Below are 130,632 nucleotides of genomic sequence, written 5' to 3' on the forward strand. Positions count from 1 at the left end.
GGGCCGAGTAGGAACAGGCAGCCCCTCGTGTCATAGCCAGCCCAGGCCTGAGGGGGTCAGCCAGGGAGCTGGGACCACACTGAGGTCTGTCCAGGGTCTGACAACCCAGGGAGTCCCCGTGTTCTCTTTCTCAAGACGGTGGCCATGGGGGGTCTTCACCTCTGCCGGAAACATCTGCATGTCCACTAAAGTAACAGCAAGGCAGCCTTCAAAGCCACCAGGAGTTTTGTGGTTGCTATTGTTTTTTTTCTTTTGATAGCTGGCCGGTTCGGGGATTCGAACTCATGACCTTGGTGTTACCAGCACCATGCTCTCCCAAGTGAGCTAACCTGCCAGCCCATCGGGCATTTTTGGTAAATTTTACTTGAGTGATTCCTGCAACATTCAGATTAGCTAAGGATGTCCCCACGTTTAGCCAACGAGCAAACAAAAGCTCACGGAGGACCCGGACACGCCAGGCCCAGTGCTGGCAGGCTGGGGCATGCAGCGCTCGGGTCCGTGCTGGCACCCTGCACACCAAGGCCAGTTGGATTGATTACAGGTCCTCACAAGGGAGCCCAGCAGCCCGGCCCTGGCCACCAGGGGAGGAAGAGTAGAGCCACCCAGTGAGGGCTGGCGTAGCTGGACACCAGGCCCTTTCTCCGGGAGCCCAGAGGCCCCGTGGCAGCCCTTGATCTTGGTCTTGTGGGCAAATGGTGTGTCTGAGTCAGGAAAGAGCCTGACCACGGGCCACCTGCGTGGGCTGCAAATATGGCCACCCTCAACCTTTGGTGGTGGCTTGGGATGGCCCAGCACCTCACGGTGTCTTGAGGTACACCAGAAGGAAGGAGCCTGTCAGTGAGGTTGCGTGGGTGCACCTGGTGCCCGTTACCTCTGCACAGTAGGACGGGTGGCATGGCCACCTGCTGGGGGGGAAGCCACATCTCAGGCCTCAGAGTGTACGTTGTCTGAGTTATGAGTACGTGTCCACCCTCCCCTTTCTGGCCCCTGAGCCACCTGCTTGGTGAGTCCCGTGGATGCCCCAGCACCTGCCCACCCATCCCTCAGTGGCAGCACGAGTTTTTGTGTCTGTGCTGCGGTCATGCGGTACCAGTGCTAATAACGCTGCCATAACACACGACCACAAACTCGGTGGCTTAAAACAGCAGACATTTATTCTCTCAAATTTCTAGAGGCAGGAGCCAAAAATCGAGGTGTTGGCAGAGCTGGGTCCTTCTGGAGACTGAGAGAGAACCTGCTCCCGCCTATTCCGGCCCCTGGCGGCTGCTTGGCAGACCTCAGCGTTCGTTGGCAGAGTCACTCCAGCCTCTGCCTCTGTCTTCACAAAGCCCTCTTTAACGATGTGTGTTGCTGGATTTCGGGCCCACCCTAATCCAGAATGATCTCATCTTGACATCCTTCGATGGGGTTCAGAGATGTTAAGCAGCCTGCCCCCAGGCAGCACAGCCAACTCAGATGAGGTCTGCTGTGGAATCAGACCCGAAAAGCACCAGCGGATGCCTCGTGAGGGCAGATGTTGAAAGCCCAGCCACCGCAGTGCCCGGCAGGGGGACAGCCACGAGGCAGGGGGCGGCCGGGCGCCTGTGTCTCCTGTCTGCATGTAGACATTGCTATTCCTCGCACAGACTCTGCAGCCCAAAAGGGTCAGGGTTACCCAATGCCACATGGCTGGCAATGGGGCACAAGCAGGCTCCACTGTGAGAAACCCACAGATTTTCCCCAAACTTTATTTGCGCAGATGGTCTCACCTTCTTCCCCACCCAGTCTTTGGATAAGAAGCAAAGTGGACAGAATTGCTTTTTAAGTCCTGATGAAGCTTGGCCTGCCTTTCAGGGGAGCAGCCAGGGAAGGGAGCTCAGGACCCTGACCCTTGGAGGGGGTTGGGAAGGGGGTCCCCAGGCAGCCCCCCTACATCTCTCACAGACCCCCTTCCTTTTTTCTTTTAAATCTTTTTTTCATTGTAGTAAAATATATACAACATAAAATTAGCCATTGAACCATTTTTAAGTGTGCAGTTTGGTGGCATTAACGACATTCGCAATGTTGCACAACCACCAGCTCTATTTAGTTCCAGAAATTTCATCCTTCCAAACAGAAACTCTGTCCTCATTAAGCAAGAACTCCCCCGCTCCCCTTCCTCCCTTCAGTCCCCGGTAACCTCTAATCTACTTTCTGTCTCCATGAATTTGCCTGTTCTAGATATTTCACAGAAGTGGACTCATACGGTACTTGTCCATTTTTGCCTGGATTCTTTCACTTGGCATTGTGTCCTCAAGGTACGGCCATGCTGCAGCACGTGTCAGAATGTCCTTCCTTTCTGAGGCTGAGTCATATACCACCGTGTGGGGGACCACACTGTTTATCCATCCTTCTGTGGGTGGACCCTTGGGTTTCTCCCACCTTTGGGCTGTCGTAACACGGCTGTGAACACTGGCGTCCCGGTGTCTGTCTGAGACCCTGTCTTCAGTTCTGTTGGGTATACAAACACAGGAGTGGCATTGCTGAGTCTGTGTTCACCTTTTTGAGGAACCATCAAACTCCCCCTCTTTTTTCAACCCATATTTTAATCTCCCGGCCCAAAGGGGAATCTGTGCTCAGGAAGCTGCTGCAGGTGGATGACATGGCCTTAAAGGCCACGTGTCCAGGATACAGCCCAGCCATCAGACCCCGAGCAGCTGAGATGCTCTGTAGGCAGGCGGGGTGGGGGGAGTTCTGAGCGGCCAGGGCGACCTGGAGGGTCCCGGCCAGGCTGCCTCTCTGAGTCTCAGCTCTGTCCATCCCCAGCTGCAGGGCCTGAGCAGATGGCTCCATTCCTCTGTGCCTCAGTTTCCCCCTCTGTCAAACAGGGACAGAGCAGCATCTACCTCTCAGGAGGTATGAGCGTGGAGGCAGGTAAGGCCCAGGCTTACTGGTGTGTAGTAAGCGCTCAGCAAATGTCAGCCTCTGCTCTCCACGGCCGCGCTCTGGGAAAAAGATGGTTGCAGATCGGCCTCCTTGTTTATTTAATAGTTGGGCAGATCCTAGCCCACCCTTCACCTAGCCCGGGTGAGTCACAGCACTTTGCCCCAGTTCATCTTCTGCTGCTAAATTACCCTCAGGTCCCCAGGGCAGGGGCAGGGCGGGGCGAGCGCTGAACTCACAGCCCCACGGGGAGAAGGGGTTGGGGTCAGAGGTGGAGAAGCAGAGGACAGACAAAGGGCGTCCTGTGTTCCCCCGATGCCTGAGCACGCTGGCCAGGCTCGGCCCTGTCCACTTGGCAGATGGAGGGGGTGGGTGGCTGTGAGGGTTTCTCTGCAGCAGGGCCACCCTCTGCATTTCCCTGCAGGGCTGCAGTAACCCTTTCCTTTTTTTTTTTTTTTTTAAAAGATGACCAGTAAGGGGATCTTAACCCTTGACTTGGTGTTGTCAGCACCACGCTCTCCCAAGTGAGCTAACCGGCCATCCCTATATAGGGATCCGAACCAGTGGCCTTGGTGTTGTCAGCACCACACTCTCCCAAGTGAGCCACGGGCTGGCTCTTGCAGTAACCCTTTCCTTATGGACATCTGGCTCTGGACCTGGGCGAGGGTAGGAGGGCCCCAGCGTGTGTGTCTCCCTTCATTGTAGAGCCCAGTAGAAGAATGGTTGCCACAGCCATGCTGGGTTCTCCCGCTGGGATCCTGAGGATTGCTGGAAGCCCAGGGGAGTTTAAAGACAAGTTCTTTGCAGCTGGAAGGCAGCCTGGAAGGAGCAAACTGAGGCACAGAGAGAGAAAGGGGCTGGTCCAAGGTCGCCCCAGGTCTACCGCCTCACCCTGCACTGGGGAGGAGGCACTTGGAGTGGGGGGAGGGGGTTGGAGATGAAGGTGACGGGTGATCCCAGGGGAGGCGTGGGCGGGTGTGGGGCTGGAGGGGAGTCCGCTCCTCACGGTCCTCCTGTGCTACACACATCTCCAGGGCATGGGACCCCAGGCTGCCTGGCGAGGCTGCTTCTGGGGGTCTGGGCCTGTCCGAGGTGGGGCAGAGGGCTCTGGACTCTACTTAAGACCCCTGCCTCCCTGCTCTGGGGCTGCCCCTTGAAAGAGCCCCTTCCCAGATTATCCCAGCCACAGACCATCTTTGAGCTCCACAGTTTCCAAAGGAGAGGTTGGCCTTCCCCGGCCAGGCATGCCTGGCGACCTTGCAGGTGGCCCTAACAAACTTTGAAACATGTATGATTTATTTTAGTGCGTATTAGAAATAACAAAACCAACACACCAAGCCACCAATTTTACAGACATTAACACTTTGGACAAGATCAGGTAAAAAGAAGCCGTGAAATTACAGAAGACTATTTTTTTTACTCTAACATAGTTGATTGTCAGGAGACTGTTGAGTAAGTAGTAGTCCAGGGGTCTGGGGTGGTCAGGGCTGACTGAGGTTTGGGAAGCGCCCCTGCCCCGCCCCCACCTTTCCCAGCATGCAGGAGCCCGCCGGCCCTCCACCCACTCGCCTGGTTGGAGGAAGAAGGAGGGTGTCATGCCAGGGGGGAGCTGCTGCCCTGAAGCTCAAGACAGCTTCCCCGCCTCCCCCCGGAAGGAGCTGGCCCAGGCCCAGCGAGGATGCTCCCAGCCCGCTTGTCAGGCAGGCTGGGTGGTGACTCACGGCTGGCGGGGGGCCCATCTGCCCCGCACCCCTGCCCCAGGTGAAGTGAGAAATCTGACAGGACTCCAGCGCAGATGGGAAACCCCACCCCAGGGCCCGGGGCGGGACAGGTGCGGCTGGGCGGTGGCCTCCTCCCACGCCCACGCAGGCCTGGGGCCAGGGTGTCTGAGGCCACTTGGCTCTGTCCCCAGCACTAACACACCAGCTGCTTCTCACTTAGGCCCAGAACTGGGAATGGAGGCCATCCTCGGGCTCACTGGGCCCCGCCATCCCCAGGAAGCACCTGCTTTGCAGGGGCTGAGGAACTGGTGTTCACGCTCTCCTGCACCTCCTGCTGGCTGTGTGGCCTCGGGCAGGTTGTCCCTGCTCTCTGGGCCCCCGTTTCTTGTCTCCAGATGGTTTATAAGCTCAACAAGCTTGGGGGGCTCCTGAGACCTGGAGGCTGCCCCCTGAGCCACCCACGTGTCGCTCCTCTCACCCTGGCGGCCAGGGTCGGTCACAGCGCTCCCAAGTCCTCCTTGGCAGGGGTCAGGAGCACTCTCAAGTGTGGGGCGGTCCCCTCCCTGGGGGCCTGCCCTGGGGGGCTGCTCTGGGAGCGCAGCGCGGAGCAGCACCTGCGGGTGGGCCGCTGGTTCGTTCCTTCCTCTCCCCGTTCATCCTGGGATACAGGGGAGGGGCAGGGCAGGTCCTGGCTGCAGCCAGGGAGGACCCGCCCCACAGGGCCCAGGGAGCACCAGCATCCTGTCACGTCAGCATATCTGCTCCGGGTGAGAGGGACATGTGGGCGGGGCAGCACATCAGCCAACTAAGAAATAGGACGTATAGCTGCTGTGGGGATGGGGTGGGGGACAGTCAAAAGGCCAGTGCCCACTGGTGTCAGGCTGTGTCCAACGCCATGTATGCCTTCCTCCCTCCCCCACAGGCTCAGGCCATGCTCGGATTCTTTGGGCTGATGGTGACGCAGTGTTAGCAGTCCCAATGGGGGTAGCCAAGGCCCAGATCCTGGTGGTGGGCTTAGACTTTACCAGTGCCCCATAAGCCTGGCTGCAGAGCAGCCTGTTCAGAGTTTCTAGCAGCGGGCACGGGCTGAAATCTGACTTTGTAACGAGCATCGCATGACTCTTCTTGTCGGGGAGGTCTGAGAATCCCGGGTTCCAGCCCAGCCATCATTCAGAGAAATACCGGCTCTTGTCCTAAGTCCACCTGCCACTGCCAAAGACACACCAATGAAGGGGTGCCTGCTGGCTTGGGGGACTGACCAGGGCCTGACGCTGTGAGTGGGGCGTGCCCAGGAGTGGACGTGAAGGGAGGAAGGAGGGGAGACCAGCGTGGCCAGGCATTGCCATGTTCTCGGGTGTGCCATGCAGAATCGGGGCTGCGATGTGAGCTCTGGGGGCAGGACCCACCCCCACCCAGAGAAGAGTCCCTGGGAAGGTTTTCAGAGCTGTCCCTGCACTCCTGCCTGAGGCTCCTGGACCTCTGGGAAAGCTGAGACTGGATGTGCCAGGCCTGGAGGCAGGACCCAGAGCCCCTGTCCCCAGGGTCCCCGCCCCTGCCCACCACCCCACGGAGCCATCATCTTTGTGCTGGTGCCAGTTCTCCTCTCAGCATTTGAAAAGCAAATTAAAAGCAGGAAAGTCAAACCCACAGTGAGTGGGACCTCTCGGACCTCCCTGGAGCCTGCGGGAGGCTGAGGGGTCCTCTACAGCTGATTGGGATCTCAAGGGGCAGGAGAACAGAGTCCCCCAGTCCACGGCGGGGCACCAGGACTCTAATGAGCAGAGGTGGCCAAGGACATCCGCTGTGCAGTCTACATTGTGAAAATTCAGAAAGCCCTGGGGGGCACCCACTGGGCAGGCTGATTGGCCTTCCCCCCGGGGACGGTCGCCGTCCTCAGCGGCACAGGGCCACCACCCCACAGAGCTCTGGAGACGGGGGTGCAGGTCATGCACAGCTCATCTCGGGAAAGGCAGGTACACTCAGAGCTTGTTTCCTCCTCATCTGAGGTTCCGATTGCTGGTGTCACCGTGATGCCAGCACCATACTCAGCCCAGGGTAAGCCTTTGGCAAACAGGGGCATCCTCTGCTCCGTCCTGAATGTGCTGTGACGGGGTGGGTGGCACCAGCATCTGAAGGCTCTGATGCTTGGGAATGTCCTCACATCTATGTGAATGTGTCTGAGGAGCCTGAGACCTGTAGCAGGAGGCCTGGGTAGGGGTCTTGTGCACAGTGTTGAAATTTCTGACTCCTCAAATTTCTCATCTGTGAAATGAGAATAATTATAGCAGTACTTTTCTCATAGCGCTGTTGGGAGTATCAGGTGAGGTCACGTGTTCAATGGCTCTGGGGGCCTCCCGACACCATCGCACCCAGGAAGCCCAACGCTGGCACAACCCCAGCAGGTCCCCACGCTGCCCGTGTGCTAAATTCCAGTCATCTCCATAATCCTTTAGGGCCGTTCCCCACCCCACCCCCAGCCTATTGAGGGTCTCCCATTTTGATTGGTTGTCGCATCTTGTCAGCCTCCTTTCTTTAAAACAGATAGCCCACCCTTTTTACTTTTTTTAACATTGACCTTTCTAAGTGTCCAGAGCGGTGTCTGCACAATGGCCCTTGATCTGATTTCCCTGATTGTTCCCTTGTGACTCAGGATGGGTTAAGCATCTCAGGCAAGAGCATCACACAAGTGACACTGCGAGCCACCTGGAGGAAACTGAGGCTTGGAGAGGTGGAAGGACACGGTTCCCAAAGCTGCCACATGGGGGGTTCCGATCGCCTCCTGCCCGGTGCTGTCCCCCGCCCCAGGTCTGCAGGGCAGGCCTTCCAAGTGCAGTAGCAGCTGTCTGCTCACAGATCTCTCCCTTTTGGGGACTCTGGGCTCCTTGAGGGGCCTTTTGTTTCACCCCTGAGCAGGTAGGAGCAGAGAGAACCCATGATGGAGGTGAGTGTGGGATGCAGGCGGGAACACAGCCTGAGGGACGGGAGCTCCTCGAGGGCATCCACCCACAGCCTGGCCCTCAAACCAAGGGCTGTGGGGGTCCGGCCGGGGCTCCTGGGAGGGTGGTCTGCAGAGGCAGCCCCAGGAGGTGCCCCAACAGGGATGGCACACCTTCTCCTGGGATGAGGCTCAAGGCAGATGGGAAGGGTCCCGTGGGAGGCCCCCTGGGGCACAGGGTACCCACAGGGTAGGAACAGCCCTCGTTCCTCTTTCTGCAGCTGGCACCGCCTGGAAAGGGAGAGGGAGAAGGGAATGACTTTGCAGGGTGGGATCCCAGGGCGTGGTGGGCGGAGGAGAGGGCAGCCCTATTGGTGCGGTGTGGGGGCTCTGACACAGCCGTTATGTCACTGTCTCCGCGCTGTCCTCCGTGTGCTGGATTGCTGCTTCCCAGCAGGGTTTGGCTGTCAGGTGGGTGCAAAGTGTGGATCTGAAAGGTGCCGCTGGAACCTGCAGGAGAGGGGCCTAGGAGTACATGGGGGTGCACGCCCCTCCCATCCCTCCTACCTTTGGGCCTCCATTGGCCCCACCCAGCCAGAAGCCACCATGGGGTCAGCTTTGGGGGAGGCAGGGCACAGCACCCCAGCCTGTCCAGCCCAGCTGGCCACTCCCGCCTGGCCTCTTCACTCAAATCAATAAACAAGCGTAGGAACAAATTCCATTTTGGTGAAAATATCACCAAAGAGCAGATTTCCAAGCCCCAGGATTGGGGTCCATTGCCAACTCTAGAGATCCAAGGGCTCTAGGTGGGCCAGCTCAGGCACCTGTTAGGATCTGCCCTGATGGGGAAGGGAGGAGCCTTCTGCTGTCCACCTGGTTCCAGGTCTCCCTGCCAGGCCAGCGCCACCCTTCTGGATGTCCCCTAGTGCTGTGCTGTGGGAACAGCCATCCCGGGGCCTGGATGGGCCAGGGAGGACAGAGGACAGAGGCACACCCAGGAGTTTGGGACTGGTTCACAGATTGTATTGATTCTCTAACTGCATGTGGATCTGGGATGGATGGGGATGCAGGGTAAGCCTGGGGTGAGGGGACGGGGCAGGGCAGTGACTCAGTGAGACACAGGGACAAGGCTGATATGTTGACCTTCAGCTGGAGAAGAGGCGTCAGTGGACAGGATCAGCAGGACTCAGCCAAACCCGAGGTTGGGGGGAGGACAGGCAGGTCACCCCAACTCGAGCCAGCTCCCTGCTGCCTTCCCTGCCCCACATCCGTGTGGTGCCTGCGGGGGGTCCTCAAGACCCGGGAGCCCCTCTGGGACAATTGCATCTGCTAATGCCTCTAAGTCCATAGTAACTTCCTCCAGAGATTTCCTGAGGCTGGGGCCATGCTCGGTACACTGAGGCCACCGGTCACTCAGGACAGAGGTGGGAGAACAGGACAGCACTGAGGCCTGCACATTCCTGAGCCAATGCTATGAAGGGACACCGGACCAGTATCGCCTATGTGGATCTACCCAGGGCAACCGGCGGCTCTGCAGGACACGGAAGCTGCCAGAACTGCTCTTTCCTGGTGATATCCTAGAGGCACAGTCAGTCCTGGTACCCAGCCTGATCCAGGCCACAGAGCTCCAGGGCGAGGCGTGAATCCTTGCCCTCAGAAGCTGCCCTCTCCAGCCTGCCTAGCCCAGGAAGCAGGGTCAGCTGTCTGGCTCAAGGCCACAGGTACTGTCCTAGGCAGGAGGAAGGATCCATCATGTGCCCTGCTGGGATGATGACTATAATCTGTAAAATACTGTGTGTTGGACAAAGGTGGGCTTCTCAGATAGACCTGGTTGGAATCCTACTGTGTGGCCTTGGGAAAATTACTGACCCTCTCTGTGCTTTGCGGCTTTGTCTTTCATGTTCCTCCCGGCAGGGCAGCCGTGGGAACCCAGAGTGCTACTGCTGCAAATGCACCGGGCAGAGACGCGGCCCGTGCCAGCTTTCTCCTTTCCTCTCACTTCCTGCCCCGCGTCCCTGTGGCTGAGGGACAGCGTGGCTTGGCAGTCTCCGTAAGATGCCCAGGGCTGGTGCTCTGGGCCAGCACAAGCCCACCAGGACCCGGGAGGGGTCAGCACTGCTTGGGTGGACAGGGCGTGATTGAAGGTCACAGGCAGTCACACGTGAGCCGCGGCAGCAGGGGCAGCCTCTCAGCTGCCAGGTTGGTCTCAAGGCCCTGCCGGGCCATGGCAGTCAGCTGGGAGCCCCCGTGCAGAGGCCATCCCTTCTCCTACTCTCCCACCCTCAGGAATCATCTCAATTCCTGGTTCCTTTAGTCACATTTCACTAATGCAGAGGTCCTGGGGTGGGCGGGATCGGAAGGGTGGGCTGCAGCCCAGGCCCAACCGCATGTCACTGTGGAAGCAGCAGCTTGCCATTCCCCTCCTGTTCCCTCCCCCGCCCCATCACCCCTCCCTCCCTCCTCCCCACCCCCACCCCACCCCACCCCACCCCACCCCGTCTGTTTCCTTTCAGGTGTGCTCTGATCTCTGGTCCTCCAGGGAAAATTTCCAGGTGGAGCCCATGGGGTCAGCTTTGCTGACAACAGGCAGTGTGGCCTCTAGAAGGGCCAAGACCATCTTTGTGCTTAAGAACCCCCCCCATTCATTCACTCATTCATCCCTCCTCCTGTCCAACGAACACTTCGTGTGTGGAGTGACCCACCTCCCTCCCAGGGCTGACCCTGCTGCCCTGTCCGGGTCTCCCAGGCCGGTCTCCCTGGGTCAGAACCATCTGGGATCCTTGGTGGTCACATCCACACCTCCTGGGCCAGACTCTCCAGAGTGAGGCTTGGGCATTGGGATTTTCACCGAGGGCCTCTGAGAATCTCTGAAGGCCCAGCCGAGGAGATGGCAAAGCATCTGACCGTGGCCAAGTTCTGTGGGGACCCAGCCATCCCTCCCAAGGGTGCAGAGAGAGCTGAGCAGAGGCCTGGCGGCCTGAGCCTCCATTATCCACCCATTTCCCACCAGCTGCCCTGAGCAAAGGCCCAATGCGACAAAGTCCAGCAAGGCCGGAGCTCTAGAGCACTGGGGATCTGGGGCTGCACCTCCTTATGGACAGGGGAGTCCTGGGGGCAAAGTCACTAACACCGCACCCTCTGCCTTGGATGGACCAACAAGACCAGTCACTTATCTCCAAAGGAGATAAAGCAGCCAGGCCTGCTCCCACCCTGGCCCCCAAGGCCCTCCTCCCAGCTCTCCTTTCAGACTCCTTCTCTAAGGGTCCTGTCCCTGCCCTGCCTGGACCATTCAGCCAGGGCTTGTCCCCTTTCCCTGTCTCATTTGTGAGTGGCTTTCCTGGATCAGTAAGAGATCCCAGCTGGAAGCACCCAGAGGACCCCGTCAGGCCCAGGGCACAGCAGGAGAGGAATTGGTTGCCTGGACACGGGGGTGGGTGCTGGGGTGGCTCGAATCCTTCAGAAGTGCCCTCGCCCCTGATGTTGCTGTGCCCAGGTACCGGGGCTGCACAGCTGGTAGATTGTGTGGGGGACCCCTCGCTCCTGGAAGGTCTTGTTCTTGCTAATGGCTTTTCAAGGGTCCTCTGATGCACCCAGGCCCCCTCCTCCCAGCTGGCCTGATTAGCAATGAGTGCAACACTGGGAAAATTATTAATTTCCATCCTTCAAGTTTACTTCTGGGAAAGTTTGCCAATTAACTTGGCAAGCTGAAGCTCCCAGAATAAAAGAGGAAGGGAGGGAGAGGCCCCAGGACGGTCCTTGGGGGGAGGGGTGGCAGGTGCAGGCTCCATCCTCAGGATCCTGGAGGGCCTTAGACAGGGCCAAGGCCACAGGCTGGGGGTGGCCTGAAGAGGACTTAGGAGCTGTCCCCACAGCCTGCATCAGTCCAGTCCTCACAGGGCTGTGTTGTATCTTACTAACACTTGTAGGGGGTTGGGGGACACTAAAGGACAGTCCAGCACTGGGTCTGAAATGACAGAAGCCAGTGGCTGCAGATCCTGTGACAGCACGGCCGGGTGTGTTTCAGGGTCTTCAGGGCTTCCCACCCAACAGTCCCCAGCTCTGGTCCCTCACACACTCTGCCCCCTCTTCTTGTGTGCAAAGTCTAGCCCCCTACCCCTGCCCCTGGGCTCAAACCCCCCAGAAAGCTTCCCACTCTGACCACATGTTAGCTGCAGTTGCTTGGGCTCAGTAGCTGGGGGTGTCATGTTGCTGTCACGATCCTCAGTTCTTGCTATGCCTTGAGGTCTGTGGGTTGGGGAGGGGGCAGAGGGGAGTGCCCCTCCTTGCCAAGGATCCCAAGAGTGACCTCTGCACAGTGGGTGTGCGTGACACCACGTGCAGAAAACCCAGGAGACACACCAGGAGAGGCCCCAGCACCGAATATGGTGCCCTGGCTAGGCAGACAGAGCCAGGAGGGGACACTAGACTCTCCAGAGGCTGGAAGAAAGAAGAATCCAACCCCCACCTAGGGAAGAATCACAAGGCCAGGGGCAAGGGGCTGCTTCCTCTGGGGCCAGACCCAAGGCAGGGCTGCTGACGGTGGGAGGGACCTGCCCAGCTGCCTGTGGGGTGCGGGAAGGGGAGCCACTGTGCCCAAGGACCCAGGGTCCCTGGGAACAGTTCTGTCCAGCAGGCTTATGGATGTCTGTTCAGGAATGCCTCTCCAGGCCCACTCTGCAGTGGCCTGGGACAGACGGCAGGCTACAGAGCGACTTTTCATGTTTTTTCAAAGGCAGCCCAGAATATTGTCTCCTGCCAGCCTAAGGCCACGGCTGCTCCTCCAGCCTCCTCTGCATTTCCTGTGACTCCAGGACCCTCCAAATGGAGGGGGCTGCGGCCCCAGCCCCCTTCAACAATGCCCTAACAGTCCCCCATCAAACTCCGGAAGTAGTTAGAAACGTAAATTAAAACAAACTGCATTTTAAAATCGCAAATAGGGGCCATTTTATCATTTTTTATTGCATAACAACCATTAATGAAACATAGTCCCTGCTGCCTTGATTGCCTGGAGACTAAAGTTCAATTCCTGTCATCCACGCAGGCCAGGGACTCCACGTGTCCCATCCACATACCTGGTGGAACACAAGCGATAACATGTTCTTAGGGAGGATGAGGGGCCTGGAAGAGGGGCTGGCCAGCCGCCGCTGCAGGGCAGGTCCTGGAGGCTCCAGCATCGCTGCTGCCTCCTGATGAGGACGGGCCAGGGGGTCCTGGGGATGAGTGGACGTTGAGAGGCCTCTCTGGCTAGACTAGGAAGGGGTGGGGCTGAGACCTGTCCACCTCCCCTTCCTGACCAAGCAGGGAGACTTGGGGCCACTCTCAGCTGTGTGACGGCTCCTGGTGGCCACCCCTTCATACACACCCTGTACCTCTATGACAGGGTCACAGAGAAGCAGTATGGGGGGCCGAGACCCAGGAGGCCCAGACCAGCCACACACTGCAAGACTGGCCGGCCAGCCTGGCTTTCCGAGGCCCTTCCCGGACACAACCACTTTCCTGGGCTTCTGGCCCCACTGGGGGAGTGGGCCAGGAGGGCCCTAGTCTTTTCCTGTTTCCACACTACCCAGTCTGCAGGAATGACGTGAGCCAAAGCCAGGGTCATGTCTGTGGTTGGTGGCCAGGGCTCCCCGACTTCCTTGACCAGACAGGTGGGCCCAACAACTGCTCCCCTCTTGAACTCATGAGCAGCCCTGCAGGAGGGGGTGGGAGTGAGTGTAGCCGGTGCAGCAGTGCTGGACAAGGCTGTGCGCAGAGGCCAGCAGCCTGGCCGCCCAGAGGGGGACCAAAAGCCAAGCAGACACCACTTGTGCCAGAGTCCCTCCCCGGGCCCTGTCCTCCCCGTACTCCCCCTCCCCCAGGGCCCCAGGCCTGTCCATCTTTAACTGCCTCTGGGCCAGCACTGTCCCCAAAAGTGAACAAGGGTAGTATTTGGAGGAGGGGACATGGCTTCCCAGTACTACAGCAGCTCCTTGGGATGGGTTTGGGAAGTGGGATCTTGAAAGAGGGCCCTGGTGAGGGCTCACTGGACTGAGCCCTGGGAAGGGTGGGGTGCCCCAGGCCTCCACCTTGTCCCCCCAGGCCCCACCGATGCTGCAAGCCAGTAACTTCTCCCCAGTTCAGAGAGCTGCAACCTGTCCCAGGAGTGACCAGGGGTCAGGGGCTGAGGGGGGCCAGGCAGAAGTGGCTCGCAGGACCCCCAAACGGGGGCAGATTTGGGAGCCTGACGTGGGGTTCCGAAGGCCGAGGAGGTGGCTGGGCCAAGAGCCGGGGAGGTCCCGCCGCAGCCTGAGGGCGGAGGCGTCCCTGGAGAAAGCAGGGGAGGGGGCGCTTCCTCCAGAAACCCGCCGGCCTATTGTTTCACTTTCCGAGGCCGGGGAATTTTTCCAGGAGGCTGTGACAACCAAAAATAATAATAATAACGCCCCTCCCCCAGCAGCGGGAATTCTGGAAAAAACAGCTGCCGCCGTTATCCAGCCCGTGGAAAAAACAAGGTCAGGCGCTGCGAAGATTTAATTTGAGGCGCGCCCCGCGGCCGCGGGAGCCACGTGCAGCGCCCGGCGGGCCCTCCCGGCGGGGCACCGGGCCGGCTCTCGGGCCCTGCCCCTCGGGGCCATCGCGGCGGCCTCCCCCTCCCAGCCGGCCGCCGTCCCGGCTCCGCGGGGGCCAGGTCCGTCCTCACAAACCTCCCCAAAACGGGGGGCGCCTCCGCCGTCGGGAGAACAGAGCCTGGCCTTGATTGGAAGTAACCGCAGGACGGGCCGGGCCGGGCCTGGAAAGTTCCACCCGCGGGCGCCCTCGATTCGCACCAAGTATCGCTGAAGAGCGCGGCGTCCCGGGGGTCGCGGCTGTGGCTGCGCCTGGCCGGGACCGCGCGCGGTGGCTCTGGGTGGGCGCTTCCTCCGCCCCCGCGCCGGACGGGGGCTTCTCGCCCCAGGGGAGCCCCGGGACCCCGGAGCCTGCGCCGGGCATCTCCACGTTCGAACGATCCGGAGGAGCGGCCTGAGCTCGGGCCGCCCCGCGTGAGGCCCGGTGTCCCCGGCAGAGACCAGCGCACAGCAACGATTCTCAGCATTTCCCAAACCGGGGGGTTGGGGGTGAGGAGGGGGGCTGGGGGGAGGGGACAGGGTCGAACCACTGGATTTTTACTTTAAAAATAATATATTTTATGTCACAATCGCTTTTCGTAAAGACCACAAACATCCAATTTGGCTCGGCGTAATAAAATCAGCCGGAGCTCCCCTAAACGGAGCCATTCCGGTGAATTAAGTTGTGAAATCTAATCTAGTATATCCATAAAGGAGGACGCCTTCATTGTAAATTCAGGTTATAAAGAAGCCGTACCTGGGCCGCCAGCCGCCCTTTCGGATTTGCTCCTCGAAGGCTTATCCCATTACTCCAAAATGCTGGGCTCCCCTCTCCATATCTCATGCGACAAAAATTGAACGTGGCAACATTGCTTTTAATAGTAGGGAGGGTCAGGAACAACCACCACGACAAGGGGACATCATCTGGAAAGGCATCCTCCCCCCACCCCCAACCTCTCCTCTGCCTTGGGAAGGGCCCGTTAGCATTTACCCGATTAATTCGGGCTTTTTGTTGTTGTTTTTAAATCTAAACGCGCCCAGGCTTCCTTCAAGTTTTCTCCGCCGTGCGGCCGGGGCGCAGCTCCCGGGTGGATCGCACGTGGGCCCCAAAGACCGCGGACACCGGGCCCTGGAGGCTCAGCCCGAGTCTGCGCCGCAGCCTGCGCGCCCGGGCCGGCCTCAGCTCGTCTCCACCACAGCCCGGTCACACAAAGGAGTCGCCAACGAGGGTTAATCCGCCCCTGAGCACTCCCGTCCACCCACCACACCTCCCCAGGCAGCGTGGAGTAGGGCGGAGCGGCACCCAGATCTGTATTTGGGGTTACGAGCGGGGTGGGCAGGTTTGCGGCCCTTCCTCGGATGGAGTAGTTTGGGTCCCCGGGTCACTTTCCACAGACCGCCCCCTCCCCTTCCGACAATATCTGAAAATTAACTAACTGCGGGCTTGGGCCGGGGGCTTCCTGCACTGGCCAGAAGTGGGGGTCACCAAGGACTCTCCTGTCTCGCTCCCGAAGAACGGTGTTCGGGGGCGGCGAGGAGATCGATGTTTCCAAATTCCCAAGGAACTGGAGGACGCAGCTTTTGTCAGGGCCGCGAAGATTTATGAGGCGCCGGCCCAGGCCGACAGCGCACCCCGTCGCATCTTTGATTTCCATCTAATTATTTTTTTTCCTGCCACCTCCAACTCGGTGTCCGGAGAAACAAAGGGAGCAGGGTGGGGGATGGGGCCGCCAGGCAGCGGCGAGGGGTCGGGCAGGCGACCCCCCCATACGAGTCCCTCGACCCCACCAGGAAGGGCGCCGGACGAAGAGTGACCAGTGGGGACAGGACCGTAGGGACCCTCTGCGGCTTCTGTCCCACCAGCCGCCGGCCTGGGTGGGGGCCGCGAACCTCGGGTGGGGCTCGGAGCCCCGAGCAGCCCGCGCCGCACCCGGCAGGGCTCCTGGGGAGGAGGGGGTCCCTGGAAACACCTCGGACGGCGGGTGAATGAAAAAAACACTTTCCCCTAAATTGCAGTCAAGGGGCCGCGGGAGGGGGTCGGCAGGTCCGGTTCGTCCAGCCCGAGGCGGCGGCTCCGCCCTGGGCAGAGCGGGCAGACGGAGGCCGGGGTTCTTTTCTTCCCGCGCGGAAAAAGATCCGCCCATGCGAGTAAGAGGAGCGAAGCTTGCATTTTTCATGTCGGGGAAAATAATCCAAAATGGAAAATGATTTTATTGGTCACCACCCATAAGTCAACCCCAAACAGGGATAATTAGAGTGTGGGGAATTCGGGGGGCCATAAATCTGCGGCGCCTTTTGCACAGGAATCGGGAGTCTTTATGGCCTGCTGAGTTTTATTTTGAGAGAAAGGTCTCGGGCTTTGGTGGACGCGGGTCTGCGTCCCGAGCGCCACGCCGGGGGCGACAGGGGACGTGCGCAGCGAGGCCGCCGCGAACCCCGAGTCTCGGTCCTCGGAAGGTGGCAACAAATTGTGCGCTTTGCCCCAAAGAGGGACCTTTCCCAGCCCCGGGCCCTCCGCTCCCCAGCCCGGAAACCACGACTTGGGACGAGCCGGGGTAGGGTCCCCGGAGCCCCCGCGGACCAGGCCGAAAACCGTTCTATCGGTTCCAAACCCAGCTCTGGGCAAGGGGCTCATTCCCCCCACAAACTCGGATGAGATACTCGGGTGTGCGCGGGGGTGCAAGGCGACGAGTATTTATAACGTGCTCCGCTCGCACCCGGGGCTTCCGAGCCCCCAGCTCACTCTGTCGTCCCTTTCGCCTCGGCCCTTTGTTCTGATTTATCGAGGGGGCAGGCAGAAGGACACAAGTCACTCCCCCACACACAACCATCAAATCCCCTAATTTTCAATCTTCTGCAAACCCACCAGGACTACGTTTCACTCCATAGGGGTTTTCTCCCATATCGGGTGGAGGTCAAATCTGCAATGTCCTACGTAACGAGGACGCTGTTCCTCCTCTGAAAGTCTCCAGACCAAACCGTCCCAAATGAGAACATCACCTAAAATCCCATTAATCGGGTAATTAAGTGGAAGAGAACTCCGATTCAGCTGCCTCTAATGGGGGGGGGGGTGAGAGAATGAATTCTTTCTTAAAACACCCCAAATAAAAGCGCTCCCTCAACTCTCTCCAGTCTTTCCCTTTGTTGTTAAGACCCGGTCCCTTCCTGAGACCGGGGGCGGGGAGAGCTACAGGTCCGCACTCAGAAGCGTTCTCACCCTACAGCTGCTCCCGAGGATTCCTTTTGTTGTAAGTGGGCGTGGGGGAGGGGAAGGGGCCCGCTGCAGGCCGGCTCCGCGGCCTCCTGACCACCCCCGCTCACACCCCGAAGCCCTGGGCTCAGGAGGAGCTCGCTCCAGGACAAGGGGACCTGCCCGCCCAGCCTGGGACCAAGGTCGGGTCTCCCAGGCCGAGTTTCCTCCGAAACCACTTCCCACCCCCCCCAAAACTGAGCGCCCCTGCTCTAAGAAAAATCCAGCTTTCCAAGGGACGGGCCGGGGAAGACTGCGGAGAACAAAGCCGGCCGCCCCAGCTCCGAGGCCGAGGCGGGGCGCACGGTCTCCTCCGCGGAATTAAACGGGACCGGGAAAAAGGGACAAGCATCTCCCCACGGGGAGCTCCCCGGCGGGGGCTGCAGGAACACTCCGGGCCGGGGCCTACCACGCACACCGCAAAAAGACACGTGTGCAGCGAAAGCCTCCTGCACCGCAGCCGGGTTTCTGTTCTCTGCTCTCCGAGAGCGCGCTCGGCGCGCGGGAAGACAAGGAAAACGCACGTACCTGGCTGCCCTCCGCTGGCGAGGGGGCCCCCGAAGCCACTCCCCGCCCGGGTGGTCTCCCCAAGGCCTGTCCCTCCCTCCCCGGCGACGCACCCCGCGGAGCCAACTCTCCAAGCAGCGCGAGGAGCCGGGAACCGGCCCGCCTTTCCGGGTGCTGCGTCCGTCTTCCAGCACCAGCGCCCGCGCCCCCTCCCCGTCTGCGGTCTGCGCACAAGGTCCCCGCGGCCCGGCAGGCCGGGAGGGCGGCTTCGACACCGGGCAGCGGCGCTTCCAGCCGCTGGGCTGCGGCTCCGGCTGCGTCCGGGCTCAGGCGCGTCCTCTGGGTCCGGGCTCCTGCGCGCCCACGTTCCCGCCGAGCTGCAGATGCGGACTCGGAGCCCTCCGGGAAGACGAGGCGGCGGCGGCCGCCGTCCGGGCAGGAGCCCCGGGGCGGGAGGGGTGCAGGGAGAAGGGGGCGGGCGGAGGGGCGGGCGGGCTCCCCGCGCCCCGCGGCCACCGCCCTCCGGGGGCGCCCCGCCCCCAACCTCCTGGCCTCCAGGCCCCGCGCAGCCGCCCCGCGCCGCTCCCTCCCATCCCAACCCCCACTCCTCCCCAGCCCCGCCTGCGCGGCAACCCCGCCCAATCGACGCCCGCCTCCGCCGCTCCCTTTGTCTGGGCCGCCGGCGCGGACCAATGGGATCGCGTGGAGGTGCAGGCGGTGCGCGGCTTAGCCAATGGGCGGGGCCGGGGGCGGGGCCCCGGCCGGCCGGGTGGGTCATCCGCGCGCCTGTTTTCTTTGCCGGCGCCAATCTCGCGTCGCAGCATGGCTGCCGCGGGGTTCTGGGTTCCTGAATCCCGCTCGCTATCGGGAAAAGCGCTCCACAGTTGGGAGGGACGTGGGAGGGGATGACCCGCGTCCGGCTGCGGGGAGTGAGGCGGCGGCTTGGACGAGGTCAGCCCCGAGGCCAAGCGGATTTGGTCCCGAGCAGTTCGTCGCGCCCTGCGGCTCACAGCCCACGAGGACTTGCAAAGAGAAATGCAGGAGACGCAGCCGCAGGAGCGAAGGAGGGTGCCCTGCCATCAACGAGCAATAATACGGTGTGGTGACTCAAAAGCGCTCTGGAGTCCAGGAGGCGAGGTGCTTAGAGGGTCTCAGGCCCAGAACCCGGGGGAGGGTCCGTGGGATTGGGGCCCGCTGCCCTAGCTCACCCCGAATGAGGATTGACCCCCGTCCTCTGAGCTGGGTCGCATTGAGGGGAAATGTCAAGACACCGGAGCCAGCGCCCGGGGACTCAGATCTGGGGCTGCCCCGGCCGAAGCTGCACGCCTGCTGCTCTGCGCACTTCCCGGGTGGGCTTCTGCCCAGTCCGCATGGCTCCCCTGGAGGAAGGGTTGAAGGAGGGGTCTCACCAGTGCCTTCAGCCAAGCCTGCGGGGCAGCAGGTGCGGATGAAGAGCACCTGACCCCTCTCTTACCCTCGGGCTGCCTTCCCCAGGGCGTGAGAAAGTGATAAAACCGTCCTTGGGATACCAGAGAGCCGGGCAGTGTCTTCTTTCCTCTAAGTTTCTAGATGGAGGACTTTGGTCCATCCTGTCCTTCTGCATCTTCCTTAAAAGTGACAGGTACAGTCTGAATTCCTAGGGGGAAACCACAGCCTGTGGTTGAGTAGGCCCAGGCCAAAGGGAACGCGTTTTTCAAACCTTCTTTGGTTTTCAAATCTTAGCTCAAAGTGAAATCACAAATAAACCAAAATAGAACCCAATTTATTCATCCAGGGTTGCAATGAGCTCCTGATATAAGTAAGGTGCTATGTGGTGAGGAGCCAACACTGGGAGATGTGACCTTCCACAAATATCCCAGGAGCTGCCGTGTTCAGCCTGAGAATTCTCAGTCCCCCCATCCAGGCACTGTTGTCACCAAAATTGCCATGCCTCTTCTTGTTGCTAAAGTCACTGGACGGTGACTTCTGAGGCTCCACCTTGGGGTTCCTCATTCTGAGGGTCCCAGCATCCTGTGCTAGGCACAGACCTGTGCCCCAGGAGGCCAACAGCAGCCCTGGTGCGGGCAGCACCTCCCAGCAGCCTGAGCTCACCTGGCCCTGGTTGCAGCCCGCAGACCCCAATCAATATGGCTTTGAAGATGTGGCTGCCAGGGATTAAGCATTATAACCAGGAGAACAAGAGAAGAGGTGCCCTCCATGGACCAGAAATCCCAAGGAGTCCTGGAGAGACTGAGGAGAGAAACCACAGCCTCCCCGCACAAAGACAAGAATTGCTGGCAGCGGAAGAGGGCTCTGGGGAGAGTGCTCAGGGCCAGCAGCGCCTCTGAGCTGAGGTTGGTGGGTGGGGGTATCTGTGGGGGACCAGCCCCATCCCTGGCTGTGCTCAGCAGCAGGCAGTGGTCACAGAAGAGATCCCATTGGCAAGTAACAGCTGGAAGGTGCAGGGAGTCCCATGTCCCCCTGCCCCCCACAGCCTACTGGGCCCTCCACACAGTCTCCAGGCAGCTGACCACTTGCTGATGAACAAACAAGGACCCTCACATACAGAGAGGAGCACAAACCTGGAGTCACCAACCCCAAGAGAAGCACCAAGTCCCACAAACTGGAGAACTAACACAGAAGTGGAGCTGAGCCTCCCAGGTTTTCCTGCAAGGCATGTGGCCGCATGACCAGCTCCTCTCCAGGGAATGTGAGTGGCAGTGACCTGTGCCTCTCCTATGCCAGGCCCAAACCACCCTCCACGCTCTTCCCCCCTCCTGTGGCCCCAAAGGCAACAGCCAGAGTGAATTGGAAGCTCCACATAGAGAACAGCAGAATTGCCCAGCCTGGGGTCCTGAGTGACTGCAGGAGTCGAGGCCACTGTCACACTGGCAGCCTTGCAGGAGTTCTCCAGAGGGAGATCAACTTCTCTGTAGTTGGGCTGTTCCACCAGAGTCCACACGTTAGAGCAACCTAACTTTTACAATTAGCGTAGCAATTTATCTTAGGTTACACACGTGCTCCCAGTTCTTTGCCACCACCCCTGGCAGAATTTTACATCCACCTCCTTGCCATGGCCTCTGGGTGGGTGGCGGATTCTCCCCCTCCCCTTGACTTCAGGATTGGCAGGGTGACCTGCTCTGGTCCACGGGATGTTAGCAGATGTTAGGTGGGCCGGGGCTTGGAACATCCTCTTGCACTCCAGGGACCCACTATGAGAAAAATATGCCCATGGAAGAAGAGAGCCGGCCAGATGCTCACTGAACTTTGGGGTGGTTTGTTATGTAGCAGGGTTGTGGTTGCAGCTGACTGATGCACCTGCCCTCACTAATACTGAAGATGGCTCACAGGATGCTGGTGCGCAGAACCCTCAGATATATGGCAGCGGCTCAGTGGTTGGACCGTGCAGGACAGGGAACCCATGTGGTGAGCTGGAAATAATGGCGTGCTCCTCTTGGTGTGCACGCGTTGGGGACACTGGGGAAGAGGCGGGACAAGGGAGGTCGTGAGTGGGCACCAGCCCCTCCTTGCAGCTCTACTGTGGGGCTGTTTGCTATCAGAGCTACCCCAGAAATTTGGGACTCCCGGGTGGGGAGAGCTACTGTCACACTTCAAACAGCAGGAGGAAAGAATGTAGTTGCTCGAGGCCTGCCATTAAGACAACTCATTCAAAGGAGAGTAGGGAGCCTGCAGCAGAGATCAGATCAGATCGAGGGTCGGATGGCAGGGGAGGGGAGCAGGTGACTTGATAAGCTGTCAGTTGGGCCAGAAGACACACATCTGGCCTAGCAAAAGGCTCCCCATTTTCCAGAGATGCCAGGGTTGGGGCTGGGTCCTCTATGCATGTGGGAGGAAGGACGGGTGCTCTCGGATATCTGGAGGCAGGAGGGTAGACTGGGAGAGCTAGCTGTCTGCCACCGGGCCCTTGGCTACGCTACATTCCCAGATCCCCTTGCAACAGGTGTGGCCGGATAACTGGTTGTGTCCAACAGAATGTAGCAGAAGCGATGTGTGCTGATTTCAGGCACACGTAACCCTCTCATGGGCCTTCTGTGGTCCCCCTTTCCTGTTCCTGGAGTGAGGACAATCAGAGTGACCACGGAAGCCACATGTTGGAGCTGGCAGAGCAGCCATTAGCACTGGGACCCTGAAGGCTGTGCAGTGCCACCCCCCAACCCCAGCACTTGCCTCGGGCAGGCCAGAGATGATAAGCTGCCAATTGGCTTGAGCAGCTCTGTTTGGGGTGTGTTTGTTACAGCTGTTTAGCCTGCACTCACATGCGAGGAAGCAGGAGCTTCCGGAACACACAGGATGTTTAAAAACGGAATCAGAACTATCTTCAGAGAGAAAGGAAAGGAGGTTTCGCTCTTTAAAAAAAGAATCTGGGGAAGTGAACTCCCAGATGATTTTTGCTTTCTTCCGTATTATTGTATTACTCAAAATTTTACAAGAACATATTATTTATATATTCAGAGAAAATGAATGACAAAACTGTGTTCGTTATGAAAAAGTAAAAATAAGCTTAAAAAGACGCTTTCCAAAAGTCGACTAGATTTCTTGATAAATTTAAAAAATTGGGGTGTTGAAATAAAAAATACTGAATAGGTGGGCCAAGGAATAGGATGGCCTCAGCGGGGCCGTGAATTAGTGAGCTGAGAAAAGCAAGCTGAAGAATTCTCTAGAACACAGAGCAAAAAGACAAGTAATGTGTGAAGGAAAAGTTAAGAAACATGGAAAATAGGCCCATAGTTTCCTACATCCATTTAAATGGAATTCCAAAGGAGAAAGAACAGAAGGGAGGGAATGCTTAAGGAAATAATAATATACTACTACCAACAATAATAATAATAATGATACTTAAAACTGTCCAGGGCTGAAGAACACACACTTTATTTTATTTTGTTTTATTTCATAATTTTGCAAAGTTTATTGGGAGCCAGATGTGAGGATCGACCTGGGAAACACCATCCGACAGTCGGAGAAGCGCTCCCTGGGACAACATGTTAGAACACAGAGAAGAAAGATAAAAGTTCCCAGTGGGGGAAAAAAGTTACCTCCAAAAAAACAAAAAAGAGAAAAAGCCTGACATCAGACATTGGCCACTTGGGATTTAAAAACAATGAAGAGGCACCTTCCTGGTTCGGAGGGAAGATTATTTGAGCCTATAATTCCACACCAAGCCTAAGAGCCTGCTCAGTGGGGAGGAAACAAAAACACTGTCTTTGGTCATGCCAAGTGTTCAGAGAGTTTATTTCCAACAAATGCTATCTGAAATAATTACTGGATTATGTACTCTAGCAAAATAAAAAATAAATCCAAGAGGAAGGCAAGGGATACATGAGTTAGTGAAACTTATTTTTATCAGGGGATGCATGTTGGAAAATATTCTTCACAGTCTGGAAGGAGGATCGAGATGACCTCAGCCTGGGCTGTGGTGGGGAAAGGCAGAGGGCAGTAGGACTGTGGAAGGCTGTGTCTTGTTTGTGTGGATAGCACACAACTGATTGGTTCTGGGTCTTTTTTTTTTTCGTGGCTGGTACGGGGACCCAAGCCCGTGACCTTGGCGTTAGCAGCACAGTGCTCTCCCAGGTGAGCCACCGCCTGGCCCGACAGCTGATTAGCTCTAGACAGGGTGGGAAGAGGTAAATTGAAGTGTACAGAAATTTAAAGTAACCACTCGATGCATAAAATGTGCTGGACACCTTCCAGGCCATTAGAAAAAAAGGGAACAAAGACGACTTGAAGTACCCAACAGAAGTGGGATCTGGCGGGGTGAGGACAGAAGCAGCGAGAGAACACAGCAAAGGAGAACTCAAAGCCAGATTGCAGGAGTAGGTCTAGGGATATTGGGAATCACGATAAATGCTAATAATTAAAGTCACATATTAAAAGATGGAGACACTTGGATTAAGTAAAAATTCAAATTCCAGACACATGCTGTCAGTGTGGCCAACTCCAACAACGCCCCACCCCAGAGGGTTGTTCTAGGCCAGGGTTCTTAACCGGGGTCCTCGGAAAGACCTCAGGTGAGAAGTTCACAGATAGAGCCAGGGGGTCCCTGAACTTGGATGGGATGTTATTAGTTTTCACTGATCTCTAACTAAAATTTGGCATTTCCTTCAGTGACCAATCTGTGACTTCACTGAAATGACCCTTTTAAATCACACTGCAGTTGTTGCAGATCTGTTGAAATACTGTTTCTGGGGCTGGTGGGTTGCTCAGTGGTCGGAGCGTGGAGCTGATAACACCAAGGTCCAGGGTTTGATCCCTGTACTGGCCAGCCGGCAAAATTTTTTTAAAAAGACTACTGTTTCTGTTCACCAGTACTACAAGATTTTGGTAGTTACTTAATGTTAGTAAAGAAGACACAAATCACACTCACCAGAACTTTTGTGATACAAAGATATGTAAAATATATACGAAAATTATATAAATACTTTAACTATTGTATTTCAATATCATGGGTTCCCTTTATAATCCTATGTATTTTATGTTATGTATTTAAAAACATTGTTCTGAGAAGGAGTCCGCAGACTTCACCAGGTGCCAAGAGGGGTCCAAGCCAATCATAGTGATTCCTCTGCTGTGGCCACAGCCGGGCTTGGGGGTAGATGTCTTAGTCCATTTTTTGCTGCCATAACTGAACACCTGACACTGGGTCATTTATAAAGAAGTTTCTTACAGTTCTGGAGGCTGGGAAGTCGAAGGTTGAGGGCTGCATACAATGAGGGCCTTCTTGCCAGTGGGAAGTCTCTGCAGAGTCCCGACGTGGCACAGGGAATCACATGGCCAGGGGACACAAACATGCTCAGGTCTCTCTTCCTCCTCTTCTTTTTAAAAATATTATTATTATTATTATTGTTATTATTTTGGCGGCTGACCAGTATGGGGATCTGAACCTTTGACCCTGGTGTTATAACACCATGCTCTAAACGACTGAGCCAACTGGCCAGCCCCCTTCCTCTTTCTATAAAGCCACTAGTCCCATCATGGGGGCCTCACCCTGATGACCTTATCTGATTCTAATTACCTCCCAAGGACCCCACCTGCAATCAACATGAGAATTTGGGGATTAAGTTTCCAACACATAAAATTGGGGGAACACATTCAAACCACAGCAGTGGACATGAAATCTGTTCTGCAAGATGGATAAAAGGGATTTGTGCTCCAGGGCTCTGGGATAAGTTCCCCTTTTTTGTGAGCGCTCCAAGAGGAAATGCTCTTATCTTCCCCCGGACCCTTTCAGGTCTGGGTGAGCACCTGCAATGACTGCAGATACCTTGTCCAGCCTGGAGACAGAGCTAACACATTCTGCATTCCTGAATCAGAGCCAAGAGGTGGAGGAACCCTGGGTCTAGGAGATGCTGCGTTGGACCTCTGGGTGCCAACTCTGGTGCCTGCCCACTCTTATTGTGTAGAACATTGAACTTCATTATTGTCAATGCTGGTTCGAGGCAGAGTTTCTGCTACCTGCACACCCACCCTAAAGAAAGTACTGCAGAAGCCCTGACGACAAAGGGGAAAGTGACCCCAGGTGAGCATTCTGTTTCTTGGCCTGTGTGTTGGTTACTTGGACATGTTCATTATGTGAGAATTTGTAGGACAGTCCATTTAAAATAGGTGCACTTTGATGCATGTGTGTTACCCTCCAGTAAAAAGCTCCACCAGACATGCTGACAAAAAGAGGTTAAGTACAGTAATATTAATAAAAGACCAAAAGAAAGAAAGACAAAAAACATGGGAAGGGTCAAAAAAACTATATTTCATTTACAGCCATCACAGGGATATATTGGTTGTATCGGCTGTTTCTGTAACTGTGCAGCTGCAAATAACGGAAAACAGATAGTGGCTGCACAGGCAACGGGCTTGTTTGTCTCATGCGGTAGGAAGGGAGAGGTTAGAAGTCCAGTATGAATGCAGCCACCTGCAGAAATCATCACAGAAGAGGATTCTGTCTTTTGGTGGTATGTGGCTTTTGCCCTCATGGTTTCTGCACCTCCGGATATTATGTCCTGTTTCCAAAAAGAAGGGAGAAAATCCAAGGCGGAGAGCCTTATTCTCACAGAGCTTTTCCTTTATGTCCAGGAAGAGAAGTCCTCAGAGGTTTCTGCCTACACCACCTTGGCCAGAACTAGGTCATGTGGACACCCCTATCTACAAGGGAGGCCAGGAATTGAGGCATTTCCTTTAGACACAGAAGAGGAAGGCGAAAGAGAAGATGGGGGCTAAGTGATAAGACTGCTTCTGCAGAGTCTGCCACACCAGTGCTGAACAGTAGATCCTCTGCGCCAACCAACATGTCTTCAAAGCACACAGAGCAAACGTTACAGAAGTATGTGTATAATAAATCCACATTTAGTGAGAAATCTCAACACATCAGTCTCAGAAATTGAGAGAACAAGTGGACAAAAAGAAAATTAGGATGTAATAAATTTGAAAAGCACAAATAACAAACTTGATCCAATGGATCTACATAATAGAATTTTATAATCAATGAACAGAGGCTATATTATTTGCACATATGGACCAGTCCCTCCAAATTGACCATTTGTTGGGCACAAAAGAAATCTCCATAGGTTACGAGAAGCAGAAATCATATAGTTCACATTCCTTGACTACAATGAAATCACTTGGAAATTAAGAGTAAGATAACATTAAAAAAAAAAAAAGAAAAGAAAACTGAACTGTGAAAGAATAGGTTTCTGTTTTAAGCCACCCAGTTTGTGGTACTTTGTTACAGCATTTATTCCTAACAAGCAAATACAAACTGTTACAAATTTTTTTTTTTTTAAATGTCACCTGGACAGTTCTGGACACCCTTCTAAATAAGTCCTGGGTAAAGAAGATCAAAACAGGGCATTGCAAACTATTTATACATGAAGAAACAGTGAGAACACTACATCTCTAAGCCTGTGGGATAACCCAAAGGGAGACGAAAATGTGTAGCCTTAAGTACATTCACTGGAGAGCAGAAAAGATTGAAAAGGAATAAATCGAGCTTTCAGCTAGAGAAGTTGGATAAAAACAACAGAGAAATATCAACATTTAGTTAGGGATTTTGCATCTGTGTTTATAAAAGAGGTTGGGACATAGACTTGTTTTCTGTTTACAAAACCACTTTGGTTTTGTAGAAGGGTTGGGAGGAGCCCTATCTTTTTCTGCGCTTGGGAGGAGTTTACATATTACGGTAATCATCTGTTCCTTGAAAACTTAGTAGAACTTGCCTGAAGATCCTCTGGGCCTGGTGACATTTTTATGGGTAGACCTGAGCACATTTCCAACTGCCTCTATGGTTATGGCTACTTCTTTAGTCAAATTTAGTATTATTTCTTTTCTAGAAAATAAGATATATTCATATTTATTTTGATCTTATTGATGCAGAGTTGTGCCTAGAGTTGTCATCATGAATAGAAAAAACCTCTGCTTCTGCTTTCTGGTCTCCTCTCTTGTTACGTGTGCGTGCGCGTGTGCGTGTGTGTGCGCGTGTGCACGTGCATGTGCTGTCTCTTGATTTTCCTTATTCCCACCAGCCCAGGAGGTGTCTTCGCTGCACGGTGACCTGCTCTCTCTGCTGCGCCCTGCCATCTTTCTTTCTCAGCTGGCTTTTCCTCCTCAGCTTATAAACATGCTCAAGTTTCTCTCAACCTAAAAGTAAACAACATTCTTATCAACAACAAACCAACTAACCAAAAATACCTCCCTTCACACCAGACATTCCGTTAGTTAATTCTCTCTCTTTCTCTCTCTCCCTCTCTCTCTCGTCTCAGCAAAACATCTGGAAAGAATAGTTTACCCCAGTGCTTCTGTTTTGCTTAGTTTTGTCCCCAGTCCATTGCAGACTAATACTTCTGTAAAATATAATAAAATGAATTGCTAGAAAAATGGAATAAAAGCCCGGAAGATATTGAAAATGCAGGCCCTAATTTTTTGTTATTAGATTCAGCAGACGTGAATCACTCTGCGGGACGGCTGTGAAAGTCGCTGTGCACTCACTCTCCATTCCTGTACTTTACTTGACACTGGCCGAGGAACCAGCAGTGCCCGATGGGCCCGTCTGCGGCCACCCGTGGAGAGTGCCACCCGGGGCACCCCTTCCTTGTCTGGGCCACCCACATGCTCTGAATCTGCGGCCTTCCGGCTTCCGCCTTCTCCCCGCCTTGCTCAGCAAAAGTCCCCAAGGACCGCCCACGACCTCCCAGCCTTTATTTCCCTGGGAGACTCTTTGACCTCCATGGTTTCTGCTCCTTTTCCTCATGGACGTCATTCTCTCCTGTCCCACCCACCTTGTCATTTCTTTTTGATATTCTCTCTAGGTCCCTCTTCTCTGTCTGCCCTTTGAAATGCGGTGGCCTGGGACTTTGCTGTTGTCTCTGCATGCTCTCTCTGAACGGTTGCCTGGCGGGTTGGTTTTCAACCACACCTCTGTGCTGAGGGCTCACAAGTGTGTCCTCCCAGTCACAGCCTCTTTCACTACCTCCCTGTGCTTTGGTCACCTCCACTTGGACATCCACGGCACCTCATGGACAACTCAACTGTATCAGTTAGGATCTTGGTGTCAACTTGGAAGAGCCCAGGTTGGCCCACAGACCGGAGGGGAGTGCTGCACACCCAGGTGTCCAGCAGGACAGGAAGGAGAGCGCTCCTGAAATCAAGGTAGCAGCAACAAGGGGCAGCCTCTGCCAGCTGCACCTGGGACACGTCTTCTGTGTCCCAGTCACTAATGCTGCATGATGCACAAGCCCAGAACCTTGTGGCTAAACCTCCTGTCACATGCCCACGCCTGCTGTGGGCACAGCACAGATGGCTTGTCTTTGCCCCATGACGCCTGGGCCTCTGTTGGAAAGCCTCAACAGCTGGGGGTCACTCGAGCAGCCTGGGGACTGAAACCACCTGGAGACATCTTTGCTCAGGTGTCTGGTGGTTGATACTGGCTGCTTGCTGGGACCTCAGCTGTGCGACTGGCTGGAGTGACCAAAGCCCTCCCGTACTCACTGAGCAGCTTGGGGTCCTCACAGTGCGGTGGCCTCAGGGCGCCAAGGCCAGACCACAAAGGGAGCAGGTGGAGGTCACAGGGCTTGTCTCACGAGCCAGGCTGGTGTCTGAGGTCAGTCCTGATTCAAGGGGAGGGGACGTAGACCACCCCCCCATAGGAGGACTACCAAAGACTTGGTGGCCACGTTTTGTTTCCAGTCTGCTCTGTGAGGGAAATGTTTCCAAGGTCCTGTCATCCTCCCTAAAGTTCAAATCCTGGGGCGAGAGTTGAACTGCAGAGAGCCCTGTCCATGTGTAGGTCCCCGGGGACAACTCAATTTAAATTCCCGTTCCTGGCCAGGAAATTTGGTTCCTCAACTTGGGGTGGGGACCAGGAAACCTGCAGAAACAGTTCCGTAAGTGACCCTGACGTGTGTTCCTGAGGGAACCTCAGCCTGCCATCCTCCTGTTTTCTCCAACCCGTGAGGGGTCTTGGGGCCAAGGGGCAGCAAGGGCACGGGTGAGGTGGCTTCCTGCACGCAGGGCTGCTGCTCACCAGCTTTGTTTTGACTCCCTTGCACCAAGCCTCTGTCAGTACTGGGTGCAGAAGTGACTGAATGGTGGCTCAGGGGCAGGGCTGGGCAGGGGTGATGTGCTCAGAGTGAACAGGGGTCCCAGGAGAGCACAGAACGGGGGGTCCACGAGAGGTGTGAAGGGTGCAGGGATGGGAGCCGGGGCCAGCCCAGAGGGCAAGGTGTCCATCCCCTGTCCCCCGCTGCCAGCCCTGCTTCCTTGCTGGCTCCAAGCGTTACCTTGCCCGAGTGCCCTCCCAGCCTGTGCAATGCAGTGGGCAGCCCCGCGGGACTTACCTCCCGCTCCAGCCACAGCGTGGAGTCACCGTGGGGCCGAGGCCCAGTGGCAGCTGGGGGCTGGAGAAGACACTCTCCGCCAACCGCAGATCTCCTGAGTCCCAGCGCTTTGCGCACGTCGGAGTCAGCCTGGGAATGTGCTGACAGACGGAGTCCTGGCCCGCACGGCTCCAGCTCCGAGGCTCTGGGGGAGACCCAGGACCCGGCATTTTTTCTAAACACAGATCATTTTATTTAAGTGTATGCAAATATATGTAATAAATATAGCAATATGTATTTAGAAATTATATAAAATCACATATATATATATATATATATATATACACGCACACACAAACATACCCGGATTTTTCTTGGTTAAGCTTTTTATTTTGAAATAGTTGTAGATGCACATGTGGTTGTCAGAAATAACAGAGATCCACATGCCCTCTGCTCGGTTTCCTTCGAAAGTAACCTCTTGCAAAATTAAACTGCAGTATCACAGCCAGGACACTGACGTCGACTCAGGGGAGATGCAGAACGTCTCCGCAGGCACAAAGATGCCCGTGCCCTGTCCCAGCCGCGCCGCTCCCTCCCACGCCCTCCGCAGCCCCCGGCAACACCAGTGTCTCCTCCGCTGCTGTCATTGTCTCTCTCCGCGGATGTTACGTAAGCGGAGTCGTGCAGCATGTGGCCTCTGGGGATTGGCATCTGGAGATTCACCTGGGTTGTCGCATCGACAGCTCATCCCTTTCTGTCGCGTGGAGCGGTGTGACTCCACGTTCACCTACCGAAGGTCATGTGGGTTGTTTCCCATCTTGGGCTGTTACAAATAAAGCTGCTATGTACATTCGTGTTCAGGATTCTGTGTGAACATAAATCTTTATGTCTCTGGGACAAATGCCCGGGAATGCAATTGTGGGGTTATGTGGTAGCTGTATGTTTACTTTTTAAAGAAGCTGCCAAACGGTTTTCCGGAGAGGTTGCATCATGTGACCCTCCCACCACGGTGCGTGACGAATTCAGTTTCCCCACAGCCTCACCAGCATTTGGTTTTGTGACTTTTTTGAAAAAGCCCTTCTGATAGGTGCGTGCTGGCATCTCACGGTGGTTTGAATTCGCTCTTCCCTGACAACCGACGATGCTGCACGTGGTCTCACGTGCTCAACCGCCCTCTGCACAGCCTCTCTGCTGAAGCGTCTGTTGTGTCTTTTGCCCATTTCCTAGTTGAATTGTTTGCTTTTTTACCACTCAGCTGTACAAGTTCCTTCCGTGTTTTAGACACTCGCCCTTGGTCTGATACGTGGTTGACAGATTACCTTCTCCCAGTCTGCAGCTCGTCTGTTCATACTTTGAATGAAATTTTGGTTTTTTTAACTTTTTACTTTTGAATAATTTCCAACTTACAGAAAAGCTGTTAGGATAATACAAAGAGCCCGTATATTCTGTTCACCCAGATTCTCTAAGTATTAGCATTTTACCCCATTTTCTTATTCTCCGGTTGTTGTTGTTTTTTAACTATTTGCAGACATGATACCCATTATCCCTTAAGACTTGAGCGTGTATTTCCTAAAACGATGACAAGCTCCCACATAACTGAAGCATAACCACCCAAATCAGGACATTCATATCGATACTGTACTACCGTGAACCTACAGACCTCAGGAGATTTTCACAAATTTTCTCAATAATGTGTTTCATAGTCCAGAATCAAATCCAGGCTCACATGATGGTGTTTGGTCATGTTTCTTCAGTGTCCTTCAATCTGGGATTCCAGTCTTTTCTTTGTGCCTTTGTCCTTAAAGATCTTGTTCCACACTTTGGTCTGACAGTTGGGGTCAGCTGCTTGGAACTCGGGAGGAAGGCAGGGCATGTGGAGCATGTTTAGCAGATGGGTAAGCTAAGGCCCAAGACTGCAGGGACTTGCTCAGGGACGTACGGCTGGGTGGCAGCGGGGATTCTGGGCTCTCTAGCCCCTCCCTGGAGACCACAGAGGCCCCAAGCTGGAGCACTGAGTGTTGCTGTCAACTGATAAGGCCACCCAGTGAGGTCAGAGAGCAAGTGGGCCACTTTTAAAGAATCTAACTTAAAACATGAAAAATCAATTTTATGTTTTTCTTTGTATTTCCTGACCTCAGCTTGGGTCTGTCTCATGTTTCCTTGTGCTTGGACTCTGGTTCTGCACTTCCGGTAGGCGCATGTCAGGAGCCGAGTGTTCTCGTGGGTGCAGCACGTCAGGGGGTAGGTGAGGTCCAGCTGGTCCCCTGCTGGAGATATTAGCGTCTATCACTCAGTTAAGGTGATGTCTGCCGGGTTCCCCCATGGTAAAGCCAGTGAAGTAGCCTTTCAAACTCAGTAGTAGGAACTGACCAGTCAGTCCTCGTTGGGAGACACGTGGCTCTGTGAGCAGCTGGTTCCCGCCTTTCCCTGTAGTCTGACACCATCGCTGCTTGTCCCCTGGGTCCCTTGTCAGTGCGCAGGCTGCCGAATGAGCGTTTTCTGATCCCATCGTCCCTTCCACATGTAAGAGTCACTCTCTGCCCTGTCCCCGTGCTCAGCCCCCTCCTCACGCCACGGACTACTCACATCATAGAGAAGGACGGCGATCCCTTACCGCACTGTGGCTCCAGTTGTCTCAGACTTGGCCTGGGGGAAGCCCTTTGAACTCTCCCTTCCTCTTGACACATCTTCATCTTTCTTTGAGCACTTCCTGAATTTCTGGTGGAACAAGATATTCCAGGCTCATCTTGAACATTCCATGGCCCAGCCCAGGACTCCACCTCTTCTGCAAAGAGCGCTTGTTCCTGATAGTGGAGGCTGGAGTTAGAAACCAAGATCCGGGCACTGACGTGCACACCGCTCCTGGGCTCTGCCACCCCTGGGCCCCTTGGACAGACGGAGCTGGGAAACCGCACGCCCGTCTCATGCGCAACCCGACAGGGGTCCCGGGAGGTTACAACAGCTCCACCATGTCGCCTAGGTGTGTCATAGGCTGCACCGTCTAGGTTTGTGTAAGCCCACTCTGTGACGTTTGCACAAGGACAGAATGGCCTAACAACGCATCTCTCAGGAAGTGTCCCTGTCGCTGAGCAATACATGACTGTGATTCCGTATCTGTGTTTAGATAACATGAGGTCACGCCAACACCTGGTTGTGGCCCAGGACCACAGAGCTGAGTCCAGCCTTCCTCCTTTCCTCTCCAAACTCGAAACTCCCCTCCCCAGCGCGGGGAAGCCTGGCCCCGTTGTCCTCAGGGCTCGGCTGCCCCATGGGTGACAGGCACTGGCTGGCTCCTTGCTCCAGCCAAAGGGAAGCAAAAGGGGGAGTAGGTGTAGGAGTGTCCTGGGGCTGCCCTAACGAATTACTGCAAACTTGTGGCTTAAAACAACAGAAATTTATTTTCCCACTGTTCTACAAGCCAGAAATCTGAGACCAAGGTATCAGCAGGCTTGGTCCTTCTAGAGGTGCTGAGGGAGACTCTCTCCCAACTTGTGGGGTTGCTGGTGACCCCAGGAGTTCCTGGGCTTCTAGACGCCTTGCTCCCATCTGTCCACCTCTGTCTCCACATGGCCCTCTCTGTGTGTCTCTGTGTCTCCTTTGCAAATTTCCCTCTTCTGATAAGGACACCAGTCATTGGACATGGGCCTTGGCTGTGACACTAACTTCCCATTCCAGCTCAGTTACCAACATAATAACCACAGGCAAGTTAATTCATCTTAACTTGATCACATTTGCAAAGACCCTATTTCCAAATAAAGTCACAATCACAGGTGCTGAGGGTTAGGACTTCAACATGTATTTTGGGGGGACACAATTCGGCCCACAACAGGGTGGAGCCAGCATGTGTAATAAGCCCGGGAGCTTGCTGCCCGTGGTCTTCCTGGACACCCGGGCTGGGTGTCTGAGTTCAACAGGTAGGGAGGGGCTGGGACCTGAAGGGGCTGCCACAGGGCAGGGGCTGCTGCTGGCACCAGCGGCAGGAGAGGGCTCTGGAGCCGAGCTCACTGTGGACAAGGAACTGGCCAGCGGCGTGGGAGCCCTGCCCACAGACCATGGCTGGTCACTCTGCTGACAGCCAGGGAATGCTGGCTTAGGGACCGTCCTGCATACAGCCGGCTTTGAGCCTCAGTCTTCAAGAGGGGCCTCCTGTCTTGGTTCTTCTGGCCTCAGCACTGCAGTGGCCTGAAGTCTCAGGCCTGACAGGCTGGGGCAGGTCAGAGTGGTTCTTCTTGGGCTGGGGGAGCATTGGGCAGTGCACTGGCCGATGGGGTTGGTGCAAGGGCTTTTGTCATTGCCAGTTCTGTCCCCAAGTGTGAAAGCTCTGTGGCCTTGAGCAAGAGCTGGGACCACCCAGCCTCAGGCTTCTACCTGTACAATGAAGAAGCTGGACCCAAGGCCCCCCACCTGGATTGGTGCCTGCAGACCTCCAGCTTGGAGGCTGCTGTTCAGACTCTGCCAGGGCATTGGACCATTTTGAAACCTGTCCTAGGCCTAAAACCTAAAGGATACCCCTGGCCTGATGAGCACAGGCCCTGAGCATAAACATTTCAGCTGCTCGGGCTTGTCTAGAGGTCAGGCAGGGGTTGCTCCTGGAGGGGTTGCTAAGCACTGCTGGCCCCTTGACAGATGGGGGTTTCTGGCATTTTCTCTTGTACATAGGGGTCAGCCAGTATCCTGTTCAGGTTTTAACAACATCAGGCCAAGTCTGGCATCTGGAACTCAAGAAGGAAATTAGATGATGCCAAACTACTCACGGAAGTGCCCCTCGCCAGAGAGATGGGTAAACTGAGGCACAGGGGTGGCCACCTGCCAGTATGTGCATTGGACAAGGCCATCCCTGCCCAAGCATGGTTCTGTTTGGGGACAGAGAGGCAAGGGCCTGGAGCTCAGGGCAAGGGCTGAGAGGCACCGGTCCTCCTAGGCTGGAGCCGATGGCACCTCCGCCAAGGCACTAGAAGGCTGGGAGCATGCTACCCTCTGTGCTCATAGGTTCATTTGTTTGATGAATTTGTCATCACTTGAAAGGCCCTGGTTTATACGCTAACTTCCTGTTCCAGTTCAGTTGCCAACATAACCACAGGCAGGTTAATTGCATGTCCATCAACACACCCGGGGACTGAGCAGAGCCCTCCCTCCCCACCACTGTGGCTGCAGATTCCTGCAGCCTGAGCGGACACTGCCCGCGGGCAGGTGCCATGCTGTGCGTGGGCACCAGCCCCGCAGGACACCCCCACCCTGGGCTCCAGGGCCTCCTATTCTCCTGTCCTTCCTGAGAAGTGGCCCAGGGACGGGAAGAGAGGCACCCTCAGTGTTTGCTGAAGAAAGTGAGAATAGGGGCACTCTTCTTCCAGAGTCGCTGAGCAGTGTTCATCCAGAACGCAAAAGTGCTCCAGACCCAGCAGTTCTAATTCTGGGGGCTTCTCTTGTGATCGAGTCTCTCCAGGACCCCAAGATCCTGTGGAAGTAGGACAGTCACCGGAGCATGTTCTGAGTGCTGAGGCTGGAATCTGGCTAAATGCCTGTGGAGGGCACGGGCCAGCAGAGGAGGGAGGGTAGGTGGTGGAGCACTATGTCCTCATGGACAGGAGAGAGGCGAACGCAGAGAGGGGCACAACAGAGCCTCAAGACACCGTGTCGCCTGGCAAAGGCCACAAGCAGAGCGGCGCGTGCGGCGCGCGTGGCCCCGTGAGAACCAGCGGGCTGTCCGCACACACGTGCCTGTGTGTACCCCCGGGGAGACGGGAGGGGCCTGCACGGTTCTTTCACTCTATAATCCTTTATACCTTTTGCTTTTTTTAAAGTATCGTATTAGTTTCCTAGAGCTTCTGAAATAAATGTCTACAAACATGGTGACTTAAAACAACGAAAATTGTTACTGTCACCATTCTGGAGGCCCGAAGTCTGAAATCAAGGTGTCGGCAGGGCCTCGCTCTGTGGAAGGCTCTGGGGGGCCTCCCTCGTCTCCCCCAGCATCTGGGTGCCCCAGATATGCTTGGACTTACAGCAGCACCACCCCGGTCTTTGCCACTGGCTTCTCCTCTGTGTGTCTGCGTCTCAAATCTCCCTCCACCTTTCTCTCACTAGATAGACACACTCGTCACTGGATTTAAGTCCCAACCTAAATCCAGGATGACCTCACCTGGAAGTGAGATGTAAACCAGAACCCGGAAGGGGTCTGGGAACCTGCAGCCCAGCACTCCTCTGTGAGTGGGAGGGGGTGACTGGCCCAGGCTAGTGACTGGACACCTGGGTATCTGGACACCTGGCATCTAAACACATAGACACCTGAACACTTTGGCACCTGAACACATGGACACCTAGATACCTGGATGTCTGGACGCCGGGGCATCTAGACACATAGACACCTGAACACTTGGGCACCCGGACACCCAAACACCTGTACATCTGGATGCCTGGGCACCTGGCATCTAGACACACAGACACCCGAACACTTGGGCAACTGGACACATGGACACTTGGGCACTTGGACACCAGTCTGCCGCCCCCATGCCCCTTTCCTCAGACTCAGGCCACCCCACTGGCCCTCAGGTGCAGGCAAGCAGCAAGAAAGAAGACAAATCAATGAGTGTTTGAGACTCAGAACTGAGTGAAACCGAGAGGATGGGGGTGCAGCTGTGACTGCCTGTCCCAGACTCGTGCCCTCGTACGCAGCCATGAAGCCAGCAGGGGGTGGGGTTTGGGGTCAGGCTGCCCTGGGCTCTGTCCACAGCTGTGGGGCCTTGGACGAATGACATCTGTTCCTCATCTGCACAGTGGGGTAACAGTACCTCCCTGGGGCTGGCGGGAGGGCGTGGCAGATGGTCGTGGGGCCACCTGTCAACAGACAGGCCCTGGTGGCTACTCGTGGGGTTGAGCTGATTCGGTCAGCGTTGGGAGGGACAAGCAGGCAGCCTGTCCTGTCCTCTGAGGTCCCCGCCCTGGCCGGGTCTGCTCTGGCTGCAGGGCCCTGAGTGGTGTTCCTTATGTGTAGCCATGGAGACTGAAGTGACTGGGGGAAAGGGATGGTCCAGGGTCCACATGACCAAGGCTTCGGGCGCTTCTCTATATGGGAAGCAGGGTCAGGCCCAAAGACTGCCAGGAGCGCATGGAGGGCAGGCAGAGCTGCTGAGGGTGAGCTGGCAGGCCAGGGCCCCAAGGCACAGAGGACAGCTCCGCTCCCTCCACCAGGCTGACCTGTGGCAGCCTTAGGTGGGAGGCAGGGGACGGAGGGGTCCTGAGGCTCCCAGGGTGGCCAGAGCCTGTTAGCTGCTACCTGGGACCTGCTGGACCCTTTGCAGCTCCCACTCCCCCAGAGCCTTCCAGCTCTCCAGTCCTTCTCATTAGGATGGGGTGGAGGGCTGGGAAGCTCGGGGGTCCTGAGACTAACAGCTGGCCCTTTCTGGGCTCAGTTTTTCATGCACAGAGTAAGCATTTGAGCTCTGGGGTCATGACCTACCTTTACGGGAACACTGGGGGCCGAACGAGAAAGGTCAAGTGGCACCAGCTTGCAGGGAGCTCGCAGGTCATGAGGGGTCTCAGCAGGTTCAGCAGGGACTCAGGGAGGACAAGAAAAGACAGGCAGTGTGTCCCATGGCCCCCGCCTTGGGCCTGGTGGAGCTTGGTGGCCTTTCTTTGCTGGCAGGTATGGGCGGCTGAGACCTCCTCTTTCGTCTGGTCCTTCTCCCCATCTGTGCTGGCTTCAACGACCCTGTTTCATTCCCTCAGCCACCCTCCGGGGGGCGGGGCTCAGGTTAGTCCAATTTTCAGATGAGGCTCAGCAGGGTCTGGGGCTTGCTCAGGGCCACCCACTGGCACAGGGTCAGACCAGAAGGAGGAGCAGCAGCTTGCAGGGGTCCCTGGGACCTCAAGCAGCCCCGAGCACAGACCGCCCCTCTCCCACAGGCTCCTTCCTCTGACACTGGGGAAGTCGCCAAGCCTCAGGTCCTGCGGGGTGATGGGAGCCAGGTCTCCTAGTCCCTGGGACAAGGTTGACACCCCAGGGCCGGCCTCGCCTCCTCTCCTGCAAGCCTGGTCTCAGTGACGGTTGAGGGCTCCAAGCTCTCGCCTTTACTCTTTCTCTTGAGGCTCGTGTCCCCTTTTTCATAAACCTCCTCCTTTGAAGCAAACCCTCTCAGGGGTGGGCCCCAGAGTGAAGATCCTCAGGGCCTCCAAGAACCTCCTGGAGCCAGGGAAAACCACCTCTGAATGAGAGCTCTGAAATGCCTGAGGGGGATAGCAGGGTCCTGCAGGGGGTGGAGGGAGAGGCTGAGCCGGCCAGGACAGGGCTGACTAGGACAGGGCTGAGCCAGCCAAGCTGACGGAACCAAGCAGCCTTCCCTGCACGGGACTTTGGGAGTCTGTGCTATTATGTTGCTTTCACTGCCTGTCAGGAGACAGGGACAGGCCCATGAGAGTCCTACAGCCCATCCGCTGTGGCCCCACTTACTGAGTTGTGTCTCCCAAAACGATATGTTCAAGTTCTGTCCCCCGATGCCTGTGAATGGGACCTTATTTGGAAAGGGTGTCTTTGCAGGCGTGATCAAGTTAAGGTGATGTCAGAATGGAAGAGGGGGCCTTGATCTGATGCCCAGTGTCCTCATCCGAGTGACACTGAGCTGGATGCGATGGCTGCACGAAGTGAGCCCTCTTAGTGTCACTGAGCCATGCACTCAGAAACAGTAAAAACGGTCAAAATGGCAAATTATACACACACACACACACACACACACACACACACACACACCACCACCACCACCACCACCACCACCACCACAATTTTTTAAAATGACTAAATATAACTTTAGGAGCCTGTTATGGGGGTGTAGACAGTGAGAGAAAGCACGTTTGGCTGTGTGGCATTCTCAGCAGCCCCTGCTAGTGAGACCCCCACGCGCACGCACGGAGGGGCAGGCAGGCTGTCCTGAGTCAGACGGCAGGTGTAGGTTTAATGGCAGGTGGCTGGGTACATGAGGCCAGAGGGACTTGGATTCAACCCTTAAGTATTTGACTCAGTTTTCTCATCTGATGACATAAAACTTTTAGAAAAGATATTTTTAAAAAAAGAGTGAGGAAGAGAGAAATCCGAGAACATCAGAAGATGGAGAGGCCTCTAGAACTGCGAGGAGATAAATCCCTGTTGTCTAAGCTGCCCAGTCTTGGACACTTGTTACGACAGCCCCAGGACACCAGTGCCCTGACCCAGTCACAGGGAGTGCTACCTGCCAGGAGGACTGGCTGAGGACGAGAGAACAAGGGGGCACCCGAGCCCCTGGGTAACAGGGCAGACTCTCAGGGCACCGAGGAAGCGCAGGGTCGCGGCCTCCTGCTGGGTTGGGAGTGCAGGCCAGAAGGGCCGTTCCAGGGAGGGGACCCCAGGGCTACTGCCTGGTGCCACGCACTGGGGCTGCGGAGGTGGCAGTGCTGTGCACTGGCACTTAGCTTGAGAGGGGTAGGGGAGGAGCGGGGACAATGGCCTGCACAGGTCACTGTGGCCTCCACGGTGCCAGATCCCAGGGCTGCTGCTTGGCCCTCCTCTTAGCTGACCCTGGGGATGGCTCCTTCCTGATGGAGCCTCTCGAGGTGTCCAGGACAGCATCCCCACTGGGGCCTTCCTGCCTCTCTGGTCCCCCCCCCCACCCCTCTTTTCTCCCAAGGCTGCATCCCGTCCCCTCTTGTCCGCACCGCTGTTTTCCATTCTGCACTCCGCTGCTGGCTCCAAGTCCTGGGCTCCACTCCGGGCAGGTTCCTCACTTGCTCCAGCAGGAACCAGCCACTGACACTCTCCCTCAGGCCAAGCAGATATCTACACCCAGCTTCTGACATCTAGAGACCCCCTTGGCACCCCATCTCAGGGAAGGGGCCCCCACCCCCCCACCCCTCCAGGCGCTCAGGCCCAAGCTGTGGTCACGCATGACTCTGCTCTCCACACCGACACAAGCACCCACAGCAGAGCCCTGCAGTCCTCACACTTCATGCAGAATCCAGCTCCAGCCCTTTCTGCCCACTCCACTCCCTCCCAGGCCCTCATCTCTTCCTGACCCAGCTCACCCTGCTCAGCCACGGCCTCCTTCCAGCAGGGTGGCCATGGCCGTCCTTTCCATGCCCAAAGCCCTCCCTGGCCTCCTGCATCATGGTCCCAGAGCCAAAGTCTTCCTGGGGCCTGCGAGGACCTCTGGAGTTTGGCCACCAGCTCCCGTCCTCTGACTCCACCTCCCCTCCCCTCTCCCCTTCCTGCCCCATTGAAGGACCTCTGGCCTCCTTTCCCTCCTGGAAGCCCCAGGGCCTTAGTACCTGCCAGTCCCTCAGTCTGAAATGCCCCCCGTACCTGTATGACCTGCCCTTTCACCTCCTTCAGCACCATGCACAAATGTCACCTTGACCATCCCATTCATACCGCAATACCTTCCAGCCTCCACAACACCCACACATGCCCTTGAGTGCGGTAACAGCTCATGGTCTGCCTCCCCACCCCACTACAACGTAAGCTTCAGGATCTGGCTCCTTGCTGCATCCGCAGCTCCCAGTGCACACATGCCAGGCCCACGCTGGGCCCCAGATGCCTGTGTGCTGCCTGGACAAGAGAGAGGGTCAGCTGGCCCATGGGGGGGCCCTCTTCTCTGACAGTCACACCATCCTCATCCACAGGGTCCTAGGCGACTGGCCTGAGGTTGGGCCCTGTCTGGGAGCTGCAGCCAGGTCTCAGAGCTGTGAGCCTGCCTGCTGGCCTCGGAAGTCTGCTGAGGCTGCTGACAGGGAGACTCTGCTCTGCTGGGTGGATTGTGTGCAGGAGGGAACGCCGCCCTTCTATACAGACAGAAGCAAACAAGTAGACACTTAGGGGCCCAGGAGACCAAGATAAGCTTTCTGTCCAGCCACAGCCTCATCCTGAGGGCCTCCTCTGCTTACGCCAGTGGGCGGGCTTACTGAGCACAGCACAAAGTCCAGATGATTGGCACAAGAGCAGTCAAGTGACCAATGGAACTGAGCCGGTCCAGGGGCAAGGCCCTCCCCCAGAGGACTGATTTATGACAAAGGCCACCACAGTGCAGCAGGGAGAAGACAGCCTTTTCATTCAGTGGTGCTGCGTCAGCTGGATACTGACAGATAAAAATGACCCTTGATCCCCATATCACATCATGTATGAAAATTAATTAAAAACAGATCATAGACCAAAATGTGAAAAATAAACCCCAAAGCATCTAGAATAAAACATAGGAGAATCTCGTCAAGACATTGTAGTCAGCAAAGATTTCTGACATAGGACACCAAAGGCCCTAGCCATAAAAGACTGGACTTCATTAAAATTGAGAATTTCAAGATGCCATCAAGAGAGTGAAAATGTGAGACACAAACTGGGAGACCGTGTTCACCCCATACATCTGTGTGTCTTGATGGACAGATGTAGAGATAACCAACCAAAGTCCTGTGTCCAGAATATATCAAGAGCTTCTACAGATCAATATAAAAAAAAAAAAAGACCAAATTTTTAAATGGGCAACACACTTGAATAGGCACTTCACAGACCTGAAGGGTATTGAAATAGCCAATATGCAGATAAAAACATGGTTAGCTCCATTAATCATCAGGGAAATAAACATTTAAACCACAATGAGATACCACTTCATACCCATCAGAAAGCTAAACTTAAATAGACCAACAATTCTAAATGCTGGTGAGGACATGGAACAGCTGGAGCTCTCACACACATCCCATGGGAGTGCACAGCACACAGCAGTGTGACCACTTCTGGAAACCATTTGGCAGTTTCTACTAATTCCTATGTAATGGACTCAGGAATTCCACTCCTAGGTGGAATTAACCTGTGATGCTTAATTTTATGTCAACTTGACTGGGCCACAGGATGCCCAGATATTTAGTCAAACATTATGCTGGGAGTGTCTGTGAGGATGATTCTGGATAAGACAAATACTTGAACTGGTGGGTCAAGTAAAGCAGATTGCCCACCCCCGAGCAGGTGGGCCCCATCCAATCAGTTGAAGAAAGACCTGCATGGATCAAAGGGCTGACCCTCCCAAGAGAAACAGGGAACTTCCTCCTGACTGACTGCTTGAGCTGGAACATTGAACTGTTTCTGGACCTGAGCTGAAACATTGGATCTTCCTGGGTCTCAAGCCTGCTGGTAAAAAAAAAAAAAAAAAAAAAGCCTGCTGGTGTTCAGCTGGAACTACACCATCAGCTCTCCTGGGTCTCCAGTTTGCCAACCAGAGATCTTGGGACTTGATGGCCTCCATAATTGCATGAGCCAATTCCTTATAATAAATCTCTCTCTATAGATATGCATACAGATATAGGTATATCTCCTACTGGTCCTGTCTCTCTCGAGAACCCTGACTAATATGATATCCGAGACAAACAGAGGCTTATATTGAGGCCGGCCTGTGGCTCACTTGGGAGAGTGTGGTGCTGTTAACACCGGGCCAAAGGTTCGGATCCCTATATAGGGATGGCCGGTTGGCTCACTTTGGAGAACGTGGTGCTGACAACACCAAGTCAAGAGTTAAGATCCCCTTACCGGTCATCTTTAAAAAAATAAATAAATAGGGGCTTATATCACCAAAAGCCATAAATAAAATGTGTATAACAGCTTTACTCATTGTAGCTATGTATTAGTTTCCTAGGGCTGCTGTAACAAAGTTCCACAAAGTGAGTGGTTTAAAACAATGCAAATTTATTCCTGCATAGTTCTGGAGAGCAAAAGACTGAAATCAATGTGCTGCTGGGGCTCGTTCCTTCTGGAAGCTCTGAGGGAGCTTTCTTTGCAGCCTTTCTCCCAGCTTCTGGTACCTGCAGCTAACCTTGCTGTCCCTTGGCTTGTGGCCACATCACTCCAGTCTCTGCCTCCATCTTCACGTGGCCTTCTCCTGGGTGTGTCGGGGGGGCAGTTAAAGACTGGAAGGCTGCAAGGGAAGCTCACGGATGCTGGTTCATATGGGTAAAATCATGTTGAGCTGTACACCAAAGATGCGTGCATTTTAACTCATGAACACCGCACCTTAAGTAAAATAGGAGCCCCAACCAGCCCACCAGGCCCGGCAGGTGCAATTTCAGCTTGAAGAAGGGTGGCAAGCCGGTGCTGATGGGGTTTGGAGAGAGTGTGGCTCGGTCTCAGGCACTTCACCCTACCTCTCTGAGCATCAGTTTCCCCATCTGTCAAAGGGGCATGTGAGCTGGTTTCCCTGTCGCCCTTTCCAGAGACAAACACTAATTTCTTCTTGAAACCAGTTTGAACTGCCCTCCAGATCCTACCGGGCATCAGCATAACTTAAGTCCTCCCTACCCACCTGTCCGCACAGGTCTTGGGATCCTCTTCCTTCCCTGACAGACTGGTGGCCGTGCCCCCACAGTGATGCCCCCTCTGCCCAAGTCTGCCTGGCTCTGCCCAGAGAATGGATAGTAACAATGACACCGCCCACCGGCCCCAGCTCCCTGGATCTTATCAGGGAGCGACTCACACCCACACCTTCCGCTCGGGGTGGGAGACCTGCCTTGTGGGCCAGGGCCAGTGTGGCATTCCTGGGTCATCGTAACAAAGGACCACACACTGGGCAGCTTGAAACAACAGAAGTTTATTCTCTCCCCACTCTGGAGGCCGGAATCTGAAATCCAGGGTCAGCAGGAACATCCTCTCTCCGACGGCTCCAGGGGAGGACGCCTCCTGCCTCTTCCTGCTCCTGGTGGCCCCAGGCGTTTCTTGGATCGTGGCCACGTCACTCTGGTGTCCACCATGTCTTCACATGGCCTTTCCCTCTTCCCTCCCAAATCTCCCTCTGCTCTCTTACAAGGACACTTGTCATCGGATTTAGGGCCCACCTAAATTGAGGGTGATCTCATCCTTACCTTAATTATGTCTGCAAAGACTCTTTTTACCAATAAGGTTAGGTTCACAGATTCTGGGTAGACACATCTTTTGGGGGCCACTACAGTGGGATTCCCAGGATATCACAGATTGAGGATGGTGCTGCTTGTGGCCTTGTGGTTGGAAATGGGGATGTGGGATCTGAGAGCTGTGGGCAAGTCACCAGACACCCACGGGAGCAGCCTGGGCAGGGGCCACGAGGCGGGAAAGAGGTCACGGTGTGAAGGGCCTGGCCCGGGTGGCCCCCGTGACCACGATGCATGTTTCTCCTATCAAAAAACAAGGTGCTGGGAATGACAGCAGCGTGGGCAGCCCTCATCCACAGACGCTCTGGGCTGCTCCATGTTCCTGGGGGCTGCCCCGCATCCAACGTGGAGAGGGTATTCCCCATCATTGCCTAGACATGTGGGGACTCGCCCGCTCAGCCAGCCAGTACCTGGCAGAGCGGGGATCTGGGCCGAGGTCTGCCTGAGCCCCAGCCCTGCCAGCTCCTGAGACCAGGAACATTTGCCTACCTGGTGGTGGCAGTGGGAGCTCCTGGCCTGGGCCACCCCACGGCTTCCACTGAGCAGATGCAAGTGCAGCCCAGCTGGACACAGTGAAGGGTCTCATCCAAGTCAATGGGGTAGGTGGTTGGGGGTGGGGCCCCTTGGAGGCGGAGTGGCCCCTTCAAAATGTGAAGAGCAGCCATGGGGGGTGGGGAACAGAGGAAGGTCATGGGAGTGCCCAGCAGGCCCCATTCCTCTGGGGCCCAGGTCCCAGGGCAGCCTTGGGTGTCTGGTGTGGGCTCTGAGGGTGGCCTGGCAGTACGTGATTGGGGACGGGCTCAGGTGTGGGGGTGGCCCAGGCAGCCTGAGACAGCGGCAGCAGGCAGGTTTGCTCGGGCCTGGTGTCTCCGTGATCCAGCGCGGGGAGGAGGGAGCAGACGCCTCATCTCCAAGCCCTCTCGGAGCTGTCTGCCTTTCTTCTCTGATTTTCCACCAAAACCTTTAAACTTTAGACCTCAGGTTTTATTAATAATGTAAATCACCCAACAGGAGGAAGAAACAGGAACTGGGCAGGGCAGGGAGGTCGTCTGTAACCAGGAAGTTCATCTGTCTGCCCCCTTGCCCGTCCCCTCACCCTGTAGGGACAGACCCCACCCCCTTCTCTCCCAGGCACCCTCGCCTTCAGCTCAGCCCCTCCCCCACAGCCCCCACCCTCAGCCTCGGCCTGCCCTGCCAGGTGAGAAAGGCGTTGCTGCGGGCAGGACAGCCTCTCCTGGGTGCGGATGGACGGAGCCAGAAGCGCCCCCTGCCCTTCCCCACCGCCATCTGCTTCGTGGCCGTGGCTGTGGGGGAGGACGCAGAAGTGGGCTCAGCCCAGGACAGGCCCCAACACTCAGAAAAAGTCCGCTCTTGGCTATTCAGGTGTCTGGGTCAATTCTGGTTGTCCTGAATCAAGGGACACCAGCCGCCCCTCGGAGGCTCGCCCATCAGAACCAAAACCCCACATTTCTCGGGGTTCGCAGCGCTGGGTAGTGCAGCAGCTAGAGCTCAGGCTTGGGTTGGTGGCCTGGGTTCAAATCCTCATTCCCCTTCTTCCTGCCTGGGTGACCATGAACAGGAGCAGGGGACCTGGTGACAGAGCCTGGGTTTCTTCGTATGTGTGCCGGGCTCAGAGCAGTCCCTTCTCTGGGCAGCTGCTGGGAGGGTCAGCCCTGTGAAGGGCCTGGAACTTCCTCTTGGTTAGCAGAGGGTGGGTGACGTGCCCCAAGGAGGACACTGGCAGCCACTGTGCCCCGTTTTTCTCCCCCCCCCCTGCAGACCACTTCTTTGATTCTGGTTGGGGAATCTTTCCTGCTCCCACCCCAAGTCTGAGGGTCCTAGACCTGTGCTGTCCACGCAGGACATCCCTAGCCTCCCACATCGTGTACGCCGAGCCAGTGATCCCCTGGAGCCCCCAATGCCCCCACCGGCTTTCCAACCCGTGGCCCTGGATTCTGGGGCGGGGGAGGGGCCGAGCTGCCACCAGCCCCCAAAACCACAGCACAGTGAATATTCGGCGAAAGGCCCCTGTCCTCACAGCAAAGCAGCCCATGACGGGATGGGCATGGTGAGGGATTCCTGCCCCACTCTCCCTCAGCCAGGCATCCTGGGGCGAGGCCATGGCGTGGGCACAGCTGCAGAGATGCAGGAATCTGAATGGGGTCCCAAGGGGAGCCCGGCCCTGCCTGGGGAACGGCTGTGTCTGGGGCTCCTCACCTGCACGGTGTCCCACATGCTGGCCGACCAGTTCCCCTTCACGGCAGGGCCCGAATCGCTATGCCCCTTGTGACCCTTTTCCAAGGCCTCCAACACTCTGGGGGAGCCAGGTCTCAGACTGGGGGACAGGGCTCTGCACACCCCACCATGGCAGTGCCCAAAGCCTTTGGCCTTGTCATGGCACGTGTGTGGGCTGCCGGGTTGCCTCCCCAGGGGTCACAGGCCTCCCGTGGGCAGGAATCCCTCCCAGCCAGGGTGGCTGCACTGTGGGTGTTCTGGAGACAGCTGCTCGGTCACAGGCTGTGCCCCAGTGTTTGGGGAGCTGGAAGGACTTCTGGGAGCTGGTTTCTGTTTCCCCTTCATGCCCTGGCTGGGGAGCATGCACCCAGAGTCTAGCTGGTGGCTTCCAGGGGATCTGGAGGAGGGTGTGGGGCCCCCCAGGCACCCTGGAGCCTACAATCACTCAGGGGCCTGTGGGACACTCCTCAAGTCTCCCCGATAGCATGGCTGGGAGACAAGACCCACCTTGTAGCAAGCCACTGACCTCTGGGCCTGGAGATTTGTCTGGGGTAGTATTTATTGTTTTGTTCTGTTTCTGATTACAAAATGAATACATTTCAAAAGGGACATTTGAGAAATACAAAAAACCATAATGAAGAGAATAAAACCCACCCACCATTTTATGACCCAGGTGTACTTCCTTGAGTCCCTGAGGCCACTGGACCAGGAAGAAGAGTGAGCAGTACAGGTGTGATCTGGACCAGAGACGCTGCAGCCTTGGGGTTCTCTGGGCCCCCCACTATCCTCGCTACCTGCACCGTTCACTAACAGTGTAGGGAGGACCCCACTTCCAAACCCAGACCCTCTGCTGCCATTCAAGCTATCAGGCCTACAAATAACCCTCGCCCACCTCTCCCCTCCTCCACCTGCCCCTTCCCGCCTCCAGGAAGCCTTCCTTGACTGACTCACACCCCAACTGCTTTGAAATCAAGGTCCTCTAGCTTCTGGCCTCCCCACATCCCCGCCAACCTCAGCCAAGGGTTGAGGTTCCAGGTCTCCAGTTGGGGCTGAGATTGGGGCGGGGCAAATGGACGCTGTATTAGTCCATCTCTGTTGCTTCTAAATAAATACCTGAAACAGGCGATTTGCAAGAAAATGAAACTTATTGCTTACACTTTCAGAGGCTGGGAAGTCCAAAGTCCAGGGAACACATCTGGTGAGGGTCTTCCCTGGCAGTAATGCAGGGTCTCACATGGCACAGTGGCAGAGCAGAGAGAGAGCTGACCTTCTCAGTTGGCTCCTTTTAAAGCCATCAGAACCACACCCGTGACCACCATTAATCTATCCACTTACTACTCAGTGAATGGATCAGTGGATTTACTAGGCATGGTCCTCATGATCTAATCACCTCTTCCAGGCCCCACTTTTCAATTACTATAATAGGATTTCCCACCCTCTTAATGGTCACAGTTGGGATTAAGCTTCTAATACATAAACTTGGGGGACACAATTCAATTCATATCAGATGCCCAGGGTGGGGTCCTCTTCCTCTGGATGACCAAGAACTCCGGGAAGTGCAGAACACAGTGCAGGAGCCAGAGCAGGACCGGGCAGTTGTCTGCACGCTGGGCTTCTGCTGACAGCTGGGCCGGGAGTGGGAGAGGGAATCTGTAGCAAGGCTGAGTCTATCTCAGTTAGCCCCACCCGGATCCCCTCAACCAGGCCACCTGTCATCTCTCCCAAAGCCTGCAGACATTTTAAGAGGGGGGAAAAAAAACCCACCAAAAAACTGGGTTTAACCAAGCTGTTTCAAACCTTGGGACTTGAACTGATTCTGACCCTTCCCCAGCACGCCCCCTGGGCTCCAAGGCACCAGGCATATAGCTGGGGAAAAGACTGCTTCCTACACTCACTGAAGGGTTAACTGAGGCCGAAAAGCAGCCCTGAAGCTGCTCTTATTCTGATGCCTGCTGATCGCTGGTCGGTCCCGTGGTCACCACGGGGTGTGGGTGCAGACAAAGCCATGTTCATTGGAGCCCTGGGCCTGATGACAGTGGCACAAGGACCCCATTCTCTGTGTCCCCAGCTGCATCCCCTCCCCCAGCGAGCCTGACATCAGAGGCGCTGGGTCAGACATCCCGGGAGCTCCCACCCCCATCCCAGGGCATAGGCTCAGCTGCTGGGGCTCAGGAAAATTCACAAGGGGGTCTGCCTTTGGGGAGCCGGCAGGGGGTGGGACAGGTTCTGCCTGAATGGTACAGACCTCGGCATGTTGGCTCATCCTGTCTTAAGTGGGAAGCTGTCTGCATTTTTATAACTGATTTTTGAACCTGTAAGTGAAGATTCACACACAGCCTGTTAAATGTCACCTTGCTTGTTTCAGTCCAACCCGACCTCTTGGAGTCTGGCTTCCATACTCTTGTGGTAGATGAGCAGTTCCCCCAGCTGCAGCGACGGTGATCTGCCCGACTGCTGGGCTCCGTGCCTCTGAGAAACAGGCCAGTGGGCAGAGGGGGCCGCCCAGGGAGAACAGAGCCTGGTGCACCCTTCTGTGGGGGCTGTGGTCCCAAATACCCAATGGCTGGTCATGAGGCACACGTTTTTCTGCTCTTGTTCTACAAGGTGGAAGTAGGAACAGGTCAAGTTGGCCCCATTCGTGAGTCTTGACCCAAAGGCCAGCCCCACCCTCCTCCTGGCTTTGCAGAAGGAACCAGGGCCCAAGTACCCAGGCCCTGGGTTAGAAGGAGGGCAAGTTATTCACTCTCGGTCTGTTTGCTCATCTGTAAAATGGGCCTGATTCCCATGTCCACCGTGTCCCAGGCTGCCTGCAGGGGGAGTGGCACCCAGGGGCCCATGTGGTCATGTAGGCCAGAGAAGTGGAGTTGGCCAAAGCCTCGCCCTCTGTAGACTCCTCCGGGCCCCCAACCAGGGCTCTGTCCATCCCTCTTGAGCCCGTAGGTTCTGGAGATGGCCGCTTCCTTTCCCCAAGCAGCCCCCACAGGGGCGCCCCCATCCTTCTCTGAGCAGCACATTCCTTGGCCCTCACTTATGGATGGCCCGGTCCTTGGCTCCAGCCGTGTACCCCAGCACGACACGTGCGACAAGACCGAAGCCTGGAGCGTCTCGGCGGCGTGTGGCCGGGTGGCGGCTGCCCCGGGACCTCCGCGGCCGAGTTTCACCCCGGGGGTGGGCGAAGTGCGCCTCGCGTCCGTCCCTGTCGCGCCCCATCCCCCGGCCCCAGCGTGACCTTCCCCGCGGCGCGGACAAAAGCCGGTAGGGCGGGCGACGCCTTTAAGGACGCGGCGCGGCGGGGTCGGTGCCAGGAGGCGCCGGGCGCGCCCCGGGGGAGCGAGGTCGCGGCCAGCGCAGCGCCACCGGCGGCCACCCCGGGCGCGCCCGCGTCGTCGCGGCTCGCTTTCCCTCTTGCGCCGGCTGCTGACGCGGCGACGAGCGTGGGGGCGGGGGGCTCGGGGCGGCCCGCGGACCGGGAGCGGGGACCCGAGCGCGAGACCCGCGGTCCCCGGCCCCTCCCCGGAGAGCGACAGCGCCGGACCGGCGCGGAGGGAGCCGAGGGCCCGCTCCTCTCTCGGCAGTGTTCTGCTTAATGTCACCGGGCCCCACTGCGGGAGAGGGACGCACGTCACCCAGGCCATCGATTTGCGATTATGGCGCCTCGGCCGCCTCCCTGTTCTGGGGACACCCGCCGGCCCGGTGCCGCGCTCCGCTTCTTCCGACGCGGGTCCCGGCTGCGGGGTCCCGAAGGGCTTTGTGTCTAGCTTGGGCGCAGGGGCTGTGATTGTTCACCACCGGCCTCAGGGAGCCTTTTGCAGCGAAAAGTCCTAACATTAAAAAAAAAAAAAAAAAAAGGAAACCACCACACAGATCAACTCGGGCGGGAAGAAACCCCCCGCCTTTGCGCCTGCAGTCCCGGGGGCAGGGGCAGGGGCAGGGCTCCAGGTCGCCACCGACGCGGACCCAGGCGAGCACCGCGGCACAGCGCCGGACACACCGGGGCGGGCTCTAAAAGGCCCCGGTGCGAGTGGCCGGCCGCTGCGCTGGCTCCGGGCGGGCTCCTCCGGCCTTCCCGGCTTGGGCTGTCGCAAGAGGGAGTTTTCTGGGGAGTCTCTCTTGGGGGCACTTTCTGGAAACTCCCCTCCTGGCTGGGGAATTACAGCCTGCAGCGGTCCTGATGCATCGTGCGTGAGTCAGCGTGGAATATGTATTTGTGCAGGTCAGAAAAAAATGGGTCTATTGAATGACTTTTTAAATTTCAAGTACCAACTGTCCCGTTAACAAAGGCGGTGGCCATGCTCGTGGCCACCTCTCTGCTGCCAGCCTCCAGGAGCAGGCTTTGCCGCAGGCCCCGTCCACTCCGTGAGAACAATTTATTTTGGGTCTATAAATGTTGAAAGTAACCAGGCCAAGGACTCAAATCCCCCCAGAAGTAAGGGGGAGGGGAAGACGTCTGTCTCATGCCTTCCCAGCCCCCGTTTCTCCCCAGGGGCAGCCCGCAGCCTTGCCCATCAGGGACAGTGGGGAGAAAAGTCCCAGAGGCTGGACGGCAGGCTAGTGGAGCAGCTCCATCGCAGGGGTTCGGGTGGGCTTGTGGGGCTGGCTCTGGGATGTGAGCGGGGAGCTCAGGGACACAGCAGGACAGAAGCGTCAGGTGCGGGACCCTGTGGGATGAGCTGCAAGTCCAGATGGGCAGTGCCCTACCCTCTGGAGCCCTCTGCTGGGGCAGAGGTGCTGTGGGGAGGTCAGGAGCCAAGGTTTTGAGTACGGGGACCTGAGGGAATCCGGAGTAGAAGCTGGCCTTGAGGTTCCTGCCCACCCCAGGACGGGTGAGAAGGGGCAGCATGCTGCTGTCCTGTGTTACAGGGCCCTGCCCTCCAGGCTATCTGGGCTCTGCAACTGATGCTCAGAGGAACTTGGGTGGATGTGGGGGGCTGGAGGGGGGAAGTATGGCTACCCTGACCTGGACCCTGCCTTGTCCACTGTCCTATAGGTTCTGCTCCAGGCCCTGCTTGTGGCTGCAAACCTGCTGAGGCCAGCCAGTTTAATCAGAGTAGACCCTGACACCGGGCCTGCATCCCTTTCCCAGGGCTAGGGAGAGACTGGACCCTCCCCTGGCCCTCCTGCCAGTGTTGAGACCAGGCCTGCGGATGTTTGTGCCCTGGAGGCCCCCTGCCCAGACAAACCCTGACAGTGACACGTGTAAGCACAACCAAACACAGAAAGACTGACGCGGCCCTGCAGCCCCGCGCTCATCCTGTACCTCTTCCGCAGCCAGGCTGGCTCTGGCAGGGATGGAGGCAGGTGTCCTTGCAGGGAGGACCTGAAACCAGGCTCCGCTTTGGGGAATGTGTCTCGAAGGGCCACATAAACCACCCCTCCTTAGCTTTTGCCCAGGCATTTGTCCCCAAGCAGGACAGTTTCGGCCACTAAGCCCTCCCCACCCCATCCCTGCTGGTCTGATCTGGGCTCTCCTTCCTGGGTCCGGGCTCCCATCATCAAAGGGTCTTTTCTCACGGGCAGACTCCTGCAAGGAAAATTGATTACTCCTTATTCTGGCAGACCCCCAAAGTGCTTCCCTGGTCCCCCTCTGGGCTTTAGATCCCGAGCATAGATTCCCAGAGAACCTGCCCTCTCCCCGCAGCAGGACAGGCTGCCGGTGGGGAAGGAGCCCGACTGTGGGGAGGGCTGCCTAGCACTGCTCTATTGATGCCAGCCTTGGATGAGGAGGGGACAGTGACCAGGAAGCTGGAAGGGGCAGGACAACGGTGAGTGGAGGGTGACTGGGAGGCTCCCTGCTCAGTCCTGGGGGTGCAGCTCCCCACCTTCCTCCATCCTCTTTAGTAGAAATAACAATCACACTGTCACTAATGACAGGGGCTGGGAGAAGCCTGGCAATGGGATGCTTCTGCCCTTCATGAAAATCAGTTTAATTTAACCCAGATGGGTCTCCTTGTTGATAACCTCATACAACGAGCACCCTGAATTATACTTTCCGTGTGAACACACTGGGTTATATTTAGCCACAAATTACGACTCTGTGTTTAACAAGCACCTTCACTGAGCGGGAAGGGGGCTGCGCAGCCTCCTGACCCGGTTGGACGAAACCAGCAACCACAAAAATTAAACCTCACTCCTTAGGAGGGAGGGGGCTGGGAGAGCTGTTTAGCTGACTTCAAAGTCTTCCTCCCCTGCTGCTCTGGTTGCTTTTTAAAACTTACAACCATGTCCTGAAGTTCGTCTTGGAGACTGCCTGTGGTCCACAGGTACAATCTGTGCCTCCCCCAGGAGTCCCCGGGGCTCTGGGTGTGCCCAACTGCAGCTGGGGCCCTCCTGGGAAATGCCCTGGGACAGATGTAGCCCAGTACATGGGCCACAGCAGCCACCGGGGAGGTGTGTGACCGGAGGACTCTCCCAGCCTGGCCTGGCCCCTGACAATCTTTCCTCCTTCCTCGCAGCTTCCCACCCCCACCCTTACCTCCTGGGCCGGAGCCAAACCCCGCCGGTCAGGGAGGGGCAGGCACTGGGAATGAGGGTGTGGGGCGCTCTCCCGCAGAGCAGACCCCTCCACTGCCACCTTGCTCAGCCCCCTTCCCTTCTCTTCGGGATCTGGGGCATCTTCACCCTCCTCTCCCCTCTAAAACAGGTCTACCCCAACAAAGCGTATGCCCCCAAACACAGAAGAGGCTGCCCCCCACTCCAAAGCATAAATCCCAGGGGCTTCCCAATCCCACCCACAGCTAGGGGCTTCTGAGGCCTGGGCTGGGCTTTCTTGGGCCACGTTCTGACCCTTCCCCATACCCGTGCCCCCCAGTGCACCAGCCAAAGGCCCTGATGAAAAGAGCCCACTCCCCCAAATCTGGTGGCAGAGGACCTCCTTCAGGAGGATGGGCTGGGGGGCCCAAGACCTACTTCCCGGATGGAGGCAGGATGGAGGCAGCCGGGCTCCACCAGCCTGGGCATTTCCTGGGGATTGTGTTTGCTTTTTTTTTTTACCCCTCTTATTTGTGAGGAAGGAGGCAATATGCTAATCCCCTGAGCTGACCTTTGAAACACTGATTCTGAGGTGGGGTGGGGTCCTGCTGCCCTCCTGCTGGGGGACAGTTCTAGGTGCTGTGAACCATCTCAGCCCCCACCCAGGCCCCAGCCCCTCCTGCTCGAGTCTGGGTCCAACCTGTGTGTGCTCTACATGCTGAGCAAGTACAGACAGTGTATGCCCACCCCCACCCCCACCAGCCCCTCCAGACACCAGCCTGCCTGCACCCTGGCCCCAGCCTCAGGACTTGTCTCCCTGCGCCTCTGGTAGGAAGAATTAAGAGTCAATTTTTGTCATCAAGAAATTGTTTCTAATTTGCCCTTTGACTAATGGCCCAGGGAACAATGGAGAGACACCCAACACACAATTACTCAGGCGAGTGCAGCTCTGCTGCTCCCTGGCCCAAGCAGGCATTTATTTGGAACAGCAACTAATTCACAATTTTATGTAACTAGCCTGACACACCCCACCCTCCTGTATTAAAAAATGACTATTTATTTGGTGATTTGAGACAGAGGGAGATCTCAGTCATTTGGGAGCTGGAAAACCTAGATCTGCTGCCACTCTCGGAAGCATAGGGGGTGGGAGCGGAGTGCTGGAGGGGACTTGAGGGCCAGGATAGGTTGGAGTGACAGAAACCTCCAGGCTGTGGAGCGAAGGAGTGCTTCTGCCCGTGTGCTGTGCACACATATTGCTGTGATACGGTGTCTGCATGTGTGTTTTGTGCACATGTGCATGTGGGAGGGAGGGAGATGTGCTGGGAGAGGCTCACGTGTGTCTGCAAGTGATGAGGGTTTGTGTATGTGTACACATGGGTGACGTATGAGCACCACGAACGTATGCATGTAAACGTGCACACATACTTGAGACCATAGGAGTGTTTGTGTGTGGGCACATGAGTCTAGCATGCATTTAAGTGTGCTGTGCAAGTGGGCATGCCCAGGTGACAGTGCACCACTGGCTCTGTGGGGTGTCCCTTTATTTTCTCCCCAGGCCAGAGGGCACAGCTGAACGGTGTCTGCCAAGCTTGTGAAAGCGCTGGCTGGAGGTTCAAGGATACCCCTAGTACCTTTCAGGCCCAGCAGGCCGAGCCCCACTAGGAGCCCACTCATCCGTAAAGCTGCAGGCATCTGCAGGGACCTGGACCCTCTAGCGTCAAGACTGACCTCGGGTTTATTATCCTCTCTCCTCTTCTCTCTGCCCCCTCCCTGGTCCTCTTCCCGGTCGGAGGCGAGTCTGCAGGTCCACACACCATGATCCTCTAAAATTAAAAACATTTGTTAGCTCTGGACAGCACGAAGAGTAAAAAAGGAAACCAGGGAGGTTTCCTCGGCGCTGATAGCGAGCCCAGCCAAACATGCCCCGGCCCACCGGAGCCTCTGGGCAGCGGCCCGAGTCTTCGAGGGGGAACACGGGAGCTTATTTTGGTACCGCGGGAGCTGCCGAGCGGCCGGGCGCCCGCGCTGGGCAGCTGCCAGCCCTCGTCGCATCCAGCAGGCGCGTCTGCAGCTATTTGCTGTAACAACTGTTTTGAAACAGTACTGAGAAAAAAAAAAAAAGCCACTAGATTTGTTTTAACTAAACTCCGGAAAAGGAGGTAGAGATGGGGGAAGGCAGGCGGGAGAAGGACAGAGAGCTGCGCGCGGCCCAGGGACCAGCACTCGGGGGTTCTGCAGGCAGTCCTCACCCCCTAAGTTAGGGATCTGGCGACGCTGCGCCTCAAGGATCTAAACCAGCTTGCGGCGGGAGGGAAGGAGGCCCCACGCCCGCGTGCTGTTCTCTGTCCCCATCACCCCAGCAGCCGGCATTCCTCGGACTGCGGCTGGACCCCACGACAATCTTCCGGACCCCGAGGGGGCACGACATGGGGGCCCCAAGGACCTTTCCAGCGGTCCCCCTCCACGCGCACTCTAGAGGGCAGCGGGGGCTCGGGGAGGCTGGAGGCGCCCGCCCCTCCCCCACTGGGCGGCCGGAGGCGGAGCCTGCCCGGACCCCTCGCTCCCGGAGCTCTGAGCAACTCCGGTGACACCACCGGTCGCCAAGGTGTTCTCTCCGCTGGATCTCAGATTTTTCTCATACACATGTGTATTTTACTTAAACTGGGGCTTCAGGGCCGGCCCGTGGCTCACTCGGGAGAGTGTGGTGCTGATAACACCAAGGCCACGGGTTCGGATCCTATATAGGGATGGCCGGTTTGGCTCACTGGCTGAGCGTGGTGCAGAAACACCAAGCCAAGGGGTGAGATCCCCTTACCGGTCATCTTAAAAATAAATAAATAAATAAACTGGGGCTTCAAAAGTTAAACTAGAAAATTAAAGGGTGGGGGAGAGGGTCCTGGACCAGAAGACAAGCTCGCTGGGGAAGTCAGCAGCGGGGGCTCTGCTTCCAAACCCGAGTGGGGCGCGCCCTCTGCGAGGGCCGCCCTGCGCAGACCCGGGGCCTCGGGCGCACTCGGCCGGCCCCCGAGCAGGGAGACGGCGGGGGCCGGGCGCGCTCGGGAGCCGCTCCCATCCCGTGCCGTCCCCGCGGCCCAACCCTACGCGGGGTCCGGGTTCCGAGGCTGGCGGCCGCCCCCGCCCGGGCGCAGCTTCTCCGGAGCCGGGCCGGTTCCAGCCGGCTTTCCCCGGCGTGCGCGGGAAGCGGGCAGCCTCCGTGCGCGCGCCGCCGCTGCCTCCCGCGGCCCGGACACTGGGCCGGCCCGCGCCCCAGACCCTCCGGCCGCCGGCTGCGCCCAGCCCCCCCGCGCCCGGGGACCTAATTCAATCGCCCCCGGCCTAATGAATAGCCGCGCGCTAATCGGATCTCCGGGCGCGTTAGGGATTTACGCAGCCCGCCCCGCGCGCCCCGCCCGCGGCGCCCGCCCGGAGGGGCCTGGCCGGGGGCTCGGGCCCGCGCCGCTGCCATCCCCGAGCCGGCCGGGGCAGACCCGCGCCCCTGGTCCTGCGCCCCCGGCCTGGCCCGCGGAGCCCCGGCGCTTACCTGCGAGCCCCGGCCTCCCTGAGCTCCCCTCCCGGCCAAGGCCCGGTCTCCGGCGGGCGGGAAATCCCGGAGTCCCCGCCCGCGGCTCACAGCCCCTGCGCCAGGCCACAGTTGCCCGCGGGGCGGGGGGAGCGCCGGCCGGGCCGTCCGCCCGCCTCGCTCCCCTCTCTCCCCGGATCCCTTTGATCCGCGGGCTCTCCGCCGCACCTCGGCTCCCGGGCCGCCTGGGTCGGCCCGCGGGGATCCTGGAAACGGTCCCCAGCTTATCTCCTTTCATCAAGCGGCCTCGGGCCGCCTTGAAACCGCGGAGCCAGTAATTGCTTTTTTCAGGAGGCCCAGTGCGGACTGGACAACAGCCAATCAACGCCTTGTTTACACTCTGTGATTGACAGCCTGCTGGCGGAGTGCCAACCAATCCCAGCGGTCCTGCGGGAGCGGATGGGGGCGGGGAAGGCAAGGAGACAACAGGCCTCGGATTTAACGCCTTCGTGTCCCTGCCCGAATGAGAATATGGGGCATTTCTAAGGCGTGTAGATGTGTCGCTTGCGTATAGTTTAAATATCCTTCTTATACCCCGCGTAGGGGTAGGCAGAGATTCGCATGGAGAACGAGGAGGAAAAATACTGCATCCGTCGCCACCAAGACATCACCTTGATTTCCTGAGAATAAATAGCATTTGGGTGGAAAACCAAGTTCCAAGTGAAATATTTATTTGAAGAACATTTTCAAGAGTGGTTTGTAACGGATTACGATAAAAAGAACTGTTCGGTGGCTCTTTTTGACTGGAGTGAGAATTTAGCGGCTATGCAGATGAGCGGCGTGGAGAAATAGTGTGCGCGGTTTTCACACTGTACCTCCCCCACGGTGATCGAAGTGAAAACGTTTTTAAAATCTAGCTGCAGATAAGAAAGGGCAATCCCCGTTTTAGCGATAACCCCCTGATTTTAATTTTGATGCAGAGGTAGATAAGATCGAGAGCCCGGCAGATAGACAGTTCTCTAGGTCTGATCCTTGGGGCCAGGCAGGACAGGGCCAGGCAGGCCATTCTGAAGCCAGTGCTGCCCAGGTCGGGGGCGTGTGTGCAATCCAGACCTTGGGCCAGAGCGGGCGGCGGCCTCGCAGTGGTGGAAGGGCCAGGCACCCCGGGAGGGGCTCTGGGCTTGGAGGTCGGGCCTACCTGCATGCTGGTTCTGCCACGTGCCAGACAGATCCCAGGCATAAAAAATGCATCCGCCTTAAGGGATGTGGCTGTTTCTCTTCCTGGCCTCCCGTGCACCAAAAGCCAAATGTTGGACTTGCGGGATTTAAAAAAAAAAAAAAGCGTCCCCCCGCCCGGACACGCGCTCTCACCCGCCCCAGCTCCCTCTCCCGCCCTGCGCCATCTCTTTCCCATTCAGCAGCAAAGATCTGCGCAGAGGAGCTGCGCAGTCGCCGGGCTTGAATTAGGCGCCATCGGGCTTGGTAGTAGCCCCGCTGCTCCCTGATTGGCAGCTCTCTGGCCCGGCGCCAGCCTATTGGGAGGCCTGTTTACGCCGAGTGAGTGGCACGAGCTCCCGGCCGCGGAGGGCCGCGCGGCCAATCAGCGTGCGGGCTGCGCGGGGCTGAGTGGCACGAGCTTATTAGTATGCAGGGCCCGTGGCTCGCCGCGCCAGGCTGCAGGCTTGAGAGCCGCTCTGGATGGGCTCGCTAGAGTCGTTGTTGTGGAAGCGCTGCATTTACAGTGCAACAGTCAGCACAGTGAAAATACCAATAGGAATACAAAACAAAGTCACATTTACTGATTTAATTGTATTGCTTTCCATTGTATCCAGGAAACAGCCTCCAGTAAGTAACTGAAATTGCTTTCATTTTTTGGTTTTTGTATTTTCATTTATTTTTTAGTTTGGCTTTGGGGATTTACATTTTTTTCTAGCAAGAGAAATTCAGGGTTGTGATGTTAAGATATATCTTCCCTTTTTAAAAAAAATCCGTTATCATGTCGAGAAGGCTTTTAAAAAAATGTAGACTATATGTGAACGATTTTTTATTTTTCTCTGAAAAATCTTATCGATCGGTTTAAAATTCCCCCCGTAACGCGTCCTTGCTTTGCTCTGAGCGCTTGTTGTCTCCATCGACACCCAGCATTAGAAACAAATCATCGAGACAGGACAGGGACCGCCAGGCTGCGTCCGGCGCGAGCCTCGCGGGTGGCTCCCGGCGCACGGTCGGCGAGGTCCGGGCGCCGCCAGCGAGCGCCCAGCTCTGGCGGAACCACGAGCGAACCCCAGTTATTTGCTCCCTCACCATGCTCCCTCCCGGGTCGGCCCCGCCCGGTAGCTTCGCGGCGCCGGGGACCGGCCGGCTCGTGGTGGCCACGGCCGCTGCCCGGTGGGGTTCTCCGGGCCGGAGCGCGGGGCCGGGGACGGAAGGGGTAGGGGCGAGGTTTTCGGGTTTCGCCTCCCGGAGCCTAATTCCTTTCGGGACATTTTAGAACAAAGTTGTTTTCCGGAGGCGCACGGGCGGAGGAGGGGGCCGGGTGAGGCCGGCGCGGGGGGCCATTTGGCGGCGTGCTTTCCGGGCAGCGCGCGGGGCTCGGGCCGCGGCCGCATGGCGGGATCCGCGGGTGGGCGCGGGGCCCCGGCGCGACCCCGGCGCTCATCCGTCTCCCGGCTGGGCGGCGGCGGCCGATTCGCAGGGAGCGGGTTCCGCGGCGGCACACGAGCCACCACGCACGCTGCGCGCCTGGCGCCGGCCGGGCCTGCAGGCCCCACGGCGCCCGCACGGCCCAGAGACGGCGCGGGAGGGAGGCGGACCGTCCGGGTCCCTGTCCCCGGCAGGCGGCCGAAGCGAGAGTGGGCGTCTGGGGGCAAAAGTGGAAAACAAAGCAAACCTGAAGACGCCCCAGGTCCTGGAGCGTGAGCCACGCCTCGGGCCCGAGGAGAGGGGACCGGTGGCCTCGGGGGTCACGCCTCGTCGCCCCGGGGAGAAGTTCCGAGGTTCGGTTCTTTCCGAGATGCCCTTGCCAGCGACTCTGCGGCGGGCGCGGGGCCCCCGCCTGCCGCCGCTTTCGCTCCGTTTCCTCCCGTAGACCGGCCGGGCTCGGGGCTTCGGCGTCGTCCTCGCGGTCCTGCGCCGTGGCCTCCCCTGGAGCTGGGGCGTCGGGCTGGGCTCGGAGCCCCGGGACTCGGCGGGTGGCGACGCCACAGGTCCGGGGCTGCGGGTCTCCGAGCCCGGGCCGCGGTGGCCCCCCGTCCTCGCCCCGCTTCCTGGCCGGCTCTGGGTCCCCAGGCCCCGGGAGCGGGGCTCTCCGGACGAGGGGTCGCGGCGCGACGTCTGCCCGGGAGGAGGAGACACAAAGAAAAGCCTCCTCCAGCCCGACGAGGATCGCGGCGGCACAGACGGGCGGGCCACAGTGATCCACGCCGTCTGCGTACGCAGTGGCGCGGCCCGGGAGGAAGGAGCCGCCGAGCCCGCGATCGCCCGCAGGGGGTGGAGGACTAGAACTGCGGCTTCCTAGCCGCGCCCGCGTCCCGAGAACCGCGGGCACCCCGCGCTTTCTCGACCATTTTGAAATTTCTCGTTGGGAAAAACGCCACCCTCGAGACAAGAGCACAACACACGCGCCCCCGCGCCCCCGCGCGCAGCCCCCGGCCGCCCCCGGCGCCTTTGAAGCCGTAGGTGCCTGCCCTCCCGCCCCTTCCTCCTTTCTCTTTGTTCCGCCCGGCGCCCTCCGAGGCTCGAGAGGCGCCGGCCTGGGCTGGGGCCTCGCCAGCCCCTACCCGGGCGCCGCCCCCGGCCCCGGCGGGAGCAGCCCCCTCGCCCCAGCGCTGTCCCGGCCCTGGCAGCCTGGCGCTGGCTTTGCAGGCCCGAGCGGCGGCGGGCCGAGCTGTTTGTTAGACCGGGGGACAGAGTTGGCGGTCCCCAGAGGGGAAGGAGCCCCGAACCCCTTTGTATGCAGCTGCGAGACAAAGAAAACTCTTTGTGGAGTCCCGTTTATTTACAATGCAAAAGCTCTCCGAATCAATATTAAAAAAGCTTATCAGCTGAGCAAATATGTATTCACTTAATGCATTCTGTTTTCGGCTACAGATTAAATCAGACACAAAATAGTGTGCAAATAAGACGTTTTAGAACCCGGAGCATAAAATATAGCAATTTAAAATGGTATTCACGAAATGGAAAACGTCTTAATCGCTTTGTTGTCACGGTGGGACGGCTAAAAAAAAAAAAGAAAGAAAGAAAGAAAAAAACACGAGGTTTTCTGCAAAGTTCACAATTAAGAATACTGAGCTGTCCATCATCTCCCTTTTGTTGGAGGAGATATCAAACGTTAAAACGGTGAGGATTTAGAAAACGAGAAATACGCGGAATGAAGAAGGGCCAGAGCCTCTGGAGGGACACGCGGGCACGCGGCGGTCACGGCTGGGCTCGCGGGCTCCGTCGCTCCGCACCCAGCGTCTGAAATTGTCCCCAATCTCGCCTCGGACTGGCCGCTCTACGTTGGGTGGGGGTGGAGAGAAGGGAGGTGAGGGTCATTTTGGGGCAGCCTTGCCGGAGGTGGGGATGGAGACCCGGGCGGGGGCGAAGATTGGGCTGGGCCTGGCCCACCCTTCCAGGCTGAAGGGCCGAGCTGAGCGTCGCAGACCCCGCATCCCCGGGCCGCCGGGCTACGCAGGGGTCGGCCTGGGCTCGTCGATCCCTGGCAGGCGCTGGAGGAAGAAATCCCGTGGCCCATTAGGGACACTGGGAGGACAATTTCTGACTCTCAAAGCGCCTCCCCTCAAAACCCCCCAGTCCGCAGAGGAAGATCCTGGGAGAATTTGACTGGGGGGCGGGGTGATTGTTCCAGCCTCGCCAGGAAGCTCCCGGCTCGGGGACAGCAGGCCGGGCACTGCGGCGTGGCGGCCCAGGTGATGCCGGTGGCGTTCGCGGGGCGCCCGGGGCTCTGGGGAGCCGGCCCGGGGTCCTGGGGGGCGGGGGCGGATCCCGTGGGGGCTGGGGCGTCGGTGATTCAAAAGAATGGACCGAAAGACGCATGGGGGGATGGGAGGGGGAGAAAAGCAAGGTTATAAAAAAAACTCCTGAGTTACAATCAATAAAATTACTCGCTTAATTAGCATGGTTATTCGGTTAAGCAGAATGCAGTAAACGCTGGACCTCCGAACGAGGCGGGGTGGGGGGAGGAAAGCGAACGTGGACCCCAGCCCTTTTCCTCCGAGACACCTTTGGGCAGCGGGGGAGGGGAGAGGGTGTGCTTGTGAGTGTGTGCGTGTGTGTGTGTGCGCACGAGTGTGCGTGATGGCTTCGCAGATTTGGGTTTTTATCACCCAGAGGAGCCAGCAGCCTCTTTGCCGCGATACTCTCGCCGCGGGGACCCGCGGGGACGCGAAGGGGAAGCGGCGAGCGGCGCGGCCGGCTTCTCCCTGGCTCCTCTGGGCCAAGCGTGGCTGGGCTGGTGCGTGCGTGCGCGCGGGGACCCGGGCGCGGGGCGGCCCGGGTGGCCCGGCGCGCGCGTGTGCGGCAGAGAGACGCGCCGAGCGCTCCAGCCCCACCGCCCGGCTTGGCCAGGGCTGCAGCCGGCGGCGGGGGCGGGGGGGAGCGGGAGGGGCGGGGACCCCCGGGCGCGCCGAGCCCCCGAGTCACCGAGTCTCTTCTGCTTGCCTCCGCAGACCATGGGCCCGCACGGCGGCCGCCGACTCGGTGCGCGGCCGCCCGCCGAGAAGCCCAGTCCGCCGGCGTGCTGACCGGCCCCGTCGCCTCCGCCTCCGCCGCGGGTGACCCCAGACGCCGCCGCCTCCACGCCGCCCGCGCGCCCCCCGCGCGCAGAGCCGCCCCCGGGCCCCGGCCGCGCTGCTCCGGAGAGGCGGCGGCGGGCCGGGGCCGGGGCCCGGCATGGATGGCCGCGACTTCGCGCCGCCGCCGCATCTGCTGTCCGAGCGCGGGAGCCTGGGCCACCGCAGCGCCGCCGCCGCCGCGCGCCTCGCCCCAGCCGGGCCCGCCGCGCAGCCCCCCGCGCACTTTCAGCCCGGAAAGTACTTCCCGTCGCCGCTGCCCATGGCTTCGCACACAGGTCAGTGTCCGGCCGGTGGACGCGGGCGGGAGCGTCCGCCAGTTGAGCGGGGTGCCTGTCCCTCCGCTCTGGGGAGCAGCTCGCGAGGACGCTTTGGTTTCATTTCCCTGCCCCGGTGTCGGTGGCGGCCCGGGCGCCCGGCGGGCCGCGTGCCCTGCCGACCCACGAGCCGGGTCACTGCGGCTCAGAGCGGCCTTTCCCGGGGTGCCCCCTTCCCCCGGCCGCAGAGGGGCAGCCCGGGACCAGCTAGAGGTAAAGCCCGTCCTGCTCCTCACCACCCCCGCCCCCACCCCTTCCTGCAAAAGGCCGAAATGCTGCGGAAACCTCTGCGTTCTGCATTCACCTCCTTATGGCGTCCCGGGGCCGGGACAGCCGGCGCTTCTGCGGGAACACACGGCTGCTGTGGCCGCGGGCGGGGGCCGGGCGCGCTGCGGCCTCGCGGATTAGGGCGGTGTGTGCGCGGGGCCAGCGTTCCCAGGGACCGCTGGTGTCAGACGAGCAAATCCTGTTTCTATATAAAGCCTTGAAGTGTCAGGGCGAGAATGGGTTTGCAGGGGATGCATTTGCTTTAACAAGTGCCTCCGGTATCCTGCTCAAGCCGGACAAAGCGTGGCCAGAGCGCGGCCCGGCCGCGAAGCCCACGGCCCCGGGGAGCCCGGGGCAGCGCCGGCTGGGGCTGGGGCTGGGGGCGGTGCGGGCCGCGCTCGGATTTCGGTGCAGGCGAGTGCGCAGCGAATTTGCTGCAAGAGGAGAGGGGGCCCGCCCTGCCGTCCCCTCGGATCCCCACACCCCGAGGGTCTGTCCTCGGCACAGCTGACCCAGGCCTCCAGAGCAGCCCTCGGCTCGGGTGGCTTTGATATTAACGGCGAGGGAGGTCAGAGGAGAAGGGGCAGCTGCCGGCCCGACGCTCACGCTCGGGAGATCACCGGCCTGCGCCGGCGGAGCTGGGGACGCGCGCAGCCTGCGCGTGGGCACCCGCTGGGTCAGCCTCGCAGGTCAGCTCGCTTTTGTTTACAGTTTGTTCTGAACATCAGAAATGTTGTTTGCCGCTTTTTAAAAATTTGGCAGTAACAGTTATTGCTAGCTTGATGAACTGTGAATACTAATAAAATTATATCTGCTTTAATGGGATTACAATTAGTGTGTGGATTAAAACGGATGGCAGAGACGGGGCTAGAGAAAACTGAGGAAGGTAGGGCAGTCAAAAAGAAGAACGTAAATTTCCTAAAAGCAAACAAACAGAAAAACCTCGAAATTGCTTAATTTCTAATGGGCGTTGAGCATCTGCAACGTGAGGAGACTGGCGTGGTGGGAGCTGCAAGCCCAGGCCGGCCGCCCCCTTCCTTGCCGGGTCGGCCCCACACGCCGGTTCCTCTTCCAGCCCCAGCTCTGGGCAGGCTGCCCCTTTTTCTCTTCTTTGCTTTTCCTTCTTTTTCTCTTTCCCTTTCTTTTCTCTAGATTTATAACCAGAAAAAAAGAGAAAAAGTACTTGCCTGACAATTGATTTGAAAATCTCTGTTCCCGTGGTCCCTGTGGTTAAGTGTCCTTGTCCCTGCATGGGAGATGCTGCCCACCCAGCTCAGGCCACACTAAGGACAGTCCCCTGGCTTCCGTAACATCCCCTCCTTCTTGCTGCAGGCAGTGACCTCTGCTGCAGGCGGGCAGGCTGAGCCTGCAGGTTTGGGGGGTGCCCTCTAGCATGGCACGCAACAGCACCACAGAGACAAGGGCCCCTGACACCGAGGCCTTAACAGTTGGCTGTGCACTACCACACTGGGGCCCAGGCCAGACCAGGCAGAATCCCCATCAGTTCAAGTCACTGCTGCCTCTGCTGCCTCCCTGACCCTCTCACCAGCCCATAGCCCAGCCAGGTCGTGGTCAGCCGCCATTTCTCCTTTCTGGCCTTATTTCCAGATCTAGGTAATACCCAGTCAGGTGGGAACGTGGTCGGGGTGGCCTGGACCTTTGTCGTGCTCATTCTAAGTTTGACCGCGTGGTTCTTGGAGCATAGGCCACAGAGGGCTGTGAGAAATTGTGCTGGGCTCTGGCCTGGCCTGTTTTTCGACCGCAGATCTTGGCACTCTAGAGGGTGCTGGAGGTCCCTCAGGGTTCCCTCATTTGGGGGCTGGAGGGCCACGTGTCCCCTGCTCCTGGAGGCCCAGTTTCCACCCCCAGGAGACCAAAGAAACATGCTCGTTTTGTGCTCGGAGATGTTCAACCCATTTGAGATGGGAAGCCTAGCTGCGCTGGCGACCAGCGAGAAATTGCTGAAAACCAGGATATCGTATTGGTTTTTAAAATTTAGCTACAAGTCTTTTTAAAAAAGGAATTATACCCTAGATCACTTTGCTTTGGTCTACATCTATATACGATCTAGTTTAGGAAGAAGAAAGTATAATTAAGTTGAATGATTTTTTTGCATCTTGTGTGCAGATTTCCATATGGCCAGTTTGGCTGACTCTCTTCTTCCCATTTCCGCGGCTGGCCTCGGGAGCACAGGCCACGGCTGTAGCAGCCCAGTCTGCCCCCCTCCCTCCACCGACTGCCCCACTGATAGGAAAATTGCTCCGTGGTTCCTCCCGTTTGTCCAGCTCTAACCTGGGAGTAGGATCCGGCTGACGGGATGAAGTCCCGTCTTAGAGGAGCTGCCTCTTCTCCCTGGGCTGCTCTCCCGGTGCCCGCCTGGCCCGGCATAGCGGCCCCAGCTCGGCCGAGGGTCTCTCTCCCCACCCAGCACTTTCAAAATGTCAGCCTGAGGGACCCTGATGGGTACATCGGGTTCCTGGGCTTCTTCCATGTTTTTCTAAAAATGAAAGTGCTGGTGGCTTTATAATCGGGCTGTGGGGTTTTATGGTAAAGTGCTGTTCCAGTAACCTTGTCACCAAAAGGTGCAATTAAAATGTTTGGAATCACTATTTTTAGTGCAGTGTTAGATTTTTGTCTCTAATACAGATGGTCCAAAGGCAAAGCTGTGAAATCTAGGGGGGAAAAAAGGAAAATCAACAAGAACCAACCCAAGATTTTTCATCAGTGCTACTGCCTGGAGCGATTGGGGATCTCGCCTTTCTGCACAGCATGTTCGAGGGGAGGCAGCCCCCGGCCTGGGGGAGAAGCCCAAATAGTGTTTCCCCAGCCCCTCCCCCTTTCTGGCTGGGTTGGCCCCGGTCCACTATCCCTCTCTGTATGTTCCCCCTGCAGGTCCGGGTCTCCACCAAGGTGCTGTTTCACATCTTGGTTTCAGTAATCTGCTCGGATCCTCCTCCCTGCCTGTTCTGTTGTTTTGTTTGGGGTGTAAATTGCCCGGCCTGGGAAGCCAGGTGCCCCGGGCCTGGGGGGGCTGTGGAAGGCAAGCCCCTTCATTCTTGCTAAAAGTGCTTCCGGTGGCCAATCTCAAAATGAAAAGCACTAAAAACCAAACAAACAAAAACTCGGTAGAGAAAAAAAGATAATTTCCTAGTGTGAAAAGACCCCCATCAAAGGCTCCCCTTCCTTCATCATGTGATATTTTTTTGTAAGGAAAGAAAATACACTTTCGTAAATACCTCATTAACTCCATGACACGATGGAGTGTTTCTGCAACAGTTACCAACATTAAGTAGGTGTGAAAAGAGTTACTTTCCGAAGACTCTACCCATCCTGCTCCCTAAGTGACAGAACCAGACATCAAAGCAGCCGCCATGCCCAGTGGAGCCGCGGGAATCCGGGAATCTGGCGGCCGTGTAGACCAGGCGGCTGCGGCCCACCACGCCCACCCCACTGAAGCTGTTTTTGGAATGTGGGTTTTCTCTCGGTGGGGTTGTGCTGCCACCATGTCTGATTATTCCTATAAGGAGACACGGAGTTTTCTATAGGAATATCCAGGTCACGTGGATAATAAGGCAAATTAGTGAGCGACGCAGGGAGCGGCATCGTGCAAATAGCACATCTCCCCTGGAAAACACGCGCACCCCCAAACGCTCCCCAGTTATTCTTAGAACTCTCCCTCATCTCCCTGTGAGACAGGGTTCGCCAGCCCGCACAGACAGGACAAAACGCATGGGAGGCTGTTAAAATAACATGGATGAGGCTAAAAATACCCCTCAGAAACACACATAAAAAAGCCAAATCCAACAACAGAACGAGCTAAAAATATTCCAGGCTTTGGCAAAGAGCACAGAGTTAAATAAATTATACAAGAGCCATTCATGGGAGCAAGTTGACTTTCTCTCTTACGGGAACTTGGTTCAAGCTAATAAAAATAATAATTTACTAGCCACTGAGCTTTGCATGAGTTTAAATTTAATTGGTGGGGCTTCTGGCGTTTGTCACTTCTTGGCGATTAGTGGACTTGCCCTGGCCTGGGGTGGGGTGGGGAGGGGATGCTGAGGCCGGGGTCTCTGGCAGCAGGGGCATTGTCCCCTGAGGAGCAGGGCCTGGGTCCTAGGGCAGGATGCCCAGGAGGCTGGAGGAGGGAGATTGCTGGGGGTTCGTCTTGAAAGGCGGAAAAGCAACAAGCAAGGCACGGCTATTTTAATTTGATAAATGATTGTACACCTTTAAGAGTGTGTTTTAACAATCAAGATACACTCCAGCAAGTTGATAGGATGTTCGCTGTCAACTTACATATGTCACCAGCGTGGGCTGTGAGCATAAATAACTTGCGGTCGAGCGCCGGGATGCGCGTGGCCTCTCTGGAGGCAGAGGCGCGGCAGGTAGTGCCCCGTCCCCTGGTGGGCACCTCTCTTGTCTCTCAGTGTCTGGGGACAGGGGCCAGAGGACGACAGAAGTAGGGTCACTGAATGCTTCTTTCAGCTTGGGCGGTTTGGTTGGAGTCCTTCCACTCTGGGGAGTTCCCAGGTCTCCCCACCAAAATAAGAGCACTAGGACGAATGCTCAGAAAAGCCACCACGGAGATGATCTGAGACTAGCGTCGTAGCACTGGCTGGGTCTTTTCAGGAAGCAGGTGTTTAAACTTCCACCTCCGAGATCGGGCCCTTTGCTGTCTCCTTTTCCTTGGCTATTTTTTCACTAAATGCCCCCGGAAATCCCAGCAGGCCTTCACTCCCCAAGGACTACATTTCCCAGAATGCTCCTGGTGCAGCTCCAGGGTCTGAGCCACATCCCTGAGCTGGGAATTCCCAAGCACAGATAAGAGTTCAGCCAGTGCCATTGGGAATAAGTGCTTTCCGGGGCGGAAGGGATCCTTGGTCATCACTCCCACTGTCCCCTTGCCCTTCCTCCTGGAAGAGGCCTCTGGGCCCTGCCTGATTTCCTACCATAAATATCTGAATATAGATCCTTAACAAATGGGAGCTGCCCCTCCACCCCCCAACCCTGTGCCGTAGCTGCCTTCATTGTCGGGGCCACAGTCCACGGGAGATTGTCACCAGGCCCCCTGAGCTCAGCCCATGGCTTGTGCCTTCCTTCAGAGCAGCCTCCTCAGAGGGGCCTGGTCACCCCAATGAGCAGCTGGTGTAGAAGGCATGCACAGGCTCCACCTGGGGGGCAGCCCCCCACCCCCTCGCCCCCCTAACATCCTCAAACCATGGTAACTCCCTGCCTAATTGACCCGTGTCTGTCGTGAGTGGCTTCTGATGGTTTCCAGAAAGAAACCGTGCCCCAGGACAGAGGTGCTTCTTTAGACCTCTTTGGAGGAGTTGCCCTCACCTCTCCAGAGGAGGTTCTAAAACCCTCCACTCCCCAGGGCACCCCTTGGAGAGGCACCTGGAAGGTCTTCGTGGGCGTGTGAGTCTCATTACCTTACAAGCTGCGAACAGGCTTCAGGATGCAAAGCACGTGCCCTGTCTGTTTGGCAAATAGGTGCCTTGCTCTGCACAGTTCCCACCCCCCGCCTGCCAGGGAACGGCTCCCCTGGGGTCCTCCAGTCCCCATTAACCTCTGGGACCTCATTTCCCCCCAGAACGAGGTATAACAAGCAAAAAACAAAATCACAACTAGCATGCAATGTCTAGAAAACAACTCCACAGCCTGGGCCATGCCTGGGAGGGACGAGGCTTCCAAAGGGACTCGGGCATGGGACCGCGCTCCACTCTGGCTATGACGCTCTGCCTGCTGACGTTTTTATGGGATAATATACAGTTTAGATCATGCAGGCCTATTTATCAGTGGGCTGCCCCTGTTTGTTCTAACATATAATATCATTGCCTCCTGTGGCCCCTCGAGCCGCTGGCACCGGAGGATCTGGCGCTGGTCATGAGGCCGGCTTTGCAGCAGGCCTGGGGCTGGCGGGGAGGCGTCCAGCACCTAAGCTGGGAGCCAGCCGGGCTGGCTCCCGCAGCAGCTGCCGCAGCTGTCCATGCGATTAGGTTCCAGATTGGATCACCCAGGAAGCGTTTTTTTTTTTCGTTCTGACCTCGGGTGGGAGAGGAGGGAGGGAATAAACAGGTGGGGCGCGTTCCTGCCTCCTCTTCCCACCCTCAGGCTCTCCCCAACAAAAAGTCCAGTGTAGTTAATGCAGAGACTTCAGGCTGGCCGGAGGCATTGCTCCTTCACCTATGTATATTCACGGAGGACCTACTGTGCGCCCGGAACTGAAAGGAAAGATACAGCAGCCCCTGCCCCTCACATCAGGAACTTGACTTTCCTATGGAAATTTCCACAAATTGGGGGAGAGCAGGGAAGGATGAGTTTGCTTTTGATAGAGGCCTCTGAGCAGCAGACTGTGGTCCCTGACACAGGGTGACGTGGGGAGGGTGCCTTCTTGGGCATCCTGCCAAAAAAGAACCCTCAGCCACGTCAAATAAGAAATAAACCAGCCTAATGTCATCTTTGTGGGAAAAGTCAGGTCTCGGTTGGGTTCCCTTATCCACCTGTCCTTCAAGGGTAGTCGAAGCCTTTCTTTCCCTGGGATTCACACAGGCAGCTCCAGGGGGAGGGGCACCATGGGCCCTCCGTCCCAGAGCCAGGCCAGGCGGGGACCTTTGAGGCTGGGAGCAGTGCAGGGCGGGGGTGGGGGTGAGGGGATTCAGGGAGGACAGCTAGACAGGAGACCCAAGGAGTCCAAGTCGGGGCAGGGACTCCATGGCAGGTGTGTGGGAAGACAGGTATGTGGCACTGCAGTTGGGTGTCCCTCTCAGGCACGGACAGGCATTGCCGCCAAGTGGGGCTTTCTTGGCCCTGCAGATGGCTGAGGTGTGTCCCCTTTGTGGGCAGAGGCCCATCTTGCAGACGCTGATACAAAACGTCCCAGCGGGCCGGCCAGCCTTTGACAGCCCACAGCGCACATTACACCTGCCAGCCTGTCACACTTGGGGCAGGTCTGCACACACATGCTTGCTCACACTCATGTCCGTCTTGCACTCTCACACCATTCACAACTGGCCTCCAAGGATCACATCCCAGCAGCCCCCGGAGCGCCGCCTGCCTGTGTCAGGAGCGTGGGTCCGTCCCTCTCCACTTCTTGGCCGCTTGCTCCATCCCTGCGGGGTGCAGTGGAGCCCCAGGTCCGCAGCCACCATCCATGTCCCTGGCAGGACCTGGGCCTCCCCATGCATGGGCTTGGCACTGCGGGGCCAGCCCCGCCTCTCTGGGCTCCTTCCAGGCCCCTTCCTCCCCCTGGTCCTGTGTCACGGTGAAGCCTGTCCTCGGCTCCAGCTGAACTCTCATCCACGCTCCTCATCCAGCCTTGTCCTCATCCAAGCTCCTCTTGGCATGTAGATGGACATTCCCAGCCTCCGCTCCTTGGGCGGCTGCGGGTCAGCTCCCCACCCCTGCCTGTGCCTGCCCCATCCTGTGCCTGCAGCACGTGGCCCGGATTTCCTTTCCTCAGGGCCTCCTCACGGCCAGCTCCCAGCCCTCGCACCTCCGGTCGGCTCTGTCGCCGGCCACTCCCTACACCCACAGCCGTTTTCATTCTGTTGCGGCTGAAGGTTGCCAAACACTGAGCCACCGCACGCCCCCCGTGCCCCACCTCTCAGCTGCCCCCAGACATCCCTCTGCTCACCCTGCCTGCCCCTCCCAGGGCCACCCCCAGCCGGCCTGTGCACCTGGGCAGCTTCTGATGCCACCAGTGCCTGCACCCCACCCCAGATGTTCTGACCCACCAGGCCCGGGACTCCTGGTGTCACACCCCTTCAGAACCCCTGAGGAATTGTGCTGTCAGCCCAGATGGAGCACGGCAGCTCCACCCAGGCCCCAACCCTGACCCGGTCCTCTCCCCTGCCCTTGCTTCTGCTCACGGTCCCCTCTCCTCTCTCCCGTGGCCTCCAGTGAGGCCGGTGGGTGGCCGTGTGTGCCTGCCCACACTTGGGGGGCGTGTGCACACACATGTGGGTGTGAAGAGAGCTGTTTCCTACGACTCCCCCCGCCAGTGGAAAAGAGGAGAGAGAAACCATCGGGCCTCAAGAGACACAGCCCAGGTCTGAATTCACCCATCTCTGAGCTCTTCATTAAAAATCAAGGTGCCTCCCCCCATGTACCCACCCATGATGTGGGGACGCTCATGCTGGTGACACCCTGTGGAGGTCCCCACCTGTGTGGCCATCTTCCCCAGGGGCCAGGTCAGCATCTTCTCGCCTTTCAGAAGCATCTTTAGTTATCTGCAGTGGCTTCCAAGGCTGCGTGTGCTACACTATGAAAGGTGTCAGAGCTAACAGACTGGCAGCATGAGCCATCCCCTTCTTTTCAGTGTCACACGTGGTGGCTGGAGATCTGAGCAGGGGGTGGAGCGGGTGAATCAGGAGCCGTGGCGCTGAGTTGCCTCAGGTTGGCCTGCTGTGTGAGCGGAGGGAGGCGGCCAGTGGGTGGGGCCCAGGGCCCAGGAGAGGACCTGTCACCTCTGGAGGGACACTGCCCCTCTCCGCCGCCCCATCAACAGCTGTGAAGGGGGGAACTGGAGGGGCTGGGGCTGGGCCCGGGGTGGGGGCCACTTCCTGTCTGTCTCACGGCTCCCAGCACAGGCTATGAGGCGGCCCCTGACCATCCACGTGGGGTTCCGTGTGGGCTGGGGCACCTGTGATCGGGAGCAAGAGCCAGCAGCTCCCTGAGTCACAGGGCTCTGGCAGGTGAGGACGGACTCTGGGAGAGAGCTGTTCCCCTCCCCTCTCACATGGCCGTGGGGCATGCATGTCAGGCCGGGTGAGGGGCCTGTGCACCTGCTGCACTGTCAGCCAGCGGAAGAAAATCAGGGCCTAGGGAGTGACACGGCACAGGGAGAAGGCCGGGCGCGAGGCAGCCCCTCGCCTGCCACGGTGACATCTCCATCCACAGGCTGCCTTTGTGTGCACCTCCTGGGCAGGCCAGGCAGTGCCAGCGAGGGGGTAGGCCGTGCACTGGAGATTTATGCCGCCAGGCCACTGCGCCACCACCTCGGGCCCCACACGCTGCATGGCTCTGCTTCTAGGCCTGGGCCCGGGGAGCTCCCTGCCTGCTCTTGTGTTCCTGTAGGCGTGGCTGGCCTGGCCTGGAGTGAGTGTGGGCCTGTGGGCACAAGATGGGGCCTCCTGCTCTGCCCCCTTGAGTGCTGGGACTAGGCAGGCGGCGTCCCCTTCCCGAGCCTTGGTCTCCCACCTCTAAAATAGGCTACTGCCTGTGCCCAGCTGTTGAGTCGAGTGGGACTTGGGGACGCAGTCCTGGCTCTGGTGCCCTCCCCTTGTGGGCACTACTGGCCTCCCGCATCACCTGAGAGCTGGTCCCCAGAGCCTCAGGAGCTGGCTGGATGCACACAGGCAGCCTGAACACACCACCACCCCAGCAGGGTCCAGAGGCCTGGAAGGAAGCTGTTGTCCCCCAGGCTTCCAGGAGGGGCTGCCACCCTGGGGCAGGCAGGGAGACCGCCTCTAGGCCCGCCTTGATCATGGCAGTCCCCCAACCCCTCTGCTTGGTGTTTATCTTGGGGTTCTGCAGCCTTGCAGTCTTAGTCTGGCCCCAGAACTAGGAAACTCAGGCCTTCAGCCCCTACACCCCAGCACTGGAGTCCAGCAACCCCAGACCCCTCCGCTTGTGTGGGAGCCTGCGGGGGCCTGGGTGTGACAGTGGAGGCTTGCCCTCTTGATACGCTGGGGATTTCAGTGCATCCCTGCTCTGAGGCTCTGGGTCAGGGTGGGGATTGGCCTACAGGTCCTGGAGCCCAGGGCAGTGCAGTGGGGAAGCTCTGGACCGCTAGACGGAGCCCAGGGTGCTGGGAGCTCTTCACGGACTGCCCAGGCTGCTGGCACGGGGACCACAGGAGCCTTCCAGCAGCAGAGGTGGGGATGGCCCAAGGGAGACAGATGGCCTGAGGCAGGACCCAGGGCAGGAGGGGCAGGGGCTGCTTTCCTGTCCCCCCAGACTCAAGGAAGGCTCTCTGCCTGGGGTGGGGAAGGACTGTAAACCAAACCTGGGTTCCCTCTTGCATCCGGGGTGGGTACAGCCTGCAGACAAACACTCTGTGCACAGGGGTTGGTGGCCTCAGAGCCCCCTGGGGTGAGTTCCTTGGAAAGAATTTCTCTTTCATCTTTGGTCTGTGTGAGCACAAAGAGCCTCTGGAGGACTGGGGCTGTAATCCGCACTGGAGAACCAGTGCACCTCACATCTAGGGTAGGCACACGCGTCTCTCCTGGGCTCACTCCTGCCTTGGCCTCGGCCCCCAGCCCTCCCCAGTATGGACACTTCCTGCGTGCGCCGGTCTCTGCTCCTGCTCCAGGATGAGGGCCCATATTCAGCATGGGTGTGTCCTGCAGGGCCTGAGCTGAGCAGCTCCCTGGCCAGCGTCCTGCCTTGCTCCCCTTTTCTGCAGCCCCCAAACCCTGACCCCAGACAGGTAGCAGGGTCCAGACCTGTGGTCAGTCCAGGTAGTTGGGAGTGAGCCTCAGGGAGGACAGGTGGGCTGGGGAGACCCCAGGGAGGACCCAGTGCCCTGTGGATGGGAAGGGTCACCCACCCATGGCTGGCTCTGTCCTCAACTGCTCACCTGGAGGAGCCTGACCAAGTGGGGGAGGCGTGGCCTTTGAAGTCAAGGGACAGCCTGCCAGGTCTCCCTCTCTGCCTCCTTCCTTTATTCCTCGAGAGGCCTCCACAGCCAGTACCGCAGAGCCTGTGGCTGTCTGATGACCTAACCCACACAGCCGCTGGGCTGCTGGCTGCCGTGGGGAGGGTGCAGGGAGGCCAGGTGGTGGTGGGTTTGGGATGTGTAACCCCTGCCAGGCACCCCAGACTTCAGGCTCTTCCTGGCAGCTCCCTCCCCCTCTGCCCTGTCAGTCCCAGTGAGGCCCGACCATTGTCCCCAGAGCTTTGGGTGGTCCCAGCCCTGCCACCCTGTGTCCCTGGGTCCTGGCCTTGCAGACCCTCCACCCCCAGCCTGCACGTCTCAGCAGGGTCCTTTCTGACAAGGCCCCTCGGCCGCCCCTGCCCCAACCCTCCAGGTGCTGGTCATTCTTCCATCCAGCTTAGCGCTCTCTGTCCTTGTCTCTGTGCCCAGGGCAGCCCTGTGTGGGAAGCATTTGCACTTAGCGTGACACGGCCAACATTGTCATCTTGGTCTCTCCACACAGGGACCGTGGCAGGCTGGAAGTGGACCTGGGACCCGGGTGAGGGCAGGAGCAGGGTGCCCACTCTAGGCTTCGGTGGGTGACCCCCCGGTAGGGGTGTTGGCAGACTCCTTTGTCCCCGCAGCCCCTCGTCGCTCTGTGCCAGGGACCCCCAGGACACGCCAGGTCTGCACAGTGGGCAGTGGCCCCCGCTGGCTGGTCCCACTGTGTGCCATGGTGACCCAAGACCAGCAGGTCGCCTTGTGGGCAGTGTACTTGGAAGCCAATCCCATTTTTGAGACTCTTTGCATCCCTTTGGGTATCCTAAAAATAAGCTTTTAATTTATCTTAAATTAATATTAAAATTAAATCTAGATTAAATTGTAACGTATCTTTAGGCTAACCCTTAAAAAGCCCTTAATGTGTGTGAATACAGATAAAACCAAAGAATATTAGGAAACTATATGAGAGGCCGCGCCCTCCTTCATGACCCATTGCAGATTTGCCAGTAAATATTTAGCAGAATCCAAAACTAAGTGCAGAGGCCGTAGGGGGGGACAGGTGCAGAAGGGAGGGTAGTCTAAGACTGAATTGACAAATTGACAATTGTGACTTGCTGCTGCGGCAGGGGTCGGGGAGACCTCGCCCACCAGTCCCGATCTCTGACTTTTCTGCAGAAGCAGATCTGTCTCTTGAGTGGTTGACTCCCCCTCCAGGCCCTCTTTTTATCTTCCAGAAGGTTCCTTCTCTGCTCCGAGCTCCACTGTAACCGCTGCAGCCCCTCTGCTCGGTCCCTGTCTTCTGTGTGTAGGTTAGCTGTCGCTATGTGCCACGTCATCCCAAACCTCCGCAGCAGAAGACAACACACGTTTCTCATCTTTCAGCTTCTGTGGGTCACGAATTTGGGGCACAGTGTCTCTAGGGCTCAACTGTGGGGGCTCCCCTGCCACGTCCACCCCTGGCTGTTGCAGGCCTCCTTGGGCCCTTGTAGCTGGAGGCCTCAGTCCCCCACGGGGGCCCCTCTCCTAGGGCAGCTCACAGCGTGGCAGCCACTTCGCTTAGAGCGTGTGAGGGGGAGAGAGACAGAAGCCACAGTCTTTTTGTAACCTCCCTGTGGAGGTGGTGGCCCATCACTTTTGCCACGTGCCACTCATAGAAACAAGCGTGTGTCCCACCCACACTCAAGCGGAAGGGATTACACAAAGGGGTGAATACCAGAGGTCAGGTGTCATCAGGGACCTTCTCAGAGGCTGCCCATCACAGTCATAGCAGCCCCCTCCCCAGAGTCCATCTCGACCTCGACCCCTTCTGTGGCTATAACTGCCACCCTTAGCCTGGGCCCCCCGTCCTGCAGGGGTGTGTCCCTCTTGTCCCTCACACCCTCGGCCTCCTTCCTGCCCTGACTACATCTTTCTCCTTCTCAGTCTCTGTCCCCTCCATGTCCACTATGGCCCCTCCCCATGTCCAGGCTGACCCTACCTGTCCTCCCCCAACTCTTCCTCCCCCTCCTCTTCCAAATCCCATTGTCACTGTGCACTGGCGACTCTGTTCTGGGCTGTCCCCTCCACAGCAGAGGCCCCAGACACATGTGGACTGTCCCCCCACCCTGGCCAGGGCACTGCTGTCTAGGTAGATGCAGCATCGTCTGACCACCTATGGGGGGAGGAGCCAGCTGACCCTGAAACAGCCTCGAGGTTGGCGTGGGCTGCACGAGATGTAAGGGCCAGTGTCAGAGGGCAGGATGCTTGGGCCGCCTGTGGCTTCCTCAGATTCCAGGCTGGGCACAGGGTGAGCGTGGGTGACCATGGAGCATCGCGGACGCTCAGTGACTGTTTGCCTAATGAATACTCTGGGCTAGAATTTTGTTCTCTGGATGCAGCTCAGGCCTGCTCTGAGCTTGGGTGACGGGGCAGTTGTGCCCTCTGGTCGGGGCAGCACTTTCTCCTGTTGTTCCTGCGCCAGCTACCTGCCTGTGTGGGTCAGCAGGTGCCTTGGGCCCACAGGGACACTCCAGGCTCCAGGACAGACACCGGGCCCCTCAGGTGTGGGGATCAGCCACAGGTCTACAGACCCTCCAAAGCTGGCAGGGGTGCCCTTTGGGGACTTTGTGCAGCCCCGGGCTGCCCTAGCACAGAGTCTCAGGCCTCTTGCCCAGGAGTGCCTTGGACCCTTGTTCCCCACACCCAGCTAACAGCCTTTTTTTCCCAGAACATGACACAATGGGGGCCGAAGGGTGAGTGGCCCAAGGGGACCAGCTTTAGCTGATGAGCAGGTCCAGGCGGCCAAGGGCCGGTGGCAGCAGAGGGCAGTGCCTGGGCACCTGCGGGAGCTGCCAGACCTCATTGGGGTCTTCTCTCTCTCTGAGTCTCTTGCTGGGGTCCCCAAGCCCCCAAGGCTGGCTCAGCTCAGGCCCTATCCTGGATGGCCCCTCCTGCCCTCATCCTGGGTGCCCTGGGGCAGTGGGGTGTGGTGTTCCCTGCATCAGAAACTTCCTTCTTAGCCCTGCTCAGCTGGAGAGTTCCAAGAAACACCATATTTTTACCTGGGAAAATTGAGGTTTTTTTCTACTTGTACTCTTGAAACATCTTCGGAGATGAAATACTGTGTCAGTGTGTCCGGAAGGGAGTGGGTGGCTTGCGATAGTGGTGCCAGCTGCCGGAGAACCGCAGGACCCAAGTGCAGGAGGTGCTGCCTGGCTGCCGCATTCCTGTTTGGGGCAGGACAGACGGATGTCCCTGCGGTCATCCTCAGCCTTACATCTGCAGGACTCCCGAGCCCCCGGAAAGGGCGGGCGTGTCATGGCAGTCCCAGCAGAACCCCCCACTGCACGTGGAGTTGGTTGGGCCCCTGCACTCTCTCTGGCTCCCTGTCCCTGCCTGGCACGTCCCTGCAGCCACCACCCAGAGCCTGTCCTGCCCGCTCCGCACTCATCACGGGGCCTCCCACGCTGTACCTTGTGCCTCGGGCTCTGCCCCTCGAGGCCCCCAAGTGTGAAAATGCCCAAGGCTGGGGGCTTCTGAGCAGGGAGGGCAACAGAGGGGCCACTGCCCAGACCACAGGCCCAGCACCCTGCCCGGAGCCCACGCTCTCTGGAGCACCCAAGTCCACCTGCACCTTCCTGGCTCTTCCTGTCCATCCACAGGGTTGAGCTCCTTGGACCTGGGTTAGCCCAAACCCCACACATGGCACCATACCGTGCGCAGCTTGGCTCTGAGAGGCTCAGGTGGGTGCTAAGTGGAGACTCCCCAGTGGTGGGGAATTCCAGGGAGGGGACCTTCGTTGTGAAAGGGGCCAGGTTGGGCTTTTTGGAGGAGACTGGATGTGAACTAAGCCTTGAGGAATAGCATTTGGGAAGGAAGGGCCATGCGTTCTCCCTGGAAGGGCAGCACTGAGTGAGGCCCAGCGTGGCAGGAGCCAAGCTGTACCTGAAACACTTGGCTGGGAAATGAGGACAGAAAGGTGGCACCAGCAGCAGGGACCCAGAGTGCATCCAAGCACCCTCCCAGGCCCTTTCCAGGATGCCACGGCCCAAGGCAGCTCCATCTGGCCTTGGAGCCTGATCCTTCTCAGGCCTGAGGGAGCAGGAGCTGGCCTGAGTCCGATGGTGGCCAGGTGGAGGTCCCCCAGTGCAACATGGGAGCCATCCCTGTGGCCAGAAACGATGGCAACAGCATGCACAGCTGTCCCTGCTGCCTGTCCTGCCTGCACAACTCTGTTTGTGATACAGACCAATATCTCTCCTGCCTGAGTGCCTGGTGCCCAGGTGAGTCTGAGCCTGGAGGACGGGTCCTTAACTGCCTCCATGTTCCCCAAGCCAGCCTAGCCCCCAGACCTTGTGGCTTGATGTGGGGCATGACTTGAGGCTGTCATCTGCACGAGACTGGTGCCTGCTACACCAACACTGCCTGCCCCGGCCAGTGGGGAGTCCTGCACATAGAGCAAAGGGACTTAGGAGGCTGGCTGGCGAGCAAGGGGTCAAGGTTAGTCCAACCCTGAGTGCCCAGGAAACTGCCTCTGCAGCCGGCAGGGCTGGGTGATGAGTAAGGAAGCCCAGGCTGGAGGAGCTACAATAAAGTTGCCCGCTGCTCTGGGGCCGGTGCCCGGTGGCCTCCGGGTGGAGGCAAGGACTAGCAGAAAAGGAGCTGATTGTGCTCCCTGGGGCTGGGGGTTGTGACCACCCACAGAACCATCACAGACAGCTGTCCCCCGCCTGCACCTGCCTTTGTCCCCTTTCACCCTAGCCCTGGAGCCTCTGCCCTGGGCAGCTGACGTTGCCTTGTGGGCCCAGCGTGGGAGGAGGAAGATCCCACTCGAAGCAGGTGCTGTGGCGGGTCCCCTTGGCAGATGGGGAAGAGCCAGCTAGCAGGGCGAAGTCGCCACCCACAGACACGCAGCCAGGAAGCACTAGAGTTTCCTGTGGACCCAGTTCCGTTGGGGTCCATGCTGTGGCTGGCATAGACAGGTGGGGCCCTGTGTCCCTGTCCGGCTTTGCTTTGTCCTCTCCCTGCCCACAGCTGAGACGAGGGCATGTCCAGGGTCAGCGTGGGGGACAGGATGTGGGAGCACAGGGCAGACGCCCCCCGACTCCTCTAGCCCTGCCCACATGGCCTCCCCTTCTCCGAAGGCACTAGCAGGCTGTGGTATCTGTGTGGCCACACGTGTGCCTCCTGACATCTATACCCACGTGTCCTTCTCCTTGCAGTTGGCTTATTCCAAGACAGGGGTGGGGGGAGGGAGGCTCTTGCCTTGGCTGAGGGGTGGCACTGACTGGCTCGTCACCTTCCCACGCCCCAGCCGCCCACCCTCCAGCCTCAGGCATGTCCTGGGGGGCTGGAGGAGGTCCTGGCCGCCTGCCTGACCACCAGGGAGAGGAGCGAGAGCCCTGGGAGAAGGTGCGAAGACCAGGAGAACAGAGCAGGAGCAGGCTGGGGCCCCGCCCGCCACCCACGGGCCACTCTGAGTCACACTTGGCCTAGAACTCTGGGAGGTGGAGGGAGACCGAGGGCGGCCCCAGTGGAGAGCGCTGGCCACCCCACCCCCACCAAAGGGCTAAATTTACCGTTTTAATAAGAACCAGACTTATATCCGATTTTCCTTTTCTTTTATTAGTTCTGGGCTATCGGTGGTTGGACCCATCCCTCTCAGCCGTTTCCACGTTTGCTGGGTCAGGTAGCTCAGCAACCACAGAGTTTTCCTATTACGGCCTGAGAGATGCTGCACTTGGGCCAGTGGGGTTTCTGGAAGGTTCGCCTGGGCCAGCCAAGGGGCTTCCCAGGTGACGTGTTTATGTTTCTGGGCAGGCGTCCCTCCCCCAGGGTGCCCCCACATCCTGGGAGTGGACTGAGCAGGGTCGCCGGCTGCTTTGCAGTCTTCGCCCCCCCACCCTCATTCTTCCTCCCCCCACCGTGGTTCCGGTCCCTTCCCTCCTGCCTCCTGTCTCCGTCTCTTGTCTGCTATTCCTCTCTGCCTGTGACTGTCCCAGCCTCCTCCTCTTGTCCGGCCACCTTCAGAGACCTGTGGACGGTGGGTGGAGTGGTCTGGTAGCCACGTGGGGCTCTCAGACACTTCCAGGGCCCCGGCAGCAGAAGGGGTGGCAGGGTGAGCCCTGTGTCCAGCAAGATACAGAGTGAGCAACGCTGGACAGACTGACATCTGGTGGCAATGGGTTCATGATTTGTCGGACCAGAAGGGTGCCACCTGGCAAGGCCGGCCCTGCTCAGGGGATCTGATATTAGAGAGGGCTTTGTGACAAGTCTGAGGAAGGCCCAGCTGTGTGGCCTGCTAGCTGCCCCCCTGAATCCACAGGACTCCCAGAGGCCACTTTCAGGTCTTCCCTGGAAGAGGCCATTCAGAGCTGAACAGCTGGGCTGGGAGGGGCTGGCTCCCAGGCAGCGGGGCCAGGGGTCTTGGAGCCATAGTTCAGCGCAGACTTGACACTAGAGAATGGGGTTCCCCTTCCACCAGGAGCATGCCTGATGTGCCCCTACCCAGGGTGAAGAAGTGGGTGGGCAGGACCCAGCTGGCCTGTTGCCTCCTCCCCAGCCACCTCAGGCACAACCAAAGGGCAGGAGCCTTTGCCGGGGTCCAGGCCAGAGAAGGACAATCTGGTGGAGGCCTGATTCCCAGGAAGCAGTTTCTTCAGGACCCGCCCAGCCCATGTGGCCCCTGTGCCCAAGAGCAGAGTCCACCAAGGCATTCATGCCCACAGCCCCAGGCATGCAGCCGAGCCAGAGCTGTGTGCACACTCATAGCTGCACACACACACCCAGACACGCACCAGAGTGCACACGCACGACCCCTCCTGTCTGTGCCCATGCTCACAAGTGCACACACCCCCGTGCCGTCTCTCTGGGGCTGCTGGTGGGTCCCAGGGGAAGCATGGCTGGGTTGTGTCTGGGAATGAAACCGGCGAACACATGCCTGCTCAGACCCACGTACACACGCACCACGGACATGTGCATGCACACCCACGGACATGTGCATGCCAGGGCAGCATGTGGCTTGGCCACCAAGGCCCCTGCCATGGCAGCTTCCAGTCTCCTGGTGGGGGCCAGGAGTCCCAGAGCGGCCCCTCACACCGGGGCCTGGTGTCCCCATCTCTGCCCCCCACTCCTTTTCCCAGGCAGCCACATGGTCAGATGCCACCCGCTGCCTCCAAGCAGGCTGGACTGAAGCCTTTCCTCCCCAGCATCCACGCGGGAAAGCCTGCGTGGCCGGCCGCCAGCCTGCCCTCCCCTCCCCTGGAATGACAGGAATGCGGGGCAGGGCCGTGGCGGCTGTTGATCCTCCTGCCGCCGCCTCCTCTCGCCTGCTCAGCCCCCTCCGGGCCTGCCTCGGCGTGGGAGGGGCGCCTGGGGCCACCCATTACTCCAGTCTCAGGAGGCCAAGGGACAGCCCCAGGGGAGCCAGGCATCCCTGCTCCTGGGCGGGCCTGCAGGGGCCGGGCGGCGGCACCAAGGGAAGCGGGACAGGACAGGACAGGACGGCCGCCAAACGTGGAGCCGGAGGGGGCCGTGCCAGCAGCCGTCAGCTGGGCTTCCGGAAGCAGCAGGAGCGCTGAGAGCCTGGGAAGGGACTTGCTTCTCAGGAGCCGCCGCCGTCTCAGGGAGGCCTTTTTTTCTTACAATCCACTTCCCAGTTCCAGAAAAGGAGGGCACTGTCCCCATGGCTCACTTAACTCAAAACAAATGCTCGTCCCGCCGCAGCCCGGAGCTCCCACTCCTCCTGGCTCATGGAGACCCTCCGACCGTCCCTACTGTCCCCTCTGTCCTTGTCTGGTGTCACGATGCTGAGACGGCCAGGCCCCCGTGGAGGCCTGGCAGGAGAGTTGGGTGGGCAGGCATGGGGCGCCTGGTCATCCAGTCACCTAGGCCCGGCCTCTGTGTGCGGGGTCTTCGGGGGACTCTTGGCAGGGGGGCTGCCAGTATTGCTGCCGAGCACACCAGTAGGGAGGGACAGTTATCAAGGACCCCTGGACCGGAAGCTCCTGGGAGCAGCTGGGCTCCTGGGCCCAAGCATCCCCAGCGGCCCTCACTCGGGGCTGCCCAGCGTCTGTTGACCATCTTGGCCACAGCAAGTTGGCCTGGCAAACAGGTTGACCGGAGGAAGGCCTGGTTCCCACCTCTGCCATGGCCAGAACAGCTTGCTGCCTCCAACTGTGTGCCAGCCACTCCACACAGTGGCCCTCTCTCTGGGTGGGCTGGGCTCAGTGGTCACGAGTGATTCCCGGGGTGTCTGGGGTTCCAGCCCAGCTCTGACCCACTGGTCTCCCAGCCCTTCTGCTGCTGGGTGGCCTGGGAGCAGCCAGGGTCCAGGGACAGCCTGTCTCCTGGCCCAGGTCGGCCGTGCCTTGGGGTGTGGGAACAGACCAGCCTCCCAGGGACAGGGGCTGCGCCTGAGGAGCCAGGCCGTTGGTGGGGGGGTGTCAGCTGGCCTCCAGCACGCTGGTTTCTGGAGTGGTTTTCTGCGCCAGCCAGGCACCTGGGCCAGGCTTCCACAGTGTCCTGGGCAGAGCTGCGGCCAGAGGCGCCCTGTATCCAGAGCTGCAAACCCTGGCCTGGGCCAACTGGGCAGTGGGACCGGCTGATTGGGGGCCAGTGTATGACACAGAATAGCCTGCCTTGTGCCACACTGACACCTTGTACAGCCTTCAGTTTCTTTTCCCAGGAAAACCCTGAACATGTACCGAGTCCCTGTGACAAGAGCTGATGGGAAACCCGAGGGAGTGGACCTGGGCAGGTTCCGTGGTGGGGCCAGGCCACCTTGACCATGCACACTGGTGGGGACAAGGGCAGCCTTTGGAGTGGACAGGCCTCGTTCAAACCCCTTCCTGGGCACTTGGGGCTGTTGGGCCCTGAGTCATGATTAGGGTTTATCATGCCCCGTTCCCTTATCAGTCCTATGGCAGCCCCCAACCTGGGGTCACGGTGGCATTAAGTAGCATGGTTTACAGAGCCCCTGGCAGGGGAGGTGCCAGTGCAGTTGGCTTCTTAGGGGACCCAGGTCAAGAGCCCCTCCAGCCTTCCTCACTGCATGCCCCGTCCACGTCCCCTCCCTGGCCAGTAACCACAGCACTCAGTAGGCAAGGACTTTGCCAAGAGGAAAGAACCTTCAGCCCAGTTCCCGGCTGGACTTGGCCACGTAGCTCTGGCCCTGGCCAGGGCACAGGCTGCACTCGGCTCCCAGGCAGCCACTGCACAGGCCCTGTCTGGGGTTGGCTACTGGTCGGCAGGTGGGGGCTGGGCAGGTGGCAGCCAGGTTTGCCCACGGCCTTCTTGGCTGGGCACAATGCCATTGCCAGGCTCCTTGGAGGTGGAAGTGACAGTAGGAACATGGATGCTCTTTCCCAGAGTTTCCCAGGCTTCTCAGGGGCCTGGTGGGGTGGGGGAGGGCCTCAGGGAGTCAGCAGTCCCCTCCCCCACCCCCACGGGGGTCACTGCCCCTCAGGTGGCAGGGCTTGCAGGATCTGCTTCCAAGTTTCTAGCCATGCCCAAGACGGGGGATAAACTCACCCCCTAGAGTAAGGATCACAGACCGCCCCCCTCCGTGTGTGGGGCCAGGTGTGAGGCGGGGTCTGCCCAGTGCCTTCCTCGGGGACTGGCCTTCTGGCCGGGCAATGGGGACTCCAAACAGCAGCTGCCACCTTGCGCCAGGATTTCTAGAAGGGGGAGGCCATCTATGTCCCCATGCAGGAGACATCAGGGTCTCTCGCGGTGGACTCAGTACCAAGGACACCCCTTCATGGAACTGGGCTGCAGTGTACCATTCCATGTGATGACGGACAAGGCTGTGAGCATCTCTGCCCAGAAGGTGGTCTCCAAATCGTTCGTGGCTGTGATCTCGCGGCAGTGGGGTCTCACCCGGCTCCTATGTCCTTCCTCACTGTGCCTGGTGGCTTGAATCTATTGCATTTAGTACATAAAGACATGGTTGTGTGGTAGGAGCACAGCACCAGTTCTTCAGTTTGCAGCATGAAAGGGGAAGGAGTGGAGCAGATGCCTCAGTGTATGGCCCGGCCTGAGGCCGGGCACAGGCAGGACGTTGGAGGCCCCGCCAGCTGCCTGTGAGGCTGGCAGCGAGGGGCTGGGCTGGGACCCCCTTTATTTCCTAGACTCTGGGCCAAGGGTCTCTTAACAGGCTCAAAGAAACCAGCTATAAGGAAGGAAGCACCCGTGGAGGGTCCCCGAGTCTGGAGATAGGCGAGTTTCCGAGGACCGGAGGGCCCTGTGGGTTGCTGAGCTCTGTCCTGCCGCCCCCGCCTGCCTGTGGTGTGGGAGAGCTCAGGGTGTGGGGTTCTCAGGCCAAGATCCTGCAGAAACCCTTTCTCCAGACCCGACTTTTGGACTCGGTTGCTTCCCACCATCCCTGGGAGGAACCAGCAGGCGGGACTTCCCTGGGAGGGTGCGGGGGCGGGAAGGCCTAGGGGACGTGGGGTGGGCCAGGGCGGGGCAGCAGAAAGCTTCCAGCTCACCCCACAGGCATGCCCCCAAGGGTCCCCAACACTTCCCTTCTCAGCCCAGAGTCCCCTCCCCTAGCTGGCCACGCCTGTGGTCTGGCTGGGGCCCATGGCCGTCTCAGCCCTGCGGTTCGGGAAGTCCCTGGCTCCTGGGCACCTTTGCCCCTGCCCTGGGCCCACTGAGCTCTCCCTGCAGCCTGACAGCCTGCTCTTCTGCTCCACCCACCACAGGGGCCAGCTCACAGCCCACGCCCTGGCCAGCGCTTGTAGACCCTGCCCCTGGGCCCGTGTGTGCCCTGTTCACTGCGCCACTAGGCCCAGGGCTGGGAACTGCCCTGGCTCTGCGTGGTGCTGCCAGGGTCCCCGCTGGGACAGCCCCTCCCTCTCCCTGGCTCCCCAGCCTGGCCGCCTCTCTGCTGAGTCACCCCCTGTCTGGGAAGCTCCCAGGGCCTGGCCAGGCTGCATGAGGCATCACAAATTTGTAAATCTCCTGCCTCCTGGGCGGGGGGGCAGCTGCCCTGATTCACCTTCGGCTGGGCCTGTAGCGCCACCCCTGCCTGTCTCTGCACTCAGCCTCGCAACCCCTCTCAGCCCAATGGGGCAGCAGCCCCCTAGGTCCCTGGGATGGTCCTAGGCCAGGCTCGCTGCCCATGGGACAGAAGTGACAAGGTGTCAGGGCACCCTGCCAGGGTGGGGGCCAAACCACACAGCCCCAGGCCACCCACTGAGTGGGGGGCCACCATGTGTGGAACATCCTGTGTGTGCCTGTGTCCTGTGTGTGCGAGCACTGGCATTCACGGCAACCCAGGAGGCTCACTTGGCCTGTACTTGGCCACTGGATGGGCAGAGGGGGTCAGCCTGCCGGTGGGCATGAGAGGAGGATACAGGTGGGCAGGGGGAGCTGGGTGGGCAAGCTGTGGAGGCCACCCACTGCCTGCAACTGTCACCACACTCCCAGGCCACCTGGGGAATGCCGAGTGTGCTAGCCAGGCCCAGGAAGCCTCTCACCATTGCCACCTGACCTGAGATGACCGCTGTCTGCAGCTTGATGTGTGCCTGCGGGGACGGAGAGCAGACTGACGGGGCAGCATCCCTAGCCCTGTGCCCCTCTCCCGCCTGTCTTCCAGTCTTCCTTCTGGCTGGTTTTTCCTCCTGCTTACCTGGGGCTGGTGCACCCCAGTCTGACGACTCAGTTAACTGGAGCTGGAGAGGAGGAGGAAGACCTCACCTTGGAGGAGGGCCACCCTCCCAGTGCTGCCCTGCCCTGCCCCACAGAGCTTACATGGGCCTGCTGCGGGGGCCCTGCCACCCTGGCCCCAGGTGCATTGCCTGGCCTTTGCAGGAGGGTGGACAAAGCATGCCGGCAAGTCCACTGAGTCTGAGAGGGCTTGTGGCTGCCCAGCACCATGGCCTGGGAGAGCCGGGGTGCTCTGCCTGCACAGGAAGCACTCACCACAGGGTGGTTTGTTCCCATGGGGTTATTTGGCACAGCACCCACACCTGCTTGGTGGTGGTGGTGGCATGGTCATTGGTGGTAGTGGGGGCTGGCATAGTCATTGGTGGTGATGGTGTCAGGAGGCGTGGTCATTGGTGGTGGCAGTGGTGTGGTCATTGGTGGTGGTGGAAGCTGGCATAGTCATTGGTAGTGGTGGTGGCAAAGGTGTCATTCTTGGATTTGGCAATAGCAGGAGGGCATCAATGTCAGGGCACCTGAGGCACAGGGAGATCAGGACCCTGAGTGACTGTCAGGGGCCCATGTGGGCAGCTTCTCCTGCCATTGTCTTCTTGAAGACAAAGGCCCTGGGGGGATTCAGGGGCCTGCGCTCCATCCACGGAGAGGGCTATGCCCTGTCCTGAGCTGCCCACGGACCTGCGCCCAGACTCACTCTCGCCCCTGTGTCCGCAGCCAGCAGCCGCCTGATGGGAAGTTCCCCGGCCTCCTCTTTCATGGGCAGTTTCCTCACCAGCAGCCTGGGCTCGGCCACCTCCACGCACCCCAGCGGGGCCGCCTCCTCTCCCTCTGAGCAGGCTTACCGCAGCTCTCACCCCGCTGCCTCCCAGATCTGGTTCTCCCACTCCCACGAAGGTAAGTCGAGGCCTGGGCCCCAGCAGTGCCCTGGTGGCCGGGTGACTGGCTGGCACCCAGGGCCAGCGCTGAGGCAGGGCCTTCCCCATGGTTGCAGCGAGAGCATGGCTGGAGGCCCGCCCAGCAAGAGGCGAGGGGCTGCCTCCCTGCCGAGGAAGCCCCTGGGGGAGGTGGTAATTGGTTGGAAACAGGGGGCGGCCCCATTGGGCGGTAGTCCCGGCCAGATGTGTGCTCCAGATGGGCAGAGAAGGAGAAGGGGAGCAGGCCGGGGGCTCGGGCAGCGGGGAAATGTGGAGCACAGCTGCTCTGGCCGGGCGGGCTGCCCCCTGTGCAGGGCGCGCCCACCTCCCCAGACTCGAGGAGGCGTGGACTCCAGATGTGCCGGCTGGGCGGGAGGGGCAGGGAGGAGAGAGCTGTCAGCACGCACAGGCTGCCACCCTGGGGCCTGGCCTAGGACAGCGTCCCTTCCCAGCGATCAGCCTCCCCATGAGATGTTGCCTTGGTCACACAGTAGGTGCCTCATGAGTACTTGTCATTTTCAGGCTGCGTGTCTGGCAGGAGGGCCCCTAGATGCCCTTCTAGGACTCAGGGCTCCCCTTGGGCTTTCCCAGGGGCAGGCAACCCCTGCCCAGCTCCCCTCTGCTCAGCACCCTGGCGCTGTGACTTTTGCAGTGTCCCTGGGCCCCAACGTCCCTGGACCCGTGGTTGCTGGTACTTAACTCACTCAGCAACCCCGCCCCCCGTGGCATGGGAAGGGTTAAGCATCCCCCCACCCCCGGGCGACTGGCACGCGGAGAGGTAATTGCAGTTGGCAGCGGGCACACAGGGCTCTCCGCTCCTGGCACCCGGCGCTGCCGTAACTCAATGACTGTGCTGAGCGGCGGGCGTCGTGTTTACAGAGCGCTGCGGACCCACACACTGCGCACCGCTGCCCATGTTCCAGGCAGGGAGATTAGCGCCCGGCACTGCTGGAAGCCAGAGAAACCTCTCTTTGTGCAACAAGAAAGGGGCTGTTTTCCAAACAGGACAGGTGACGAGTGAGGGACAGTTGTTAAAATAATCTGGGCTCCGGGCACTGTGCAGAGTGCACATGCTGGGCAGGCGATAAGGAGCAGCTCTCGCGCCCTCGGGGCCAAGTGGGCAGAGCGGGGTCCTTGACCCAGACTCACCTGTGTCTCTCCTTCCCACCCCACACCCCAGCAGCCTCTCGGAGCCCAGCCTGGTGGAAGCTTCCTGGGTGGCCGTGGGTGGGCCCCGCTGGCACCACTCACCCCACAGCCTTCTGTGTCTGCTGGACACACTCTGGGTCACAGTAGCATCTGGCTCCCAGGATGTCTGTGGAAGGAGGGAAGAGGGTGGCCGAGTGTGGGGGAGCAGCTGCATGGAGGCCCACGGGAGCCGTGCAGGACCCACCCTGGCCCAGCCGCAGGTGCATGGGTATGCTCGGGCTGGCTGCCTTGGTTTCCCCTCCTTGCAAAGGAGTGGCCACAGCCCATCCCCCAAGTTCTGCGTCAGGAAGTGTATATTCCTGCTACCCCCCCCCCCCAATTCCACCCTTGGGAACCCTGCCTGCGAGGAGGGCGGTTTGTGGGTAGTGCCACCTGCCCTGAAGCCCACCCCCCATCCTGCCCCCCTGGGGGCTGCTCAGAATGTGGGTAGGTGGCAGCCTGCAGACAGACAGTACCCACAACGGCCTCCAGCCACCCACTTCCCCTTGTGCCAACGGCTGCCTTGGTGGAGCTGCCCTCAGCCCCTTGCCTGGGGCTGGTGTCTGTGGGCTCCATCTTCCTGCCCCAGCCCCAGGGGAATCCACCTGGCTGGGTGGGAGGCCAGGACCCCAGTGTATATGTTGGGGTGGGGGATGGAGTCCAGGCCCTGACCCGCCTGCATCCCAGGAGGAAGCTCTTTTGAGGCAGGGGTGGCCTGAGCAGGAAGAGGGGCACATTGTCCACAGCAGCCCTGGCTGTGACACACCAAGGAGGTTCTTCTCTCTGAGACCAGCATCCAGGCAATGGCCATCTGTCCACCCGCCACTGGGCACTTCCTCGTGCCAGCTGTGAGATGCAGTTTCCACTGTCCAGTGCCCAGTCAGGTGGGGGCTGGCATGGTGCATGAGCACAGGTGGATGCAGGGCAGGGGAAGTGGGATGGGGAATCTAGCGACCCACCTAGGCTTCAGAACGCAGGGCCCACCTGGGGCCGAGGTGGGCGTGTAGGGACAGCAGTCCTGGGTGGAAGAGTGCCCCCTGAACCTGCCAGGTGCTACCTGAGGGCAGTACAATGTCTGTCCCAGGGATCTTATGACCACATACACCCTCAAGGCCATGCCTCAGTTTACCCCTTTACTCTCTCCCCTTCCCTGCCTTCAGTTGAGCTGCCCCGCCCCGGGATCCCCTCCTGGAGGGATTCCCCTGCCCGCCGCCCTCTGCCTGTCCTCAGCCTCCTCCCGACACGCTGCGCAGTGACGGCCGCCTCGCTGTGAGCTTGCAGAAGGCGGGGCTGGAGCGGGTGGCAGGCTGCTGGCTGGCGGCCCTGGCACCATGCCTGGCTGCTACTTTGACTGGGTGCCAGCTGGCTCCTCACGTGCCGGGGCCTGTTTCTCTGCCGTGTGTGTTCAGGGGGGCTGGGGACGGTGGGGCGGCAGGGGGCACGCGACTCGGCCAGAGGATGGGGGCCACCAGCATGGTGGGCTGCCTGGGCTATCTACTTGGAGGTCTGGCTGTCGCCCTCATCCCCCTTCCTCCCACAGCCCTCGGGATGGGCAGAGGGGCCGGTGCCCAGCAAAGCCCACTCAGCACACCTTCCCTGCCCAGGCTAGGCCCCAGGGAGTCTTCTCATGTCAAGGGCAGTGAGGCTGGGTTGGGGCAGGCAAGAGGGCATCCAGGTGGGGGTAGGCCCAGGTGTCCCCACTCCAGGCACGGACTCCCAGCCAGCCGCAGGGCCCCCAGCTCGCCATCTGCGAGGGAGCCGCTAGAGCAGGCCAGGGCTTCCTGTTTGCTGGTGGAACAGCTGGGGGTGCAGAGGAGACAGTGGAGTTGCAGGAGCCGCCCCAGAACATCTGTCCTTGGGCAGAGTGGGTCTGTGCAGCTCCTGGGCTTCCTGGCCTCCCAGGCTCACTGAAGACGAGGGGTTCTGCCGGCGGGGGCTTCTGGGGCTAGGGATGGGAGTGGGCTGCGGAACTGGCTCAGGACAGAGGTGAGCCACTGTCCAGCCACTCTGTCCTGGGTGTGTCAGAGCAGGGGTGGGATACAACACAGCTGGCCCTATTGTGGGAGAGCTGGTCCCTACCCCCCACCCCAGCTGCCTGGCTGGGACCACCCACAGGGCCTATGAAAGGGGACTCTGTTCCTGGGGGGCTCAGCTGGCGAGGAGGAGGGCAGGGGCTGCGGAGCCCCTACAGCCAGGGCTGCTCGTGGTTTCTCTTGCCACCTGGAGGGAAGCCGCGGGTGGCGGCAGGCACACGTGCCGGGGCTGGCTGTCCGCCTAGCTGGCCTCTCTGTCAGAGCCACACCCACCCCTTCAGCCACTTCTGCACCCAGAGCTGGCCGGGTTCCGGTGGGGGCAGGGCTGCACAAGAGCCACCAGTGCACCCTGCTCTTCTGAGCCCCACAGCTTTCCACGTCCCCCCAGCTGCCCCTCTGTCCTGCTTGGTCCCCTCTGAGGCCTCAGGACTACCCTGGCTTCTGGGAGCAAGTGGAGCTGGGAGCACATCTGTGTGAGGCACAGGGGCCCCTCCCAGTGTCCACCCACCTCTGTGGGACCTCACAGTCTCTGTGACTCCTCCAGGCCCGTCCTTCCGGAACAGGCACTGTTGGGGGCCACTCGTCCCCAGTCCCTTTTCCTCCTGGGCCTCGGTTTCCTCAGTGGCTAAAATAGCCTTGTCACCTACCCCCCACAGGAACACTGGCTGTTCTCCCCCTGTGCCCAGGGGAAGGAGTTGGACCAGTGAGGACAAGTTGGCTGCTCTGAGAAGTGGGGGACAGCATAGGGCGAGGGGCCCGAGCCCCTAGATCCTGACATGGGGATCAGGGCTGCCGCACTGGACAGGCCCCCACTGGGCAATTTCCCTTAACCAGGGGAGGGGAGTCTGGCTGTCCAGGCCTCTAACGCCCTTCGAAGTGTCCCGTGGCTGTGTGTGTCCAGCCCTCGCATCAGGGTTCAGCCTCTTGTCCCTGCCGGGGTTTGCCCTCATGCCCTGGGCTTTCCTTCATGGTCTGAGCCGCAGCTCACCATGACTTCCTTTATGGATCTCTTTCCTTGTCCACAGGCTGGCCAGCCAATGGCCAGTCACTGCTGCGGGCAGGGCTCCCATCCTGATCACCGTGGGGCCTACGCGGGGAGAGGGCGCTTGGGGACACCTGACAAACGAGCAGATGAAGTCACACAAGAGCGTGTGCAGTGAGACGCCGCTTGGGGAGTCCCAGGTGGTAGAACCTGAGCCCCGGGGAGCTTGGGGGCTGTGGAGGTGGGGGGCTTGGCGGGTAAAGGGCCTGGTTCCTGCAGCTGCGGATGGCCCTCAAACAGGGGTCCCAGGGCCAGCCCCTGGCTCTGGGTCAGGCAGGAGGGCAACACGTGGTCCTGAGCCTGGCCCCCAGCACCATGAGCCTCAGGTGTTGATGACAGTCCACTAGAGGAGGGGGTGAGAGGAGTGGAAGGTCTAGGTGGCAGGGTGGGGTGCAGCCTGGCACCGAGCTCCCTGGCGGTCAGAGATGCTCTCTGGAATGCCGGCGGAGGTTTTGGGGATCATGCCCAGTTGCTCCTGGCTCCAGGCTCTGAAGATCCTGTCACCTTCCCAGCTTAGGGCCTGCAGCAGGCTCTGGACCCTACCCCTCCCCAACCCTGTGCACCCTGAGGGTCTCTCCTTCCAAAACCTCAGGGAGCCCCAGGGTTGGGCACTCCAGCCCTGAGAAGGGGTCTCATGCTGCTCCCCACAACCAGAGCCCAGGACATGGGTTGCTCGGTCCTGGGAGCTGCACTCTGAAAACACAGCCTGGATGGCCTGGGGTCTGACCACCTGGGGCAAGGGGTCTGAGGATGCAGCAGGGGTGTTTGGCAGGCACTGAAGCAGGGCCCTCCTGCACCCAGGGCAGACAGTGCCAGTCAATCGCAGCACTTTTTGTGCTGCGTGGAAACAGTCTCAGAATCCTCCGGAACCGGCACTCCGGGTGTTTGCTGTCATTTAATAGACTTGTGTGCTGCAGCTGGAACCACAGACACCCTGAGTGAGAGAAGTGTCACACCAGAAACACAGCACCCGGTCGGCCATGGAAGGAAGAAAGGAACAGGGACCATGTGCCCAGGCCAGGTCCCCTTGAAGCTCTCCATAGGGGTCGTTGGGGGTTGAGTAAGGGGAGTCTGGCAGAGTTGGCAGGAGCTGGTGGGGGCGACAGGTCTGCCCTGGAGGATCTGCACTTCCTGGATAAGCAGGCATCAGACACGGTCAGCCCATGTTCTTCAGAGCCCAGCCTGTGTGGCTGACTGTGAACAAGTGCAGGGTCCAGGCCGGGGCAGCCTTGCTCCCTGCCCGCCCGTGGTCAACAGCTCCACCACGTGTGGTGGAGCCACCCTCAGACCCTGGTGCTGCGCCCTGGCTGAAGCCCCAGGCCATAGCGTGGAGTGGTATTGGCAGCTGGAGGCTCAACCGTGGGGAGAACTTTCTAGCAGTTGGAGCCTCGGGATGGGTGTGGGCTGACACAGGTGCCCGAGTATCCCCGTCTAGGGAGGCAGCTCTGCCATTTGTCAAGGTGGACACTGAGGGGGGAATGTCTGTTGCAAAAGGCCTTGTTCTCTGGGGTGTGGGGGCCAGTGGCAGGGAGACGGGAGACAAGCTTGCAGTGTGCCTCAGCACCCCTAGGCATTGCTGAGCCTGCGGCATCTAGACCCTGCGCACTGTGGGCCTCCAGCAGGGCTCCCCAGTGACTCTGTAATGGGACGCTCCCTGCCCCCCAGGCAGTCTTGGCCCTTCAGTTAGCTGACCACGCATCCCTTCCCTCTAGACCTGGCTCTGAAGATGCCACTGTGTCCGGCCTCCTGAAAGCTCAGGAGCAGCTCCCAGTCTCCCCCCAGCAGAAGTGGGACCTGGAAAGGTGGGCTGGGGGGAGGGATGCCACCATCACCTCCCCAGACTTGGCAAGAGGAGGAAGGTTCCAGGTCTGGCTTGGAGAGGGTGGGTCTCAGTGCTTTGGGTTGCTGGGAGATGTGCTACGGCCAAACGCAGGAGGGTTGAGGTGGCCTCAAGAGGAGGGCAGGTCTGGAGATCCTGGCGTGAGCAGAGACATAAAAGCCCATGCTAGGACCCCTGTGTGCCCTGGGGCTGCCCCTCCTTCAGCCAGGGCCCTTCTCTGCAGGCAAAAGGGGCTCCCCTGACCCCATGGCAGCCCTATCCTAGCCACCTGTTTCCCACAACCTGCCTTCCTGTCCCCTCCGTCCTTTAGACCCTGCCCTGGGCACACCCTCCACCCCAGTCGGCTGTTGTCTTCTTTCTCCTGCCCCACTCAGTGCATTTCCTCCCACCTTTGACCCTTGACCTTCCAGACGAGGCCAGCAAAGGCCTGGGGTCTTATTGTACCCTCAGAGGCTGAGATTCTTTGTGGGCACTTTACAGGATAAGGCCCAGGGTCTCCCTGCAACCACACAGTGGGGCAGGCGGGGCATCCTCAGGGAGACCTCCGCTGCCCCCACCAGGCCCAATCCCCCAGCTTCACGGGGGCCCAGTAGGCCCGGAATCCTGGCCCCCCACTCCATGGGACATTTGCATGGCCTCCAGTCTATCCCTCATCAGTTGGGGTGATCCTAGTAGCTCCAACCTCAGGAGATCTGAGGCTCTGGGGAGGGCGTGTCCGGGGGCCTCTAGCAGGAGTGTGGGGTTGAGGACTCTGATCCCATATGAGCACCCACAGGCCTTGCCGGCCCCGGGCATCTGTAGCCCTCTGCTGTCCTGTCCTCTCCCAGCCATACCCTGCCCTGGCCAGGCCAGGGGCCTCTGCCCCCTCCCCTAAGCCCTCCCCCAGATCCCCCCACCCCAGGCACAATGCTTCATCTGCAGCCGGATCTAGGATGTTGGTGGCTCCTGAACCCCGCACAGCAGCCCTGGCTTCTGCGCTGGAACAGCTGCTCTGATTCATAAAAGTCATCTTTTATTTTCTTCTTCAATTCAGAGAGTACAGTCTTGTTGGGAAAATGAAAGCAGCCTTTCTAGTGCTGGGCTGGGAGTACCTCTTCACCCCTTCCTCTCTCTCTGTCCCCCACCCCCAGATCCTTCCTGCCAGGGCCGCAGAGGGTGGGGTCCCAGGCAGGCTAGAGATGGGGGAAGCCAGCGGGCCCCTGGGCTTGGGGCCCCTGGGAGATTCCTGCCCCCGTTCCCTGGCCCGCATGGCCAGCCGCCCTCCACTGCCCCCCGAGGGCGCCGGGCAGGAAGGAGCCCATTCCTCAGCCAGCAGAACGCGGGCTTCCCCCAGAGAGCGGATGGGCAGGAGGCCCGGACCTCCCGAGGGGCACAGGGAGATCCGCGCCTGGGAAACGGCGTCTGGGAAGGAGGAATTTACAGACTTCTGTTTACCAAAATGAAGCCCTATAAAACATTTAACAGCAGCCGATTAAAGGGGACAGCTGCGGTGGCTTAACCAGCCCCCAGGCCTCCCCCCGCCCCGGCCGCTCCCACTCCCCCAGCTCGCTCCTGGCTCCCCTCTCAGCTCTCGTCAGGTCTTCCAGGAGCTGAGTTTAATCTGGTAAACATCTGCTCCAGATGTGTCTCCCACACAAGCAAGGCCTGTGGCCAGACTGCCAGCCTCAGCCTGTGTCCTCAGTGGGACGGGCGCTGCAGGGCGCAGGCCAGGGCTGTGGCAGGCACCTTCCCCAAATCCTCAGCAGTAGGTGCAGCCTCGCCCCATCAAGCACGTTTCTGTGTCGCAGGACTTCTCAGAGCTTTTACAGTGCTCGTGCCCTTCTGGAGATTCCAAATGGGGGCAGGGCAGGGCGGGGCTGCATTCTTAGCGCTTGTGTGACCCAGGCCTTGTTTTGCATGGAGCATCTCTTGGGGACAGAGTTCCACAGACTCACCCAGGACTGACTGAGCCAGAGAACATCAGACAGCACCATCAGGGGCTGAGTGGCGGCCTGCCACTGCTGAGGGGCCCGCTGGGATCTGGGTGTGGGCTGCCCATTTGGAATGGGAGGCACCATGGATGTCGGGGCCTTGTTCCCGAGGGACCCCAGAGTGTACCCATCTGATCTCTGACCCCTCTGTGAGCCATGCCCCTGAGATTCCTCATCCATCCTCATCTCCGAGCTGGGTTCTGAGGACTATCCACAGGCTGACCCACCCGGCCTCAGGCCTGCAGCGGGCCACCTCCTGGCTCTGCCCCCCACGCACCCACAGAGGTCCCTTGGCACTGAGATGGAGGGCCGAGGCCACACTGGCCTCCCACCTCCATTTCAACTTCAGTCTCCAGGCAGGTCGGCCTCAGGTCATGGCGAATAGCCCTGGCCCTCTGTGAGCACTGTCGGGACGGACACGGGCCTGGAAATCTGTTCTGTAGTTCTGGACCTGCCCCTGCAGGGCTGGACTTCTGAAAAGGTGTTGCTCAGAGTGTGTTCTGTGGAACGCGCGGCCCACACGTTGTTGAAAGGGCTCTCGCTGAAACAACACAGGGGTTCCACCGTAAAAGGAGTTTGGGAAACAGTGAAGAGGTCCAGCAATGCTGTCTGTTGTGGGACTTGTCAGTTGCTTCCTTATGATGCCTAAGAGGGTCGCGGCGCCTGGCTCCCTGGCACATGGCTCACAGCGCCCTCTCAGCACACGCCTGGAACCCACCTCCCCTTCCTTCCCTCCCGGGCTGCCGCCTCCCTGTCCCTGTGGCTGCTCTGCTCCTCGGAGAAACCCCGGGGATTCCTGCTCCCTTGTCACTGCCCAGGGTGGGCTGAGAAGTCAGACAGCATCGAGAAGCTCTTGGTACGATAGTGAGGTCCCCTAGAGAAATTCCTCTGGGCCTGCTTTCCTTGCAGGAGAATGTTCAGAGCAGCAGCTCGAAGCCGGCACTTTGGAGTGAATTGGAGAGTCCTGCCCTGCCCAACCCAGCTGCGTGGCTCTGTAAATGGGAGGGGGAGGGACAGCCTGGCCAGTTGTCACCAGGTGATGCTTCAAGGGTCCTGCCTCACATAGCTGTCCCTCAGCCTCCGCCTGCAGAGAGCCACGTCTGGGCCCCAGGTGCTAAAGTGGTCTCCAGGCTGCCCTGCCCCCTGACACCCCAGCCAGCCTGTGGCCCACATCCAGGCCCTACCACCCTCCTCCCCCCACCCTGACAAAGCCAGGAGCAGCCCCAGGCTGTGAAAACATCCAGCCCCACTCCACCCCAGGCAGGGGAGTCCCCACCCTCCACTTAACAACCAGCAGCTTCAGAGCCCGGCTAGGGACAACTAGACAGCGGGCTATGGGGTGTGAGCCAGGCTGGGAAGGAGACTTGGGTCCCCACATCCCAGGACCTGCCCTGGTAGTAGCAGCAGGCAGGGTGGGCTGGCTGGCGGCTGGCAGGTAGAGCTGGGGGCCCGGGTCCTTCTGTCCCCTGTGGGCCTGGTGGGGAAGGACCAGCCATGAGAAGCCACCAGACATCCCACCCTGCAGTGCCTAGGCCAGGGTGCCGGTGCCTGAGCGATCCTCCCAGGCCAGTGCTCAGTCCTGTCTGTCCTGCGGGCTGGGCCCTCATCCTTTGGGTGGGGAGCATGTGTGTCCCAGGTGGCCAAAGCTGTCCCAAGGCCCAGGGCCATGAGGGTGGGGCTAGCTCCAGGGGGTGGCTGATGTTCCTGTGCTGGACAGGGGGAGCCCCTCAGAACTCTGGCTACCACGAGGGATGGACCCCTTGGGCCAGAGAGGGGCCTGCAGGCATGACTTGGAATCTCTGGGGACAGCGCAGGGGGTTCTCAGAGCACCGGAGGCCATGCCCAGTGGAGCAGCAGAGAGCTGAGTTGGCTGGAGTCGCCTGTGGCCTCCAGCAGGGTGGAAACCTGCCACAACCCACCTGCACAGGCCCAGGGCATGGGCCATCAAGACCAGCACAGCACAGCTGGGCAGGGCCTGTCTGCTCGTCGCCAGGGGCCTGTTGAAGGTGCCAGCAGGAGGCCATGTCTGGCCTGGCTCTCCTCTGCCGGTCGCTCTGTGGGGTGCTGGTCCGCTGCGCCCCCTGCTCCCAAGATGCCTCTCCAGATCGCCTTTTGTTGCCCTGCCTGGAAGCTCCCAAATACTGAGTGCTGCTGGGAGAGAGTCAAAGCCCCTTCTCCACCCACCCCTCTCCCAAGCCCATCAGCAATTCAATTTGTGCTGCACCACACCGGAGGGATGGCATTAGTCGAGTCAGAGCTAATGTGATGTATTGATGGGCTGATTTCCCACCGCGGGCTGCACGCCGGCTCCACAGGGCGTTGCTCCAGGGCTGCCCGCTGGCTTCTCCCCTCCCTGGGGTCCAGGCGGGTGCAGGCGGGGGGCTGGGGGTTGCCTCTATAGCAGTCTCTTTGCTTCTCTAGCTCCAGGGTACCCCAGGTTTTCGGGGAGTCTGGCATCCACCTTCCTACCCGTGAGCCACTTGGATCACCATGGAAACAGCAATGTTCTCTACGGGCAGCATCGTTTCTATGGAACCCAAAAAGGCAAGTGCGGTGGGCCCAGTGTGGCCCAGCATGAGGTGCAGGCGTCATGAGGGCTGGGAAGCTTCTGGGGCACAAGGCAGAGCAGCCAGTCTGGGAGGGCCCCCTCACAAGTTGTTGGCCAGGCAGGGGTGGGGGCTGGAGGAGAGGATGGGCATGCCCTGCAGGTACCTGGACGATTTAAACCCTGGGTCCCAGGGCCCAGTGGCCGGTTAAGTACCCACATTAGGTAGTACTCTGAAAGCATAGCCAGGCTATCTCCTGAGCTCTTGGGGGTCAGGCAGAAGCCACAGAGTGTTCAGGGGTCCCAGGGGGGCTTGGCGAGGAGGATCTCATCAGGAAGGGGAGAAGAGGCCCACAGAAGCATGCGTCTCCTGACTCAGTTTGCTGGGCCTGGGCTAGACCTGGGCTGTGCCAGGCCCGACCTTCTAGCCCTCCACCTGGTCCTGAGGCCAGCCAGTGCAAACAGATGCCACTGGAGGAGGGCGGGAGCAAGAGCTGTGTCCCGTGGACAGAGGAGGGGCAGCCCCCCCGTTGGCAGCAGGTGTCCCCAGAGGAGGCATGCTGAGTGTGGCCTGAGCTGGTGAGAATGCAGAACCCGTTGGAGGAGGGGACTCCTAGTGGGGTGCTGCACAGCAGAGGCCTGGCCTCCATGAGCAGCTCCCAGCAGGCAACCTGCCAGAAGGTCAGGCAGGCACCTCCTGGCTGGAGGTGGGACAGGTATGGGAGCCGGAGCTGTCTCCAGGTGGAGTTTTCCTGGCTAGGGTGATGTTTGGTTTGCCTTTTAGAAAGCTCTCCCTGGGGTGGTGAAGGGAGACCACTGGGTTAGTTTCAGAGACAAGTGATACAGACAGGAACCCACATGTGGGGTCCCTTGGGGCTGGAATCAGTGCTGTCAAGGAATGCAGATTAGGGACAGGGAGAGGCAGAGGGTCCCACATGACCCACAGTTCTTGGCCAACTGGAAGGGACCCACCAGCAGTTCAGAGGGGAGCCCAGCTCCGGTGCAGAGGGACTGGGGGCCTCCTCAGGGATCCAGGTGGGAGCTGGACACTGGACATATATAGGGAGGCAGTGCTGGATGGGTGGACTGGAAAGGTAGATTCACCTGTGGAGAGGTGTCACCTGGGTATGTGGCCAGCAAAGATGGGCTCAGCCCTGGAAACCCTAGCATTGAAGGCTGGAGCTCAGAGGAGCCAGAGGAGTCCACAGAGCATCCAGCAGGGGTCCTGGGGAAAGAAAGGGACCGCATTGAGCTAGTGCCATTGAGGTGGCCATGGTGGCCCCAGGGAGAGCAGTTTTAGGTGTGGGGGGAGGGAGAAGGGGCAGAGAGAGCCTGCGGCCCACCCCCCTGCCCTCACCTCCTGCCAGCCCACAGCCCCTTTCCTCCTCTGGCCTCAGACTCCAGGGCCTTGGCGTGTCCGGCATGTCTGTGTCCTTGGGCCATCCTGTAACTGGGAGAGCTGTGGAGGCTCAGGATGGCCTTGGTCTTGCCTGGACTGGCCAGCCGTGATTGGTGCAGGAAAGGCCCTGCTTCCGGTGGGGCCGGGACTCTTCCCCAGCCCCACCCAGGGGATTTGGCTCTGACCATAACTTACACCCTGGACGCTTCCAGGAAAACCAAGTCTTACCCGGCTCTTGGAGCTGGTGGCCAGGGGCTCTGCTGCCCAGGGGACAGCCCCACACCACCAGGGACTGGGTCCCCCAATATCAGCTGCAGCGCCTGCAGTATTTTGACAGCATTAGTCAGGGGTAGGCAGGTGGCTAGTCCAGCCCCAGAAACCTAACCCCCTGAACCAGAGCCCAGGGACTCCCTCTGGGCATTGGGCCGGCTGGTGTCGCAGGAGCGCTGGCCGGGCCTCTGGCTTTCACAATATTGTGGTGGAGCCTCATCCAAGAACATTATTTGGTTTTGGAAATTGAGCTAATTAGGTTTTGCCAGGGCTGCCCCCTTCCCCTTGTTTCTAATTAGCAGGAAATTGACAAGGAATTTACATGACTGAGGACAGTTTTACAAGTTCCAAATGTTTCTTTTGTTCCCCCACTGGTCCGCTCCCTCAGCTCTTGGCCGTCTACCCTGCTGCTCGCCCACCCAGGGTCCCCCAGAGGTGGTGACCTACCCCAGGTTGGGGGTGGTGGGTGTCCCCAGGGCAGCTGGGGACCCACGTAGAGAGCGTGGAGCAAGCAGCCCCTGCCCAGACAGGAAGGGTTTGTCCCAGGCCGAGGGCCCAGTCTGGGCAGCCAGTCCACACACCAGCAGAGGGAGCCCAGGACACCTCCCTGCTCCAGGCTGGGTGGGCAGGGAGCTGCCGGGTGGGTGTGGGCACAGGTGCTACTCTCCACCCCGGGGACCTTCCTTTCTCCCTGTTTTAACCCATCACCCAGTCCCACCAGCCTGAGAGGTCCACAGTTCAGATGCCCAGGGGTGGGGCACTGGGGGGCTCCCCAGGGTGTCCAAGATGTAGGTGAGCGGGGTCCTCTACACCTAGTCCACTCAGACACCCTGAGCCTCACTTCCCCCTCTGGGGATGACTTATGGGGGTGATGTGGGTCTCAGTAGGCTCTCTAGCCATGTCAGCGGGAACCTGGCACAACAGGCTTGTAGTGGCCACATCACACAGGTCCACTGAGCTGCCCCTCACTGTAAGCCAGCAGCATCCGTGTCTCTAAGGTCTGCAGACCCCACCGGCTCATGCTCCTGTGAATGCTCTGCTTGGAGCTCTCAGCTCCTGGGGGTGACATAGTCATAACCTCAGCAGGGTTGGGGCAGTTAGTGTTTCATGGATGCAGAGTCTCAGATTGGGGAGATGGAAGAGTCGGGGAGATGGGATGATGGCTGCACAGCAGTGTGAGTGTAGTCAACGCCACAGAACTGTGCACTTAAAATGGTAAAGTTTTATGTTATGTGTGTTTTACCACAACTTTTTAAAAAATGAAAACAAAAACCTTCCCTGGCCTCAGGTTGGTGCCAGCTAGGGTTGGGGGAGGCACTTGAGCAGGTGTCTCGGGGAGCCTGAGCTCTCCCTGCCCCCACTGACCTTGGCTCTCTCGGCCTGCAGATAACTTCTACCTGCGAAACCTGCCCCCGCAGCCCACCCTCCTGCCTGCCAACCACAACTTCCCTGCCGTGGCCCGGGCAGCCCCTGCCCACCCCATCGGCTCCTGCAGCCGTGACCGGGGTGAGGCCAGCCCCCTGCAGAAGGGTCCCAAGGAATTTGACCGCTTCCTCATGGGCAGAGAGAAGGTCAGCAGGGCGGCAGAGGGCAAGGAGCGGTCGGCGGCGGCAGAGGACGGTGGCAAGGAGCGGCACAAGCTGGTGCTGCCCGTGCCAGCCGATGGGCACTGCAAAGAGGGTGGCCCGGTGCCCCGCAGCGCTTGCGAGGCCCGCCCCAAGCACCTCACCTCCTGCCTGCTCAATGCCAAGGTGCTCAACGGCGAGATGGGCAAGGCTGCACCAGCCAGCTGTGCGGGGGGCATGCTGGGGCGGCCAGGCCCGGGGATGGCGGCCACTGGGCGCTGCACGAAGGAGGTGGCGGGCCCCACGGAGCCCGGGCCGGCCTTCAGCGAGTGCCTAGAGCGGCGGCAGATGCTGCACCATGCAGTGTCCCATGCAGTGCCCTACACGGTGCCATCTGGCCTGACCACTGGGCCACCCCCACCACTTAGCACAGCCGCCGGCTCCTTCCCCTGCCTGCAGTTGCATGCCGGCCCAGACGGGCTCTGCCCGCTGCAGGACAAAGTCTCCCGGGACCTAAAGGCCAGCGGGCCCACCTTTGTGCCTTCCGTGGGACACTTGACGGACAAGAGCCGCCCCTTCCAGGCAGCCGAGGCCTGTGCTGTGGTGGGAGAGGGCAAGGACCAGCACCTGGATGGGGCTGTGGCTCCCGACCATGCCACGCCCTATGGAGTCTCCTATGCCCACCTGAAGGCCGAGGGCAGGGGCGAGTGGAGGCCTGGGGGCTTCGAGGCAGCCCTTAACCCCCGGCTAAAGGGCCTGGAGTATCTCAATAGTGCAGGCCCTGAGGCCTCCTTCCCCGGACTCCCCAAGGGCGGTCTGGACAAAAGCAGCTACTTTGAGTTGCCCGTCCCTTCACAGGACTGTGCCCGGCCCAGTCACCAAGACCCTCTGGGTGGGAAGGCCCCCCAGGCCTGTTGCACTTTAGACAAGACGGCCAGCAAGGAGGCCCCTGCCAGCCTCCCCGGGGCCCAGAAGGTGGCCAGAATTCGGCACCAGCAGCACTTGGTGGCCCCCGAGGTGGAGCCAGGGGGTAGCGGGGCCGAGGCCACACGCAAACCCCTAGAGCTGTCTTCCCTGGGCTACAGCGGGCCCCACCTGCCCCCATGGAGCGTCCAGGCAGGCCAGGGCACCCCCATGGCCATCAGTGAAGAGCGCAAGGGCGGCCCCTACCTGGACCCCTTTGGCAGCGGCCTTCAGCAGGCGGCCCTCCTGTCCCAGGAGTTGCCCACCCCGCCAGACGAGGTCTCGGCCATGAAGAACCTGCTGAAGTACAGCAACCAAGCTCTGGTCGTGGGCCAGAAGACGCCCTTCGTGGGCCTGGGCAGCCTCAAAGCCAGCTGCGTCCAACAGGAGGCAAAGTTCCCGGCCTCCAAGGGCCCAGGCCAGGTGGAAAGGCCAGACTGCGCCCGCAGCCGGGAGCACGAGGCCCCACATAGTGACGGGGAGGTGCGGCAGCCACCCGTGGGCATCGCAGTGGCCTTGGCCAGGCATAAGGACACTGTGAGCCGGTCTGAGACATCCTACAGCACCAACGCTGGGCGGCAGGGCCGGGCTGCCCCTGCCTTCAAAGGTACAGCTCTCCATGGGATGGGGGCCGGCCGGGTGGGGCCTGGGGTGCCTAGGGCCAGCCAGCCCCGCCCCTGCCCCAGCAGACCTTGTAGGGCCCACAGGTTTGAAGTGGGGTCACTGCTTGCTTTAGCCAGTGGCACTTGGCCACCCCAACCCTCGTCCCTCCTGCCATCTCGACCCTGTGCAGCTGGCAGCGGGTCCCGCTCCGTGCACACACTGGACCTGGAGGCTGAGGAGGAGCGGGCACGGCTGTGTGAAGATCGCCTGGGTCTGGCCAGCCGCGAGCTGCTGCTGCAGTAAGGACAGGGTGTGGCTTGGGGAGGGGGCCGCTGGCTCGCCTGCTTAGAGCTATGTGGGTGAAAGTGAGATGTCCTCACAGAGGGATGACAGGCTCTGTGGCCTGTCATGTCAATGTACACGCCCACCCTGGAGCCTTTCTGGGGTCTCCACCCCATGTTGGAGGGCTCTCCTCACTCCCCCTCTGCCAGCAGGGCCCCTGCCTGGACCTCTAACACTGAGGCACAGAGCCTGGGATCTCCTGTGAGCCCCCAAGTCCCATTTTCCCTCCCAGGCTTTGGCCACGGGGTTGGGTGGGGAGCTGGAGGCAGGGCTCAGTGGCAGGGCTGAGCCCTGTGATCTTACAGGGACAACAAAGACCTCGTGGAATTTGCCCGGATCCAGAATTTGTCCAGCAGCTGCCCTGGAGACCTGGCCCCCCACCTCATGGTGCAGAGCAGCCAGCTGGGCGGGGACCCGGCCACCCACCCCCACCCCGCGCACCCACCCTGGCTGCCCCGCACCCGCAGCCCCTCCTTGTGGATGGGGGGACATTCCTATGGTCAGTGCTCCAAGGGCAGTCACTGTGGGGGGCTGGCCTGGGGCTGACAGTGGTCCTCTCACGGCCAGGCCCCGGGAGCGGGAGGCTGAGTGATGTGGGCCCCAGCCGGCCTGACTGCTGTGTCCTCTCCTGCTAGGCCTGGGGCACCCCGCCCTGCACCAGAACCTGCCCCCTGGCTTTCCCACCTCTGTGCCCAGCTCCATGCCCTCCGTCTTCCCCCTCCCCCAGGACGCCCCTGCACAGCTCGTCATCCTGCCCTCAGAGCCTGCACCCCACACCGCTCCCCAAGCACTCGGTGAGGCCCCCGGCCAGACCGTTAGCACGTGGGTCTGGGGAGAGTGGTACCTGCAAGAAGAGGGCAGGGTGCGGCAGGTGCCCAGGAGGCAGCTGTGAGGTCGGGGAGCTGGGGAGGGGTCATGGGTGGGGCTGGCTGGCTGGGGCTCACGGCTCCTCTGCCCCTGCCCACAGCTGATGTCATGGACCAGGCCTCACTGTGGCCCCCCATGTATGGGGGCCGGGGCCCCACCTCCCACATGCAGCACCCCAGTCAGCTCCCCGTGTACCCACGCTCACAGCTCCTGCGGCAGCAGGAGCTCTACGCCCTGCAGCAACAGCAGCAGCAGCAGAAGCATCGCAGCGCCCAGGCCCTAGAGCTGCAGCGGGCAGCCCAGTTCCAGGTACCCCGCCCCCCCGGCCACGCTCGCCCAGCACCCACGACAGTTCTCACGCTCCCGCTTCACCCTGGCTTGGCCCCAGGAACCCCTGCGTGCCTCCCACTCGATGACCTCACACAGTGGGGCGTACAGGGACTGAGGGGGCTGGGCCCAGGTGAGCCTCTCCCCTCACCCAACAGCGGAAACCTGAGGACCACCACCTGGAGCTGGAGGAGCCCACCCAGGAGAAGGCCCTGAAGTCCACTCACAAGCCAGTTGCCTTAACCCCCATGGCCAAGGGCGCCCCCTCACCTGCCACTGCAGGCCTCGTCAAGCTGTCACCCTGCTGCCATTCGCCTGCCCTAAAGCCCCCCACCAGCTGCCCTGCATCACCACCACGTTCCAGCGCCCCCTGCACTTTATCCGTGTGCCCTGCTGGCAGCCCCGGGCCTGGCTCCAAGGTGCCCAGTACCGAGGACAAGAGCAGGGCGGGCCGGCGGCCCAGAGCCGACCTCTCCACGCTGGAGTCAGGTGAGAGTGGGCAGCTCCAGGCTGGCCTGGTGTGCCCGTGCTGCTCTGAGGCCCTTCGCCCCCTCCTGGGGAGGCAGAGCTCAGTCAGCGGGCTGCCTGGCTTGGCACCTGCAGAAGGTACCCTCCCCTCCCCAGGCCCCTGTCAGGGTCCAACACAGCGTGGCTTTTCCCTTCCGAGCCCACCCTCTTCACTGTCCTTGCGGGTGACCCAGGGGGGCACGCAGCAGCCCAGCTGCCCCTTCCCAGCCCTCAGCAGGTAGGGCAGGAGGAAAGCCAGGCCTGGCTGGCCAGCATTGGGGTCCTGAGAGCGATGAGGTACCTGGCCTGCCGTGACAGTGGCAGGGCTATGGGAGCGCAGGATGCCACCTGCTTGGGCCTGTGGCAGGGGTCTTGGGCTTGCCTTCCCCAGCCAGCCTCAGCCCCTGCAACCCGCCTGCCCGCTGCCTGCCAGCTACTCGACAGCTTGCTTGGTTGTCTCTGAGTTAGGCTGGAGAATTTACACTGGAAACCCATGTGGTGAGCATAAAACCCGTCCCAGTTCCACAATAAGGAGAATGAGCCAGCAGAGGGGGGTTTTTGGGTTTTTTTTCCCTCAGTTTTTTTTCCCCTTAGTTTTTCTTTTTTTTTTTTTTTATTGCAGTTAATGGGGCGTAATGCCTCTGACATGCTGCCGGCTCGTTCTGGTTCAGGGAAAACCCTGATTCAAGCATCATGTTTTAAAAATCCCCCTTTTCTGGTTAGCCACACCACACCATGCCACAGACCGCCCCCGAGGACCCCCGAGGCTGCGCCAGGAGCCAGGAACGGGGGCCTTGAGGCTGCCCTGGCCGGACAGGGGCCTGGCCTCCCGCTGCCCCTGTAACATGACATGTTCTCTGTTCTGGCCTCTTGAGTGTCCCGCAGGCCTCCAGGGCTGGCCAGCACCCTCCCTCCCAGGTGTGGGTCTGAGGGGTTCAAGGCCACCCTTCCCCATCTTGTAACAGGCCGCACTCGCCCCACCCTTGCCTTCCTCACCTGTCTTCTCTTTCCTAGACCTGCCTCCCAGATGTATGCGCCCCCCGGCCGGCCTGGGCTTCTCCTCTCTGCCCTCAGACCTGCCCTCGTCTGACCTCACAGACCCCGAAACTATGCAAACCGCTGCCCCGGGGGCCCAGCCTGAGCCGATGAGGACGTTCCTGCCCAGGGAGCCACCGCCCTGCAGCCCTGGGGGCCTGGAGGAGCCCGGGCTGCTCTCAAGAGCCAGGGAGGCCACCCAGGACCTTGCCGCCACCCCCCACCCCGCCGAGCGGGGACCCCCAGGGAAGGCAGCAGACCCCAGTCCATTTGAGGGGCTACAAGAACTGCAATGCGGGGCCATCCTTGAGGGAGCGGACCCCGAGGCCACTGGCCAGGCTGATTCTACTCAGGGAGGGGCACAAGAGGAGAGGACCACAGGGGAGGGGCGGGAGGAGGGGGAGCAGGCACCCTCGTCAGAGGCCCCCCTGCCAGCCCTGGAGCAGCGGGCAGGGAGCTTGGGTGCCCTGGACAAGGAGGATGAGGGCGAGAGGCAGGCCCTGGAGGCGGCGGGGCTGGAGGACAACGCGACCGCATTTGAGGAGGACGAGCTGCAGGAGGAAAGTCTCGAGGACGAGGAAGAGGACTGGGGGGTGGCTCCTGGCAACAGCCTTGCACCCAGGGCACTGCCAGGCCTGGACGCCTTGGTGGCTGCCACCATTGATCTAGGGGACCTGCCCAGCATCAGCCCACTGGACTCTCAGCCCCCGGTGGCCTCTGAGCCCCCCAGCACAGCCCCCCTGCCCCATAGCTCAGGGATTCATGGGATCGCACTGCTCAGTGAGCTGGCTGACCTGGAGATCCAGCGGCAGAGGAGCGAGCAGGCCCTGCAAGGTACGCCCCTGGCTTGGGGTCAGTGGGGGGGTGGTCCTTCAGCCCGGCTGAGTTGTCCCCACAGTGTGGCAGGCCCTGGGGAGAATGCCCCCCTCCACCTGCCCACCCTCATCCATGGAAAACAGAGGTGGGTGTGCCAGCCGAGGGGTCATGGGCAGGGCCCTCGGGACCGGGACTGCACCTCAGTGGTAGTCTCAGGGGGAGGGCCCTGTTGCTGGGAATAAGGAAGGCTTAGTGGCTGTCATGCAAGGATGTCAGGGTACCCCGGGTGCCATGGCTCCTGCTCAGGGAAGATGGCAGGAGGCTGTGATGGGATCAGATGGACACCCATGGTGGAGGACGCAGGGCCCACTGGGGCTGGGGCTGGGACTGGGACAGCAGGCGTTCCTGCTCCAAGGCTGGTGAGTGGGATGAAGGACACCTGGGCTCTCACCCTCCCCAGGACCCCGAGGTGCCAGGCAGGACCGTTGCAGCAGAACCAAATGGGGTCTGGGCTCCTTTGCCCACCTGGGGCCAGAGTGCCTCAGACAGGGCACCCGAGAGCCAGGTCTCTGCTGCATCTGTGCAGCCCTCCACACAGCCCCAAGGGGACCCCACACAGCCCCCCATCTGCCCCAGCTGCTCCACTCGGAGTCCCTTCTTCCTGCCTGAGCAAGAGCTATCCTCCCATTGGACACCAGAGGAAGCCTCTCCTGGGGGTACACCCTAGCCAGGCGTGTATTGCTGGATATTTACAGAAAGAAAGCAGCGAAGTCCTCAGGACTTGGCCACTGCCAGCCTCCAGTGAAGTCTTTGTGCTTCTGAGATAAAGTGGATGTTCTTGTAAAGTTAGTTTCCCAAGGCCTCTCTGTCCCTCCTCTGCTAGGGGCTACAGTGGTACCTGGGCCGCAGGAGCTGCTGGGCACTGCATGTGCTCAGGACATGTCTGGACCCCCCCCGGGGGGGGCTTACTTGGGTCTCCAGGCCCTGTGTGTAGGAAGGGGGGTAGGGTGAGATGGGGGTGCCCAGAGCAGGGCCCGACCTGCTAGGGACAACACTGAGGCTCCTCGTGGCCCTCCCATGGCAGCGTGAGGGGTTGTTGTGTGGGTGCCAGGCACTGTGTGTGCAGCCAGGGCTGCCATCTGTGTGCGTGTGAACCACTCGCTGGACTGCAGCCCATTCATTGAATAAATACTCTTGGTGGACCGCATGTCCTGGTGGGGGGTCACGTTGTGTAACCTGGTGTGGTGCCGTAGCCACCAGGCTGGGGGCACAACCAGCATTCAGCCCACCCTCCCTTCCTGGAGCACCCAGCCCCCACCCTCCCCTGTCCCAGTTAATTGGCAAGTCATCAGCAGCTGCTTGGATCGGAATTGTTCCCAACGAGCACAGTGACGGCTTTGGCTGAAATCAATTAGGAGGCCAGCTTCGTTCTGTGCCAAACAGCAGGATTCATAGAGGGGGACAGTGGGAGAAGAAAATCCTGAGGATCAGGGGCCGGGCGGGGCAGGGATTCCAGAGGGGACCGCTGCGTGGCCCAAGCCCACCCTCTAGGCCTGTCTGTCTGTGCAAAGCCATGTGGGAGCCACACACCTGTGGCCTCAAGGACATGTGGAGCTTGGGCAGGAGGAACAGAAAGGCTTCTGACAGATCTTAGGGACACCAAGAGACGGGAGGCCTGGGGCTTTTAGCTGAAATGGTCTTGCACATGGGCCTCCCTGGCAGTGGGCGGAAGCAGCAGATCCTCTCTCTGCGGAGAAAGCCCCCTTCAGCCCTCCCGTTCCCAGGGGACCTGTCTCTGGGGTTGTGGGTTTCTGGGTTGGAGGTCTGTTGTCTTGGCCCAGAACTTGTGTCCAGAGGTTAGAGCATCCAGCATCCTCCCCTCTGGTGCCTCCTGGCACCACCATAGTGACTTGGGGGTAGATGAGCCCTTGGTCTTCTGGGCTGTCTGCCTCCTGCCCTACAACGGGCGTCCCCCCCGTACGTGACAATAGTGCCCGCCAGTCATGCTGTAGCGTGCTCCCTGCTGGGTTTGCTGGGTCGTCCTGCTGCTGAGGCTCAGGCGTGCTTCCTCGGCAGGAGCCTCACAGGACAGGTCCTCCCGGCAGCCTGGTCTCCCGTGCAGCAATCTTGAACGCTGGCTCTGATGGGCTGCTGCGGGCCGAGCTTCCCCGCTGTCCCCTGTGTAGTGCAGGGTGTTTTGTGACGAGGCTGCTCGTCCTCAGACGTTCACTTTCTCCTTTCACTTGTGTCAGGGCTACTCAGGCATTCCTGCTGTTTATCACTGTTGAGTCTGATGACCAATGGTACCAAATGGCGCCTGTGGGAGCCCTTCAGCCACTCCCATGTGCTTTTGACATGTCCTGTCTTTTCTGGAGTGACAGAATGCCACCACCCCATTCTGCGCTCCCTCTGCCCAGGCTGCAGCAGCCATTTCTCCCAAGCCCTTCCCGTGGAGAACGGTGTTTAGAAGCCAAGACTGGTGTGTCAGGGTCGCTCTTCCCGGGCACTCTCAGAGGACGGGTCCTCCTGTTTTGCACCTGTTACTGGCTGTAACTCCCCCACGACAGGGAGGTGCCTGGCCCCTGTGACCCTTCATGGGTGTCCCTATAGGTTCAGCCCTGTGTCCAGTCGCGCATCTCTGCAGCCACGCCTCCCTGTGGCTGGCTCCCCCCGCTTGGGGCTGGGTCTGCATTCCAAGCCTCTTACCTGAGTGGACACCATGCTCTGCTCGTCCTTGGTCCTCATGGCCTGGGGCTCTGGGCCCCATGGGCCAGGGCTGTGCTGGGAATGGGGCTGATGTCAGGAGCGTCTGAGGGCCAGTGTGCCCCCCACCCTCATCCTCGCCTGCGCTGACCCTCCTGTCCCCCTAGCAGAGGAGGAGGAGGACGTGCTGGCCTTCAACCTGCAGCATCTGGCCACGCTGGCCACAGCCTGGTCCCTGGTGGAGGCCGCAGGTCTGGACAGCTCAGCCGCCTCAGCCCAGACCTCTGCTGCTGACACCTGCCATGGCCCCAGACTCACTGCCCGCATGCAGATCCTGCAGCGCAAGGACTCCTGGACCCCCAAGACCAAGCCTGTGAGTAGGGTCCTGTTGCCTAGCACCAGGACAGACAGGGGACCCCCGAGGGCCCAGGCTGCCCACCCACCACCCCTGTCCTGGGCCCTGGCCTGGCTCACGGGCCCCTGTGGCCCTGCCCCCCAGGTGTGCCCACTGAAGGCCGCCATCGACCGGCTGGACACGCAGGAGGTGGAGATGCGCATGCAGCTGGCGGAGCTGCAGCGGCGCTACAAGGAGAAGCAGCGGGAGCTGGCCCGCCTGCAGCGCAGGCATGACCACGAGTACGGCTCGGGTGGGGCAGGGGCTGGGCACGGCCGGGTACAGCCAGGGTGGTGGGAAACTGGGGTCTGGGAGGCTCCCCGGAGGCAGCAGTGCTTAACGAGACCTGAAGGGTCGGACGTTCAACACACAGAGTAACTGGGGGGAGGGCAGGCCTGGTGGAAGGGCCACCTGGCAGAGGCTGATGCAGGGGGAGAGTCCAGTCCACAGTATGGCGGGGTGAGGGGCACAGTGTCACAAGTGGGGCTGGGAAGGGTGGGAAGCCAACGAAGGAGTTGGGGCCTTCTTTGGGGCAGAGGAACCCCCACAGTTGCCACAGGAATAGCAGCAGCTTCCCTGACCCATGTGTGCAGGATGGTTGGAGCTGGGGGCATGGGGGGGCTGGACTCCAGGCTGGCAGAGCTTCAGAGACATGGGGGTAGTGGGAATCCTGACCTAGTTGCCCTCCTGCAGGGCCAGGTGCCCCAGGCCAAGTCTTGGGAGTACCTGTCCCCCACCTGGCAGCCCTACTAAGGGCAGTGTCCTCTGCTGGACCCCTGTCTGGGAGCCAGGGTGGACATAAGCCTATGACCACCTCTCCTGCGACCCCCAGGAGAGACGAGAGCTCGCGGAGCCCTGCTCGGCGGGGGCCTGGCCGGCCGAGGAAGCGCAAACACTCTGGCTCGCTGCCCACCCTGCGCCCCGGGGGCCAGCTCGCCAGGAGCGACAGCAAGAAAGTGAAGTGAGTACCTCTTCTCTGGCTCCCTGGGCTGCTGGTGCCCGCTTAACGCCTTCTCTGAGGGCCCAGCACGTTCCCTCCCAGACCCTCCCAAGTGTCCTGCTTGCTGTGCCCGGCCTCAGACCTTGGCCGTACCCTGGGCTCCTTTCCTCTCAGAGGCCATGACCCCAGATCCTGGCCAGGCCAGCTCCACACACCCGGCGCAGCCGAGGCCGGGGCGGCGGCGCATGCCAGCCCCTCTCTCCACACTCCATGAAGCCCTCGGTCACGCTGCAGCACCGCACAGGGCTGCGCACGGTGTTATTGCCCGTTGGCGCCCGGCGCGGTCGTTGGCGCACTCCCGGGCCTGGTGTAATTGTCCTTCTCGGCTACAAATTGCCTCTCCCAGCAGGCCCATTTGCATAAATCCTCCGAGCTCCTCCAAACGCGATTGGCGCGCGCATGTGTGCACGGCATCAATCCTGATGATTTGGTAATAATAGTTAAATCGGCACTAAATGGTTCCTTCAATTAAGACAGAGGCAAAAAATTAATCTCAGGGCTTATGTCACAAAACATTAGCAAACGCAGAGAAGGTTACCGGGAGGGGGGTTGCGTGGGCGGTGGGCAGCACCGGGAATCCACCATATGGCTGGGGGGCTCCCTGAGCTGCCCCTCCACCTCTCAGGTGTCACTGGTGGGGGCTCCAGGGGGTTCCCTTTGAGAACCAGCCAGCACCGTGGGGGCTGCTGGGCAAGACAAAGCCACCTGAGGCCAGGGTCTGGCCAGGGCCTTGTTGGGACACCCAGCCCAGGAGGCGGCATGGGCCCCGCAGCCTCTCCCCCTGCCAGGCCCTGGCTATGCTGCTCCAGGCTGCAATCAAGCCCACCTGGCACCAAACCGCCAGCCTGGAAGTCCCACCCTAGTGACTGCATTTTGGCCACTTTCTCCCCTGACCCCGAAAAGACAGGCCTTGACTGGAAGGTGGCAGCCTTAGGACGGGGAAGAATACCGGGTCCAGGGCCTTCCCTTTCCAAAGCTTGGGTCTCCTGCCTCTCACCCTCCCCTCCCCGGGCTCCTTCCCCTCTCCCTGCCCAGGCCGTGGGGACCTGCGGTGGCAAGCGCAGGTGGGCCCAGGGGCTGCAAGAACTGGAGGGCTAAGGCCAGGACCAGAGTGGCTTCCTGCCTGGCCACCTCTCTGGGCCGGGCGGTGAAAAGGGACGTGAGGCCACGTGAGGCTGGGGTGGCCAGGGCTCCCTCCTGCACGGGCATATGGAGGGGGGCTGAAAGCGAGGGTGTTGGGGGACCAGGTGAGCGGCCACAGTCAGGCAGACAAGCTCCCAAGCGTCAGTGTCCCCATGAGAAGTGCAGATGGGGTGGGAGGGGAAATTAATTTCTGCACCTGGCACATGGGGTGCTGGGGAGTGGGGGTCTGTCTACACGGCATGGGGAGTCGAGAGTCCCTATCAGGCAGGGAGGCCTGGATGTGAGGGATCTGGCAGGATCCTTTTTGGGGTGTCTAGAAACAGCTGCTGGGCCCACGTGGTCAGGGTTGCCCCTGCCCCAGCTGCCTGCCTGGAGGAGACAGCACACTTGTGCATCTTGGGAAAACCGAGTCTCAGCTTCAGGGGCTTCCCAGGGCCGTCTGGGAGATGTATGGGAGCTGGGAGGAGAGCCTGGTTTTCTCCAGCCACTGTCCCCACCCCGCCCCTTGTGGGACTCGGGTTTACCCAGGCATTTCCTGGCAGCGGCAGAGGTGTCAGGGTGGACTCTTCTTGAGAACCCCACCCCCGTGCCCTCTTTGTTCACATCTGGACCCTTGCCAAGGGCCAGGCCCAGACCTGCATGATCCCTACCCCTCTCACAGAGAGACACAGATGTCACTGTCCCATGTTCCAGGTAGGAAGGCTGAGACCTGGCCCATCACACGGAGCCCAGGTAGCTGCAGAGCCCTGGCTCCTGAGCTCTGTGCTGCCCCTCAGGGAGCCAGGGTCTCGCGCCCCCACTGCCTGGCCTGTGGTCACCACAGTTACAACTGGCCAGGAGCCCAAAGCTGTTCCTTCCCTGCAGGGTGGAGGGATGGGTTACAGCTAAAAAAAAAAATGCCCCCGCTTTCACACAGCCCAGCGGGGAATGGGGGCAGGTGTGGGGACCTCGGGACTGCTGAGGGCTGGAGGTCAGCAGGCAGCGGGGCTCGCTGGGAGGCACGTGCCCTCAAAGGGGCAATGGGGGGCTCTCCCAGGCACAGGGGCTGCAGCATGAGACCCATCACAGAGACCGTTGGAGGGGGACCAGGCTGGAGCACCCAGGCAGTGCCACCCTGCCTGCGTCCGCCCAGCACCCACCGCTTCCCTGTGCCCCCAGGGCAGTACGGACCAGCCTGAGTCTGCTGTGTGCGGAGCTGCGAGGCAGCCAGGAGCCTGCGAAGAAGCGGAGCAAACTGGAAAAGAGTGTCTACGCAGGCCTGCAGACCGCCGTGGTGAGTCCCAGGGCCCTCTGCCCTCACCCCTGGGCCGCTCACCCAGCCCCGCGCCTATGTCCAGCGGGGCTTCCCATCACTCAGGTCAGCAAACCGAGTGAGATCCAAGCGCCTCCGCAGCAGGAGGCGCAGGCACTGAGCCTGCAGGTGCAAGTAGCATCTGCCTTCTCAGCCTGACTGGGTGGCCATGCCCGCCAATGCTCTGTGAGTCCTCTCTCTGTGGCTCGTGCCAGCAGAAGGAAAAAAACGCATGGCTGGCATTCTGCTAACAGAAGGACTTCTCCAGGGTAAGGGCCCCTGGCCCTTCTGGAAAGGACCGAGCATGCTGTCACACACACCTGGTACGGCGCACAGGCTCGCTCTCAGCAGCAGCACCCCTTCTCGGAAGAGTGGGTGCCACCCTCCCCTTCTGCAGGGCCCTGGGAGGGGCTGTGAGAGGTGGGCTTAGGAACGTTATCACCTGGCCTGTCCCCAGTCAGGAGGCAGTTCCTTCTGCCCAGCACGCTCCACTTTTATCCCTTTAGAAATGCAAATGACCTGTCCCCAGCCATTCGCAGCCATTTGGCCCTTGGCCCCCCCTTATCCCCACCTGAGTAGGACAGGCGGTCAGAAGGGGCTGAGGAGTGGTGGGACAGGCACAGAGCCTCCAACAGGCCGCCCCATGGCCCCAGGCCAGACGTCCTCTCGGCCCCATTTGAGGGCAGGGCCCCGGGAGGTGCCAACTTTGGGCCCAGCCTTGGCAGAGGGGAGCCCAAAGGCCTCGGGAGTACAGCTGCCACCTCCCCATTTGCAGAAGGCGCGATGCAAGAAGAGCCGCAGCCAGGCCGAGCTGGCGTCCTCGGGGGCCCACAAGGTGGCCCATCTGAAGCCGAAGGTCAAGAGCAAGGGGCTGCCCACTAGCCTCAGCACCTTCCAGCGGAAGGAGGCTGCCCCAAGCGGGCACATCCGGAAGAAGCTGTCCCGAGCCAAGAGCACCACGGTGTCTGGGGCAGCCCGGCACCCACCGCCTGATGGCCACGGGGACAGGGAGATGCCCAAGTTCCCAGCCCGGCCGGTGGTGGCCGCAGCACACAAGGCAGGCAAGTGGCTGGTGTGACCGGCCATGGCCAGGGCCTCCCGCCACGGTCACTTGCGGGCTAAGAGATAGGGAGGGCGGGTACAGGCCACCACCAGAGCTGGATCAGGGCTCGTGGTGTGTGATGGATCCAGGGAAGACCTTGCTCAGACAGGCAGACAAAGGAGGCCCCATCCCCAGGGCAGAACTCAGCCACTTTCCACGTACCTCACCCCCATGCTGGGGGCAGAGGGGGAGGAAAGAGCCCTCACCCACCCATATCCCGGAAACCCGGGTTAAAAATAGCCCTCCCGCCTGCTCCAGCCTCCATCCTGCAGCGACGGCCAGGCTGACCCGCAGAGGTTATCTAGCCCCCAGCAAGCACACGTGTCCAGGGACAGGAGCCTGGAAAAATAGACACTTCCCCCTCCCCGCCCCTGCCCAGCCCAGCCCCTGCCCCAGAGGTCTGGACGCCTGAGAAGGACAAAGGGACGCACTGCTTCAGGCTGGGGAGGGTACAGGAAACGGAGCCATCTGAGCCAGAGGACAACAGAAAGCGAGGAAGGGGCTGCCCTGGCGGGGGGGTTCCAGCCCTGCGAGGCGGGCGCTCTGTTGCCCAGGGTGTGAGAAAGAAAACTCCCATCCACGTCCCTGTCCAGACGCCCTCCACACAGAGGCTAGGGCCCCCGGCTCCTGTCCCCAGAGCAGCCCAGAGGATGGAGGTGCAAGGCCCCACTCACAGCCCCCTGACCCCACCCACGAGGGTGCTGCACAACACTGAGTCATCTGCGCCTTCTGCTTCTCTATTCCAGGCAGTGGCTATGACAGCGAGGACTGTGGGGGTCTCTTGGAGACAGAAGCACCTCCCAAGGAGCCGGGGCTGGTGCTGCACGCGGGGACCGGCGTGGCTGTGCTGGGACCTTCACCCTCCTCTGTGGTCAAGATGGAAGCCAACCAGAAGGCCAAGAAGAAGAAGGAGAGACAGGGGCTGCTAGGTAAGCAGGGCGTGGGCAGCCTGGCCAGCAGGGGCCCAGGCAGCCACGAACTCCATGATGGCCTCCTCTCCCTCCCACAGGGGCCTGCCGCCTGTCCAGCCCTGAGAGCGAGGTCAAGATCAAGAGGCGGACAGCGAAGGCCAAGGTGGGCACCAAGCTGGAGCGGGCCCCAGGGCGGAGGCCACCAGGTGCACCAGGCAAGAAGAAAGCCAAGGGCAAGGCCAGAGGTGGCCTGCGGGCAGAGGCAGGGGCCACTCCCAGCAGGGACGCCCTCTTCAGCCCCTCCCGGGCCTTTGCCTGCCGGGAGGAGGGCAGCAAGCTGGCCAGCGAGCGCCTCAAGAGAGCCACACGCAAGAGCACCGTGCTGCAGCCAGTGCTAAGGGTGAGGCCAGCAGGGTCAGCGGGGTCCCCAGGGTCAGCATCTCCAGGGTCAGTGGCTCCCCAGGGTCAGCATCTCCAGGGTCAGTGGCCCCAAGGGAACGGGCATCAGTCGGGAAGGACTTCCGGGGTTGCCTCCACTCTCCGTCCCTGCTCACTGGCCCCCAAGCCCTGGGTCACCCTGAGTCACAGCCCCATCTGGCTGTGGGCAGGGAGGCTGTTCCCACCACCACCTCAGTGCCTTGTCCCCCACCCCACTGCAGCGGAAGAACGGGGCCCTGTCCATCGCCCTGTCGGCCCGCAATGCCAAGGCCATCCTGGGGAAGAGCCGGAAGCTGGGCAAGGTGAAGAGCAAGGTGGTCGGCAAGCAGGTAGCACCCCAGCCCCGGGAGCGTGGCCGGGCCAACCCCCCCACCCCTGCCTGACCCCTCTGGCCCACCCAGGGCAAGGGCCGGGCAGTGAGCCGGCTGCTAGAGAGCTTCACAGTGGAGGATGACTTCGAGTTTGGTGACAACAGCAGCTTCTCGGAGGATGAGGAGGACGAGGAGGATGAGGCCAGTGGCCCCCTGAGCGCGGAGCAGAGCGCTGCCCTGGGTGAGCGGGCGCAGGGGTGCCAGGCTGCCTGGGGAGGGACAGCAGGCGGGCCAGTGCTGATGCCGCCTCGCCCACAGCGCGCTCCTGCACCATCCACAAGGAGGACCTGCAGGACGGGCTGCCCGTGCTCATCCCCAAGGAGGACAGCCTGCTGTACGCGGGCAGCGTCCGGACCCTGCAGCCCCCTGACATGTGAGGCCCAGGCGTGGGCACGGTGGGAGGGACGTGGGGGGCACCCTGGCCTGCAGGCCCCTCTCACGCCGCCCCCCTGCCCCCAGCTACAGCATCGTCATTGAGGGTGAGAGAGGCAACCGGCAGAGGATCTACTCGCTGGAGCAGCTGCTGCAGGAGGCGGTGAGGGACCCATCCACAGCCCTAGGGAGGTGCCTGGCCGGTATGTCCCAGGCCAAAGGAGGGCACAGGCTCTGCCTGCTCACAGGCTGCTGCTCACTGTCTCCACAGGTTCTCGATGTCCGGCCACAGTCCAGCCGGTTCCTGCCCCCAGGCACACGGGTCTGTGCCTACTGGAGCCAGAAGTCCCGTTGCCTGTACCCAGGCAACGTGGTCCGAGGTAAGCTGCACCGAAGGCCAAGTCCCCTCTGCGACGCAGAGTGCCTAAGAGGGCCCTTCCTGGCACAGTCCAGCTTCCCCAGGCGGTCCCTATGTGCCCTGGAGGCTGGAGCGGAGCAGAACCGGCTCTTCACTTAAACAGAGCGAGACAGCAGAATGGGCTCTCCAGTGCCGTGAGAAGGAGGGGACAATCGGTGGGGAGGCTCCCACCGGGCTAAGCAGAAAAGGCCTGGCAGGGAGGGGACCCAGAGCCCGGTGCCAGGGGCCCCTGAATCCACCACATGGGCACCAGCTCCCCTAGGGCAAAACCTCCTGACCCCATGGCAGGCATGTGGGGCCCCTAGGGCGGGAAGGCTCAAGGGTCCCCCTGGTGAATGGGCAGGTGGCAGGAGGCCTGCCAGGCACCCTGGGAGGGGGCAGCCTCCAGGTGTGACTTCTCTGAGAGTTGTGCTGCTCACGGCGTGCACATGGCAGGGAGGGAGGTCTGGGCCACGTGTGGGCCCGGGGCGGTGTGATGGATGGTGGTAATATTGCTGCTCCAGCCGCACCGCAGGAGGCGGAGGGACCACCGAGAGCTCCTGGAGCTGCCAGGGCAGCTCCAAGGTCGAATGTGACCAGGGAGCACAATAGTCCTAGTGTCATTTGTCAGGCTCTTTGGAGCCACCCCATCCCCCACCCCCTCCCATGGAGTGGACTCCCTCTCTCAGCCACCCGCACAGCCAGCCGGGTGCAGCGTGGGTTCAGGGAGTACCCTGTGCACAGGCACCTCCAGTGACGAGGAGGAAGACCTGGACTCCGTGGTGGTGGAGTTTGATGACGGGGACACCGGCCACATCGCCGTCTCCAACATCAGGCTACTGCCTCCAGACTTCAAGATCCAGTGTGAGCAACCCCGACCCCCCTTCATCAGCTCCCCACGGCCCCCTCCTGCCTGGGTGGGACAGGAGTGCCTCCTGGGGTGGCAGTCAGCCCATGGCATGGCGCTAAAGCCTTCTGCCCTCCCTCTGCAGGCACAGAGCCCTCTCCAGCCCTGCTGGTGTCCAGCAGCTGTCGGAAGACCAAGAAAACATCCAGCGAGGCCCCTCCACTCAGCGAAGCCCCTACCCCCAGCCTTTCCCCCAAAGCACAGGACGGCCCTGAAGCCTCAAAGACCCCTGGAAAGAAATCCATCTGCAAAGACAAAGCTGGTATTTGCGGAATTGATGAGAAGCTCACTCAGGGAGGCACCCCTCACTTAGGGGTGGGGGGACTAGAAGGCTCACAGGGCAACGTGGGGGTCCCTGGAGGGAGGGGTGGGGCAGCTTCGAGGGCCCAGTGGGTACCACTGACTCTCCCCGGCCTTCCCCCCACCCCGCAGGCAAAGCTGAACTCCTAACCTCAGGTGCCAAGTCCCCCACGGGACCTTCAGACCACTTCCTGGGGCGTCGGAGCAGCCCCCTGCTGAGCTGGTCAGCGGTGGCGCAGACCAAGCGGAAGGCGGTGGCCGCGGCTTCGGCCGGCAAAGGGCCGGGGGTGCTGCAGAACCTCTTCCAGCTCAACGGCAGCGCCAAGAAGCTGCGGGCCCGCGAGGCTCTGTTTCCCGTGCACGGCGTGGCGGCACCCGTGTTCGGCAACGGCTTCCGTGCCGACTCCTTCAGCAGCCTGGCCGGCTCCTACTCACCCTTCAGTGGCGGGGCTGGGCCCGGCCTGCCCGGGGGGGCGCACAGGCTGCTGCGGGCCAAGAAGGCTGAGCGAGCGGAGGTCGAGAAGGGCGGGCGGCGGCGGACAGCCAGCGAGTTCCTGGTCAAGCTGGACCACGAGGGCGTGACCTCCCCCAAGACCAAGAACTGCAGGGCGTTGCTCGTGGGAGACAAGGACTTCGGCCCCAAGCTGGGCCGGCCCCTGCCCGGCCCCAGCTACGTGCACCCGGCTCTCGTGGGCAAGGACAAGAAGGGGCGGGCGCCTGTCCACCCGCTGCCCATGGGCTTGGCACTGCGCAAGTACGCGGGCCAGGCCGAGTACCCGTTGCCCTGCGACAGCGACTGCCACAGCTCCTACTCAGACGAGGATGAGGACGGGCCAGGGCTGGCAGCCGGCGTGCCCTCCCGCTTCCTCACCCGCCTGTCCGTGTCCTCATCCTCGTCTGGCTCGTCCACCTCCTCCTCCTCAGGCTCTGTGTCCACCTCCAGCCTCTGCTCCTCGGACAACGAGGACTCATCCTACAGCTCGGATGACGAGGACCCGGCCCTGCTGCTGCAGACCTGCCTCACCCACCCGGTGCCCGCGCTCCTGGCCCAGCCCGAGGCCCTGCGTTCCAAGGGGGGTGGCCCCCACGCGCACGCCCCGCGCTGCTTCCTGTCCAGGGCCACGGTGGCCAGCGCGGGCCCCAGCAGCGGCAAGTCTAAGCTCACACGGAAGGAGGTCCTGAGCTTCTCCAAAGCCAAAGAGCTTTCCCGGAGGCAGCGGCTGCCCTCCGTGGAAAACCGGCCAAAGATCTCAGCCTTCCTGCCGGCCCGGCAGCTCTGGAAGTGGTCGGGGAGCCCCACGCAGGTAGGTGTGCAGAGGGGTCCCCTAGAAGGACCCCCCAGCTCCCAAGGAGACCCGTCTGCTCCTGCTCCCCAGTTGCCTTTCCCCTCTCTCCTTTTTTCATTTTACTGTTTAGTTTCAAGTAAAAAGTTTGGAAAACTCAAGGGGAGAACAAAAACCCACCTGTGGTCCAAAGAGGCAAATAGCCACCGTGAGAGTGGTTTGCCTTTGTGCGCACGGTTACACAAACGGCCTGCGTGCAGGACACAGGTCCTTTGCCCTGCCACACGTGTCCCTCTTGCACATGGCAGCGTCACGTGAGCGTCTTCCTATGTTGATAAATCAGATGGTCAGCTTTGGGAGGGCTGCAGAATTCCCCACTGCATGGATGTGGGAACACTGTTCTTCAGCAGCACTCTGGTGTGGGTGGGAGGGGGTGTAGTGGCTCGTGTTTTCTTTTCCCTGTAAGCAACACCGCAGTGAACATTTCCTGGGTTTTCTGTTTGTGTTTGGTTTGAGGTTTTTTTGCCCCTGTAAACAACACTGCACTGAACATCTCCTGGTGTGTTTTTTCTGGTTTGGGGTTTTTCCCCCCTCGAAACAACACTGCTGTGAACATCTCATGCATGCATCCCTGCTCTCGGATCCAGCCTTCTTTTAGAGTCAGTTATGGTCTTGATGTCACGAACCAGTGGGAAGGGCGAATCCAGGCGTGGCCCACATCCTCCAGGATCTGAGGCTGCAGCGTTCTTTTCCCAGCAGTGTGCTGCTGTTTCTTGTCCTTGCAGGTGCACACGCACGCACACACACGCCACAAGCCATCTGTTTCTCCTGCACTCCTTCCTGTGCCTCCTACTCACCGCACCGAGGCTCCCGGCCCCCTCCCCAACCCCTGCCTCTGGTGTCTCCCCTGCAGCGGCGGGGCATGAAGGGGAAGGCCAGGAAGCTGTTCTACAAGGCCATCGTCCGGGGCAAGGAGACACTGCGCACTGGGGACTGTGCGGTCTTCCTGTCGGCCGGGCGGCCCAACCTGCCCTACATCGGCCGCATCGAGAGCATGTGGGAGTCATGGGGCAGCAACATGGTGGTCAAGGTCAAGTGGTTCTACCACCCTGAGGAGACCAAGCTGGGGAAGCGCCAGAGCGACGGGAAGGTAAGCTGGGCCAGCACAGTGGGAGGGCCCGGCCCCTCCATGGGGCTCTGGGAAAGAGACATCTCAGCCACCAGCCAAAGCAAGGGGAGCAGTCACCCAGGTGCCCTCCCCCCACCCCCACACCAAGAGGCCTCCAGGTCAATGGTGCCACAGGCCCTGCAGCCAGGCCACCTGGGGCCCTCCCCTGCTGCATCTCCGCAGCTCCCTGTAAGATGGGTGATGGTGTCACCTTACAGGGGGCAGTGAAGACCATGACCCACAGCGGGTCCAGGCCATCATGCCTGGGATCAGTGGCAGCCCTGCCCTGTCCCGTGGGCCCTCTGCTCCCTGCCTCCAATGCCAGCTGGAGACTGAAAATGCCCCAGACGCACTCTCTGCTCTGCCCTGAGAAGAAACCACGTTTTCAGACAGCACAGCGAGTCCAACTTCAGGGCAAACAGGAATTTCTCCTACTCTCACAGAGGCTCCCTGGCAGACTCAGGGCTCTTGGCCGGTCACCCTCTTCCAGCCACACAGTGAAAGGCTTGTCCGAGTGACCCTTCCAGAGCAGACAGGGTCTTTCCCCGGTTGGTGGGGGTGCTCCGGCCAAGGCCGGCCACCGACTGCACACTCCTCACCTGCAGAACGCGCTGTACCAGTCCTGCCACGAGGACGAGAACGACGTGCAGACCATCTCCCACAAGTGCCAGGTCGTGGGGCGGGAGCAGTACGAGCAGATGGCCCGGAGCCGCAAGTACCAGGACCGGCAGGACCTCTACTACCTTGCAGGCACCTATGACCCCACCACCGGGCGCCTGGTGACGCCGGATGGCGTGCCCATCCTGTGCTGATCCCCTGCCTGGCGCCGGTACATGGAGCCCCGAGTGGCAGGAGGCCCCACACCTCCCAGGGGCCGGTCTGAGCAAATATGGAAGCCCACCAAGGCGAGATCCAGGCGTTTCTATGGTTTTCCCTGGAGAGAGCTCTTAGGCATCGGAACCCAGTCCCACCCCCCGCTGCGGAGGGCCCGTGGCGCCCCCAGCGCTGCTGTCTGTTTTCCGCACCGGCAGTTCATGCGAGATTAGAATCCAAGCCATATTTCCCTAGTACCTCCGACTGTCTCCCACCAGGGAAAGCAGAAATCAGGTGTGTTGTCTATTTATTTCTCTGTGTAAATATTGTATTTCTGCGGGGAAGTTTTATGGAAAAAAAGTGGAAAAGGATTTTTTCCCACCTGTGTGACGAGGGTGTGTGTGCGTGTGTGCGTGTGCATGTGCGTGCGTGCAGGGGTCTTGTTCTGGGGGTTTCTTTGGAAATGCACTGTTCTCAGCCTAGCTGAGCCGGCTGGCACGCCTGTGACGACAGAGGTGGCGGGGCCCCTTGTGCACAGCTGCTCATCTCTTGGGACGATGGCATAAGATGGAAGGTCACACTCGGGTTTATTTCCTTTTGGTACATCTGGGGAAATAAAGGATGGAAGGGGCAGTGATGAGGGTCCCACAGGGAGAAAGGGATTTTAGAAGCAGAGCTGAGAGGCGGGAGCAGCAGGCGCCAGCCCTGGAGTGTGGTGGCGGTCACATATCTTACCTCTGCTTAAAGCAAAACAAAAACGAACAACTATGCTAAAGTATCAGTGAGAAAGAGTGACGTCTTGATTTTATTTCCTGGATAGTCCAAGTTGTTTCAGATTTCCGTTTCCACGGCCAGTTTGTCTGACAGAGGGGGTTCCAGCCCTCCCTGTGTCCTTGCCGCACTGGGGAAGCAGGACGCTGTGCCGGTCCCGCCAGCCCGACGCTCCTTTCCCGGCGGCAGCAGGGCAGGGGCACGGCCCACTTCGGGAGGCCCAGGGCTCCGCCCGACTCCCTGCTCGCCATCAAGTGGGCAGATGTGAAAGATGCCCCTTTCCCCAACCCAGACACCCTCCCAGTGCCCCAGGACCTTGCCAGCCCGCTTGGTTCCCGTGGTGGCCAGGCCAGGCCATAGGCGCTGGGGTCAGAGTGGGAAGAAGAGTCACAAGGCAGGCCATGCCCACGCCCACCCGAGGAGGAAGCCCTCACTGTGCCTCCCCTTCCTGTGGGTCCCTCTGCTTGCCCGGCTCCCATGGAGAGGACTTTTCTGCAGCCATTTGGCAGGCCAGGTGGGCTGTGCCTAGGGCATAGGAGGAGGGCCCTCCCGACCCCAGAGCTCACACCCTGGGCCCCCTTCCTTTATCCCACAGCCAGGAGGGGCAGGCCACTCCTGCGCACAACAGCCCTCGTCCTCAGAGGTGTGCTGGGGGCCACGTGCCCCATGTCCCACCATGCAGGAAAGCCCCCAAGTCAGCCACTGCTCCTAGGATGAGGAAGGTCCCTGGGAAGCAGAGGTGTTGGTGGGTGCCCCACACCCCAGCCCTGGGCCTTTCGCTGCTCAGGCCACCTGGGATCCCAGCTGCAGGGCCTTATTTCTCTCGCCTGCTGCCCAGCTCCCCCAAAGGCTGCTCCTGGTGGCTCTCCAGCAAACTCGAGGATGGGAGGGGGCCGTTTCGTGGGGGGGTCCCCCGCCCCTGCTGTCCCACTCCCAGCCCCGAGTCCACCCTTGGTCTCAGCACGAGTGCAATAGTTCATCCCGGGCAGCCGTATGGGGAGCTGGCCAGCCGGGTCCTGCTGGCGGCTCAGGGACCAGAGCCGTCGGTGAAGACATGCGGCACAGGGTTAAGGCTGTTCCAAGCCCCGCGTGCCTGGGAGCGCGGTGGAAGCCCGGCCTTCGCCGCCTGCCCTCTCCCCACTGCTGCTGGGTGTCCCCCTGTCCTCCGTTTCCCCTCCCTCCGCCCGTCCCTTGCTTTCGCGTTCTCGCGGATGGCGTCACCCCCACCCCCTAACCGTGGTTAAACATGGCGAAAGCACGATTTTTGTAAATGTGTAAACTAAGAGGATGGTTGGATTTTTTTTTTTCAATGTAAACACTAAAAACAAAACAAAACAAAAAAACACAAAGGTTTTATGAGCAGCAAACTCTATGTAAAGGCGTTTTAGTATTAAATTTTTTATTGATAACTTGCTTAAGAATAAATATATGACTATTGTACAGGTCTTCAGTGGTCCGGAGTCATGACTCTGCCTAGTGTCCCTGTATGGCACACGGTCACTCCCTGGAGACCCCCAGGGGGGTCCACTCACTGTGTCCAGGTCCCAGAACTGGAGCGTCTGGGCCAGGGCTCCCCACTAGCCCTGCATGATCGAGAGGAGCCCCCCAGGGCACTGAGCCTCGGGCCAGGAAAGGATGGGGTGGCCAGCATGGGTTTGGGGTGGCTTCAGGCTTGGAGACCCAACCCCAGGATAAGGGCTCCTTTCCTGGTGCAGCTCACCTGAGAGCCGGTCTGGGCCTGTGACTCAGGTCGGTCACCTGACCAGCTGAACCACCCCATGTGGCCAGGGCAGCGCCCCTGGAGGGGAGGAGGTGGAAGATGGTCCCCAAAGCCTGCTCAGAGTGCTGTGGCGTCTGGAATGAAGGCTGCCAGATAGCAGACCCCTCCTCAGGGGGTACAAACTGATTCATTCAACACACATTTTCTTGACTGACAGCTGTGCAGGGTGCTGACAGTCCTGACTGCCTGTTGGGGGGTGGGGAAAGTGGTGCGGTGTGCCCCCACTAGAGAGTGCCCCGCCCATGCGGCTGCAGCCCCCGGAGCAGCCTGACACTTGCCGGGGAGAGGGAAACCCCTTGTTTCCCCTCCACCTCCTGTACCCCTGCAAGAGGGTGCCCAGCAGAGACTGGGGACCCCAGTGAGGGGACTGCAGGGCAGGGCAGCTCAAGGAGTGGGCTGTGACACCTCCAGGCCCCCAGTGTGTAAGGGGCTGCAGGGCCATGTACACACAGTGGCAGCTGCACATGGGCACATGCTGGCAGCGCCCAGCAGCCCTGACGACGGCAGCCAGAGCATTTCTTCCTCTCCACCCCTGTCTGGCTTCCCTTCCCCCTTTCCTCTCCTGGACTGACACTGTCAGAGAGCAGAGGGGGCGAGAACCCCCTCCCTGAGATGCAGGAGAGGTTGAGCAACCGCGACTCAGAGGGGGCTGCACGTGGAGACTGGGGCAGGAGGAGCCCTGCAAACTCTTCCCTCAGTCCGCTGCAAGCCCCCTCAAGCAAGGGGTTAGGGTGCGGGTCCCTGAGCCAGAGCCTGGGCTGCTAACCACACCGTCCATGCCTGGATCCAGCTGAGGCAGCAAACTTTGCTGTGGGGTCTCAGGGCCCCTATTCAGCAGCCCCCTCTGCGCAGGCGAGTCTGGAGGGTGGCTGCCCGGAGTCCAACTACAAGGACAAGTAGGCCTCATGCCATGGGCTGCAGGGGTGAATGGAGACCTTGGCTGAGCCTTGCGGGAAGCCCTCTGTGGATAAGGGAGGAGGGGTGGGGCCAGAGAACCCCTGTGGGCTGGGGAGACCCCAACTTCAGTAACTTCAGTTATTTGCTGGGGCAGAATCCAGGCCAAACAGGGGTAGGGAGGGGAGGAAGGGCAGGGCTCCTGCAGCCCCTGAGCCAGGATTTGCTGTGGCGCCCCCTCCTCCTGCCCACCTTAAGAGCCTGCTTCACGGAGCAGGTCACACGGGGGCTCAGCGGCCAGCACAGCTGACGGGGGAGGCTCTGGGGCAGGAGGGGTAACAGGTGCAGAAAGGGGGTGGCTGGCATTTGTATCCCAGCAGGAAACCGCCTCTGCTGTCAGGTCTTGGGCTCAAATCTTCCATTCCCCCAATGCCTACTGGTGCCAGCAGTGTGCCCGGCAGCAAGCCACGGTGGGGATGCCAGATGAGCAGCCCACAGCCCCAGCCTCCAGACCCTACAGCGCCCTAAGACAGGAGGACGGGAGAGGACAAAAACAGCAGCGGCCACCACTGCACCCAGGGCCACGCGGCCAAAATAACCTCCCCTGCAGAACCATGAGGTCAGCTACCCCCATCTCAGTCAAAAGAGTGGTGTTGGGGCTGAGCACCAGCACTGGCGCCCTGTGTTGCAGGCTGCAGCGAAGCAAATGGCACTGATTGCCCCTGCAGTGGTCTAGGCAGGCTTCCTGGAGGAGGTGACACTGGGGCTGAGTCTTAGAGGAGCTTGGGGCAGAGCAGGCAGAGGGAAGCTGAGGAAAACCTCAGGTGGCCGGGAGGTATGGGGGGCCTTAAGATGGAGCTAGAGGGTGGCAGAAGCCAGATCATGAGAGTCCCCCCCCACACTCCCACTGCCAGCAGGATTGGGCCTATGCTGTCTGCTGGGCACTCCAGAAGGCTCTGTGGCGTGGGGATCAGGGTGAGTGTCCAGGCTGGTATCGGCACCTGGGAGGAGGTGCTGGCACCAGGACAAAGGCTCCAAGGACCTGGGGGGGGTGGGGCAGGAGCACAGAGCTGGGCTTGAGGGTCAGGTGGGCTGAGGGCCTTCAGCCAGAAACTAGCAGGAGGAATGGGAGCCTGGCTGCCCACGGGCTGGGAATATGAGCAAGCGCAGGTGAGCCCGGGAGGTGGGAGAGCACCGGCACACAGCGAGCAACTTAGGAGAGCCCCCAGCCTCAAGGATCCCGCCTCCCAGAGCAGCTCTGCAGTGGGTGCAAGGGTAGGTAGGACACATGGCCCAGCCCCACAGAGACCCCCCAACGCCTGGGCTCCAGCTCCCATGTCCCCAGCGTCCCCTTCACTCCTCCCCTCCAGTTGCTTCCCTGTCCCCCCGCCCCCAGGCAGGGTGGTCCTTGCCCTCCTGAACCTCCTGTCCCCAGAACAGGGCCTGAGCAAAGGGTGGGGTGTCAAGGGAAGGACGGTCAGTGGAGGGCGCTGGGCAGCATGGCTGTGGAACCTCGAGGGTTAAACACACGAAGGAGGCTACACTTTGATCAAGACAAACGAGCCATTCTGTGAGATGCTGAAGCGAGACAGATGATCGCACCGGCTGAGCGGGATCAATAGAAGTGATGCTTTATCAGGTAGAAATGACAACCTGGCTGATCACAGCTCGTTTTTAATACCACAAACCAATTGGGGACAAGGGGGTTCTAATTGCTCCTCCCCAGCTGGGGACGCCGGGCTGGGGTGTGGGGTTCAGGCCAGGCTGGGCACAGGGGAGAAGCTGGCCCTGCTTCTCAGCCAGCAAGCGTCGTCCGGGCCCTCGAGCTTGGCGGAGGCTGTGCCAGCCAGGCCCCTCAGTGGCCTCCTGAGTGTGCAGCTGCAGGCGGCTGAAGCAGGGCGAGGAGGGACCTGCCTGCAGACCCTGGGTGCCGGCTAAGGAGTGGGCAGAGTCAGAGCCCCCAGACAGTGACCCCTGCCTCCCTCCAAGGACCCACTAGCAACCTGGAGATACACCCCCTTCCACCCTCTAACCCACCTCAGGCCACTGCTCAGACCCACGATGGTGACGAGAAGACATCATCCAGATGGATGAACTCCAGGGAGTTAGGTGGGCTGGTGGGTCATTAAAGGCCAAGCCCCCAGCTCAGTGCCCACCTGGGCCCAGAGTGCAGCCAGCAAGGGGACCAGGCTGGGCAGGGTGGGGACAGGCCGAGGTGTGGCATCCACACCGGGCCCCACAGGTGCAGCCTGATTTTTCCTGACATTTTGGGCCTCCGTGTCCTCATCTTGACTTTGACTTTCAGAGACCAGGGTGAGGCTCACAAGAGGCAGCAAGAGGGATTTCTGGCGGGACATGTATCCAATTGGCACCAACAGGCCTGGGTTCCCTTCCCTCTGCCCCCAGGTAGAAAGAGCAACTTCACACCTCCAGCTCACTGTCTCCTCAACACCTTCCTGTCTGGCGGTGACCAGGACTTGAGGGCCATGGGGACATGGCAGGGCCCCAGGCCACAAGTGGGGAAGCGGGGTTCCGCCCTGCTGTCGGGCTAGGGACCCCAGCTCTCTCCCACCTAGCAGCTCCTCAGGGCCTAGAAAGCTGCCCCAGTGACTCCACCAAGGGTCCCCACAGTTCCCCTGGGGATGGCCCTGGGATCGACTGGGGCTCCACCTGAGGTGTGTGCTCCCTGGGGGCCGTGGGGATTACGTTTGCTCGTCCCATGAATGCTCACGGAGCCGTGCTAGGTGTTGGGATGCATCCACCTTCCACCCCTACCTGGAGGAGGGCACCTGGCAGGGTCCCCAAAGCCAGAGATGCACCTCTCTCTTCTCACACTAGACTGAGCTGGAGGAAGAGCAGAGGGGTGTGACACAGGTGGGGGCAGCACTCCTGCCTCCCGGGAGAGAGGCTGATGCACTGCTCACCTGTCAACCTCTGAGTCCCCCCAAGGTCAGCCAGCACCCCAGGGAGTGTCCACCGGACTTAGGTGGGGACCATACCCTGGGAGGTATGGGGATGGAGGGGGTGGCTGTGGCCCTCGTGGACAGCACTAGGACACCCTCCCTTCCTTTGCCCTCCTCACCGGGACCCCACACTAGCTCTGGTGGTAACAAAACAGCCAGTTTGGTGACTCAAGCCATGGCAGGTCCAGTCAGACCCAGAGAGAGGCTGCAGAGAGGCCACTGCAGAGAGAGGGGACAGGCCTTCTGACTAGGGGCTCAGCGGTCCCTCACCCAAGGGAGTCCTGAGAGGGTCCAGCTCAGGCAGAAAGTAGGGCAGGCCCAGCCTCCAAACTACTCCTGTGTGTTTGGCCCATAATCGAGGGGATCAAGTCCGTGGCCAGAGCTCTCCAGGCACCTGCGTCAATTCTGGAGCCCAGACACTTCTTTCGACTTCTATTCAGCCCACTGGGATCCTGGGGGCCGGGGCGAAGGCCTTCCCAAAGCAGGAAGTGGCAGACCAAGAGAAGCGACTGAGCAGAGCCACTCAGAGCCCAGAGAAGGGTCTGCGACAGGCTGCTGCACGGTCCTGGGCACCTGAGGCTGCTACGCCACTTGGGAAATTGTGTTCTCAGGTTCCACGTTCCCCTGGCAACGCCCTTTGCCCCCTTCCTTTGCTCAGGTTGAGTTTTGGGGCACTCTCCATCACCTGCCACCCCAGGGTCAGAGTCAGCGGGCCCACTCACACGGGTGTTTCCTGCTTGTTTTTTCGGGACCCCGGAGGCAGAGAGACCCCATCTGCAGAAAGAAGAGCCTGCCAGGCCCACCTGCTGTTCCAGGCAAACCTTCACTGGTCCTGTCTCTCTAGGCAGGGAGGACAGTGGGGCCTCCATTGACACCCGGGGCTGACAGAGAAGGTGTCAACACCTCCAACCTATTGCAACCATCCTAGAATTGGTCGTCCTGCCAGAAGAGGCCTGTGATATCCCTGTCCCACCAGAGCAGGACTCGGTGCACAATGCTGTTTCTCAGTTCCCACTGATGTGATCTGCTCCCGGCATGGACACGACTCGTCTCCTTCCCTCTGTCCATCCCTCTGTCCATCCACCCATCCATCATATCTACAAGTACATACTAAGACCTATTGTGTGGTAGGCCCATGCCAAGCACCAGGATTCAGTGCCAAGGAGATTACACAAAGTCCCCACCCTCCAGAAGCTCAGAGCCCAGCAGGTAAGACCAGCACAAAGCCGTGCATGCAGCAGGCCCGGAGCTCGATGGAGAGGCTGCGGCAGAGGGCGCAGGCAGCCGTCCTCAGCGCAGAGAGCCGCAGGCCAAGAAATCCAGGTCAAGGTCCTTCGGGGGAGCAGTCTTGCTCCTCTCCCCAGAAGCTCAGCCCCTGGCAGAATGTACTTTGGGGGCATCTGCAACTGCTTCCTTGAACTGGTTTCATCCAAAGAAAAAAGTTCAAGCTAAGGAAGATTTTGGAGGAAAGCAGGACAGGGCTTCCTGGATGGGAACCGTGTCCCTCTGGCATCCCTCAGAAAGCTGCGACATGGAGAGCAACCTCCAGGCCTGAGCCCTCCACCTTGGGGTGGGCTGGCCAGGAGCCTAGGGCTGGGGGCCGGGGCTTCACTGAGAAAAAGAGCTCCAGATGGCGGTGGGGGTGAGTTAAACCAGAGGCCTCCAAAGCCCCTTCCCGTAAGGTTCCCAGCAGCCAGAAGCCTCCGGCACCCGAGCTCTTCCAGAGGTGATGGAATGCTCTAGAGGTCTCTGCACAATTTGGTTTGCTGAGAGGGGAAAGTTAAAACCACCCTTTTTATTTGGGAGCCTTTGAACAGGTTTATGGTCTTGCCCCTTGTCAGGAAATCTGTTTTCACTTACAAGAAACAGGCTCAGGGGCTGGTGGGGAGCACAGCAGTGAAAGAGTCTCCGCACTGACAGGGTAATTACGTTTTTCACCATGGGGCCCTTCAGTCACAGCCTCCGATCCTGGCCCGGGGGTCCCCCTTTGGGGAGCCTGTGGGGTGGGAGTGGATAAGCCGAGCTGGAGGGACAATGCAGAGGGACCTACTGGAGGTGAGTAGGTGGGACCCTGACAGGAAGGGGATGTGTGCCCACCAATAAGGGCAGGTTGGCACCACCAGCGCCCAAGCAGCCTCTGATCTGCCAGCCTCTGTGGGGTGAAACCACACTGCCCCAGCAGCGTGGGCCTCAAAAAGCCAAAGCCCTGGAAGGCAGTCCAAGGCTACTGTCGCAGGGCCCCAAAAGCCCCTCAGGCTGGGGAAGATCCTCCTCTGCAGCTGGAGCGACCCTGGGGAGATCCACCCTACAGGCACGTGGCTCTGTGGGCCACCATGCCACACTCTGGTCACATGACCCAGACCAGGCCAATCAAAGGGGTCTCCATCCCCGCCACCATGATGATTGGCTTTGGGGTGGGCATGTGACTCAAGCTGAACCAATCGCAGTTCACTCCTGGGATTCTGGGGGAAGTGGCCCTTCTGTGGGTGGCAGGCAGGGAAGCTGCAAACCCGGGGCCTTGGTGGCCACCTCCTGCTGGGGTTCCTGTATTCTCCTCACCCATGCTGGGCTCCCACAGGGACCAAACCCCAGACTCCTAGATGGGGTTGCCAGATAAAATACAGAATGCCCTGTTTAAGTTGAATTTCAGATAAAGTACGAGTAATTTGTAGCATAAGTATGTCCCAGACAATATTTGGGATATACTTACACTAAAAGCTCTTCGTTCTTTACCTGAAATTTAAATTTAACCTGATGTCCTGTATTTTGTTTGCTACATCTGGCAACCCTACTTCTGGACAATGATTGACCTTGAAACCCAACTGTCCAACATAAGCTGGGTATTCCCAGCCCACCCGGCCATCATGAGGCAGAAAGGGGGTACAGGGAGCCTCTGAAGCCCACTCCTGCCACTCTGACTCTCCCTCCCTGAAAACCCATGGCCTCTGGGAAGCCCCATAACCTGCTGACCAAGGAGGCAGCAGCCCAGGTTTACACAGCTCTTCATAGGCAGCCAGCCTACAAAGGATCAGCTGGGAAAACATGCCCCAAGGGGACAGCCGTGCCCTTACAGCCCTGCCTTGCAGGACAATCCTCCCCGGGTGCAGAACATCAAGCAGATGTCTCAACGTCCAAAGCCAAGGTCTACACAGAGACCCGGGCAGTACCTGGCTGTCTGGTCACACATGGGGGACTCGGAAAGAGCAAATAACAGACAGGAGTCTGGGAGGTTGGAGGAAGAATAGAGTGGACAGACATCTTGGGCTGTGCCCACGTGAAAGTCACCAGAGTCCCCACTGCAGAGGAGTTCTTAATAGTCAGGGGTGCCCATCCCCCCAGCCGGCCTGGGATTTAGCCAGTGGGCTCACAGTGGGCAGGGAGGAAGGTTACACACAAGGACCTCACAGTGAAACTTCCCTCCCCATAGCTGCCCTGGGTCCTGCAGAAAAATGCTCCATTTCTAGGAGCAACAGCGGACCTGGAGTCCCAGCTACGATATCATGCTTCAAGGGGACCAGACACTCATGTGGTGGCACACCAATTGCATTGGGCTCCTTCTAACATGACATGGGCAGCAATTCGTCTTCACTAGGAGCGGGTACTACTCTGCATTTGGATTGCCATGGGCCCAGAGAAATCCTGCACCTGCTCAGAGAACCCCATCCAGCCCCGGCAACCAAGGCAGTCATTTCTGAGCACAAGTACAGCAAGGAGCTGCGCCGCAATCATCCCCACCCCACCCCCGCCCTGGCCTCTGCGGTTCCGGAGCAGTGCAGCCTGGTGGGTCTGAGGCGGGGCGTCCCACACATCAGTGTCTCTGGGCTCTGCCTCCTGTCCTTACTCAGAGCTGTGCTGGTCTGCAGTGTTGTACCCATGGGAGGACACCATCCCGGCCCAGGGATTGGGAGCCACGGCCACACCAGGCCATTTCAGGTCCCACACACCACAGTGTGAATGTAAGAGAGAGGGTGTGGGGTCACCAGGCTGGCTGGCCTGCAGTTGGGCATGGGGATGTGGGTGAAGTGACAACTTCAGGAACATTCCTCTAAGACGTGCTGATGTGTTAATGAAACCCCAGGAGGGCAAGAGCTTCAGGGGCTGAGACCTCCCTCAGGAATAAAGGTTGGATCACCCACGAGGGAAGGAACCCACCCATCAGAGCATGTGGCTAGATGGACAGCATGGTAAGGTCAGAGGGGCCACGGATACCAACAGCAGCTCATGACCCCCTGAGAAAAAGGGGAGCGTCTCACCTTGCAGGTTCCTGCCCACAGCCCAGCGCTGTTTACTTTTTCCTTTTTCCTCCCCCCAACGCCATGGCCATCAGATGTGCTGGCAGTGGGTACTCCATGGCCGGAGATACTGGGCAGAGCCTCCCACAGCTCAGGGAGATGGGCATCCCCAGAGAGTGGGCACAGATGTCACCTCCTACTGCCATAGCTGAGTGGCCTGGGTCACTGCCTGGTGGGGAGGGAGTCAGTGTTCTTATTGACCATCAGACGGCTGCACTGTGCCAGTGAGGGCACCTGAGATCATGGATTGTGTGGTTGCCGCCAGCCGTCCTGCCCACTTCGGGTAACATACGTCCCTGCTGCATGCGGGAGCTACCCTCACCCAATCCATGTGGTTCTGGCAGAGCTGCTGCCTGAGACCCAGGCCCAGACGATTACATAGTTGTGTCCCCTGGCCCTGGGAGTGAGCCCTTCCCTGGACGTGGGACGAGAACCCTGCATTCCTCCTCGGTAACCAAGCTGGGATGAGGTGGCCTGACAGTGACTGGGTCATGCCTCCCATCTCCTGCCCCATCCCCCTGCCACATAGGGAAACACATCTGTAGTGGAGGACAGAGGCCAACTTGCAGAGAGAAAACAGGCTGAGCAATGGAGAGAGTCATGATGAGACAGATAGAAAGACAGACAGGCA

General features: G+C 59.8%; 1 protein-coding gene across 1 annotated transcript; it reads left to right on the forward strand.

Moving 5' to 3' along the window:
* The first annotated feature begins 61,713 nt into the window (after positions 1-61,713).
* Positions 61,714-121,447, forward strand: BAHCC1 (BAH domain and coiled-coil containing 1). Its single transcript, XM_063081000.1, has 27 exons — positions 61,714-61,891; positions 85,197-85,376; positions 95,891-96,013; positions 99,070-100,818; positions 101,005-101,113; positions 101,462-101,655; positions 101,792-101,950; positions 102,124-102,332; positions 102,509-102,839; positions 103,872-104,726; positions 107,582-107,784; positions 107,911-108,047; positions 108,638-108,766; positions 111,107-111,221; positions 112,015-112,304; positions 113,092-113,270; positions 113,351-113,652; positions 113,912-114,019; positions 114,092-114,242; positions 114,320-114,434; positions 114,521-114,596; positions 114,705-114,813; positions 115,575-115,694; positions 115,823-115,999; positions 116,170-117,341; positions 118,234-118,470; positions 119,094-121,447. The coding sequence occupies exons 1-27, from the start codon at positions 61,714-61,716 to the stop codon at positions 119,298-119,300; spliced, it is 7,914 nt and encodes a 2,637-aa protein (XP_062937070.1). The 3' UTR covers positions 119,301-121,447.
* Positions 121,448-130,632: the final 9,185 nt, after the last annotated feature.

Source organism: Cynocephalus volans, chromosome 16 (assembly GCF_027409185.1).
Source record: "Cynocephalus volans isolate mCynVol1 chromosome 16, mCynVol1.pri, whole genome shotgun sequence".
NCBI lineage: Eukaryota > Metazoa > Chordata > Mammalia > Dermoptera > Cynocephalidae > Cynocephalus > Cynocephalus volans.

What these genes read in the sequence shown, in the direction of transcription:
- BAHCC1 (XM_063081000.1), top strand. Translation starts at nt 61,714, where the DNA reads ATGGATGGCCGCGACTTCGCGCCGCCGCCGCATCTGCTGTCCGAGCGC. An exon ending in GGAGAGACAGGGGCTGCTAG is followed by an intron (nt 113,271 to 113,350) that starts GTAAGCAGGGCG and finishes TCCCTCCCACAG; the next exon opens with GGGCCTGCCGCCTGTCCAGC. An exon ending in AGCGCCAGAGCGACGGGAAG is followed by an intron (nt 118,471 to 119,093) that starts GTAAGCTGGGCC and finishes CCTCACCTGCAG; the next exon opens with AACGCGCTGTACCAGTCCTG.